The sequence below is a fragment of the Mesoplodon mirus genome, assembly GCF_964341445.2.
Source record: "Mesoplodon mirus genome assembly, chromosome: 9".
Lineage (NCBI taxonomy): Eukaryota > Metazoa > Chordata > Mammalia > Artiodactyla > Ziphiidae > Mesoplodon > Mesoplodon mirus.
The window spans coordinates 73,721,285-73,852,592 of NC_138985.1; the positions used below are offsets into that span (position 1 = coordinate 73,721,285).

The window sequence follows — 131,308 nt, forward strand, 5'->3', positions numbered from 1 at the left end:
ACTCAAGAAATAGTTGCTGAATGAAGTAATGAATACCATACCTTGTGCTAGGTGTTGGGGACACACAAATGAACAAGACAGAAGTCCCTGGCCTTAAGGAGCTTAGATTCCAATGGAAGAGACAAATATTTACAAAACTGTGCTATCACTGCCACCACTGGAGTAAATACAAGATCCTGTGGGGTGTAAGAGGGTACCTTGCCCAATCTTGGGACATCAAGGAAGGATTTTAGAGAACATCATGAGACTTAAAGGAGAAAGCCAGGTAAGGAATGCAAGTATAAAAGGAGAGTGAAGTGTCCCAGACATAGGGAGAAGCAAGACTTGCTAGAGTTTAGAGAGAGAGCAAGGCATGGCAGCTTGACCATTAATAAGAAAATGTATCATGTAAGTTTCCTGAGGGATAATTTGAAGACTTTATATAGGGGACTGACATAAAGTTTAGAAAGTTCACTCTAGGTACAATGTGAAGAATGAGTTGGAGTAGAACAGGGTGACAGGCAGAAAGACTATTGCAGAGAGTTGAGGCAGGAGATAATATTGGCCTAGCTGGAATAGTAGTAATGCAGATGGAGAGAAATGCAGAAATTAAGAGATATATGAGAAAGAAAAACTGCCAGGACTTTCTCATGGCTGTAGGAGGTGAGAGAGAGGGAGGGGCCGAGTATTAACACCCACATTTCTGGCTTAGTCAGTTGGGTTGATGATGATACCACTTAGAGACTGGGAACATAAAAGCACATATAATGAAAATGAGTTTAATTTGGGATACACTGTTTTGAGAACATCAAGACATACATTTTGAGGGCAGTCAGGTATGTAGATTTATAGAAAGGAGAGAGAACTGGACTAGAAATTTATACTTAGGAGTTATCAGCCTATATATGGCCACTGAGCCATGGAACTGAATGAGATCACTAAAGGAGAGTATAAAAAGTGATATAGGAATAAACTGACTAGGATACATCTCTGAGGTACATGGACACTTAAGTGACAGGCAGAAGATAAAGGTTCTAGAAGGTAAAGAAGCCTGAGATGTAGGAGGAAGGCTAGGAAAGTGTGGTTTCACAAATCAAGGGATGTAAATACAGCAGGTCACTAGTATCAAATGTTCAAGTAAAATTTTTTTTAGAAGTGTCCACTAGGTTGAACGAAAAGGTTGTTAGTGATCCTTGTTGAGAATTTCAGTGGAATGATAGAGACAGAACCCAGAAATTTATTGAGTAAATAAATAATCCATTGAGTGAAGTTCCTGGGAAGGTAGGAAGAGACAGAATCCAAAGAGTAGGCCAGAGAGATGGAATACAGAGAACATGTAGAAATCTGTGCCTCAGGTGTGTGGGGGGACACACCTGATCCATTGTGATGTCTGAAAGGTGGGTGTAGATACAGGTAGGCTTATGAATGTGGAGGCAGGAAGGTGTTGGAGTTCCTCTCTGATGCATTCTAATTTCTGCTGAGAATAAATGATGGAGTTGGTTTGAAAATGGAGAAAATCTGAAGCGGCTGTTGTGGAAGAGAGCTAACTAGGGAAACAAGCATTGCTTGGCAAAGTTGAAGGCCCATTGAAGATTGGACATTATAAATATGTAGTGAAAACAATCCACATAGTCTATCCAGAATTTCAGGTCAGTTTTTTGTTTTTAAAAAGCTGTTTCTGAATCAGAAGGTTAAGGTCTAGACTATATTTTATTTACAAATATAATACTGTAGACAGTGCAGTAGAGATCACAAAACTAATACAATAATTCTCTCTCTCTCTCTCCATCCCCCCTAGTATAATTTATAATACACAGGTGCATGCACACAAACACACACACATTATATATAATATCATTGACTATTAGAACTCCTCAGGGACGAAGTGCCATAAGATGTCATCATCTCACTGCTTGTAACCCTCCATTTAATTTTCAGTGGAAAGTGGTGAAGCTATTATTGTGTGGGATGGAATTTGTAGGACAATATGAACAAACCTCAGGCAAAGAACTTATTATTTATATTAAGAATTTATCCATTTTCAGAGAGCAAAATAACAAAATTCACCTCTCTCACATCCATTAAGAGATCCCCCTCAAAGAAACATATCAACAGAGATGGGAGGCAGAGATTTTCTTTTTTATAAACTATTAGATTTTATTAAACAATAATAGTATTCAGAATAATTTTATATTTTAAAATAATCTGTACATAGGTAACATTTATTAAGCATATACTATGGACTGGGCACATCTAACTCTCACAAAAACTCCATTAGATAAGTATTATTCCCATTTATAGATGAGGAAACTGGATCACAGAAAGGTTAAGAAAGTTGTCCTTGGGTATTTGGTAAAATGGTAGAGGTGGGATGTGAATCCACGCAGTTTGACTCCAGAGGCCACACATTTAAATTCTCTGCTGCACTGCCTTCTTCAAAGAAGAAATTTAACAAAATTTTCCAAGTAAAGGGCTCCTGTGAGGTTTCAGAAATTTAACACAATGATTGGTTGAGCAGACAAATTGTAACACACTTTATGAGCAATTTAGTAACAATGGAGACTTCAGAAACAGTATCAAGACACAAAATAAACTGTTTCCTTAGATAAAATTTCCATTAAAAATTTACTTGGAAACTTTTCAAGTATACAGAGGAGTGCAGACAATAATTACAATTTAACACTCATGTATCCTCCACCTACCTTTAATGTTTTGTCACATTTTCTGCAAATTATTTTTGGTAGAAAATAAAACATTCTATGAGGTGAACCCGGTTACATTCCCTTCTCCTCTCTGGCACTAACTGCTACTCTGAATTTGGTATCTATCATTTCCTTACATGATTTTCACAGTTTGATCTCACAGTTTCTTGTTTTTAAACTTTATTTATGGTATACCATATACATCTTTCTGTAAATTGCTTTTTTCTCAATTTATGTTAATGAACTCTAAATTAATATTACTAATAGTTTTAGTTCATTAATTTCCATCTTGTAGCATTCTGTGTACGTCAATTTGTCTAATAATGTAACTTGTTCATCCATTCTCCCGTAAGTGGACATTTAAATTGTTTCACTAATATAAGCAATGCTGCTATGAACATTCTTGTGCGGGCTCATAACTACGTATGTATATATTCCATAACATGCAGTTTAACAGGAAAGATAATACGTGTGTATGAACTATACAAACGAAGACAGCGATTAGTTTTTCTGAAAGGTACAAAAGATCACGGGTTGTTCTGAGCAATACGAGGCTACTTTCACTAGAAAATATTTGGGGACGGCTCCAACGGCCAAGCGACATTCACTGCTAATTAATAGTACGAGACCACACATTTTAACCCTTAATTACTCTTTAACTGATACTCAATAGTTTCACGTGTGTCCATTCAGTTTCTCAACTAGAGTGTGAGCGCCAGGAGGACCGAACCGGGCACCAACAGGCTGAGCCAATACGAGTGTTACCGTGGAGAATCCGCAGTGGAAGCTGCAGCAGCCGACCTGCTGGCTGTGCCAGGCCACCGGAAAGTGACAGCGCGAGGGCAATGTCGGGGCAACCAGGGCCTAATCTCACTTTTCACTCCTAAAGTCAAAGAAGCTGAGGAAACGGGGACGGTGGGGGCACAGACACCTGCCTCAAAGTGTCTCTCCACTTAACTCACAATGCCGCCAGGTCAGTAGCTAGGAGTGGAAGCGTGGACGCGGCCCCTGCCCAGAGCGTAACCCCCCAAGTCTGGCCACTTCGCCTTACGCCAATTTCGTAAGGAGGCGCAGAGGGCAACCCGGAGGCTCCCCCAGCTCCAAAACCTGACGTGAAATTGCGCGGGGCTGCACCGACGGTGGCCATCTTTGATTCGGGCAAAACCACACCCTCGCACCCCACCGGCCACTCCCTCTCAGCGTCCCCAGGGTTTTCACCCACAAACGTAAGGCGTTAACCTTAGAGGGAGTGCTCAAGAAACACGCACAGAGGCCTGACTATCCATGACCCCGGAGGTGCCAAATGCCGCCAATTTTACCATGGCAGCTAAACCCGAGGAGCAAAGGAACGCTGACGCCAATGAAGTCATGCTCGAAAAACGAGCAAGTCGGCGGGGCAGCGATGAAGTAATCTCGCGAGATCGAAGCCAGCCTCCGCTCGGCCCGGAAGCCTCGACTGAGGGGGCAGAGGGGCTGAGGGGCGGAGGGGCGGAGGGGTGGAGGGGCGGAGGAGGGAGCAGGAGTCGGGCGAGAGCCAGTGGAGGAGTCCGCCTGTTGTCGCCTGCGTAAGCGAAGCAGCGACGCCGGGCGGCTACGCCGCGGAATCGGCGTAGGCGGCTTTGGAGAATCCGCGGGCTGCGCTGCGCCCGGGCTGGTCGCGGAGGGGGGAGGGGATGTCGGTCAGTGCGAGATCCGCTGCTGCTGAGGAGAGGATCGTCAACAGCAGCACCATGGGTGAGTCTCAGCTCTGGGCCGTCCCAACTCGGGTCGGCGGCTCGGGACGCGGAGGGGCTCTGCGGCCCCCTGACCTGGCGTGGGGAACGCCCTGAGGCGAGGCGGGGGGCTGCGGCGAAGGGAGGTGGTGTGGGGGCGACGGCGGGCCCGGGGCGCGGCGGCGGCGGCGGGCCCGGGGGGAGGGGAGGCGGCGGCAGTGACAGTTTGAATTGAATGTGAGGAGAGCCGAGGCGGCGGCATTTCCTGTGCCGCGGCGGGCGGGCCTGGGGAGCCGGGAGACGTGAGCCGCGAGACCTGAGCCGCGGCCTCCGCCGCCGCGGCCCGAGCAACCCGAGCGGGGTCGCCTTCGCCGGGCCAGCCGGCTCCACGGCCCTGCTTCCTCTCGTCGGCGGCCGCAGAACCCGCGGTGGAGCTCCTCTCGTGGGGAGTGGGCCTGGCGAGGAGGGTGGGGATGTGTGTGCGCGCCCGGGTGAGGCTGCTGTGTGGGCCGGCCCCGGGAGGGCGGCGGCGGGGAGGGAGGAAGAAGGATGCACCAGGCTGAAGCTGCGGTGGAGGCGGCGGCTGCAGCGGCTCCAGCGAGTGTGTCGCCTCCTGGCTCCCCCTTCCCGCCTCTGGGGCTTCCTTTCCCCAGGCGCGGCCCCGAAGGCCGGTGGATGGCGGGCAAGGCTTGAGCAAGGAGGATAAGGAGCCTGGTTTGGGCTTAATTTTTAAGAAAAAGGGAAAAGAGAACATTGAGGAAGGGCGCCCTCCCGAGGAGCGGAAGGGGTGGGAAGGGTCTCTGGAAAAGGGAGGGAGTTGGAGATACGGACTGGTGATGTTTAAGGAAATTAATTTTTGAAAATAGTTTGGTATTCTCATTTATTCTCTTAAGAAGCCCTTTCATTTCCTTTCCTCCTCCACGTATTGGAAAAAGAACAAGGCCATTTCATTCACATTTTCCACTCCCAAGTTCCATTTCATACTGTGTGTTTAGTAGGAAGTAAGCAATTGAGATTTTTCTAACACATTTCCAGTTGCTAAGTTACATTTTGAGAGTACACTTTTCAAATCTGGGTTTTTATAGTGCAGGGAAAGAACTTGTAAGGTCAGGTGTTTGCTTAGATACCGAGATAATTTATTCTTGTGACTTATATTGTTATAGTTCAACTTTACGATTTCTTTTCGCGTTGTTATTTTGATGAAATGGAAGGATATCTTCCTTGGTGCCCTTGATAATCTAAATGAGCAGATAATCTAGATTCAAAAGCATTTTACTCGTTTTACGTATTTATGTACATGCAGGTGATGAGTATGGTCAGCCCCCCACCCCCCAAGTTTATAAGCAAGTTGAGGAAACTTTAGGCATTAAGTGAACAGGTATGGATGAACTTTATGAAATCCTGATAGACTAAAGGATAGTGCCTTAGCAGGATACAAACAATTAAGAAGCTAGTTAAATGCTGCTTGGATCCCTTATTCCTGCAAATAGCAGGGGAAGGAGCACGGCGTTGGGGGGCGGTCAGGAAACAATCTTTCATCCCACCCAGCTGTTCAGTGGGTGGGGCTAGAGGAGATTGGGTTGACTGGAGCTATGAAGTAACTGGAAGCGACATAGATGGTTTGTATGGTAACGTTGTGTCCTTCTGTGTTGGGACAACATGATGGAGCCAGGTCTTCTCAATACAGTTATTAAAAATATCACATGCACTCTGAGGCTCACAGAATTGAAGTTCATAACTGAGAAATTTATTTTGTGTTTATATCAAGTAGATTTTAATTTACAGAAAGAATATTATAATTATGGAAATCAAGAAATGTTTGGTTTCTGGTTTTGATTTGGAGATAAGGTATTCGATACATTACTACATGAAAGGTAAATTATGTATCGAATACATATCAGTTACCTATAGATTATGTTTCAGAAGTTTGTTATGAAATTGATTCTTTGGATTTATGTATTTTCCCATAGAAATAATCTTAAATAAGTACATGACAGGACTTCTGAGCTGGTGTGAGACAAGGTAGGACCCCTGGCAGACTTTAGAGCAATTGTAGAGAATTTAAAATGACAACACACACACACACACACACACACACACACACACACACACACACACACACACACACACACACACACACACACACACACACACACGAGAAGGAGTTAGATTTCCAGTTCTCAATAATGGGGAGTGGTCAGATGCGTAGACCAGTTGGAGTGAAGGTAGTGGTAGAGCAAGTTGGTTTCAGACTTGTAAATTGATGGTATGCATATTCACTATAGACTTTATTCTGGGATTTGCCAATAGAGCATTGTTATCTAATTAAATTACCAACAGAACATTTTTCACATTTTGAGCTATTAAGCTGTCTTCAGTTTTTGATTAGAGGTTGAACATTTTTATTTTAACTTTAACATTTACGCATTTTACTAAATTTTGAGACAAAACTAACTTTTGTATTTTTCTGTACAAAGTTTGCTTTGGACTGTAAATGACATAAGGTTTATTGTACAATGAAACTGATGTAGAAAAAAATGTGTTTTTGAGGAGTAGAATTTTAAGGTAGCGTGATTATGGGTTAGGCTTGCCAGATGAGAGCATACTGTTAAATGTAGACTGTTGGTCTCTACAGCAGTGTCTTGCAAACTGCAGGCTGAGACCAATTAGTGGGTCTTGAAATCAATTTTGTGGATTTCTTCCAATAGTTTTTAAAAAGTAGGAAAGAAATTAAAAAATAGCAGTACATTTCACTTGGTAAAAATTTGGGGGGGGATAAATTTTGTTTTATAAGTATTGTGTATTGAGCTGGGATATAACATTTCTTTGAAATTAAGAATTGTGATCAAAAAAGTTTGTAAAAACACTTGGGGGATGTGCAGTATGGATGGGTCAGGTCGAACGTCTTTAAACTTAATGGTAGAGGTTGGAGGTCTTAGTGTGAGGAGGGAAGACTAAATGCTGTTAAGTCTATGTGGCTTTTTCTTATTTTTGATTAATTTATTCTATATGTAGCTAGTGTGGTTAGAGAATCTGGGGCCTACTTCTCCTTGAGTAGAGGTCATCTCCCAAAGTCATATAAAAGCAGGGTTGATAGTATTATGTCATTAAATATGTCATTAAATATTATGTCTCTGCTCTTGATCTCGAGGAGAAAAAAAAATTTTTTGTCTTGTCCTTTTGCATCATTGAAGATCAAGAGAACCAAATTTTGAGCAAGAGCCTGGGGAAAAGGGGCCAAGAAGGCAGCTTGGTTTGAGTTCAGTGTTGAAGGCCTTAGGTGAAACACACAAAAGGTCCTTGTGATTCATACCTTGTGCAGTCTAGCTCTGCAGAAGTAGGGATTACACATAGGGGTTTGAATTCAAAGTGTTAATAATAACAGAAATATAGTGTAATGACTAAGAAAAAGTACTTTGGTGTCAGACAGACATGAGGTCAAATCCTGGTTTTGCCACTTACTAGATGTATCAGTCAGGATAGGTTAGGTTAATGCTTCTCAAACTGATGAAAGACCTTTTTTCTTCTTTTTTTAAATTTCCAATTCACTGTTGACTGACACAATTGTAAAATAGAAATTACTGCAAATTTTTTAGTAATGAAGATGTAATTAAAAAGGCAAAAATAAAAGCCCCGATTTTTAAAGATCCAATAGACATAAAATTATTCTGGTATAAAAATTTCCATTTCTATCCTCTCTATTTTTGTACTTCTCTGGTGTAAACCAGTAAACAATCAGACTGGCTCCCTGGTGCACAGACCACACTTTGAATAGCACTGGGTTAGACCATGCTGCAGTAACAAATAGCCCTAAAAGTCTTAGTGGGAGTAGCTTAAAGATGAGGTCTTGCCTGTCATGCTGAAGTTTATGTACTTTATTTTAAGCAAATGTTTTTTAACTTCAGAATTACTTGAAGACTGAGAAGGGTACATAAAGATCCCCTAAGGTTGGGGAGTAAAGCCTGATCCTGCTTACATTATTTTGAAGTTTATCTTAGGTATTCATGTGACATTTATTTTAGGTAATCATGTGACATTTGCATTTTATCTATATTTGTTTGACTTATATACAATATAAAGATGATCCCCACTCCTTCTTCCCCACCAATCTGGAAGTAAAAATTGACTTGCCTGAAGATGTAATATGTTAATTCTGTTGTTTTGTTTACCTCTGGGGCCACAGCCAGGTACTTTTGGTAGCTTCATTTGAGGTGAGGCTCAGGTCACAGTTTCTCAAACTGGGCACTAGTGCAGTTTGGAGTTTTAGAATTCTTTGAGGGGCTGTCTTGTGCATTGTACAATGTTTATCAGCATCCCTGGATGCCAGTAGCACTGGATGCCAGTAGCACTCCCCCTCCCCAGTGGTGACACTGAAAAAAATGTCTGCAGACATTGCCAAATGTTACCTGGGGTGGCCAGATTGAGAACCATTACACTAGGTGATGGAGAACCATTGAAGGATTGTAGCAGATGGAGAAGAAAAGATGGAGAAGAAAAGAAGTCTTTCTTAACCATCTAGTCTATAATTCTTCCTCCTAGAACACCTACCACTTAAAACTTAGTATTTCTCAAACTTGGGAATCAGAATCACCTAGGTAGCTTGTGTGTTTGTGTAAATTTATCATTTAATTCATGAATTTTTGCAAAACATGATCGGTAATTACTGGATATACAACATTATGGTAGGTCAGTATTTTCCAAAATATAACTGATGAACCTCATGCATGGGGGTCATCCAGGACCTCTTGTTAGAAATGCAGATTAACTGGTTCTCACCACAGACCCAGTGATTCATAGCCACTGAGAGGGGCCCAGTAGTCTGCATTTCTAAATGTTTTCCAAATTATTAAGTAACTTTATTGAGGTATAGCTTTCATACAATAAAATGCACAGGTTTTTTTTTGTTTTTTTTTTTCCCGTTGCGGAGCACAGGCTCCGGACGCGCAGGGCCAGCGGCCATGGCTCACGGGCACAGCCGCTCCGCGGCATGTGGGATCCTCCCGGACCGGGGCACGAACCCGTGTCCCCTGCATCGGCAGGCAGACTCCCAACCACTGCGCCACCAGGGAAGCCCCAGGTTTTTTTTTTTTTAATCATGTTTTCTTTAATCTTCAGATACTGTGATTATGTTCTGGCAGAATGATGACAGATAATTACATAAGGTCAGCAAACATGGTAAAATGCATAGATTTTAAGTGTTCAATGAATTTTGACAAATATATACACCTTGTAGCTTTTATTTCAAACAAGACACGGAACATTTATGTCACTCCAGAGTTCCTTGTGTCCCTGTACAGTTATCCTCCTAGTGCTCCAGGTATCTACTGATCTAATTTCTAGTATCTATAGATTAGTTTTTTTTTTTTAAACAGCTTTATTGAGATATAATCCATCTACAGTTGACTCAATTAGATTGGTTTTTCTGGGTGGCTTTTTAAAGTTTTCTCCCCCTAACTTCTTCATTGTGAAAGATTTGAAATGTGAAGAGTGATTTTTGTACATACAAACAACAACCATATATCCCTCCTGCCCCCACCCATGATAGCATCAGATACACATTTCTCTCTCATCTTTTAATTTTTTCTACTTAGTGTATCTTAGATTATTTCATATCAGTACATGAAGAGCATTCTTATTATATAGCTGCATAGGTCCATAATATGGATAGGCTATAATTTATTTAACATGTCCCCTTTTGATAGACATTTATTTCCAATACTTTGCTATTATAAACCTTGACGTGATGAGTAACCTGGGACATTGATCATTTCACATGTGTTAGCATCTCAGAGCTTTTGAACTCGTTGACACAAGACATTATCAGTTAAAGTGGTAGTATTGATGTTAAGTCATTACCAGCTGGGATTTCAAGACTCAAGTTCATTTATTTAACAAATATATATCTTGTGCCTGCTGTATGCTGGATACTGGGGAAACTGAGTAAAATGCTGTGACTTTAGAAACAGAAGTCATTGTAATTGAGAGCTTAGGTTCTGGACTCAGACCTGGATTCACATCTTTAAAGCTTAACTGAACCTTGGACAAATAACAGCTTTTCTCTTTCCTTCTCTGTAAAGTGGGGATCATAAAGTTATGGGAGAATTAAATGAGAAAATACATGTCAAGTTCTTAGCCCGGCATATAACAAACACTCAGATGTTAGCTTAAAAAAAGTTATCAAACTAAATGGCAATTACTTTTCAGCCTCCATTGTAAGTTTCTTAAAGTAAAGGACTGTATTTTGTTCACTTCTGTATTCCCAACCTGACATTTACATAGTAAATCATTTGTGGTATGATTTAAAGGTATGTAGAACGTACAGTGGAAGTACAGAGTGGGATACCTTTTCCAAACTAGAAAAAAGTGAATCTTCAAAGATGGCTAAGAATGATTAGGCAGAGGAAGAGGAAGGATACTTATTCTAGGCTGAGAAATCATGGTAGTGTACGGTATGAGGCTAGAGACATAAGTATAGATCTGGTGTGCTGTGCTGAGGATTTAAAAAAATCTTTATTGAAGGATTTTAAAAGAAGAGTGGTAACTATGAGCATTGTGATAATTCCAGTAGGGATAGATAAAGTACCAAGGTGGGGCTATCCAATGGAGGGTGGTTAACTTAGCAGCCCTAGGACTAAAAGCTAAAGGACAGAATTAGGGCAGTGGCAAAAGGCATGAAGTGTAGGGGATGGTTGTGAGGTTAAGTAGTACGTGAGGAGATGTAGGTAGTGAATAGTGAATCCATAGTATCTGAGCTTTCTGGTTTGAGTGAATGGGTGGTGAGTAGTTATCATTTCTTGAAAGAGGTAATTTAAAACATGAAATCAAGAGGACTGCAGGACAGGTAAGTGAACATGTCTGGTAGAGTCTCAATACTAGGAGAGACATCTAGGATGGAAAATAAGCATTTTAAGGTTTTTGTAAATTTATTCATTTGTGCTTTGAATTTTTATGTTTAGTAATTGAATCTGCGGTATTGAACAAAAGCTGTACTCTAGTTTGGTCAGTAAATTTGCTGGAACTGTTTTTTTAAGACTTGGTATTTTTTGGTTTGGTGAATAGAGTTAAAGGAAATTGAAATAAAGTGATTTGTGTGAAAGTTATGTGTTCTTCACACGTATAAAGAGTTAGACAGACTGAGGTGACCAATTTCTTTCTTTTTTTAAAAAATAAATTTATTTATTTATTTATTTATTTTGGCTGTGTTGGGTCTTCGTTGCTGCATGCAGGCTGTCTCTAGTTGCGGTGAGTGGGGGCTACTCTTTGTTGCGTTGTGTGGGCTTCTCATTGCAGTGGCTTCTCTCGTTGCAGAGCACGGGCTCCAGGCGCGTGGGCTTCAGTAGTTGTGGCTCTCAGGCTCCAGAATGCAGGCTCAGTAGTTGTGGCACACGGGCTTAGTTGTTCTGCAGCGTGTGGAATCTTCCCGGACCAGGCATTGAACCTGTGTCCCCTGCATTGGCAGGCGGATTCTTAACCACCAGGGAAGTCCCGCCGATTTCTTGAGTAGTACTAAAGTGTTTAGTTATTAAAAATTTTTTACTGGTACATTACAAAGCAGCAGCTGTTTCAGACTTTCTTGCTAATGTTTCTTTATATGAGTGACGTTTTGTATCCTTATACAATTGTCCATTCATACTAATCAGAGTTCTTTCTTTCTTGAGGAAGATTTTGGTATATATTGTCAATCAGTTTTAGAGAATACTAGAAATATTTTGAGTGAGATAATTATTTGTATAAGAGGAGGCAAATCTTCATAGCAATTTTATCTTGGTGCTTTCTGTTTATACTATTAAAATAACTAGGGTACCCCCTCATTTGTTACATGTAGCATTCTGGGGTCTGTACAAGGAAGATTTTTTCAGTAACTAGTATACCTTCAAGCATCAACATTTTAAACCATTTTTAATTTTAAAAAGTTTAATAGATATACATAGTTCCTTTTACGATTAACTTAAACAGATAAACCAGGTGGGAAAAAAAGCCATTAAATTATTTCAATCACTGAAGTTTGATTTGTGTTTTCTTTTTTTTTTTTTCTTTTTTTTTTTTTTTTTTGCTGTACGCGGGCCTCTCACTGCCGTGGCCTCTCCCGTTGCGGAGCACAGGCTCCGGACACACAGGCTCCGCGGCCATGGCTCGCGGGCCCAGCCGCTCCGCGGCATGTGGGATCTTCCGGGATCGGGGCACGAACCCGTGTCCCCTGCATCGGCAGGCGGACTCTCAACCACTGCGCCACCAGGGAAGCCCTTGTGTTTTCTTAATTACATTTTTTTAATGATTGTAATTAGTGGTATATTTGTGGTTAGTGGTTCTTAACACTGGTTAGGCATTGGAAACACTTCCAGTGCTTAATACACTTGGAGGCTCATTAATTCACTAGGTATGCGGTGGGGCTCAGAAATATGCATTTTAAGTATTTTAGGTAATTCTGATGAATAGCCAGGGTTGATAACCTCTGACGTGAATTATATATTATGAGGTATATATGTAAAAGTACTCTGTAAACTCTTAAATTTTATACAAAAGCAAGGTATTATTCACTTAATATTCAATAATATTTTTTGGTGTATTCATCTATAGGTTATTTTAAGTATGTATATGGTGTTCCAATGTTGATATCCTAATTATCTAGCCATTTTATTATTTTGAGACATTTAGTAGTTTCAGTATTTTAGAATTATAAAGAGTATTTTATTTTATTTATTTATTTTAAATTTATTTTATTTTATTTATTTTTGGCTGTGTTGCGTCTCTGTTGTGTGCACGGGCTTTCTCTAGTTGCGGTGAGTGGGGGCTACTCTTTGTTGTGGTGCACAGGCTTCTCATTGCGGTGGCTTCTCGTTGTGGCGCACGGGCTCTAGGTGTGTGGGCTTCAGTAGTTGTGTCCCAGGGGCTCTAGCGCGCAGGCTCAGTAGTTGTGGCACACAGGCTTAGTGGCTCTGCGGCATGTGGGATCTTCCCGGACCAGGGATCGAACCTGTGTCCCCTGCATTGGCCGACTGATTCTTAACCACTGTGCCACCAGGGAAGCCCCTATAAATAGTATTTTAGGAAGTATCTTTGGGGCTTTCCTGGTGGCACAGTGGTTAAGAATCCACCTGCCAGTGCAGGAGACATGGGTTCGAGCCCTGGTCTGGGAAGATCCCACATGCCGCGGAGCAACTAGGCCCACACGCCACACTACTGAGCCTGCACCCTAGAGCCTGTGAGCCACAACTACTGAGCCTGAGTGCTACAACTGCTGAAGACCGTGTGCCTAGAGCCTGTGCTCTGCAACAAGAGAAGCCACCACCATGAGAAGCCCGCGCATCACAATGGAGAGTAACCCCCACTCGCTGCAACTAGAGAAAGCCCGTGTGCAGCAACGAAGACTCAACGCAGCCAAAAATAAATAAATTAATTAAATTAATTTATTAAAAAAAAAAAAAAGAAGTATCTTTAAACCTCTTCTGCTTTCCCCAGTTATTTTCCCAGGTCATTTGTTAGTTTAGTATCTTAAATTTGTTTTTAATTTATATTTCTTATATTACTGGAGAGGGATTTTTGTTATGTATAATCCAGTTAGCTTCCCTACTTTCATTAGAATATACTGAACTTGTTAAAGGCACTATCAGGAATATTTGGTTTTGTGTTGTGACTTATAATAGGGGTCTATTAAATAATGCAGTATGAGAGTCGTTTTTATTTTTAAATTATACATAGTTTTTCACATTTTTCTGCTCTCATGGATGTCTTCTGTCCTTGAAGTTTGTAGCTATCCAGTTTGCTGTTACAAATCTTTGTGTTTTAGCTGCTCAGTCTTTATTTCCTGGTTCATTTCTTTTTTAAAAATTAATTAATTAATTAATTTTTGGCTGTGTTGGGTCTTTGTTGCTGCGCATGGGCTTTCTCTAGTTGCGGTAAGTGGGGGCTACTCTTCGTTGCGGTGTGCGGGCTTCTCATTGTGGTAGCTTCTCTTTGTTGTGGAGCATGGGCTGTAGGTGCGGGGGCTTCAGTAGTTGTGGCACATAGGCTCAGTGGTTGTGGCTCACGGGCTCTAGAGCACAGGCTCAGTAGTTGTGGCACACGGGCTTAGTTGCTCCACAGCATGTGGGATTTTCCTGGACCAGGGCTCAAACCCGTGTCCCCTGCATTGGCAGGAGGATTCCTAACCACTGCACCACCAGGGAAGTCCTTGGTTCATTTCTTTACTGAAGTTCTGCTATCTGTTAAGTATTGGGTTAGATTTCCATTTCTAATTCCCAACTATATTCTGTACAATATATTCTGACATGCTGAGTGAAAAGGAAGTTAAGTAGGAATGATTCCTGTTTTATGGATGTATAAAATAATGTGCAAATAGAAAACAACCATGAAAACCAAAATATATATTCATTGTATAATTTGCAAAACCACAGGTGCTCTGAGTACAGCTTGTAGTCTGTTTTCTGATTACTGAGAAGGGCAAATTGAGTAGACATGAGAACTTGGCCTGAAAGGATTAAATTAGTGATCTTAGATAGAACTATAGTCAGTCCTGTCTTGTGTTTTGTATTAGAATATCAAAATTGATCTAATACAGAAAAGTAGGAGTTACTTAACCAGGTGATTAATTCAACTGTGAGCCTAAAAGATAACTAGAATAACTTATCTGGCAAACCAAAAATACTTGTTTGTGTTTGACCATGGTGCTGTGCTGTTAAAAAGTTAATTATATGTAGTTCCTTTTTTTTTAATTTTTTGAAATTTTAGAATAATTGTAGACTTGCTGAAAAGTTGTAGCCCCTATCTTTTTTTCTTTTTTTTTTTTTTTTTGCGGTATGCGGGCCTCTCACTGTTGTGGCCTCTCCCGTTGCGGAGCACAGGCTCCGGATGCGCAGGCCCAGCGGCCATGGCTCACGGGCCCAGCCGCTCCGCGGCATATGGGATCCTCCCAGACCGGGGCACGAACCCGTATCCCCTGCATCGGCAGGCGGACTCTCAACCACTGCGCCACCAGGGAGGCCCGCCCCTATCTTTTTGAAAGTTAAATATTTGGTGAACATGGAGCAAGTGCAGAAGTAATACCAAAAACGTGCATATACAGTGTGTTATTATGAGATAAATGCACCATCAACATTAGTACTAGCCAGGAGCAAGGGAAAAGGGAGAAGTTGTATGCTTGATGGAGACATCTTTTATTTAAAACTGTGTTGAAGGTTTCTGGATAGGGCTGGGAGATGCCGTTGCTTTTTAATTGAAGGATGGGTGTTGTTTGTTTTTTGTTTGTTTATTTATTTATGGCTGTGTTGGGTCTTGGTTGCTGCACATGGGCTTTCTTTAATTGTGGCAAGCGAGGGCTACTCTTCGTTGTGGTGCACGGGCTTCTCATCGCGGTGGCTTGTTGTGGAGCACGGGCTGTAGGCGTGTGGACTTAAGTAGTTGCAGCACGGGGGCTCAGTAGTTGCGGCATAAGGCCCTAAGGCGCTTGGGATTGCGGGCTCTAGAACGCAGGCTCAGTAGTTATGGCGCACAGGCTTAGTTGCTCTGCGGCATGTGGGATCTTCCCGGACCGGGGCACGAACCCGTGTCCCCTGCATTGGCAGGCGGACTCTCAACCACTGCGCCACCAGGGAAGCCTGATAGGTGGATTCTTAACCACTGTGCCACCAGGGAAGTCCCAGGATAGTGTTCTTATTCACTAGTGGATTCCATTTAACAAATTAGAATCTAACTAAGGTGAACAAGACTTTCTTTCCTAATGAGTAGTTTCCTCATTGGTCTTAACTGCTTTCAGGCTCTCTCACTTCATTTAATGAATCTTTGTAAGATTATTATACTAAAACACTACTTTCATAAAATAATTGGCCTATTGTAGATCTTTAAATATCTTTCAGTTATAGTACAGGCTTCTAAGGTTTTTGTTAAAAAAACAAAACAAAACAAACAAACAAAACCAAAACCTTATTTCCTGGGCCCTACCAGCAACATTCTAATTCCCTGCTTCTAGGCTAGGGCCCAGGTATTTGTTTTTATCAAGCTTCCCAGATGCTTCTGATTATAGCCAGGTTTGGAAATCATTTAACTGCAAGATAAAAGCCCAGAGGCCTTAATAATAGCTGTTGTGTATTGCACAACCACTGTAACAACTGTCTTTTTTTTTCTTTTTAAGGGGGGAAATAACATTTTAATTATTTAATTTTTGGCTGCGTTGGGTCTTTGTTGCTGCGCACGGGCTTTCTCTAGTTGCAGCGAGTGGGGGCTACTCTTTGTTGCAGTGTACAGGCTTCTCATTGCAGTGGCTTCTCTTGTTCTGGAGCACAGGCTCTAGGCGCGTGGGCTTCAGTAGTTGTGGCATGTGGGCTCAGTAGTTGTGGCTCATGGGCTTTAGAGGGCAGACTCAGTAGTTGTGGTGCATGAGCTTAGTTGCTCTGCGGCATGTGGGATCCTCCTGGACCAGGGATTGAACCCATGCCCCCTGCTTTGGCCGGTGGATTCCTAACCACTGCGCCACCAGGTAAGTCCCACAGCTGTCGTTTGTTGTGCTTATTGTATCTGAAGTACCAAATATTTCAAGTATTTCTTATATATTTTGTAATAACCTCATAAATGTTATCCCAGTCTAAGGCTCAGAAAGGTTATGTAGCTTATCCACACAGAGCATAGCTTTAAGTTACAGCCGGTGCTAGAATTCAGATTTCTAACTATATATTTATACAGTGGTCCCCCCTTATCTGTGGATACGTTCCAAGATCCGCAGTGGATGCTTGAAACCACAGATAGTACCAAAACCTATATATACTGTTGTTTCCTATACAAACATACCTATGATAAAGTTTAATTTGTAAGTTAGGCATAGTAAGAGATGGTCAACAATAGCTAATAATAAAGGAGAACACTTGTAACAATATACTGTAATAGAAGTTATAAAACTGTGGTGTTTCTCTTAATCAACTTCATCAACTCTGCCAGAAATGTGACAGTGGCTTCTTCATTGGCAGACTCAGCCTCTCCAGTAATTTTTATATTTTTCAGTCCAAATCTATTCTTGAATCTGTGTAACCATCTCATATATGTAGTAAATGGCTTGGTGTCAGTCGTTTTAGGGGATCCCTTGCTTGCTAAGTTTTCATATAGGCTCTATGCTTTGTGGCGCAACATGTTGCCCTCAGTTGGAACACACTTTATGTTGATGCCTGCCACCCACAAATTTAATGCCTCTTCCATCGTAACTAAGCATTTATTATACACTGTGGCTGTAACTTTGCAGTTTGAGGTGCATCGGCAAACTAGCACAAATTTCTTTTTCCTTCTGTATTTCACGGATAGAAGATTCCTTCTTACTATAGATCTTAGCAACCTCAGCATACAGTTTTTTTTTTCCTTATTAAATCAAGACGTTCACCTTTTCACTTAAAGGAAGTACTTTACATCTTCTCTTTGGCATATCTGAATTGCCAGCATCGCAGCTCTCGTGCTTTGGGGCCATTATTAAGTAAAATTATGAAGTAAGGGTTCCTTGAACACAAGCACGGCAATACCACAACAGGCGATCTGCTTAACAGAGAAGGCTACTAAGTAACTAACAGGCAGGATACACTGGACAAAAGGATGAATCACGTCATGGGCTGGATGGAGCAGGAAAGCACCGGAAGGTGTGAGATTTCATCATAGTACTCAGAACTGCACACAATTTAAAACTGAAGAATTACTTATTTCTGGAATTTTCCATTTAATATTTTTGGACTGCAGTTGACAGCTGGTAACGGAAACCTCGGAAAGCAAAACTTGAGATAAAGGGGGACTACTGTACTGCCGCTATGATTCTCTAATATGTTTTTTCATTAAAAACTTAGGAAGTCATTTTAGGGTCTCTGCTTAGCTTTTCCTTCCATTCAGATCAAATTATGTTTTGTATTCTTGCTTTGCTTATGCTGTTATTACCTATCTTGAAGTCGCATTCATCCAATAATGAAGGCCCAGCTCAAAACTACTCATTCGGGAAACTTTACCCAACTGAGTCTTTGATCCTCTCCTTGCCCTGAACTCCTTTAAGACTACTCTCTTAGTAAATAACAGCATTGCCAATGTTTAAAAATGTATTATCAGTTATTTATGCTTAATATTACAAATATTGTTGGGGTAGTGTTGCAGTATTGTGATGGGTGGCATGCTTTTTTGAGCCTTCCACTGATCTTTAGCTTTACTATATATAGTACTGATCTTGAGTAGAATGTTGTTTTTATAATGAAATATGTTAAAGACCTTGGTTATGGAAAAAAGTAGAATTTGCTGTCTTGAGGTATCAGATTACTTTGGTTGCTTCAGTAGCTCAACAAGGCAGGCTTTTCAAATCTTTTGTTGTAGAGTAAATTTATAAACATACAGAAACATTTATCACAGTCTATTAATAATTTCAACAATAATTTACTTTGCAATGCAATTTTTTACAAGTATTTTCTTAGGAACTTTATTAGTCTGCTAGGGCTGCCATAATAGAATACCACAGATGAGGTGGTTTAAACCAGTGGTCCCCAACCATTTTGGCACCAGGGACCGGTTTCGTGGAGTACAATTTTTCTATGGACCGATGGTGGTGGGGGAGGAGTTGGGGATGGTTCAGGTGGTAATGCGAGTGATGGGGAGGGCAGATGAAGCTTTGCTCGCTGGCTGCTCACCTCCTGCTGTGCAGCCCGGTTCCTAACAGGCTGCTGACCACTACTGGTCCACGGCCTGGGGGTTGGGGACCTCTGGCTTAAACAACAGACATTTGTTTTCTCACAGGAAAGTCCAGGATCAAGCTGCCAGCAGGTTTGGTTTCTGGTGAAGGGTCTTCCTGGATTGCATATGGCCACCTTCTCACTGTGTCCTTACATGGCCTTTGTGCACTCATGGAGGGAGAAAGAGATATCTCTAGTGTCTCTTCCTCTTGTAAGATACCAGTCCCATATGATGCACCCCACTCTTATGACCTTCTTTAACCTAAATTACCTCTTAAAGGCCCTATCTCCCAAATATAGTTACATTGGGGGTTAGGGCTTCATCATAAGAATTTTTGGGTTACACAGTTCAGTCCGTAACAGGAATTGAATTTCTGTTTTCCTGTATGGTGTTGTAATGTAGGCTATAGAAAAATTTTTAAAAAACAGGTAATAATGAATACTTTTTCTGCCTACCTACATTTCTTTTTATTAGGCAAGTAATGCTAAGATGAATATCAGTCAAACATTTTGTGAGTCATGGGATTCAATATTCTGACAAGAAATGACTTTTATGTCTTTAAGAAGCTACTTTGAGAGGTATATACTGGAAATAATTTGAATTCTTTGACAAAACTGCTGTGTTGTATACAGAATGCATATATGTTATCAGTGCACAAGATACAGTAGTGACTGATTAAAACGGACTAAAGGTAATCCTTTAAAAATTTTGAGTATGTTCTTGATATTTCTTTTCTTTTTTTAAAAAATAAATTTATTTATTTATGTGTTTATTTGGCTGTGTTGGGTCTTTGCTGCTGCGTGCGGGCTTTTTCTAGTTGTGGCAAGCGGGGGCTACTCTTCATTGAGGTGTACAGGCTTCTCATTGCGGTGGCTTCTCTTGTTGTGGAGCACTGGCTCTAGGCCTGTGGGCTTCGGTAGTTGTGGCTCGCAGCCTCTAGAGCACAGGCTCAGTAGTTGTGGCACGCGGGCTTAGTTGCTCTGCGGCATGTGGGATCTTCCCAGCCCAGGGCTCAAACCCGTGTCCCCTGCATTGGCAGGTGGATTCCTAACCAGTGTGCCACCAGGGAAGCCCTACTTGTTTATTTCTGCTTTTTTAAATGTGGCCTCTAGAAATTTTTAAATTACGTGTATGACTTGTGTTATATTTCTAACAAACAGTGCTGATTTAGTCTGTTAGAAACTCACTGCCCCTGAGATAGTACATTCATCTTTGAATAGCTGTCACTTAATTTTTTTCTTCCTATTTTTAAATTTTTGAATTTTATTTATTTTTTATACAGCAGGTTCTTATTAGTTATCCATTTTATACATATTAGTGTATATATGTCAATCCCAATCTCCCAATTCATCACCCCCCCCACCTGCCACTTTCCCCCCTTGATGTCCATACGTTTGTTCTCTACATCTGTGTCTGTATTTCTGCCCTGCGGACTGGTTCATCTGTACCATTTTTCTGGGTTCCACATATATGCGTTAATATACGATATTTGTTTTTCTCTTTCAGACTTACTTCACTCGGTATGACAGTCTCTTGATCCATGTCTCTGCAAATGATCCAATTTCGTTCTTTTTATGGCTGAGTAATATTCCATTGTATATATGTACCACATCTTCTTTATCCATTCGTCGTTCGACGGGCATTTAGGTTGCTTCTGTGACCTGGCTATTGTAAATAGTGCAGCAATGAACATTGGGGTGCATGTGTCTTTTTGAATTATGGTTTTCTCTGGGTATATGCCCAGTAGTGGGATTGCTGGGTCATAGGGTAATTCTATTTTTAGTTTTTTAAGGAACCTCCATACTGTTCTCCATAGTGGCTGTATCAATTTACATTCCCACCAACAGTGCAAGAGTGTTCCCTTTTCTCCACACCCTGTCCAGCATATGTTGTTTGTAGATTTTCTGTTGATGCCCATTCTAACTGGTATGAGATGATACCTCATTGTAGTTTTGGTTTGCATTTCCTTAATAGTTAGTGATGTTGAGCAGCTTTTCATGTGCTTCTTGGCCATCTGTATGTCTTCTTTGGACAAATGTCTGTTTAGGTCTTGTGCCCAATTTTTGATTGGGTTGTTTGTTTTTTTAATATTGAGCTGCATGAGCTGTTTATATATTTTGGAGATTAATCCTTTGTCCATTGACTCATTTGCAAGTATTTTCTCCCATTCTGAGGGTTGTCTTTTCATCTTGTTTGTAGTTTCCTTGGCTTTGTAAAAGCTTTTAAGTTTCATTAGGTCCCATTTGTTTATTTTTGTTTTTATTTCCATTAGTCTAGCAGGTGGATCAAAAAAGATCTTGCTGTGATTTATGTCAGTGTTCTTCCTATATTTTCCTTTAAGAGTTTTACAGTATCCGGTCTTACATTTAGGTCTCTAGCCCATTTTGAATTTATATTTGTGTATGGTGTTAGGGAGTGTTCTAATTTCATTCTTTTACATGTAGCTGTCCAGTTTTCCCAGGACCACTTATAGAAGAGGCTGTCTTTTCTCCATTGTATATCCTTCCCTCTTTGTCATAGATTAGTTGACCATAGGTGCGTGGGTTTATCTCTGAGTTTTCTATCCTGTTCCATTGATCTATATTTCTGTTTTTGTGCCAGTACCATATTTTGTTGATTACTATAGCCTTGTAGTATAGTCTGAAGTCAGGGAGTCTGATTCCTCCAGCTCAGTTTTTTCCCCTCAAGACTGCTTTGGCTATTCAGAGTCTTTTGTGTCTCCATACAAATTTTAAGGTTGTTTTGTTCTAGTTCTGTAAAAAGTGCCATTGGTAATTTGATAGGGATTGCACTGAATCTGTAGATTGCTTTGGGTAGTATAGTCATTTTCACAATATTGATTCTTCCAATCCAAGAACATGGTATATCTCTCCATCTGTTTGTATCATCTTTAATTTCTTTCATTAGTGTCTTATAGTTTTCTACATACAGGTCTTTTGTCTCCCTAGGTAGGTTTATTCCTAGGTATTTTATTCTTTTTGTTGCAATGGTAAATGGGAGTGTTTCTTAATTTCTCTTTCAGATTTTTCATCATTAGTGTATAGGAATGCAAGAGATTTCTGTGCATTAATTTTGTATCCTGCAACTTTACTAAATTCATTGATCAGCTCTAGTAGTTTTCTGATGGCATCTTTAAGATTCTCTATGTATAGCACCATGTCATCTACAAACAGGGATAGTTTAACTTCTTCTTTTCCAATTTGTATTCCTTTTATGTCTTTTACTTTTCTGGTTGCCGTGGCTAGGACTTCCAAAACTATGTTGAATAATAGTGGCGACAGTGGACATCCTTGTCTCGTTCCTGATCTTAGAGAAAATGCTTTCAGTTTTTCACTATTGAGAATGTGTGGGTTTGTCGTATATGGCCTTTATTATGTTGACATAGGTTCCTCTATGCCCACTTTCTGGAGAGTATTTACCATAAATGGGTGTTGAATTTTGTCAAAAGCTTTTTCTGCATCTATTGAGATGATCGTATGGTTTTTCTTCTTCAGTTTTTTAATGGTGTATCACATTGATTTGCATATTTTGAAGAATCCTTGCATCCCTGGGATAAATCCCCCTTGATCTGGAGTATGATCCTTTTAATGTGTTGCTGGATTCTGTTTGCTAGCATTGTGTTGAGGATTTTTGCATCTATATTCATCAGTGATGTTGGTCTGTAATTTTCTTTTTTTGTAGTATTTTTGTCTGGTTTGGTATCAGGGTGATGGTGGCCTCATAGAATGAGTTTAGGAATGTTCCTTCCTGTGCAATTTTTTGAAAGAGTTTGAGAAGGATGGGTGTTAGCTCTTCTCTAAATGTTTGATAGAATTAACCTGTGAAGCCATCTGGTCCTGGACTTTTGTTTGTTGGAAGATTTTTAATCACAGTTTTGTTTGTTTGTTTGTTTGTTTGTTTTTGCGGTATGCGGGCCTCCTAGTGCTGTGGCCTCTCCCGTTGTGGAGCACAGGCTCTGGACGCGCAGGCCCAGTGGCCATGGCTCACGGGCCCAGCTGCTCCGTGGCATGTGGGACCTTCCCAGACCGGGACACGAACCCGTGTCCCCTTCATCGGCAGGTGGACTCTCAACCACTGTGCCACCAGGGAAGCCCTAATCAGAGTTTTAATTACGTTACTTGTGATTGGTCTGTTCATATTTTCTATTTCTTCCTGGTTCACTCTGGAAGGTTATACCTTTCTAAGAATTTGTCCGCTTCTTTCAGGTTGTCCATTTTATTGGCATAGAGTTTCTTGTAGTAGTCTCTTATCATGCTTTGTATTTCTGCGGTGTCTGTTGTAACTCTTCCTTTTTCATTTCTATTTTTATTGATTTGAGTTCTCTCCCTCTGTTTCTTGATGTGACTGTCTAAAGGTTTATCAGTTTTATCTATCTACTCAAAGAATGAGCTTTGAGTTTTATTGATCTTTGCTATTGTTTTCTTTTGTTTCTATTTCATTTATTTCTGCTCTGATCTTTGTGATTTCTTTCCTTCTACTCACTGTGGGTTTTGTTTGTTCTTTGTCTAGTTCCTTTAGGTGTAAGGTTAGATTGTTAATTTGAGATTTTTCTTGTTTCTTAAGGTAGGCTTGTATTGGTATAAAATTCCCTCTTATAACTGCTTTTGCTGCATCCCATAGGTTTTGGATCGTTGTGTTTTCATTGTCATTTGTCTCTAGGCATTTTTTGATTTCCTCTTTGATTTCTTCAGTGATCTCTTGGTTATTTGGTAGTGTATTGTCTAGCCTCCATGTGTTTGTGTTTTTTACGTTCTTTTTTTCCCCTGTAATTGATTTCTAATCTCTAGTGTTGTGGTTGGAAAAGATACTTGATACAATTTCAATTTTCTTAAATTTACTGAGGCTTGATTTGTGACCCAAGATGTGATCTATCCTGGAGAATGCTCCATGTGCACACTTGAGAAAAAAGTGTAATCTGCTGTTTTGGGATGGAATGTCCTATAAATATCAATTAATTCTATCTGGTCTGTTTTGTCATTTAAAGCTTGTGTTTCCTTAGTAATTTTCTGTCTGTTGATCTGTCCATTGGTGTAAGTGAGGTGTTAAAGTTCCCCACTATTATTGTGTTACTGTCGATTTCCTCTTTTATAGCTGTTAGCAGTTGCCTTATGTATTGAGGTGCTCCTATGGTGGGTGCATATATATTTATAGTTGTTATGTCCTCTTCTTGGATTGATCCTTTGATCATTATGTAATGTCCTTCCTTGTCTCTTGTAACATTCTTTATTTTAAAGTCTATTTTATCTGATATGAGTATTGCTACTCCAGCTTTCTTTTGATTTCCATTTGCATGGAATATCTTTTTCCAGCCCCTCACTTTCAGTCTGTATGTGTCCCTAGGTCTGAAGTGGTTCTCTGGTAGACAGCATATATATGGGTCTTGTTTTTGTATCCATTCAGTGAGCCTGTGTCTTTTGGTTGGAGCACTTAATCCAGTCACGTTTAAGGTAATTATTGATATGTATGTTCCTATTGCCATTTTCTCAATTGTTATGGGTTTGTTTTTGTAGGTCCTTTTCTTCTCTGTGTTTCCCATTTAGAGAAGTTCATTTAGCATTTGTTGTAAAGCTGGTTTGGTGGTGCTGAATTCTCTTAGCTTTTGCTTGTCTGTAAAGCTTTTGATTTCTCCATCAAATCTGAGTGAGATCCTTGCCGGGTAGAATAATCTTGGTTGTATGTTCTTCCCTTTCATCACTTTAAATATATCATGCCATTCTTTTCTGTCTTGTAGAGTTTCTGCTGAGAAATCAGCTGTTAACCTTATGGGAGTTCCCTTGTATGTTATTTGTCATTTTTCCCTTGCTGCTTTCAATAATGTTTCCTTGTCTTTAATTTTTGTCAATTTGATAGCTATGTGTCTTGACATGTTTCTCCTTGGGTTTATCCTGCCTGGAACTCTCTGCACTTCCTAGACTATGTGGCTATTTCCCTTCCCATGTTAGGGAAGTTTTCGACTATAATCTCTTCAGATACTTTCTCTGGTCCTTCCTTTCTTCTCCTTCTGGGACCCCTATAATGTGAATGTTGTTGTGTTTAATGTTGTCCCAGAGGTCTCTTAGGCTGTCTCCGTTTCTTTTCGTTCTTTTTTCTTTATTCTGTTCCGCAGCAGTGAATTCCACCATTCTGTCTTCCAGGTCACTTATCTGTTCTTCTGCCTCAGTTATTCTGCTATTTTTTCCTTCTTGTATATTTTTCATTTCATTTATTGTATTGCTCATCTCTGTTTGTTTGTTCTTTGATTCTTCTAGGTGTTTTTTTCTTTAATTCTTCTAAGTCTTTGTTAAACATTTCTTACATCTTCTCAATCTTTGCCTCCATTCTTTACCGAGGTCCTGGATCATCTTCACTATCATTATTCTGAATTCTTTTTCTGGAAGGTTGCCTATCTCCACTTCATTTAGTTGGTTATTTTTTGGGGTTTTATCTTGTTCCTTCATCTGGTACCTAGCCCTCTGCCTTTTCATTTTTTCTGTTTTTCTGTGACTGTGGTTTTTGTTCCACAGGCTGCAGGATTGTAGTTCTTCTTGCTTTTGCTGTCTGCCCTCTGGTGGATGAGTCTATCTAATAGGCTTGTTCAGGTTTCCTGATGGGAGGGACAGATGGTGGGTAGAGCTGAGTGTTGCTCTTGTGGGCAGAGCTCAGTAAAACTTTAGTCTGCTTGTCTGCTGATGGGTGGGGCTGGGTTCCCTCCCTGTTGGTTGTTTGGCCTGAGGCAACCCAACACTGGAGCCCACCTGGCTCTTTGGTGGGGCTATTGGAGGACTCTGGGAGGGCTCACGCCAAGGAGTACTTCCCAGAACTTCTGCTGCCCATGTCCTTGTCCTCACCGTGAGCCACAGTCGGAGGCCTTCCAACACAGCAGGCAGGTTTGGTTCAGTCTCCTATGGGGTCACTGCTCCTTCCCCTGGGTCCCGATGCGCACACTACTTCATGTGTGCCTTCCAAGAGTGGAGTCTCTCTTTCCCCTAGTCCTGTCGAAGTCCTGCAATCAAATCCCACTAGCCTTCAAAGTCTTGATTCTCTGGGAATTCCTCCTCCTATTGCCAGACCCCCAGCTTGGGAAGCCTGACGTGGGGCTCAGAACCTTCACTCCAGTGGATGAACTTCTGTGGTATAAGTGTTCTCCAATTTGTGAGTCACCCACCCAGCAGTTAACAGGATTTGATTTTATTGTGATTGCACCCCTGCTACCGTCTCGTTGTGGCTTCTCCTTTTTCTTTGGATGTGGGGTATCTTTTTTGGTGAGTTCCAGTGTCTTCCTCTCAATGACTATTCAGCACTTAGTTGTGATTCCGGTGCTCTTGCAAGAGGGAGTGAGCGCACGTCCTTCTACTTTGTCATCTTGAACCCTCTTCCTATGTTTATATGTATCTGTCTTTGATATTTGTATTCAGATGTACTCATTTACTCCTTAAGACCAAAAAGATACCTGATTTCTGTCTTTAATATTATTTAATAGTTTGAAGACAGTTCTCTCTCTCAATCTTTTGTGCCAACTTTTAGTCTTTCCATTTCTTTTAACAAGGAAAATGGTATGTGGCAGGTGGTTATATCCGTCCAATCATTGTTACTCCCCTCTGAACTTTCTTCATTTGGTACATATCCCTGCTGACACCTTGAACTGAAATGAATATCTTGTGATTTTAAATACAGGTTTGAATAAATCTATCTTTTGTGTCCATCTGTGTGCTATATAAATCTGTTAACGAGACCTAAAGTTAAGTTATCTTTTAGGGTAACTTTATTTCCTTACTGACATGTGGAGCATAGTGTCAACTAAGGTGTCTCTACCTTTCCCACTTGTGCTGCTATTGTTTCATCTTGCTTCTTCAACACTTTTTTTTTTTTTAAATTAGAGGAACTTCTTGATTGAGTGGGTGAAATGTGTTCCACCACCTCCTCCTTACTATTTGCAGTCACATTTTGTAGTTCTGCCCTTAACTGAAACTATATCTTTCAGATTCTGGTTTGAGCGTGGAGAAAAGGACAAGGTTTGGATCCACATATTTCCATACGGAATTTCATTTGTGTTCTGACTGTGTCATATAAAGTACTTGTTACTTTTTCAGCTTTTATCATGTGCACACATTTTTTTTTTTTTGTGGTGCGCAGGCCTCTCACTGTTGTGGCCTCTCCCGTTGCGGAGCACAGGCTCCAGACGCTCAGGCTCAGCGGCCATGGCTCACAGGCCCAGCCGCTCCGTGGCATGTGGGATCTTCCCAGACCAGGGCACGAACCCATGTCCCCTTCATCAGCAGGCGGACTCTCAACCACTGCACCACCAGGGAAGCCCTCATGTGCACACTTAAAGTATATCTTACATGTTTTTATCAAATATTTTTATTATTTTTTTAATAAATTTTATTTTATTTATTTTTTAAATTTCTTTTTGGCTGTGTTGGGTCTTTTGCTTTCTCTAGTTGCAGCGAGCAGGGGCTACTCTTTGTTGTGGTGCATGGGCTTCTCATGGCAGTGGCTTCTCTTGTTGTGGAGCACGGGCTCTGGGGCACCGGCTTCAGTAGTTGTGGTTCGCGGGCTCTAGGGCGCAGGCTCTGTAGTGGTGGCGCACGGGCTTAGTTGCTCCGTGGCAGGTGGGATCTTCCCCGACCAGGGCTTGAACCCGTGTGCCCTGCATTGGCAGGTGGATTCTTAACCACTGCGCCACCAGGGAAGCTCTCAAAATATTGTATATTGTTATCTGGGCTTAATTAGGGTTGGATCCTTGTGGTGTATAGTTCTGTTGAAGTTGGTATACAACTAAGCAGCTATTAATCTATCTTATTTTATTTGTACTCCAGCCTTTATTTCTCTGCCTTGTCCATATTCACATCATGATTGAAATCTTGTCAGAATTATCTGTACAGTTTCTTCCTATGCAGTCTAATGAACATGTCAGAAATGGGAAATAAAGAAGATCTGATTTATCAAAAAGAAAACCTGTAATGACTTGTGAATATGACTTCATTTTCTTTCTATGTGATTTTTTTTTCAATGGAATGCTTCAGGTTCCTTAATAATAACTTGGAAAATAGAAAATAGTATAAAAGTGAATTACTTCCAAATCCAGTTAGCAAAATACAACCAATGTTCATATTTGGATGTATTTTCTCTTTGACTTCTTTCTTTGTAAACTTTTAAAAACTTTAATGATGGTGGCATATGATTACATTTCTCTTGGGTAAATACTTAGGCTAAGTTATAGGTAGGTGTACATTTAACTTTTTAAGAAATTGCCAAACCATTTTCCCACATAGATGTTAACATTTATGTTCCCATCAACAGTGTATAAAAATTCTAGTTGGTTCACATATTCACCAACACCTGGGATGGCCACTCTTACTAATTTTAGCCATTCTGTTGGAATTGTAGAGATACCTCATTATGATCATAACTTGCATTTTCCTAACGACTGATGTTGAGGGTCTTATCATGTCCTTATTGCCATCTGTATGTCTTTGGTGGTCTGTTGAAATCTTTGGTCTATTTTTAAGTTGTGCTTGTTGTCTAATTGAGCTGTATATTTTAGATACTAGTCCTTTGTTGAACTATGCAAATAACTTATTTCTTATTATACCTTTATCTACTATCTGTCAATAATTCTTGTCTGTCACAGTTATTACTGTGCTGTTTGCCTTAGTAGTGATTTTCTGTTTCCAATTTTTTTTTTTGGCCACTCCTGTGGCTTGCAGGATCTTAGTTCCCAGATGAGGGATTGAACCCAGGACACGGTAGTGAAAGTGCCAAGTCCTAACCACTGGACTGCCAGGGAATTCCCAATGCTACATTTTTTAATGGGAATTCTTTTGTAAGGAAGAATTGTTCTATCTCATGCATTCATTCATTCAATTATTTATTAATATTAGGACACATGAATATTAATTTTATCATTGCTTTTTGCTCCAATTGTCCTGAATTTGACCATTGGGAGCTCTTTCCCATTAGCTTCTATTCATCTTTCAACATGCCTCATCATTTTTTTTTGGAGCACTTCCTTATTTTCTGGTTCATCTTTTATTTTTCTTCCTTAAGTCCTGGAATTGATCATTTTCCAAGGAGTTCAGGTTCCTTTTATTTCAGAATAGTATTTAGAAGCCAGGGTCTCAGCACTAAAAGTACTCATTACTTCTGGGGTGTCTTTGCTTCTAGGTGTTTTGACCATAGATCTAGGAAGTTATATTTTTGTGTACATTCACACATGTGTATTTCTATACATGTCTATGTGTATGTATAGATAATATATATAATATATATGTTAACATAAATATATATGTTTATGTATATTAAAAATCATGAATTCATACTAATACACCAGTTCTAATCTACTAACACAAGATTCAGTCTAGCCTTTCTCTTTTCTTATTTGTAGCTCCTTTCTCCAACAGTGGAAAACCTGACTCTCATCTACAATTTATTTACTTATTTGTTCAGTTCTGGTATACACATAAGTGTAGTTTCAGAATTGCTGTTATAAATATATTTACTTACTAGAGTGTAGTATTGCATACACTTCTTTTTGTCTTTAGTCTTATACTATTCAGTCAACATACTGTTTTCCAGCCTTGTTCATTGGTGTTATGTTACTCATTTGAAATACAGTTAGTTTTATTTGTTACTGTTTTTAGTCCATTTTGAGCTCTTCTCACATCCTGGCTGATTTTGGTTATTTTTTTCATTGGAATATCTGAAACATTATTGTGGTGTTAATAGTTCTGTAAAACAGTATGTCCGGAAGTATCCCTCCCACCTCTCATCTCTTTTACCTTATTCTCATTTTCCTTTTCTGCCATTTAACCACCCATCCATATGGGTAACCAATCTTAATAATTTCTTGCTTAGTTTTTAGTTTATTCCTATCTTTTTACACAAATCAGAAGATACATGTAGGAAAGGAGATATAAAAATTATATATGAGGGGCTTCCCTGGTGGCGCAGTGGTTGAGAGTCTGCCTGCCAATGCAGGGGATACAGGTTCGTGCCCCGGTCCGGGAAGATCCCACATGCCGCGGAGCGGCTAGGCCTGTGAGCCATGGCTGCTGAGCCTGCGCGTCCGGAGCCTGTGCTCTGCAACGGGAGAGGCCACAACAGTGAGAGGCCCGTGTACCGCAAAAAAAAAAAAAAAAAAAATTATATATGAAAGGTAGTGTATTTATAGACACTACATACTTGATTCTGTAACAGCTTTATTGAGATACAATTCACATGCCATAAAATTCAGTTCTGTCATTTTTAGTATATTCACAGAGTTGTGCAACCATCATCACTATCTAATTTGAGGACATTTTCATCAGGCCAAAAAGAAACCCTGTACTTAATAATAATTACTCCCATTCTCTCCTATTCCCAGGTCTAGGCAACCACTAATCTACTTTCCATCTCTATAGAGTTTCCTATTCTGGGCATTTCATATAAATGAAATCATTCAATTTTTTTTGCACCTAACTTCTTTCACTTAGCATGATGTTTTCAAGGTTCATCTATATTGTATTGATAACATGCATCAGTACTTTGTACCTTTTTATTACTGAATGATATTCTGTTGCATAGATAATACCACATAATTTTGTTTATCCATTCATCAGTTGATGGACATGTTGGGTTATTTCTATTTTTTGGCTATTGTGAGTAATGCTGCCAAGAACATTTAAGTACCAGTTTTTATGTGGACTTACGTTTTCAATTCTCTTGGATCTATACCTTGGGATGGAATTGCTGGATCATAGGGTAACCATGTTTAACTTTCTGAGGAACTACCAAACTGTTTGCCAAAGCAGCTGTAGCATTTTACATTCCCACCAGCAATGTGTGAAGGTTTCAATTTCTCCACATCCATGTCCACATTTGTTATTGTCTGTCCATTTAAACTATAGTAGTAGGAGTGAGGTGGTATCATTGTGGTTCTAATTTGCATTTCCCTAATGGCTAATGATGTTAAACATCTTTTCATGTGCTTATTGTCAATTTGTATATCTTCTTTGAGGGAATGTCTGCTAAAGTGCTGTGCCCAATATTTAATTAGGTTATTTATCTATTTATTGCCCTGGTGGTTACAATTAACAACTGATAACATTGTAATTTGGGTTATTACCAACTTAGTTTCAATAGAATACAGTAATTTTGCTCCTGTATACTTTCATTTTCTCTTCCCTCCTTTGTGCTCTTAGTGTCATACAAATTACTTCTTTCTACTTTATAAACCCAAGAACACAATTTAATAATTATTGCTTCATGAAGTGTTCCTTTAAATCAGGTAGAAGAGAGTTGCAAATAAAAATTATATTTGTACTGTCTTTTATGTAGTATTTTATATTTTAAATAGCAGATTTAAAGTCTCTGTCTGATGTCTGAGTTTTCTCAGGGTTAGTTTATATTGATTGCTTCTTTCCCCCCGAATATGGGTTATGCTCTCTTGGGCTTTTTTTGCGTGTCTGATAATTTTTTGTTGAAAACTGGACATTTTAAACGATACAGCGTGACACCAGTGGTTAGATTCTCCCTCTCCCCTTTCTCCTCCACCCCTCAAGGTTTATTTATTATTGCTGTTTGTTGTTTGCTTGTTTAGTGACTTTTGGGGAACTAATTCTGTAAAGTCTATTTTCTTTGTCATGTGTTGTCACTGCAGTCTCTGGTTATCCTAGTTGTTATTTGTGGGGTCTTGCAAAGAATCATCAAACAGGTCACATGATGTTCTTTGGGAATGGGTCTCTGAAGGAAGGAGCCTATTCTGCCTATTACAGTTGCTGACAGGGTGCCAATTTTTGTCACGATTGTGTGCTGTGGGTTTTCAAGGCTGCTGTAGTGCTGATGAGGGAAGATAAGAATAGGCGAGTTAAAATGCAACAAATGCTGCAGTTTTTACTGAGATTCAGCCCTTTTTCTTGAATAAGCGCTCTTTGGATTGCTGCAAGCCTTTTGTTAATTTCCAGAGTTCGGAAGAAATTTTCTCTTGCTTTTAATGAAGGAGAGAATTTTCTGAAGTCTTTGTTCTGCTAATTTCGTTAATGTCACTAGTCTATATCCTTTTGTTTTCCAGTGTATACATAAGAGAATGTTTAAAGGTAAATATTACTGCACCAACTGTCTAATAATAGTTTTTCCATTCAGTATGTTGTTATCTGTCATGTCTGTTCTTCTAAAACTTTAATTTTAATGGCTGCATGGTGTTTTAACCCATGGGAGTACCATAATGTATTATGTGTTTCACTTGTTTTTGAAACTTTGGTTTTTATGATTTTTCATTATCGTTAATAGTGTTTTATTGAATGTTCTTTTATCTAAATCTTACTAATTTATAAGATTATAAATTCATGAAAGTGGAATTTGTTGAGTGTAAGAGCATGAAAACTTAAGTTTTTGATGCACATGGCCAAATTGATCTTCAGGGAAGTGGTTTCAGTTTATATTCTACCAGTCATGTACGAAAGTGCCTATTTTCCCACATCCTCACTTACTACTGGGTACTACTATTCATTTAGTTTTGTGCTCTCTAGTAGATCTTTTGGTAATGATGAAAATGTCCTATATCTATGAAATTTCTATTTCTGTATCTAGTAGAGTAGCCGCTAACCACATGTGGCTCTTGAGCACTTGAAATGTGGCTAGTCCTAAATAAGTCGTGCTATATTTCAAAGATTATTACAAAGGAAAAGAAAGTAATGAATAATGTAAAATGAGTCATAATAACTTTTTTATTGATTGCATATTGAAATGATAATATTGTATATACATTGGGTGAAATAAAATGATATTAAAGTTAATTTCACCTTTTTACTCTTACTTCCGTAGTGTGTCTACTAGAATATTTATAATTACATATGTCATTCACCTTACATTTCTATCAGATAGTGCTTGTCTAGACTCTAGACCATTCTTCCTTTAAAAAAAAGCCCTGCTTCTTTAAAGTTTATGCTATTTAACAACAGTATTTTCACACCCTTCTTAAATTTGTCAGTTACCACATCCCTGTTTTCTCCTTATTTGTCAAAGGTGTCACCAAACACTCAGTTTTTCTTTCTACCCCAAGTTCTCTTACCATTCTGGGGCGTTTTTAGTGCCCATGTGTAAAACTTGTTCAATAATTTAGCTTCACAGTATCTGGATTATGGTTGAGCCATCATTTTAATGGCTCCATGTGGTCATCATGTGGAACTTCTGTTCCACCTCTGAAATCTTAATTGTATGGCTCATTCTATTCACAATTTCATATTCTTAGGTATCTCATTTCCTTACTTCATACCTTGGATCCTTGACTCTCCATTTTGTTCACTAAATCACTTCAACCATACTTGTCAGCTCCCTTGATCCCTTGTACTTTTGTGTACCCTTTCTGCAAAATAACAGCTTCAAATAACAGCCTATTGGCTTACATTTAAGTTACAGACTGCTATTGGAGTAAAAGATCTCGTGGCTTCAGGGATACATTCACACAGATCTTCAACCTAAACTAGTGGACAGAATTCCTTGGCTGCCTGTTTTGTGTTCCTAGCCCTTCTTTTTGTTTTGGTGGTTGCTGATTCAAATCTTTCTCTCTTAAAATTCCCTGGTCCATCCCTCCTCTTTTAGGATTAGCAGGTGATTTTTTTTTCTGGAGTTTAGAGAAAATCCTGTCCATCATTCCAGAATGTTATCTGTATCCTGGTTTACCTTCCTTTCTTCAGCTACTTGTGTAGGCAATCTTTTTTTTTTTTTTTTTTTTTTTTAATTTATTTGGCTGTGTAGGGTCTTTGTTGCTGTGTGTGAGCTATCTTAGTTGCAGCGAGCGGGGGCTACTCTTCATTGAGGTGCACAGGCGTCTCATTGCGGTGGCTTCTCTTGTTGTGGAGCACGGGCTGTAGGTGCGTGGGCTTCAGTAGTTGCATCACGTGGGCTCAGTAGTTGCAGTGCACGGGCTTAGTTGCTCCGTGGCATGTGGGATCCTCCTGGACCCAGGATTGAACCCGTGTCCCCTGCATTGGCAGGCAGATTCTTAACCACTGTGCCACCAGGGAAGTCCCTGTCTAGGTAATCTTTTCTTTTTTTTTTAAACTTATTTTTTACTTTTTAAAGCATTTCTTAAAAATTTATTGGAGTATAGTTGATTTACAGTGTTGTGTTAATTTCTGCTGTACAGCAGAGTGACTCAGTTATACACATATATACATTCTTTTTTATATTCTTTTCCATTGTGGTTTATCCCAGGTTATTGAATATAGTTCCCTGTGCTATACAGTAGGACCTTGTTGTTTATCCATTCTATATGTAATAATTTGCATCTACTAACACCAAACTCGCAGCATTTATTAGCATTTAAACATGCAGCTATCCTTTTTTTTTTAATTCCTAAAACTTGCATAACCCTTTACTGTCCTCTAGCTTCTACCTTATTGCTCTTCTATTCACAGATAAGCATTCAGAAAGAATTGTTTACCCTCACTGTCTGCAGTTAGTTATTCACTGCTTATTTAATTCCATTCTGCCTTCATCTATCTTTCCCCTACCTTCCCACTGCTCTGACAGTGCTCCCTGATAATGATGTATAGATTCTTCTATGTCTCTATATTGACTACTCCAGAGCATTTGGTACAGTTGACCACTTCTTGAAGGAGGCCACTACAGTTGACCTCCTTGAACTGCTTCTAAGAACTACTTTCCTCATTCTTCTTCTCTCTCCCCTTTTCCTAGGTTTGTGTAGGTGATAGTGGTGGTGGTAGTGGGATGTTGGTGTTGGTTCTGACCTGCTTCCTACTTTGTATACTGTAATTGGATCCATACCCATGGCCTTCATACCGTTTAAATGTTGTTGACTTAAAATGTTAATATCTGCCTAACCTAGACATTTCTAGAACTTCTAACTTTTATATATGTAGCTGCCTACTAGATATTTGTCTCCCTAAAGCCAATTTAGCACCTTAAACTCAAATGAATTTTGCTTTTAATGATTGGAACAACCATTAATCCAGTTGCTCAACCTAAATTCATAAATTTGAGTCTTACCACTCCCCCCACAAGTTACAGAGACTTGTCAGTTCATGTCATTAATATCTTACCCAGAACTGTCCATTAAAAGTTAATGCAAGCCACATATGTAATTTAAACTTTTCTAGTAGCTACATTTAAAAAGTAAAAAGGAACACGTGAGTTTAACTTTAGTATCAGATTTTATGTAGCCCAGTATAGCTAAAATTTTATTTCAACCTGTAATCAGTATAAAAATTGACATACTTTATTCTTTTTTTCATAACCGGTCTTCAAAACCTGGTTTCTATTTTATACTTAGAGTATATATCAATTCAGACTAGCTAAATTTCAAGTGCTCGATAGCCACATATAGCTAGTGGCTACTGTTATGGACAGTAGCATTCTAACTTAATTTCTCTTCATCCCCACTGCTTCTGTCTTCCCTGGGCTACTGCAACAGATCTTGAGATTGCTACCATTATCTCCTGCAGTTCATCCTAAATATTATTGTTAGTGGTAATTTTCTAAAATATGAATGTGACTTGGCATGTGAATTAATGTGATTGTGCAATTTTCTGCTTCAAATCCTATAATGCTGTTCATAAGTTTTCAAGATGAAGCCTATTCTGAGTTCTTTATTGTAGCCAATGAAGTCCTTTATAATCTGGCTTTTGCTTAACTTTCCTACCCTGTATCTCCTGGACCCTGATAATGAGTTGTATTGAGCTATTTGTAGTTACCATAAAGAACTGTGCTCTCTCCTCTTGCTTTTGGACCTTTACAGTTACCAATTAGCCTGCTCATATTCTCTAGTACCTACCCACATTTCTCATCAGACTAAGGCCTACTAGTCCTTTAGGATCTGAAGGATTTGACCCCAGGATAGGAGAAAACACCCTTTTTTTCGTTCTCATAGCCATCTTTCTGTGCTTGCCTCCATTATAGTATTTATCACAGTGTTAATATAATTGTCTTCTAACTTACCTGACCTCAGATTCTTAGTTTTATAAGCAGGGACCTTGTTTTTTTTTTTTTTTTTTTTTTTGACACATCTCATTAATGCTTTAAAACATGCACTCATAAGTGGGGGTTGGTGATTTTGCCCCCAAGGGGAAAACCTGTTTTTTTTGTTTGTTTGTTTTTTTTATTTTAATGCTTGGCTTATTTATTTATTTATTTATTTATTTATTGGCTGTGTTGGGTCTTCGTTTCTTTGCGAGGGCTTTCTCTAGTTGTGGCAAGCGGGGGCCACTCTTCATCGCGGTGCGCGGGCCTCACACTATCGCGGCCTCTCTTGTTGCGGAGCACAGGCTCCAGAAGCGCAGGCTCAGTAGTTGTGGCTCACGGGCCTAGTTGCTCCGTGGCATGTGGGATCTTCCCAGACCAGAGCTCGAACCCGTGTCCCCTGCATTGGCAGGCAGATTCTCAACCACTGCGCCACCAGGGAAGCCCAGGGACCTTGTTTTTATTAACTTTTACATCCCTAATTACTAATGCACACATTGTAAGGGTCCAGTAACTGTGTTGATTGAATGAGTGTGGCCAGTAATTCTGTGAGTAGAGGTTTAAATTCCAAGTTCAGAGCAAAGAAAAAAATGTATTTAAACTTTTAAGTTATCTCATTCTTACATGTGTTCATACAATTAAATATTAAAACCTTTTTCTTTCTTTTTTTTTTTTTTTTTTTTTTTGCGGTACACGGGCCTCTCACTGTTTGTGGCCTCTCCCGTTGCGGAGCACAGGCTCCGGACGCGCAGGCTCAGTAATTGTGGCTCACGGGCCCAGCCGCTCCGCGGCATGCGGGATCCTCCCAGACTGGGGCACGAACCCGTGTCCCCTGCATCGACAGGCGGGCCCCCAACCACTGCGCCACCAGGGAAGCCCTAAAATCTTTTAAGTAGATTAACCAAGAACCCAGAATAAGATTAAGAAAGTAAAAGTTGGTTCCATTTGTACACAATTGTTCATCTCAGTAAAAAGGGAGGAGCTGGGGGCATGCAAACTAAGATATGATCTTTAGAGAAAATTGGGGAGGGAACATCAAAGTTAACATTTAGGACAAGCTTATGTTATCTTGTAACATCTTAGTGTTCTTGTTATATTAAATCTAGAATCTAGGTATTTTTACACCAGTTATATTTAAAATACTTAAGGCATTTAAATAGTGACATTCTTTAATTTTCCCCTTGAATTATGTAAGTGATGGGAGGAATTTGACTGAGTGCTAGACAGTTTCATCTATGTGTATGATGTAAGGCTTTTGTTAGTAATAATGAGTAGACAAGTAAATTTATGTATCTTTTTTCTTTTGTAGTGAGTAATTGTTTTTTGTATTTAGAATTACATAAACTTGAGGAGAAAGAAATTTAATTGTAGTTGTCAGTATGTGAAACAGCATACAGTTTGTCTGTGTTTTAAAATCCAAAGTGGTACAGCCTGAACTTGAAATTATTTAGGAAAGATCAAATGTTACCTTTGAAATTTTAAGTTACTGATATAAACCTTCCTTGGATCTTTGCAGTCTGTTTTTTTTTTTTTTTTGTATGTTTGTTTGTTTTAATTGTAGTTACTAAGGGGAGAAATAGAATCCTGGTTATATTTATGTAATTTGGGGCTGAATATCTCTTTTTGTAAAGATGGGGAGAGCTGAAGGTTTATAGTAGATCCTACCAAAAATATGTTTTAATTTTCCTCAAATTCTGACTTTTGTCACTTCCATCCTGTCACAACTCAATTTCGTTGTTGTTACTGAAAAGCATATTTAGCAGTTTTCAAAACAAGTTGCTACTTTTCTCCTTTGGAAAATATGTATTTATAAATATTAATATTTATAGATACTAATATTTAAACCTTTAAAATGATAATGGATTTTCACATGCCAAGATTTTGATAACTTTATTCTTTGGAATAAGGACAAATGGCAAGAAAATATAAACAAATCTCAAGGGTTCCAGTAATCTGTCAGTTGAAACCTTTTTGAGGCATCTTGTTCTTTGAATATAATTGATTTCTAGAAGTAAGTTTAAATAAGTTAAACACTGAAATTACTGGATATTGTATTTAAGTTGATTTTTCCACAGGTAGTGAAATAGCAAACAGTGGAATTGTAGCTTGATTTTCTTAAATGTGAATTTTGGCATAGAGATTTGGCATACCTTTTGGATAGTAACCAAAAGATTTTGTAAACATATGCTTTTAGAAAAGATGATTTGATAACTGTTTCTTCTTATGTAACTGATGTTTGAAATCAGGTAATACTCTTAAGACCTAAAGGTATTTTGGGTGATTATACTTTTATCTACATTCGCATGCTTATAGATGTCACAGTTATATCACTCAGGTCTGTAAGTAACATTTCTTTATCCAGAGGTTGTATTTCACACTGGCACTGTGAACATTATATTTGTGCAGAAAAAGAATCAGTTTAGGTCTTCTGAATTATAGACTGTGGTTGATTTTAGAATTTGGGGTAAGGAAAGATTCTTATGAAATGTGAAAAGTCTGTGTGTTTTAGTCAACCAGTGTTATATTATTGGTGTATTTCCTAAGTCTGTCTTTTGTGTTGAGACACAGTTTCTTCCTCAGAAGAAACTTTCCTGAAAGTATATTTTTGTCATTTATCTTTTTTAATAACTCCTGTGTATCAGCACTCTGTTAGGAATGTAGAGATGAATATGACATGATTCTCTCCTTGGAAATAAGTTGTGTTGGGAAACTGACAAGTAATATGTTTAATTTTAAATTAATGTAAAACATGAAATTATTTAAAATGTTATAGTAGTTATGTACAGAGAATTATCTACTCTCAACCTAGTCACTCTTCTTCCTCACTGAGACTGCTTTTGTGCAAAACTACCAGTAATTTTCTTATTTCCAAATTTTATGTTCACATCTCTGGTATTTCATTTGACTTTTCAGTAGCATTTAACACAAGTGAGTGACCTTGAGCCAGTCCTAGTTTTCCTTTCTCCTCACTGACTGATCAATCTTTCTCATTCTTTCTCTGCCTAACATCTCAATGTTGGAGTGCTCCAGGACACTGTCTAGACCCCCTTTTATCTATAATCTCTCTTTGGGAATCTCATCCTCTCCCAATACTATCTATATGCTTATGTTTCCTAAATCTATATTTTCAGCACCAGCCAGCCCTGGAATTTCTGAATTCATATGTTTAACTGCCTACCGGCCATCTCTTCTTGAATATGTAACATACACCTCCACTTAACATGTTCAAAGCTATTTTTGATTTTTGGTGATTTTGGCCCTCACTGCCCACTCTTTTCCTCCCCTTTGTATCCTGTTTCCCTGGAGATATCACTAGCCATTGAGTTGTTCAAGCCAAGTACTTAGGAGTTATCTTTTGTCTCTTTATCTTTTGTGTCTTTTTCTTTTGCCAGTCACATGTAACCCACCAGCGATGTCCTGACAATTCTTCTTTTAAAACATACTCTGAATCTTCATCTCTCTTTGCATCCATACCATCTAAATTCAGTATACCCTTTCTCTCTCGGACTACAGTAGGCTCCTTACTAGTTTTCTTATTTCCATTTCTTATCTTAGCAGTAAGAGCTATCTTTAAAACACAAATCAGGTCAGGTCACTTGCCTGTGTAAAACCCTCCAGTGGCTTCCTATCATGCCTAAAATAACATCCACATTTCTTACTTTGGCTGGGTACCACATGATCTGGCCCCTGCCTGCCTCCCTGACCTCATTTTTTATCACTTATCCCCTGGTCCACTACTTCACCTCATTGTAGTTCATGTACCTTCTTTTTGTTCCTGAAAGTACCAAGTTCATCCCCACTTTAGGGCCCATTCCTTAGCCCTAGAATACTTTTCTCCCTTTTCTTAATTCAGTCTCCTAGTTGTGCCTAAGACTGTTGTAGGAGTTGAGGATAAAGCAATAAATAAGACACAGGGGTAGATGGAGGTGTTTTTTTTACACCTTTTGTATGGTGGGTTCCTTGAATATGTAACCTAAAATATTTTCTCTGAAACTTCTTCAGCTCTCCCAGATGGCTTCCTCTTTTTGATGCCACAACTTACGTAATTCATTTAATCTGTACCATGATGGAGTTTACATTTTAGTTGGAGGTAGGGTGGGTGGAGATCACAATAAACAAGATTTGTAAAATGTATGTTAAATGGTGGTAGCTAAAGAGAAAAACATAAAGCAGCAGAGTGCTGAGATGAGGAATGGGTTGTAATTTTAGATAAGGGTGATCAGGGCAGTCCTCTCTTTGAAGGTGACATTTGAATAATCATCATCATCTGTTCTAGGTTGTGATATAACTCATAGATTTCTTCAATATAGAATAAAGACATACCCTTTTTAAAGACATTTTGTCCAAGGATAGTCTGTTTTCTTCTCTATGCTATATTATTTGCCTTTCAGTTTTTATAGGTCACATTTACTTCATCTTTGCATTTGTTACTGCTTGCCATCTTTAGCTTCCTTCCCTCTCCTGTATCTACAAGTTCGCATTTCTTCCAGTTCTTAACTTTATTTTAATTACTTGAAATATAGCACTGTATAAAGATTTTAACTAAAACATTGGCATTTATCTGAAGTGGACTGTTTTAATCCAGTGACTGACAGAGCAAAATTGTATGAAATTTACATTTTTTTTCTTCTTGGGATTTAAATTTGGTCCCTGTATATCTTCTTGAAACATCATACTTTACACTTTTTTCACCATTTCTTGTAAGACTTCAGGTACAGGGCATAGTAATTGTTCTTTATAAAAAGATAGGGCTTCCCTGGTGGCGCAGTGGTTGAGAGTCCGCCTGCCAATGCAGGGGACACGGGTTCGTGCCCCGGTCCAGGAGGATCCCACATGCTGCGGAGCGGCTGGGCCTGTGGGCCATGGCCGCTGGGCCTGCGCGTCTGGAGCCTGTGCTCCGCGAAGGGAGAGGCCGCAGCCGTGAGAGGCCCGCGTACCGGAAAAAAAAAAAAAAAAAGATAGATAGGAGGCCTACTGATTCTGTGTTTGATCAGGAGAGCTGCTGAAATAGATTAAAATTCACTGGGCCTTATATCCGACAAAAAATATTACCTTGAGTGAGTAGAAAAAAGTCTGCCTTCAATTTATTTGTAATTTACCTCTAATTTGTTGAGTTACATGTAAGTAACTTTCATTTTTTTCCCTCTATCTTTTACTATGTTCCAATGGATTTCTCTCTCCTGTTCGACTGAATGATTCTTGGAATTCCTCGTTTACTGTTCCTCTGTGGATCTGTCTGTTGGAATCTGGAACACTGGAATGATGGGAATGTGTTCTTTACAAAGTAGCTGTGAGTATGCTACATAATTTATAGAGAGGCTTTTTTCTGGTCTAAGTTAAATTTCAGTTATAGTTGGATGAAATATGAACCAAGGAAGCCTTAAATTTAATGCATATTCTTAGCTCTGCACGTAGTAGGCTTTCATATATTTGACTTGAAAAATTCTCATCAGTATCCTAACTAGTATATTTAAAATTAGCCTTTCAATTTAATTGGCTTACTTATCTTCTCAATATTTGTCTTAAAAATTAGTTCATATGAATTTTTAAAAAGGTAAAAATATTATGGATGGAATATTTAGTTACATATGTGATGCTAGTAAGGAATGCAGATTGCTGTTCTTTGTTAAATCCAAATGTATTGAATTAGTACTTTGATCCCATATAAGTTTTTTGGATGAGAATTTAAATGTGGCAAAAACCTTTAAGAAAAATGTGTACCTCTTAGGAATATTTTGCCATTATATTTTAATGAATGAATAAGACCTACCCCTAAGTAAATTAATCAGTAAGACTACTCACTCAGATGGTCTGAACTATGGACAGTGTTTCTCACCAATGGGTAAGTTGAAAATCAGACTGATTTACTATGCCAATTTAGAAGTAGATTTCTTTGAATTACTCATGAAACGTATTGAGTTCATCAAAGAATCAAAAACCACACAGAAAACTGAATTGAAGTTTACTTTAAAATCTGGATAAATCTGATGTTCCTGATGATAGAGGCAGCAGGCTCATGTAAATACCTTGAAGTGACATAATTGGACCTAGTATAACAGCTTGAAAGATAATGTTACTGATTGACATTGATCATGAGAGCTTTTAAGAGTTGATGTAAAATTTTAAACTCCACGTTTTGATTTTATTTCATGAAGAAGAAGATAAATTTCAAGAAACTCCTGCCTCTGGTAATTAGTATGAGCAAAGGGGATGATTAAAAGAGTCCTTAATATAATTTTAAGGGGATTTGAATTTTTATTGTGAAAAATCCTTTGTTTTTTTTTTAGTTGATTGGTCAGAATCTTATTATTAGTAACTTACTATAAATTGAAATCTTTGCTCTGAGGCAGGTTTCTTTAATTTTTATTTTAGTCCCTTGGGTTTTTATAATTGTCTATTGTCAGTCAACTTGTGCTCAATTCATTTTGTCCATTTCTGCAATTAACTAATACTTTTATTGGTAACACTGTAAAATCAGTTTGATTCACCATGAATAATAGTTTATATAGTTTTCTAAAAATAGGTTAATGAAGGGAATTTGAAATGTGTGACAGAAGTGATTTGTTGATATATGAATAACCGGACTCCTTTTGCTTTTCTCAGCAACAGAAGAACCTTGAAGGCTATGTGGGATTTGCAAATCTCCCGAATCAAGTATACAGAAAATCAGTGAAGAGAGGGTTTGAATTCACACTTATGGTTGTGGGTAAGATATGATTTCTCACTAAAATTGAGTTTTGATATGTTTGCAACTATTAATGAACTCTGAATGATTTGAGAAAACAATAGCCCAAATAACTACAGGGATCATGTGTTATATTTTCTTTTGTTATGCGAATACATTTTAAAATTTAACTTGATGGTGTAATAGGATTTCAGTATTTTCTTGCCTCTTTCTTGTAGATGGCACAGTTTTGGAAACTCAGTAAAAATTGAGAAGAGGGGTGGGAGGTGTAGTGGTTGAATAGAACGCTGGATAAGTTCTCTTCAGTTGATGATGCTACAAAAGGAAATAGCATCTGGTGGTTACTTATTACTCCAGGATAATTTTTTTTTTTTTTTTTTGCGGTACGCGGGCCTCTCACTGTTGTGGCCTCTCCCGTTGCAGAGCACAGGCTCTGAACGTGCAGGCTCAGCGGCCATGGCTCACGGGCCTAGCTGCTCCGCAGCATGTGGGATCTTCCCAGACCTGGGCAAGAACCCGTGTCCCCTGCATCAGCAGGCGGACTCTCAACCACTGTGCCACCAGGGAAGCCCCAGAATAATTTTATTCTCTGGCTCATATAGTGTAGTGAAGCCATATCACATGAGTGTTTAACTTAAACATATGTTCTCTGAATTTGAAAAAGAAGGATGGGGTAGAGGATCATAATCATGCAAATGATTACCCTGGGAATTCATTCATTAAGTATAAGCCCTGGAATTAGTGAAATATGATGACTCTCCTTGTTCTTTAGTTCACTCTCATTTTTCTCATGAGTGTGTTTTATCCTGTGAGCACCTTTCCCTGCCTGTAGTCCATTTTAATAGATTGTCAAGGGTTATTTTGACTGTAGGTTGGTAACATAATCATATATGCAAAAACACTTTACCATGTATAAGGTTAGTTATCTTAAATGACAATCTTAAATGACTTTATAATATTTTCACCTCATATAGGCTGACTTTATAACCTAGCTCCTCAGTTTGATGCAATTTTGTTGTATTTCTCTATTTGTTTTATGAAGGTAAAAGGCAGAATAGTGGATTGACTATCCATGACAGAGAAAATTGAGTTGATGCTGGACCTTTATGTACTGTGCATTAAATTTTGCTAATTACATTCAACTCCTGGTATTTTTATTTTGGTGTTGAATTAGATTAATTGAATTAGGTATGAAATACCCCTTCATTGAAGGGAAGAATATTTTATCAACTGACCAGAGTGTTTTACCTGAGGGTAGGTTTGTGGCTGTTTGGAAATATCTACATTGTAATAGTTCATAGTTAAAACATGGTGGTACAAAGTCTGCAAACTTGATACTTGGTAGAGTTGGTTAACTTGTCTGTCTCTGGTTGAGTAAGAAGCATAGTATACCTAGCTTGCAGACTGGCTGGTGTAGACCAGAGGTGTGGGTCTAAATAGGTGGGTAAAATATGCAGGACATACCTTTTCTTCCATAGATTGGTAACATAATCATTTTATGTGAAGAAATACTACATCTTACCTTTACTATGTAATGTTAGTGATCTTAAATGACAAACCGTAGACAAATATAAGATCATTTTTTAAATTGTAGAAAACTTCCTAGGTGCATTAGGAGAACCATAGCAATTTCCAAAAAAATTTTAATATTAAAAGTTAAAGAATAACTTCTTGAATATATACTTAGTAGAGTAATATCTGGGGGTCTAGGCCAGATATTTGGTTTGAAACCTCTGTGACATTTGTCCAGATGAAATAGTTAATAACCAGCTGATCTTGATTTTTAGAGTAAATACACAATCTCTGAATGTAACTGATTTGTTTTTCTGGTCAGTCCTTTTGTCAACTACAGCTTTTGTTTTTCTCTTCTTTGATAAGACTTCAACTGTGGATAAAGGAGAATGGGTGTTAATATTGTTATTCTGTTATCCCCACTATACCTTGAACATTACTGTTTAATTAGTTATCTTTGTATAGAGTTGTTGAGTGCAGGGTCTAAATCTTTTCATCTACATAGTTGCAGTGTATAACACATAAAAGTCACCTTTTGGAACTTCCCTGGTGGTCCAGTGGGTAAGACTCCACGCTCCCAAGGCAGGGGTCCAGGTTCAATCCCTTGTCAGGGAACTAGATCCCCCACGCATGTCGCGACTAAAACTTTGCATGCTGCGACTAAGAAGTCCGCATGCTGCAGCCAAAAAGATCCTGCATGCCACAACTAGGACCCGGCGCAGCCAAAATAAATATAAGTAAATAGATAAATATTCTTTAAAAAGTCACCTTGTAAGTAAATATTTAATACATTGTTTTTCAGACTTTAGGCCAAATCTAACAATATTGTTTGTAAATCACAGAAAGCTAAGACTTACCATACTTTAATATTCTTGACTTAGAGACTGCAAGCTATTCCTTATGAGCTAAGTCCTCATTTTTGAGATTTATGCTCAGAGCAGCTTTGGTTCTTATAACAATTCTTGGTTTGAGACTTATACATTGATACAAACTGAGAATCTATATTTAACAGTTGATTTCTTTATCTCTTTGTCCTTTGTTGGGAAACCTTTATCCAGTAACCTTGCTCCATAAGCAATATTTAGTATTTACTTGAGTGACTTTTTTGTATAAAAGAGACATAATTTCTTTTCCCATATTTTCTTCCCTAAAGGAGCTAATAATTTTTATGACAATGTAAAGTATACATAAAAAGATAAGTAACGTTTTTAGTAAGTAAATATAAGTCAGTAGAGTCATACAAAAATTAAGAGCCATAGATGTTTAGAGGTATAGGAGAGCTTTTCCCTGGTTCCCTGGTTGGAATTATTATTGCCTTACTTGAGAAAGAGGTATTAGGGCAGATTTTTGAAGAATAGAATTGGGATAGACATTGAGCGGGCAGTCCAGTTGGGAAAACAATAACCAACCCCTACATAACTTATTATGTGCCAGGGAATATTTCAAGTACATAAAGTACTGATACTTTATTATGTAACTCATATAGTCCTTAACAATAACCCTATGATGTAAGTATTATATTATTGTTATCTCCTTTTTAGAGATGAAGAAACTGAAGCATGGAGATGTTAGGTTACTTGCCCATGGTCACACTGCTAGCAAATGCCAGAACCAAACCCAGTCTGTTTCTCAGTCTGGTGTGTTCTTAGGCACTATGCAGAGGCTCATTTGGGAATACTGGATATAGTGCAGAGTTCAGTAGAGTGCGTCCAGTATGCCTTGAACTTGTATGATTCCAACTAGATATTGTTTTCCCTAAAAAAATTAAAAGAGGCAGAGGGACATACAGAGACAAAGAGGAAATGAATGAGAATTTTAGAGAAAAATAATGCAAGCAATTTTTTCTGCCATTCTACTGGAATGAGTACCTGTCCTAGGGTAGGCATGGTGGGAGAGGTGAATTCTCTGTTCCCCCAGTCATTTTCAGCTTCCACATACTTTTATAGTGTGAGCATCTCACCTTGCTGAGTTAGTCTAGGTGCCTTAATATAAACTAGTTACTTCTTAGAAACAGGTATCTGTTTTAGTACAGGAAGAAAAACAAGTTATCAGTTTATATGTAATTGTGCATTATGGATGATATATTGGGGGGCGGTTCAATATTAATTTGCACTGCATGTTGATTTTAGGATCTGACCCCAAAGTGGTAACTTTATAATAGTTGGAAATAAGGCTGGAAGGGTAGGCTAGCCTAAAATTTGAAGACATTCATTGCCTCCAGGATAAAAAGATTGGAATTCTTGATTTTGACTCTTTATTTGAAAATTTACTTTAAAACCCAGTGTCAGACATATCAAATAATGAAGACAGTTAGGTCTCTAATTCAGCAAATGTCAAACCTATTCGGGCTTGGAATTTGAAAATCGTTTGTGTGCTTCTTAATTTTTGCTCTGAGAATAAAATGTTAATTGTAAAATCTTGATTTTACTAGAATCTTTCAAAGAGGTAGAACTCAGAAAGATTGTAGATTGCTTTATCTGACCAGAAAATAATTTGAAAAACAAGTGGCATTAAGTCTATTATTTTGGGTTCTTTGAAGATAAAATTCACAGATCAATCATTTTTATAATATTAAGCTTTGCTAAATTTTTGTAGCAGAGGTTTTCTTTATTGTCATAATGTATTCGACATATATCAAATGTCTTTAGTAGCGCTGGCATTTCTGGTATTTTTTCGGTGGAAGGGAGCTTAGAATATGGTGGTTTAGCCATTTTTGGGATTCAAAGTTTATCATAATGCGTTTTTGGTTTTTTTTTGCGGTACGTGGGGCCTTTTACTGTTGTGGCCTCTCCTGTTGCAGAGCACAGGCTCCAGACGCGCAGGCTCAGCAGCCATGGCTCACGGGCCTAGCCGCTCCGCGGCATGTGGGATCTTCCCGGACCGGGGCACGAACCCGTGTCCCGTGCATTGGCAGGTGGACTCTCAACCACTGCGCCACCAGGGAAGCCCTATCATAATGTGTTTTTGTGTATGACTTATTAGTAAAAGTTTAGGAGGTATTTAGTCAGTGATAGGATATACAATGACAGTCATAGATAATTTTCTCCTACCTTTTTGTTGGTATTTGAAGTGATGTATTGATAATAACATCCAGAGTTAGTTGAAGAAATTGAAAGTAATATTGGCCATTTTGTATCTAAGCTGTTGGGCATTTAATGGAATTATGTTTAAGCCTGCAGTTAAGATATGTTGGATACTTGAAATACTTTGAGTAATATTTTAAAATTTTCTTCCCTGAGCTCTGTATTTTTATTTTACTTCTAGTGATAAAAGTAATTTAACCAATGATGATTGCACGACATTGTAAATATAGAAAAACCACTGAATTGTACACTTTAAAATGGTGAAATTTATGTTTTACGAATTTTATTTCAAAGAAGTAATTTAGTCAAAGCAGAGAGAATTTAGGGGGAAAAATCACATACCTACTATTTAAAATTTTTGGATTCCTTCTAGGTTTTTCATCTGTATATTTTTAAAAGTGCTTTTGTAATGTAATTGTGTTTCATTGTAGAAATTAGAAAACGCAGAAAAGTGAAATGAAAATATTACCAAAATCTGTCATCCAGTGGTAACTCTTAAGCATAGAAACATACAGTATTCTTGTTTGTATGTATCTGTAATGTTCTGTGATTGCCTTATAAAATTTAGCAGTAGATTATGATCATTTTTTTGATGTTAGACAGTCTTTGATAACTTAGTTATGGTCGAGTTGTAGACTTTATTGGCTTGTGTAGGTTGGGTATACCAAAATTTGCCATGTTGTCCAACATCAGTATAGTTACAAATAAACATGGTTGTAGTTATATCTGTCCTTGCATTTTTATTTACTTCTTTAGGATAAAGCTTTGGAAGTTTGAATTGCTACGTGTTTGAATGTTTATGCATTGTTTAAAGGGTTTTAATACATAATACCAAATTGCCCTAAGATAGGTTGTGTACCATTTTGCACACTAACCAGGTGTTGACAGCATATTGCCAACAGTGGATATTATAGTGTTTCTTTGCCAATTTAATGCCTAAAAATTGGTATCTTATTTTCATCTGTATAGTATTGTTGCTGGTTAACTTATTTTTAAATCATTTGTATTTATCTTTGGTTTTATAAACCATATATTCTACTTTAATTTTAAAAACTATGTTCCTTTTTTCCTTAATGATATATAGATACTCTAAGGTTATTATTATTGTTGTTGTTCAGTATTGACACTTTTTTCCACGATTTTTTCTGTGTCATGTTTCATATTAACTTGATTTTTATATTGTCCGTGTAGTCTTTTTTCTTATGGCTTTTGTCCTTGATGTCTGCCTGCTTGATTCAAGCTTGTTAGGGATTCCACTGTATTTAGGTATATAGACTAAGGTTTAATTTTTTTATTTTGAAATTTAAATCCATGTGGATTTTTTTGATGTGAGATATGAGACAGGACTCTGATGTTTAGTTTACCTTATTTTATTATTTAAAAAAAATATTTATTGAGTTATTTGTAGCGAGGTGGATGGACCTAGAGACTGTCCCACAGAGTGAAGTAAGTCAGAAAGAGAAAAACAAGTACCATATGCTAATACATATATTTGGAATGTAAAAAAAAAAAAATCGTTCTGAAGAACCTAGGGGCAGGGCAGGAATAAAGACGCAGACATAGAGAATGGACTTGAGGACACGGGGAGGGGGAAGGGTAAGCTGGGACAAAGTGAGAGAGTGGCATGGACATATATATACACTATCAAATGTAAAATAGATAGCTAGTGGGAAGCAGCTGCATAGCACAGGGAGATCAGCTCGGTGCTTTGTGTCTACCTAGAGGGGTGGGATAGGGAGGGTGGGAGGGAGAGGCAAGAGGGAGGAGATATGGGGATGTATGTATATGTATAGCTGATTCACTTTGTTATACAGCAGAAACTAACACACCATTATAAAGCAATTATACTCCAATAAAGTTGTTAAACATTTTTTTATTTATTAGGCTGCGCCGGCTCTTAGTTGCGGCATGCAGGATCTTCGTTGTGGCATGTGGGATCTTATCTTGAGTTGTGGCATGTGGACTTCTTAGTTGCAGCAAGAGGACTCTTAGTTGGGGCATGCATGCGGGATCTAGTTTCCTGACCAGGGATCGAACCCAGGCCCTCTGCATTGGGAGTGCTGAGTCTTATCCACTGGACCACCGGGAAGTCATCCCTTACCTTATTTTTTAAATGGTTAATTAATCCTCCCAAAACCATTTATTACAAGCTTTAATTTCAAAGATACATGTGTTTGGTTGGTTCTCTTTCTCAACCTTCGGTTTAGTTCATTCTGTAGTTCTTCCTATATAAATACTACATTACATGAGTACAGTTATAAGTTACAGTAATTATGTTGTTACTTGTTTGGGAAGATTACTGGAGTTTGTTTATTTAGGGAGATAGGCAAGTAAGTAAACAGTATATAAAATAATTACAGATTGTATTGTTTTCTAGGAAGGAAGTAAACATGGTGGGATCTGTTTAGGGCATCAGGGAAAATGCGCGTCTCTGAAAAGGAGGCTTTTCCTTAATAATACTTGAAATGCATGAAAATTAAGAAATACTAAAAAATAAATAAAAATGACTTAGCAAGAGATAATTATCATTAACATTTTGCTATATTTATCCTCAATATTTTACTTTTTTTGACAGCTGCATATTTCCAACTGTGGCTATCTCAAATTTTAGCCTCTCGTTTGACATTTGAATGATTTGTGTGTTTAATTTCTTAATAATGCTGCAGTAAAAATTTTAGATAATGGAAACTTTGGTCAGTGTTTTAACTGTGATGTTTAATGACTACATTGCATTCTAATTTGTGACTGAATATATCATAGTTCTTGTAATTTATTTCTCCACTAATGAACATTAAGTTTGTTTTTAACTTGTTAAAAATGACATGGCGATAAAGATCTTTTAACACACATTATTTGTGTATGTATTGGGAGTAGAGGTCAGTATCATTGTTTGTTTATAATCCCTGAAGTAGGATTACTATAGCAAAGTGTTTGAATATTTTGTGGCTCTTGACATATATTGGCAAACTGTTTTCTTAAAAGTTTGCACTGCTCTGAACAGCAATAAAAAGGAATCAAGTACTGATGCATGCTGCAACATGGGTAAAATTTGAAATCACTATGCTAAGTAAAGGAAGTCAGGTGCCAAAAAAAAAAGTTTGTGCTACTAAATATTTTTTTAAAAGGGAAAGTATATTTTGCCTGAATTTTAGGAGATTTATGGCATATTTGAAGGTGAGGATATTCCATTTCATGTATGCTGTAACTGTTTGTAGATGCTTGAGGGGAGAATGTAAAGATAGATGAAGACACTATAAGGGAATAGTAGAAGAGGACAAAAGTGTGCAAGTTAACTACATCATGAATCATTAATGTGATAATATCCCAGTTTCATTTAGTAGGCTTAAGAAAAAAGTCATTCAGTGTGATTTTTAAAATATATATAGGTTAATCCTTAAATTATAATTTTTAATCTATTTTTGCTTTTCATTCATATTCTATCTTTGAAAATAGACCATTTAAAATACTCTAATGTTAAAAAACACAGCCACCCTTTAACAGCCTTTCTGAGAGCCCTCAGATGAACTCCATAGTATGTGGGCTAAATTAAGGAAGAGAGGGTGAGAATGCTGATATTCTTTTGCCATAAGAAAATTGTCCTCTTGATATTGAATATACTCTCAAGATTCATTGTGAAGGTGGACTGAAAAGTTAGGAAACATTTGTTGATTTTAATTAGCTAGACTTAGGTACAAATATGAGAAGGTTACATAGTCTAAAAAGACTGGGCACTGTATGCAAAGAAAGGTGCTTAGGACTTTAAAGACTAGGTAATAAAGGGAGCAACTTCTTTACAGATAGAAATAGAATTTTCACACAGGAGATTATTGTGTGGTTTTCCTCTTGGTTTGGCAGACTGCTCTTTCTTGATCCTTAAGAGGCAGTTTCTCTAAATCTTCTTTAATCTAAGGCATGGAGATCACATACTGTTGTTGGTCAATTGGTCCATCCTTTTCCTAGGTAGTTCTATCACATGTCTCGGAAATACAGTTTTAAATATGAAATTGTCTTACTGTCTCTTCTTCCTAGCTATGATTACAGACAGCCCAGTACCACAGGAAGTCAGAATTTCCCCTTCATAGTCTTAGTCCACCAAAACAAGTCCACTCTCCAAAGCATTTGTAGACTGAGTTTTTTTCTGTGTTAGGAACCAGGTTTACTTTGTCCCAAAGCAGGAAGTTTTCTGTCATTACTTTTTTGGGTGCCCAGCTGGTGGATTTTGTTGGCAAGATAGTTTTAGGCCAATATATCATACTTGTTTCACCAATGTAATACAGAACCTCAGAATTATTTTAAAGGTCGGAAAGTTATAACCTGCCTCCCATGAAAGGCCTTGCAAAGGTGGTTGAAATTGTTGATGTTGTTAATTTTACCCCAATTTTATTTATCAATGAACAGAAACATATTTTAAGTATATAATTTTCATGCATTTACATGAGTCCTTTTGACATATTTTACTATATAGGAGTAATAATTTAAAGCAGTGCCTAAGATACAGAAGACTATGGACCTGATTTTTTAGGGGAAACAGGGTGAGTAAATGGGTTCAGTGACTGAACTTCCTGAAATGTAATTGAGATTTTTATCGTGTATTTATTTTCTGGGGAGAGATTGCATATTTAGATTCTCAGAGGGGTTGTTATTCACCTAAAAATTGAGAACTGTAGGTACAAAGTATTTTATGTAATTGGAAGTATGTGGCATTGATTTATTGTGATTCTTGTGCTGAAATAATGTTTTAATTAATTTTGTAACATTTCTGAACACAAAAGTTACAATTACAGTATACAGCTTTTTTTCCCCTGAAACATTTGAAATACGTGATCCGTCATTGTCCCCTAAATACTTGTGTATTTCTCTTCCTCAAGAATCTTCTTGGACATAACCATTAATGTACCATCAAAATCAGAAAATAGCAAATGTATGTTTGTATACATCCATACGTATATGTAGACACACACCCACATATATACTTTTATATCTATAGTACATCTGCATCTATTATGTATGTTGAAAATCATTAAGTTCACACTGATATCTCCAATTTCAGTTCATCACCACAGTGGTCGTTCTACTTTTCATCTTTTCTCTAGTTGTAACATCCTTCTGATGGTGAGAAATCGTTATCCTTAATACGTTTACTTTTTTTTAATTGAAGTATAGTTGCTGTACAATTTTATATAAGTTACAGGTATACAATATAGTGGCTCACAATTTTTAACTTAATATGTTTACTTATTTGATCAGTTCCCCTGTATGTTAACTAATTTTCTGCCATGTCCCCCAGGCTTTTCTCTTCCTCTCTCTGATGGAGTATCCCTATCCCTACTCACCCCTCTCAAGTGCTCTGACACCCTGTGGCAGGCCACTCTTCTCATGCAGTTGTCCTCCTCATCCTTTTTTGGGTTCAGGCCTTCTCCCAGACCCCCTTGGAAGCTGTCCTTATCTTACAGACTCTGACACCCTGCTCTGGGCCACTGTGGCTCTCCCCTCCAGCATGTTCACCTGCCATTCTCAGCCTCAGATAATGATTTCTGGACTGAATTTTCAGGAAGGAAAGTGGAAGAGAAAGAGCTGAGATAATTTTGAAGTGTTTAAAAACTAATATTTAACTGTATTATAGAGTTAACTGGCATATGAATAGAGGAACTAATTTGATTTTTTTATTCTTATGTTAAAAAAAGTAAAAAAAAAAAGATAAAATTGTAGTTTGGGGCTGCCATAAAAAAAAAAATGACTAAATGGAGATAAAACTCTGGAAAAATTTAGCCTGGAAATGAAAGTTATTTGCAGGTGTGTATAGTGTTGTAGAGATACCATTGGTTACATTTACATATATTTTGACAAACTGAGTTTGTAAAACTTTTGGGTGGCCTCCAAATTTATTAATAGCTGAGACAAATAGGTTAATATTTAGAAGGAAGAGAGCTTTCGACTTTGGGGCTCTGTTCTTACACTGCCTAGAACTCTCAAGCAAGTAGATGATAAACACAAGGTAATTGTGCATGTCAAGGAATCAAATGTGTAGCATAACTTGTGGTTCATTCTTAACTAACTCAAGTTTTTATGATAGAAGACTGAATTATTTATTATGTTACAAGTGGTAATATTTATAGTAATAACATAATAATATTTCCATAGAATTCCTGTCATGGTCCTGAGAATAGATTTTAACTGAATGATCAGTAATTCAAGTGACAACACACTGATCAGCAGTAAAGTGCTAAGAGTTATAGACTAAGCTAATGATATAAAAATGAAAAAGACCTCTTCAACTCTCAAAGGTATTTCCAGGTAAACACACACTACTAATTACAATTTAATTTAATAAATGTTTCAGTAGTGTAGATTTAACATGCCATGTAAAGAGGGGAGTTATTATATGGGCTTAATGGGGAAAACATCTTATTTGTCTGAAAGGATAGAGTCCTGAAGCTAGTAACTCATATTGTGCTTGCATTTCAAATGCATTATTTAGTTTGGAAATTTTGTAAAAGAGTTATTTATTCTTATGCTTGTTATTTTGTTTTTAGCATACCATGATAATCAGCTTCTATATTTAAACTAACTTAAATCTAACTTATAATACTAAGTACAGCAACTGTTAAATTAAAAAGAATATTGTGCTTAATGTAGCTTCAAACTCCAATTTCTGCCACAAATGGTCACTTTGAATCTCAATTTCCTTATCACAACAGACATTTACCTGGTCTTTCTAAACCACTGAGATTTCAAACAAACAAACAAAAAAGCCATGCCCTCTAAGAACCTGAGTGTATGGGATGGGGGTAGAGTGGAGACACTTGGACAATAATACTGTCTGCTATTTGTAACCACCTCTTCCTCACAGAGGGCTTGAGATAATTGTGTATATAAATGTACTTTGTACATATACTATATATATATAAAATGTACCTAGTAAATCTGTAAACTAAATAAAATGTTAATTTTAAGCAAATATTTATTAGTGCATTTTTACAACTTTAGTTTTAAGATCTAAATACCAGGGATGAAGAGAAGAGAAAGATCAGGGATGGTTGAGAATGATATGGCAGTTAATAGGTTAAATACTTGATTAATCCTTACTTTGAACTTCTGCTTTAGTTGTACTCCTTTGATTATTAAACATTTAGAGTACATGTGCCCTTACTTTGCAATTCAGTATACACATTGCTGGGCAAAACTCTTTTTCTGGTGAGAGATTTAGCTAATTTGAAAGATCGTTGAGAACTTGTTCTTTTCTCATTATAAATAAGGTTTAGCTGGGTAGCTTGCATTCTTGTTAACAAAATTGATTTTTGTACTTGCTATTATGTACATTTCAATAAAGACATGATGTTTAAGTATTTTGCTGAAGTTATTTATGTGACATCTCTGATTATTATTTTTTTAATTTTTAATTAAAAAAAATTTTTTTAATTATTTTATTTATTTGTTTTTGGCTGTGTTGGTTCTTTCTTGCCGTGCGTGGGCTTTCTCTAGTTGTGGCGAGTGGGGGCTACTCTTCGTTGCAGTGCATGGTCTTCTCATTGCGGTGGCTTCTCTTGTTGTGGAGCATGGGCTCTAGGCGCCTGGGCTTCAGTAGTTGTGGCTCGCAGGCTATAGAGCGCAGGCTCAGTAGTTGTGGCGCCCGGGCTCAGTTGCTCTGCGGCATGTGGGATATTCCCGGACCAGAGCTCGAACCCATGTCCCCTGCATTGGCAGGCGGATTCTTAACCACTGAGCCACCAGGCAGGCCCTAGTTTCATTTTTTTAAGAGAAGTGAAAAACCTTGATTCCTGTGAAACAGTCTGTGTAGACTCCTTTATTTATTTTAATAGTTTTTTCTCCAGTTAAATCTATATTCAGTTACCTATTAGCTCTTACTAGATGCCTTTTACTTCTCTAATACTAATTATTTTATTTCTTATTTCTAAGCTTATTTATCCTCCTGTATTTTCTTTCCTCTTCATTCAAATTCTAAACCAGAGGTTGAAGATTTCATCTTTTTAAAAAGAACTGTTCCACATTTTAGCATTACTTAAGTGCTCATTGGTTTGCTTGATTAGTTCCTACGGATGTCTCACAGAAATGCTGCTTGCTTGCTTGCTCTGTGAAGCCATCCTTGATTTCCTTCAAACTACTTAGGTGTTCTTTATGTATTCCTACTGTATTGTTTAACCGTAACTATAGCTTGTTTCTCAACAAAATTACACTTTTTGATGGCAAAATGTCCCTAGTTCTAGCATTTAGCAGCTGTTCAATAAATAATAAAATGAATTTATGTCTTTGCTTTTTTTTTTTTTTTTTTTGCGGTACGCGGGCCTCTCCCGTTGCAGAGCACAGGCTCCGGATGCACAGGCTCAGCAGCCATGGCTCACGGGCCCAGCCGCTCTGCGGCATGTGGGATCGTCCTGGACCGGGGCACGAACCTGTGTCCTCTGCATCAGCAGGCAGACTCTCAACCACTGCGCCACCAGGAAGCCCCTGTGTCTTTGCTTTTTATCAATTGTAATAGTCCATCAGAGGATAGTTGTTGGAATGGAAAAGCTATAGGATGTTGGGATGAGATTATTCATCTGAATTAAACCTCTTTGCTCCTTGGCAGGTTTTTTTTTTTTCAAGCTGGATCATTAAATCAATTTAGTGAATCATTTAAAAGAATGAAAAATAGAAATTATTAGAAAATAGACTGCATTTTGCTTAGCAAGACTATTGTTTCATGAAAGTTGTAAATTTGTACACATACATTTATACAATACAGATAAGTATACCTATATATTTGTGTATACTGGGTTTTGATGAAAAATGTGTTTGGGGTTTTTTTGTTTGTTTTTAACTGTAAACTGTGGTAAAGTAAGTTGGAAAGCCACTGCCCAGTGGGAGAGTCCAGTAGAGAATATCAAGAGAATTCGTTTAGGAGCAGATTTACATGAAGAGCAGAATTGAGGACTAGGAGTTAGAACACTGCTGTTCTGGTATCTCTAAGGACTATTCCAGTTCTAATGTTCTGAAACTCTACATAATTTAGCAAGATGATGTAGAACACATTGTATGTGTTCATTACACAGTTTGTGTAATGAAATGGGTTTTTCCAAGCTGCTAATGACAGAACTGAGGAGGAGCGTCTGTGGTTAAGTGTTTATGTGCAATATACAAAGGAAAAATCCTCAAGGTTTAAGCTACCTATGAAATTTCTACTTAACTAATAGAGTAATACAGTATTATTTACATCAGTTGCTATAACTATATATGGTTAAGGAAAAATAATTTACCAAAGAATTATATGGTATAATGTCTCAGTGTGTTTCATGTGTCAGATATTAATAAATATTTCAAGGGGTTGGTGGAAATTATCTAAGGCTGTAGAATTGAGGAGGTGCTGGGTAAAACAAAGATAAGCAGTTTCTTTAATTGTAGGACTTCTCAGAGCCCTTATAATCCCAAGGACCTAAAGGAACGTGACTTTATTATAAATAATTAGTGATCTAACTTTTTTCAAAACTTTATGAACAAACATTTCATGAATGTTTCATTCTTAGGCTTGAAGTATAATATTCTTGAATGATGATGGCATGGGTTTCTTGGGCTAGACTTCAAAGATAAAGAGGACATGGGTTATTTTAACCTGCTGATAATGTTAAACTACAGGTGTAATATTAGACTCTAGTTAAGTACTCTTATTTTGTAATTTTCATAAAGTAGTTAACATCTTAAATTGTGTTAACAATATTTTGTTTTAATGAGGACAGAAAAAAATTTAATTCCATTTATTTCCTTTTAAAGTCAGTAAAATAAGGGAATGATAATGACTTTGTTGCAGAACGTTTTTAGTGCATTTCAAAGTAAAATAAATGTGTCATTAATTTGGATCATTTAACAGATCTTAAAATGTTATGTTAATTATAAAGAAATAGAAAATATTATGGATAGATATTCTATTTATATTTATTGAATAATTTTGTTTTCTTAAGCTAGGATGTGTGATTCTGAATTTTGTTATTCTTAAATAATAATGATAAATAACTTGATTGAGGTTGTTTCCACAGATTCTTTAAGTAGAGTTGGAGTTGATGGGACTAATTTAACTCTCAGTTATTTTGCATTAGTAACGCTATTGCTTTCCCTTTAGTAAAGCCAATGAGCAAGAATGTATTGTAGTTATGTCACCTTGAGAGTATTAGGACAAAGCTACTATATTTTGTATTATGATTATAGGGTATCTGACATTTTGGTTTGGAAGTAAATATCACTCTACTAAAGATAGGTAGGAATTAATAACTTAATGTCCGAACTCAGGCATAACTTCCCTGCAGTCAACATTTCTTTTTTTTTTCTTTTTTAAAATTAATTAATTAATTAATTTAGCTGTGTTGGGTCTTCATTTCTGTGCGAGGGCTTTCTCTAGTTGCAGGAAGCAGGGACCACTCTTCATTGCGGTGCGCAGGCCTCTAACTATTGCGGCCTCTCTTGTTGCAAAGCACAGGCTCCAGATGCGCAGGCTCAGTAGTTGTGGCTCACGGGCCTAGTTGCTCCGTGGCATGTGGGATCTTCCCAGACCAGGGCTCAAACCCGTGTCCCCTGCATTGGCAGGCAGATTCTCAACCACTGCGCCACCAGGGAAGCCCCAACATTTCTTTTTATTTATTTTGAGGCTAGTACCTGTTAGAATCATTATGTTGTCAACCTTACCCTTCTACTATGTTCTCAAATGTCTCACATGTTTATTCTCCCCCAAAAAGAAAAGTTTATAAATATAAACATTTTTATTTTCTAAAAGATGTAAATTCTAAAGACATTTAGTAAGGTGAAGTCCCTTTTTCTCCCTCCTTCAGTTCCAGTCCCTTCTCTAGTGACAAGCATTATTAAATTGTTACAAATTTCTGGCATTTTTCTATAATTTTATATACACTAGTCATTCCCATGTAGATTTCTTTTTTATATAAATGGTACTGTGCTGTAAATACTGTTCTGTGAATGTTTTTTTCCCTATCATTTAATATATTATACTTTTATTCATGTCTGTACATAAAGTAACTCATTCTTCAGAGTATGAGGTATTCCATACTATGTGATTATCATGATTTATACAGTCTACTGTTGATGGACAATTAAACAATGCTTAATTTCCTTGAATTTTTAGGTACACATATAAATGCTTATATAATGTACATTTCTAAAAGTGAAATTGCTGGGTCAAAAGGCATGTGCATTTAAGTTGTGATAGACTGCCAAATTGTTCCTTGGAAAAGCGATACCATGGCACAAAAACAGAAACATAGGTCAATGGAAGATAGAAACCCCAGAAATAAATCCACGTACCTATGGTCAACTGATCTATGACAAAGGAGGCAAAGATATACAATGGGGAAAAGACAGTCTCTTCAATAAGTGGTGCTGGGAAAACTGGACAGCTACCTGTAAAAGAATGAAATTAGAACAGTCCCTAACACCATACACAAAAATAAACTCAAAATGGATTCGAGACCTAAATGTAAGACCAGGCACTATAAAACTCTTAGAGGAAAATATAGGAAGAACACTCCTTGACATAAATCACAGCAAGATCTTTTTTGATCCACCTCCTAGAGTAATGGAAATAAAAACAAAAATAAATAAATGGGACCTAATGAAACTTCAAAGCTTTTGCACAACAAAGGAAACCATAAACAAGACAAAAAGACAACCCTCAGAAGGGGAGAAAATATTTGCAAACGAATTAACGGACAAAGGATTAATCTTCAAAATATATAAACAACTCATGCAGCTCAATATTAAAGAAACAACCCAATCCAAAAATGGGCAGAAGACCTAAATAGACATTTCTCCAAAGAAGACATACAGATGGCCAAGAAGCACATGAAAAGCTGCTCAACATCACTAATTATTAGAGAAATGCAAATCAAAACTACAATGAGGTATCACCTCCCACCAGTTAGAATGGGCATCATCAGAAAATCTACAAACAACAAATGCTGGAGAGGGTGTGGAGAAAAGGGAACCCTCTTGCACTGTTAGTGGGAATGTAAATTGATACAGCCACTATGGAGAACAGTATGGAGGCTCCTTAAAAAACTAAAAATAGAACTACCATATGATCCAGCAATCCCACTACTGGGCATATACCCAGAGAAAACCATAATTCAAAAAGACACATGCACCCCAATGTTCATTGCAGCACTGTTTACAATAGCCAGGTCATGGAAGCAACCTAAATGCCCATCGACAGACGAATGGATAAAGAAGTTGTGGTACATATATACAATGGAATATTACTCAGCCATAAAAAGGAACAAAATTGAGTCATTTGTTGAGACATGGATGGATCTAGAGACTGTCATACAGAGTGAAGTAAGTCAGAAAGAGAAAAACAAATATATATTAATGCATGTATGTGGAACCTAGAAAAATGGTACAGATGAACCGGTTTGCAGGGCAGAAGTTGAGACACAGATGTAGAGAACAAACGTATGGACACCAAGGGGGGAAAACTGCAGTCGGGTGGGGATGGTGGTGTGCTGAATTGGGCGATTGGGATTGACATGTATACACTGATGTGTATAAAATTGATGACTAATAACCTGCAGTATAAACAAACAAATAAAAACAACAACTAATACTAAACTTTTTGGGGTTATTTGTATGGAAATATGTTAACAAATGTTTCAGACATTACATGAAATTTCTAAAAATCTTATATGTTCTGGTATAATGTTATAAGTCATAATTCTAGTTATTACTTTAAAATGTATACCTCAGAAATCACTAAATTTCCTTGTCAACTGCATTATTATAAACTTTCATCAAATCTTTAACCGTGGTCATTTTTAAGTCTCCTGTCATTTACAGACAGTTCTGGGTGTACTCTGATGCTTTTGCAAAAATGTTCCTATAAAAGGGTTTCATCTTCAAGGAATTCATGGAAAAGACTCTGACAAGTACATGTTTCTGGTAACTGACTATACTGCTGAACTGAATGAATAAGCATTTTCAGAACTCTAATGGAAAAGTGCTAACAAAAGATCAAGATGAAAAAAAAATTAATTATATGGGACTGAGTGAACTGATGAGGATGATTATAATTTTTGTGATTTTCTGTTTGAATAATAAAAAAAAGAAGCAATAGTGCAATGATGGGGCGAGGTCCTGGTTCCTCCTCAAAGAATATACACAGCAATACCTTTGAGTTCTTCTGTGGAACTAAGGCTCCCACCCAGGTGGAAGATGGTAACTTCAGGCTGAGCACAAGATTCCTGAAATGCCACCCTGTTACCTCACCACCAACCAATCAGAAGGAAGTCTGCACACAGTGGAAGATAATAAAGACCCTTGACCCCCTCCACTAATGAGTCTCCCTTTAAAAACTTTCATGGTTGAGCAGAATCTTTGGAGTTGGTTTTTGGACACAAGTTGCCAGTCTCTTGCATAAAGCAACCTTTCCATTCCTACCAGCACTTGTCTCTCAAAAGTATTAGCTTTTGAGCAGCGAGCAGCCAAATTGAGTTCAGTAACATGGGGTCAGGATTCCACACACCACCAAGCAATTCTCGGACACCATCTGAGTTTCCTACAATCAACTCAATTCTGAAACTATCTACCTAGAGATAGCATCAGATTCTACAAGTTAAAGGCTCAGTCCTATAAGACTGCCCCCTTCCCCCAGTTGCCACTTCAGACACCAGTCACAAGTCCAGGTCTTTCTGACCCACCAGCTGTCAAATCAGAGCTTCCAATGACCCCTTCTTGAGTTTCCATACCAGGGAAGAGCTAAATCAGACTCCTTATTGGATCTGTTTCTTTGAGTTTAAACTTTGCTTTTTGTTGCTTTTGTTATTATAATCATACATAATGACCTGCCCTGGGACCCTGACCCTCTGTCTGAATGTTAAACCAAAGTGCCTTTGTTCAGGGAAACATCCTGACCCTGTCTACCTGTGAATTGCTGCAGAAAAGAAGAAATGAACACATCTGCTCCCCGAGGCTGGCCATTCTAGGAGATATCTGCAAGGCTTATGGCCTTTTTACTTTACTTCCTCACCCCCTCCCCCTCTCTGTTCTATAAAAGAAGCTGGCATTCAGACCAAAATAATGTGGGTTCTGGGGGACCCTTGTCCGCCATCTTCTCGGTCTGCCGGCTTTTCGAATAAAGTCATTACTCCTTGCCTCAAAAAAAAAAAAAAAGAAAGAAAGAAAAGCAATACCGGTTTACAGTTCCAAGAGCCACTCTGAAGGCTGATCTATTTTCTTTAGGCTTAATTAAGCATAGGTTTTTCTCTGAACACCACTTTAGTCACATCTCTTAGGTTTTTGTATATATTACTCATTTTGTTTGTATTTGAGTAGTTTTTCAGATAAGAAGATTTGAGGGGAGATGCTGTTTTATGTCTAAGTGGGCAAATGGATTGTGTTATTTTGTTGTTAATTTATAATTTCACTGCATTGTAGTCAGAGAATACGATCTGTAGATTTCTGTGTTTTTCAGTACTGATTGATTTTCTTTATAGCCAAAACATGATCTCATTATGTAAGTGCTTCATAGGTATTTGAAAAATATGTTTATTCTCTGGGTAGGAATTTTTTTGAAAATCAACCATATTAATTATTTAGATCATTTCCATTTTTTAATCACTTTATCAGTATCTGAGAGGCCTGTTTGCCTTTCACTGTATATGTTCTCTTAATTCCTCATTGTTTCTAAGTTTTTATCTTATGGAATTTGTCCTTTTCATTTATGTTATCCAGTTTATTGACATACAGTTATTAATAGTACTCTCTTATAATTTTTTTTATTTCTGTAAAATTGGGAGTAATATCCACACTTTCTGATTTTAGTAATTTGAATCTTCTCTTTCTTTTATTCTCAATCAGTCTAGCTAAAAGAGTTGTTAATTTTGTTGATCTATTCCAAGAGCTAACTTTTGGTTTGGTTGATTTTTCTCTGTTGTTTTCTGTTCTCCATTTTATTTATCTCCTCTCTAACTTTAATATTTCCTTTCTTTTGCTGGTTTTGGGTTTAGTTCTTTATTTTTTAGTTCCTTATGTTGTAAAGTTAGATTGTTAATTTCAGATCCTCATTTTTATGTATGTGTTTACAGTTACAAATTTTTCTATTAGAAATGACTTTTCCATATCTCATAAGCTTTGGTATGTTGTGTTTTCATTTTCTTTTTTTTCATGGTATTTTCTAATTTACCTTGTGATTTCTTATTTGACCTGTTAGCTGTTTGAGTGTATTGTTTAATTTCCTTATACGTGTTAATTTTTTCATTTTCTTTCTGTTATTGATCTCGAGTCTCATTTCGTTGTGATAGGAAAAGATGATTTAAATCTTTTAAAGTTTATCAAGATGTACTTGGTTTTATGGTCAGTCTTGAAAAATACTCCCCGTGCACGTGAGAAAAATGTGTATTTTGGTGTTATTGAATGGAGTATTTTGTCTGTTTGTTAGGTCCAGTTGGTTTATAGTGTTGTTCAAGTCCTCTGTTTTCTAATTTATCTTCTGTTTCTTCTATCCATTATTTAAAGTGGAGTATTGAATTCTCCAGTTATTATTGTAAAACTGTCTATTTTCCCCTTCAAAATTTTGTCAGTGTTTCCTTTATATATTTTAGGGCTCTGATGTTTGGTGTATATATGTTTATAATTCTGTAATAATATCCACTTCATGAATTGACCCTTTTTTGATAATAAATCCTAATTTGCATCTTGTAACAATTTTTTACTTAAGTCTCTTTTGTCTGATACAAGTATAGCCATGTCACCTCTTGATTACTGCTTACATGGAATATCTTTTTTATCCTTTTACTTTCAACTTCTGTGTGTCCTTAGATCTAAAGTCTTTAGATCTTACAGATAGCATACAGTTGGATCAGGGTTTTTTTAGCCATTCTGGCAGTCTGTGCCTTTGATTAAGACGTTTAATCCATGTACATGTAAAGTAATTACTGGTAACAGAGAACTTCGTTTTGTCATTTTGTTGTTTTCTGTATGTCTTACAGCTTTTGAGTATATCATTTTCTCCTTTACTGCCTTCTTAGTTGATGTTTTGTAGCATCACGTTTTGATTCCCTTTCTCATTTCCTTATTTGTATATTCTGTAGATGCTTTCTTTGTAGTTATCATAGAGATTATATATAAAATCTTAAATTATAATAACCTAACTTGAATTTATACCAATTTAATTTTAATTACATATACAAACTACTCATATACAGCCCCCACATACTTTTTATTATTGATGTCACAAATTGTATCTTTGAACATTGTATACTCAATAACACAGACTTCTAATTATTTCTTTTTCATTCGTCTTTCAAGTCTTACAGAAAATGTAAAGTGGAGTTAGAAACCAAAATTACAATAATACCAGTTTTTATATTTGTCCATGTATTTACCTTTACTGGGGATCTTTATGTGGCTTTGACTTATTGTCCAGGGTTCTTTCATTTCAACTGAAGGACTCCCTTCAGCATTCCTTGTGGAGGATGTGTAGTGATAATGAATTCCCTCAGTTTTTGTTTATCTGGAAATATCTTAATTTCTACCTCAGCTTTTCAGCACAATTTTGCCAGATATAGAATTCTCATTTGACAGTTGTATCATCACATTGTCTTCTGGTCTCCAAAGTTTCTATCTACTGAGAAATCAGCTGCTAATCTTATTGATGATACCTTCTATGTGATATGTTGCTTCTTCCTTGCTGCTTTCAAGATTCTCTTTTTGTCTTTGTTTTTTACCAGTTTGATCATGATATGTCTCAGTGTGGGTTCCTCGGTTTATCGTACTAGTTCAGTGAGATTCTTGGATTTGTAGATTCATGTATGTCATCAAATTGGGAAAAAATTTGGTCATTTTTTTTCCTTTAAATAGTCTATTTGACCCTTTCCCTTTTTCCTTCTAAAGCTCTCATACTGTATATAATAGTTCAATAAATGGTGTCCCACATAGATCCCTTAGGCTGTGTTTTTCTTCATTCTTTTTTCTCCTTAGACTCAATAATTTTAATTGTCCTGTCTTCCAAGTTTGCTGATTCTTTTTGTTTGTTTGTTTGTTTTTGTTTTTTGTTTTTTTATTTTGCGGTATGTGGGCCTCTCACTGTTGTGGCTTCCCCCACTGCAGAGCACAGACTCCAGACGCGCAGGCCCAGCAGCCATGGCTTACGGGCCCAGCCGCTCCGCGGCATGTGGGATCCTCCTGGACCGGGGCACGAACCCATGTCCCCTGCATCGGCAGGCAGACTCCCAACCACTGCGCCACCAGGGAAGCCCTGCTGATCCTTTTTTAGACATGCTCAATTGCTTTTGAACCTCTCTAGTGAATTTTTTCAATTGTGTGTTTCAGCTCCAGAATTTTTGTTTTTTTGTTTTGTTTTGGTTTGGTTTTTTTACACAATTGCTATTTCTTTGTTAAATTCTGGTTTTGTTCTTACATCATTTTCCTGATTTCTATCAATTGTTCATTGTTTTCTTTAGCTCTTTGGACATATTTAAGACAGCTATTTTGTTTAATTTATTATTATTATTTTTTTGCTATTTAAATGTATTTACTTATTTATTTGGCTGCACCAGGTCTTTAGTTGTGGTATGTGGGCTCTTAGTTGCGGCATGCGGGATCTAGTTCCCTGACCAGGGATTGAACCCGGGCCGCCTGCATTGGGAGCGCAGAGTCTTAACCGCTGGACCACCAGGGAAGTCCCTAAATTTATTTATTTTTTAAAAAATTTTATTGGAGTATAGTTGATTTACAATGTTGTGTTAGTTTCAGATGTATAGCAAAGTGAATCAGTTATACATATATCCACTCTTTTTTAGATTCTTTTCCCATATAGGCCATTACAGAGTATTGAGTAAAGTTCCCTGAGCTATACAGTAGGTCCTTATTAGTTATGTATTTTATATATAGTAGTGTATATATGTAAATCCCAATCTTCTGATTTATCCCCCTGACCCCCGTAACCATAAGTTTGTTTTCTACTTTGTTTCTACAAAACTCTTATCTCTGTTTTGTAAATAAATTCATTTGTACCCCCCTGTTTTTTTAGATTCCACATATAAGAGATATGATGTTTGTCTTTCTCTGAGACAGCTATTTTAAAGTCCTCATCTAGCAAGTCCACTATTTATGCTGCTTCAGGAATGGTTTCTGGGATTTTGTTTTGTTCCTTTTTATGGGCTATGTTCTCTGTTTCTTTGAATGCCTTGTGATTTGTTGTTGTTGTTGTTGAAAAATATACATTTGAAAAAACTCACCCTGCCCTGTCTTTGCAGACTTGGTCATATGTCGGGGCAGATGTCTGATGATTAGCTGGGCATGCTCTGAGCCTAGAGATCCAGCCTAAAGTGAAAGTTTAATGCCTTTTCACAACTTTTCTGAGCATGTTTATTGCTTGAGCCTGTATGTGGCTTTCTCAGTTTCCCCTGCATACATGGTTTATTTTGAATGTCTTAATTCTCCAAGGAGTTTTACCTCAGCGTCTCCTCAGGGCCTTAGGTGGTCTGTTGTGTCTCTCCACCCATAATTTTTTGCTCCAGGCATCTGTAGTCCTCCTGCACTTTAACCAGTGATGCCCAGTGCTTCTCCAACCTGAAATCCCAGTTAGGCAACACTAATCCTTCTGACAGCCCCAAAGAGGTTAGAATGTTTTATCTGAGTAAAGTCTGCTCTGTTCCTTCTCATTTGAGGGAATGACACTGAAAACTCAGCCTCTGCACTGGTGCCAAATTGAATCTTGGAGACAGAGTTATGGGTGAAGTAGAAAGTAATAGCTTTATTGCTTTGCCAAGCAAAGGGGGACACAGCGGGCTTGTGCCTCGAAAACTGTGTGTCCTAACCCAGGAGGATTTGGTGAGGAGTTTTATAGCAATGGTTCAAGGGCAGGGTTGCTTCTAAATGAAAATATTGTAGATACTTCTGATTATCCCCAAGTACTTGGGTTTTATTCTAGTCTTTCCTCCTTTATTCAAGGTTTAAGAGTTTAGAAAGAAGCAGGTATGGGAACCTATAACTTATTTTCCCTTGACTTAGAAATTTCTACGTCTAGAAAAAAGGGTATCCTCCCTCATTCAAAGGGAGTAAGCCCAGACCACCTACAATGGTTCTTACCTTTCTTTGTTTTTTTCTTTGTTTTAAAATTTTTATTTATTTATTTATTTATTTATGGCTGCATTGGGTCTTCATTGCTGCATGTGGGCTTTCTCTAGTTGCAGTGGGCGGGGGCTACTCTTCATTGCAGAGCACGGGCTCTAGGCTCATGGGCTTCAGTGGTTGTGGCACATGGCCTCAGTAGTTGTGGCTCACAGGCTCTAGAGCACAGGCTCAGTAGTTGTGGCACGTGGGCTTAGTTGCTCCACGGCATGTGGGATCTTCCCGGGCCAGGGAATCGAACCTGTGTCCCCTGCATTGGCAGGTGGATTCTTAACCACTGTGCCACCAAGGAAGTCACCTGGTTCTTACCTTTCTTGAGAGCCAATATCAAAAGAACTCAACCTAGAAATAGAAATAGTAAGGTTAGTATTGTGATGTCAGTTATTTAGGCTAAAGATGCCTATTAAACTCACTGAACTATTAACAATAACTAGATTCTTTAACCTGGTGCCATATTAATTGATAATTATTATATGACTTTTAATCTATTTTAACTCTGTATTATGTATATCCTGAAGCTGTTTATATTTTAGTAAAAAAAATTTGTACATTTGGTATGGTGTACTAGACTTGACATGAAGGGTCAGAGAAGAGTATGTGAATCTTAGTGCAAATCGTGTCTTACCTCTCTCCTTTCCTACTTCAGGCAGGAACATTTTTATAAAAAGTAATTACCCATGATTTTTTGGAGTCTGGTTTATAGAGAAGTACCCTTTATACTTAAGCTGATTGGTATATGGGTAAATTGGAACTATTTTTTTGTGCTTCACTTTTGTACTAAGATGCATTGTGATTAATTTTTCTTCTTTTTATCAGCAGATTTCTACTTTTTATAGCTGCATGATTTGTTTCCTTGGTCATTCATTGTCTGTAATAAACGTTTATACTTCTTTTATTTTTTATTTCACTGAAGCAGCAATATATAATCCAACTGGGATGTTTCCTTCATGACTCACTTTCATCTCTAGGAATACATTACTGTTAAAAATGGTGACTACAGATACATTACTTTTAACGAACACAGGTGGTAGAATTATAAAGGTAAAAATCCTTGGAAACATGAGTCTAATTTGATAGATAAGAAAATGAGGGGGCTTCCCTGGTGGCGCAGTGGTTGAGAGTCCGCCTGCCTATGCTGGGGACACAGGTTTGTGCCCCTGTCCGGGAAGATCCCACATGCCGTGGAGCGGCTGGGCCCGTGAGCCATGGCCGCTGAGCCTGTGCGTTTGAAGCCTGTGCTCCGCAAAGGGAGAGGCCACAACAGTGAGAGGCCCGCGTACCGCAAAAAAAAAAAAAAGAAAAGAAAGAAAAGAAAATGAGGGCAAAGAATTTATTCTAATAGAGAGTCTTTATAGTATAATTTCTAATGTCACTTCCTTGTCCCACTAAGAAGTACTTGCATAAAAGCAAGTTTGATTATAGCATTGGTTGAATATTTAAGCTTGATAAGGTAGCTGAGTTTAACAGATTTCCACCTCTGTTTCTTTTAGGTGAATCTGGACTGGGAAAGTCAACATTAATCAACTCATTATTCCTCACAGATTTGTATTCTCCAGAGTATCCAGGTCCTTCCCATAGAATAAAAAAGACTGTACAGGTATGTATATTGTTAACTGATGATAAAGTGGGGTAATGTTAACAGATACAAAACACATTCTATAACTTGTATTATATTTCCATAGAGGTAGATTTCAAGTTTGGCCTTAGCCAATGTAAAGTGGTAAACATGGTTACTGATAAAAAAGAGAGATTGATTTATTGAGAGAAGTGCAGGTAATTAGAGAAATTTTCTTGATTAGAACCTTAAAATTTGTCTTGAGGACCCTCCTAGAGAGTATACTGGGATGTAGTAACAGCTGGAGTTATGCTGCATTATGGTAGCTACTTGCTATATGTAGTAGCTATTTAAGTTTGCATGAGTTAAAAGTCAATAAAACTAAAAATTCACTTTCTCAGTTGCACCAGTCACATTTCAAATGCTCAGTAGTCATATGTGGCAAGTGGCTACCATTTGGGGCAGCACAGATATGTTTCCACCATTGCAGAAAATTCTGTTGGACAGCGTAGAGAAAACATGATTCGTGTGGAAGCCATTATTATTTAAATACAGTGTTCTGTATTAATGAGTGGCATGATACCACATGATAGTTGAATGGCAATAGCAATTTGTTAAGGCTTATAAGCTATGTGTGGTCTCATTTAGTACTTCTCGATCTTTAATGTATATTCAGATCACCTGGGGAGCTTGTTAAATTTAGTTCCTGTTCTGGTAGGTCTGAGGTGGGCTGAGATTCAGTATTTCTAACAAAATCCAAGGTGATGCTCATGTTACTGGCCCATATAGTGAAGTGCTAGACTCTCTAGCTCTGCATTGTCCAGTACAGTAGCTGGTAGCCACATGTGGCTGTTGAGCTCTTAAAATGTCTATAGTCCAAATTGAGATGTTATGCAAGTATAAAATACACCCCAGATTTTGAAGACTTAGTTTGTAAAAAAGAATGTTATTTCATTAATAAATTTTTCTATTGATTACATTTTGCAGTAATGATAATTGGTTATATTGGGTTAAATAAAATACATTAATTTTACCTGTTACTACTTTCTAAAGTGGCTACTGAAATTTTTAAAATTATGTGGCTCACATTACATTTTTGTTGGGCAGCACCGCTCTAAACTATTGATTGAAAAAATTGTTGATGGATTGATGCAGTAATACACAGCACAGAAGCAGAAGAGAAGTGGAGTGAACAGTTCTGGCAGTAGCATGTTTTATTGAGGAGGTGACTCTGGAGCTGGATATTTTATTTCACCTTTTTAAAGTTTTCTCTGTTTTAGGAATTAAAAAAATTTTTTTTAAATTTATTTATTTTATTTATTTTTGGCTGCATTGGGTCTTTGTTGCTGCACGTGGGCTTTCTCTAATTGTGGCACGCGGGCTCAGTAGTTGCGGCTTGCGGGCCCTAGAGCACACGGTCAGTAGTTGTGGTGCGCAGGCTTAGTTGCTCCATGGCATGTGGGATCTTCCTGGACCAGGGCTCGAACCCGTGTCCCCTGCATTGGCAGGTGGATTCTTAACCACTGTGCCACCAGGGATGCCCAGGAATTTAAAAAATATCCTTCATGGAGCTTGAGATTTCAAATTACCTACAAATATGTGTTCTGTTGATAAAAACTTGATACTGTACTTCATTGCTTATTTTGTGATGTATTGAATATTTTAACCCTAAGCAAGAAGATATACTTTTAGCTTTCTTAATTTAAGTATTTAAATCCAGGATTAGTGACTAGGTATGTAGAAGTGTTAAGGGAACACCACAGTGTAGATTCCTAAATTCAGGAATATTTACTGTAAAATATCTGTTAAATATTGATGGTCACATATTTACCAGTGGTGTTCTTGGTGATTAGTGCTGGTGAGGAAATTTTCTGAGTCCTCTTTGTAGTTTTAGCACATAGCATAATGCGAGGTCTAGATTAATAATAAAACAACACTCCGTGAGTCATTAACATCTTCCAGATACTATTCCAAACACTTTAGATGCATTTACTTATTTAATTCTTTCAGTAACTTTATGAGGTAAGTGGTATTCTTATCCCCATTTTACAGATGTGGAAATTGAGGCACAGAGATGGTGATATGCCAAGATCATGTAGTTAGAGTACCAGAACTAGGATACAAATCTAAGCACTCTGGTTTAGTCTGTAGTGTATCAACTGTACTATCCCTATACTGTAGATATTTAATAAGTTTTAGTTTAACAGATTAACCATTTCTTAATAAGTGGATTAGCTTTTCTTTACTTTTTAATAATGTTTGGTCCAACAAGTTGTCAGTTTTCTTTGATTTATATTGCCTTTTCCTTTAAAAACCTTACATATGGAGATAGTTTTCCCAGTTAGGCAATTTAGACAAAATGAAGACAAAATGATTTGATCAGTGAAGTCACCACTTCATAGTTATGTAATATATGAAAGTTTAGTTTAAAAAAAAATCCAGAAAATTAGGTTATAAGGCTGATCTATCTGATGCTGGCTAGTAAGGAATACTTAAGAGAAGTGGTTTTTTGTTTGTTTTATTTTTAAAATATCAAATGGTGCACATGTAATGTTTGCTGTTGCTTATTAGATTTGAATTTTTAAGCTGGACTCCGGAGGGTATTGACTGACTGTAGGACTAGGCTTGAAATTCCAGTAAACTGCTTGGTGGATGATGGAAGCCAATTAACTCATAAAAGTTTTGTACCTTACCATGTTTTATTTTACTTTGTTTAATAAAGGCAAATGGACAATATTTCTAGCTCTCTTGATTCACCCAATGCAGTGATTTTTGCTAGTGCCTGAACAGGTGAAAGTATTGGCACATGCAATCTAAGGAATTCATCACATAGAAATCTAGTTTAACATGCTCTGCAACAAAGTATTTGCTCAAACAATGAGAGATTGTTTTACTCCCCCTCCCCCCAACCTAGTTCTTACACTTGTCCACTTTTGGCTTATTCTGCTCTGACCAAACCAACCTCCTTGCTGTTCTTTGAACAGGCTAATCCTACTTCCACCGCAGGGGCCTTCCACTTCTGTTTCTCGCTTGCTTCATAATTTTCATCAGTTCTCTGCTTAAAAGTTGCTTTCTTAAGGAGGCCTCTCCTGACCACCCTATAAACTTCTAATTCCCACCCCAGGCTCCAAATGTGTAAGCTCTATAGGGGTAGGAACTTCACTTTATTCACTGCTGCAAGCTAAGTTCCTAGAACTGCATCTGTTACACGTTAACATCCCATATTTGTTGAATGACTGAACAAACAAGTTTCAAAAATTTATAAGACTTAGTGTTTAGTTGGGATATTTCAGACTTTGAGGGTCTTTGAAGTTCTGTTTATCTTTCTTTGGGTCTGTGAAGTTTTATAAAACACTATCATAGATTAAGTGGAATAATTTAAAATTTGAGAATCTTTTGAAATTTTAAATTTGATTATCTTTATTGAAGTTTTGTTGATTATTTTTATTTTGTCTTGAGCAAAATTTTTTTAATTTAATTTTTAAATTGATGTGTAATTTGTGTACTAAAAGGGCACAAATTTAAGCATAGAACTTGATGAGTTTTTATATATGTATCCATATATCCAGTTAACCACACCCAGATTAAGATATAGTATGTTTCTAGGATCCTGGAAGACTTCCTTATGCCTCCTCTCACTCAGTATTATACCCACCCCCAAATTAAACACCTTTCTGACTTCTATCTCCATAGATTAATTTTGTCTGTTCTTGAACTTCATTTAGATATATTCCTGTCTGATTTCTTTCACTGAAGATTATGTCTGTGGTATTTATTCATGTTGTATAACTGTAGTTCTTTTCATCATTGTATAATATTCCACTGCATGAATATATCACAGTGTATCCCCTCTGTTGTAGATAAGCGTTTGGGCTTTCACTTTTTGACTAACGTAAATATTCTTGTATATATCTTTTGGTGGACATAAGTACTCATTTCTGTTGTGCATATATGTGTGCATAAAGACATTTCATCATTTCATTTTATTTTCTTTCATTTCTTATGAGATTGAACATGTCTTTTATACTCATTAATTGTTCAGATTTCATTGAGTGCTTTGACCATCTTAATATTTCCTATCTTTTTCTTCTTAATTTGGAGAGAAGTATCTTATCTAGGTAATAGTCCCTTACATTTCAGTCATTGCAGATAATTTCTCCCAGGCTGGCATCTGTTAAAGGTGGTGGGAGAGGCTCTCAGTTTGTCAGAATTCTATTTACATTGGCCTGTCTCCAAAATAATCCTGTCTAAACTCACTTGGCCTTCCTTTTTAAGATAACACAAGTGTCCTCTTCTATTGTGAATATCTTCCTAGCTCTCCCTGTTTTGAAAACAAAGGAGTAATTAGGACTAAGGGTATCTCTAGTAAGATTTTTAAGACAAAGGCTTGTGTACCACTGTTAAATCTCCCCCCTTTACCAAAAGTGAGACATTAACATTTGAGAACTGGGTTGATCCTGATTAGAATCCCAGAGAAGTCCTCTTTCCTGACTGTACCATGGAGGTATTCCTTGATATACTGGAGACAAGATGAAGATCATCTGAACTCTTTTCTTCACTTACCCAGGAGAGAACATGACATGTTCCTAGTCATTCAGTGTAGTTAGAGAATAGAATGTAGTTTTCTTTTACAGTTGACTGGCTTTTCACCAAGCTCGATAATCTAGCAGATGATCTGCTCTTAGATGCTCTTAAATTCTTTTAGTGAAGAGTGATTCAGAAGTATTACATCTCAGCCCAGACATATTAGACCAGGAAAAACATACAATCCTGAGTTTCAGAAGGCAAATATTTGCAATTTCCCTGACCTGAAGCCTTTCTGGAACACTTCCAACTGTCAAAAAGAAGAAGAAGAGAAGAAACATCCTGTGATGTGGCCAAATAGGGAGTGAAATTTTAATAAAGACCACAATTTCATAATCTCTTCCCTAAGCATTATTTATTTACAAGAGGCTTATATCTTAAAGAAGAAATTCCTTCACATTCACAGTCTTGGAAGGAGGGAGAAACCATCTACTCTGAGCAGAGAAATGATTCTGAGTTTCCGGTATATCAGTGGTTCTGATTTGAGTGAACTTTCAGTAATAGATAGAAGTCTTCTGAGATTAATTCCCAACCTCCTATCTTTGGCCTTAGGTACCTGAGCTGTGCAGTTCCAAATGTGAGCTGACATTCTAGTCCTGTAGTTCTTTATACCAGTGGTTCTCAAAGTTCAGTGTGTATCACAATCACTTGGAAGCCTTGCTCAAACAGATTGTTGAGTCCCCCTCCGCAGTGTTTTCTGTTTAGTCGGTTTGAGGCAGGGCCCAAAGAATTTGCATTTCCAGTAAGTTCCCAAACTATGCAGCTGCCAGTCTGGGTACTATACTTTGTGGACCACTGCTCTGTAGTGTTTCTGGACTGCTGCAGACTGGTTTCATCCTATCTCTGTGGGAAGAAAGTAAGAGAGTGAACTGTTTTTCCTTAGTTCTTTCAGAATATTTCAAATTGAATGAAATGGCACCATGTTACTTTCACTTTCATTCATATATATATTTTCCCAATAGACTGATTAAAATAAAGTGATAGGGCTTCCCTGGTGGCGCAGTGGTTGAGAGTCCACCTGCCGATGCAGGGGACACGGGTTCATGCCCCAGTCCGGGAAGATCCCACATGCCGCCGAGCAGCTAGGCCCATGAGCCATGGCTGCTGAGCCTGTGTGTCTGGAGCCTGTGCTCCGCAACGGGAGAGGCCACAACAGTGAGAGGCCCGCGTACCGCAAAAAAATAAATAAGAATAAAATAAAATAAAATAAAATAAAAAAGTGATAGAAGAAGTTGAACACTTGAGCTCTACTTCATATCCCAATCTCAAATATAGGTGCTCAGGTTAACAAAAATTTTAAGAAAAATATTACATACAATGTTGTATATATGGTAGCAAATTTTATAATTTTGTTATATTTGAAAATATATCTTATTTCATGTCAGCAAAAGGTTGCCAACTGCCTCCTAGGGAAAGACTGTCCTTTATTCTGAGACTAAATCCATTTCAGTTTCTTTTGTGAAATGACAGTGCTAGTTTTTTTTTTTCAAGTTCTTTGTTGGTAGCCTTATATTGGTCCCCTTTAAAACTTTTTTTCTTGGTCTGTGAAGTCCAATAAATCACTATTTTAGATTAAATGGGTATGAAAATTTTGGAGGTGAGAAGAAGTGAAAACAGTGAATCCTATCCCTAAGATAACATCTTATGACTTCTTGGAACATTTTTATAGAGTCCAATTAGGAAACTCTCCTGTTGATGTTGGTCCAGTTTTGATAGTTTTTTGAACCAGTCATAACACAGAACAGATGATTGAATGCTTGTCTTCTACCAGGTTTGAGGGCTACAAGGATGATGGACACAGAGTTCTCAAGGATGTCACAGTCATATGAAGGATATAGCAAACAATTATGATTTAGTGAGAAAGGTGCTGCTATAGGGTGGTATAGGTGACCTTGGCAAAGTATATTTTAGTGAAACAGTAGGAATAGAGGGGAAGATGACAGTGGGTTGAGAAGTGATTTGTGAGGCAGTGAAGATGGGGGTAGAGCTATGAAGGAAGGGATGAGAGGGAATACCTAGAGGTTGAGTGCAGGGGACAGAGACAGTGGTTTGGTTTTTATTTCCAAGAAAGACCTGAGAATGTTTGTATCCTGTGGGGAATCATTCCCTAAGAGATAAGAGATTGAAGATACAGGGGAAATAGTCTAAATAGTTGTCAAAATGACTCTAAAATGGAAATTGGTCAAATCCCCAGCATAGATTGAGAAATTAGCCTTAGGAAAAAAAGGGATCTATTCCACTGAACAGGAGGGAAGATTCAGTGTTGCTTCAAACAAATTGGGGATGCTGTTGGGAACCCTCCTACACTGTTGGTTGGAATGTGAATTGGTGAAGCCACTATGGAGAACAATATGGAGGTTCCTTAAAAAGCTAAAAATAGAGGTACTATATGACCCAGCAATCTCACTCCTGGGCATATATCTGGAGAGAACTCTAATTCAAAAAGATACATGCACCCCAGTGTTCACAGCAGCACTATCTAAGACATGGCAGTAACCTAAATGTCTACTGACAGATGAATGGATAAAGAAGATGTGGTGTATACACACAAACACACACACACCCCACACACAATGGAATACTACTCAGCCATAAAAAAGAATGAAATAATGCCATTGCAGCAACATGGACGGACCTAGAGATTATTATATGAAGTGAAGTACGTCAGAAAGAGAAAGACAAATACCATATGATATCACTTACGTGGAATCTAAAAAAATGATACAAATGAATTTGTTTACAAAACAGAAGCAGACTCACAGACTTAGAAAACAAACTTATAGTTACCAAGGGGGAAGGGGGGGGATTAATTAGGAATTTGGGATTAACATGTACACACCACTATACATAAAATAGATAAAAAACAGGGACCTACTGTATAGCACAGGGAACTATATTCAATATCTTGTAATAAGCTATAATGGAAAATCTGAATATATATATATATACACACACACACACACACACACATATATACATACATACATACTTTGCTGTACACCTGAAACAATGTAAATCAACTATACTTCAGTTTTGAAAGATTAAATAATAAATAGCAACAACAAATTGGGGGTGCTCTCCTCTTCCAGCAGAGATCAAGTGCTTTGCTGAGCATGGTGGCAGAGATTGTAATGTAGAGCTTGGGAAGAGCCATACTGGGAGGGACATGAGTTGAAGGAGCAAACAAATAAAAGCCTTACTGTGAGAGGCATGAGATGAAGGAACAAGTAAAAGGATCAGCATATGGCATGGAAATTCCTGTCAAAGTTGAAGTTTATGGATTTTATGGAAAGGTATCTGAGCTGGAATGGAAAAGAAAGGATTGGGGAGGGGGGTTTGCTAATAGAAAATGAAAGGGACAAGGGAATTAAGATCTCAGTGTAAGGAGACAAGGGAATGAGGTGTAGTGGTTCAGAGAGTGGAAGGCAGAATTAGAATCTTCAGATCAAGTTTCTTTTCAGCTAGTTCTGGGTCTTGATGAGAGGGAAGTAGTCTTTAAGCATAACTATTCTGTTGGTTATTGCCTCTTTAAGTTTCTTGTTGAACATAATGAAGTGTTTAAGATGATGTTTGTCTTTTGAGTTATTAAATAATCAAAATAGATTTTGTGTTTGAGCTAAGTGGAATATCACAGGCTGTTCAAGTATCTACTATTCAAGTCTGCAGAGTTTTGGTTGTAATGCCACCTCCTGAGCAAGTATAGTTGGAGGTAAACTCCTGACAGAAAATTTTAAACCTCTCCTCAAATTTTAATATAGTTAATTAAGTAACACTTTTTATTTATCTTTAAAAAATGACTCAGACATTAAGTTAGAAAAGTGTAGTGTATTTAATAGTCTTTCAAAAATGGAAGAACTGAAGCTGTATAAACAGTGAAAGTTTGACTTTTTCTTTCTCTCAGATTGAAAAACTGAAAATATTAGAAAAAAGTGTGGGTTTCTGGAATCTATGAATCCAAAAGAGCCCTTAATTAATTATTTATACATAGACAATAAAATAGGCTTTAGTTTTATTTTTCAGAGAGAAACTCAGTTGAAAGTGCCCTTGATTCATTCTTTTGGAACTCTGAGTGATGCCATAAAATATGCTGATGTGACCTGCTTAAGTAAAGTGCATGGGAAAGTGGCCATTTGGAATAGATTTCTTAAGAAAAGTTTGAAATTCCTGGACTTGAACTAATTTGTTTTCCATGGATCCCATGAGGATACTTGCAAAACCAGATGATAGGATACAGTTGGATCCTGTGAATGGCACTAGTTTACAGTTATGTTTTCTGGATTTCTTCCATATGTTGCCGTCTTCTTTGTATTTGACCATGTATGGATACACAGAATTTCATAGGCCAAAGAAGAAAAGAAGCTTTATAAACAGACTCGTTAAAGCATATAAAATACAGATCTTCATTTTTCTTGTCATTTCAGTAAACAATTAAGTTGTTCAACTATTTTTTTTTTTAAACAAGGAAACAAAAATCTTAAAATTTAAGCTGTTATGGTGTGTGATTAGTATACAACCTAGTACTGAAGGTAGAAATGGGCTTTGTTTGGTAATAAGGGAACCAGAAATGGTTTGGAGTAAAATCAGGAGATGATTCATGCAGAACAATTACATTTTTGCATCAGTTCTAATATACGGTACTGTGTCATTTAAAAGAATTGTTAGGTGAAGGGCTGGTATGATTACTTTGGATATTTCTGCTTCAATGACAGTTACCATAAATGAATAACCTGGTTTTTTTGTTTGTTTTGTTTTGTTTTTGCGGTACACGGACCTCTCACTGTTGTGGCCTCTCCCGTTGCGGAGCACAGGCTCCGGACGCGCAGGCTCAGCGGCCATGGCTCACAGGCCCAGTTGCTCCACAGCATGTGGGATCTTCCCGGACCGGGGCACGAACCCGTGTCCCCTGCATTGGCAGGCGGACTCTCAACCACTGCACCACCAGGGAAGCCCCCCCCGCTTTTTTAATGGAGATATAATTGACATATAACCAGATTGTCCTTTTTAACTATAGAGGACCACCAGATATATAGAATGTGAACTTCCTAAGCCACATGAAGTATCACTTAATTTTTTTTAGTTTTGATAATCTGCCCTAATGAGTCTGATTATTTCTGCAGTTATTTGGTTTCCCTCATGTTATTACAGTAAGCTGGTATCAGACAAACTGTATTATCTTAGCTATGTGGTGTGAAACAGTGGTCTCCCAAGCAGTGTTGCAACCATTGTTGATATTGAAGGTGACCAGAAAATATTAGAACCCTTTTATTTATTTATTTATTTATTTATTTATTTATTTATTTATTTATTTATTTAATTTATTTATTTAGCGGTACGCGGGCCTCTCACTGTTGTGGCCTCTCCCGTTGCGGAGCACAGGCTCCAGATGCACAGGCTCAGCGGCCATGGTCTACAGGCCCAGCCGCTCCGTGGCATGTGGGATCTTCCCGGACCGGGGCACGAACTCGTGTCCCCTCATCGGCAGGCAGACTCTCAACCACTGCGCCACCAGGGAAGCCCAGAACCCTTATTTATTGATGTTTACTTTTTAAATTTATGAGATATTGACACTAATATTTAATGTTCAGATTGCCAATTGTGTATGTTTGGTAGGTAAATAAACATACTTATATTGGGGATGTTTAAAATTTTCACTGATAGTTTACACTAGGATCAAAGCAGTCTGAAGACCATTGGTCTAAAAGATAAGAGCTTTGTCCCTTATTTGTCTAAAAGATGGGAAGCCTCGCCATGAACATGCATGTCCAAATCTCAGGCAGTATTTTCAGTTTCAGCAAGTTTCTTTTTTGATAATACTCTTTTAACAAAATAATTTTTGATTGCTATCAGCCTTCACTGTCCAATTCAGTAGTCACTAAGCCACATGAAGTTATTTGAATTTAAGTTAATTCAAGTTAAATAAAATTAAACATTCAGCTCCTCAGTCGCTCTAGTCACATTTCAAGGGGTAAGTAGCCACATGGACAAGCAGCTACCATATTGGATAGTGTAGACAAAGAACATTTCCATCATTTCAGAAAGTTCTGTTGGACAATGCTGCTATACACTTTCTTGCTCAGCAGTCTTAGTCTCAACTCCTCATCCATCAGCTAACATCTGTAAGAAAATGTCAAAGGGAAATGGAAAGACATCATCATTTCTGAGATCTCTAAAGGTGAACCAAACTTTTTCTACCCAGAAATTAGTTGTTCTTCCTTTCCAAACACTGTTAACCAACATAAATAGTTGAAGTTGCTTTTCATGTGATTACCTTTCCCTCTTAAGTCTAGTGGTACTTATTGGTACAATAATTTGTACCATCTTATGTCTTGTAGCACTCAAAGTTTGAGTATAATTCTTGCCTCTTAAGTTAGCCTATCAGCATAATTGAAACCTCTAGTTTTAATAAACACTTGATATAAATTAAATGAAAGCCTATCTTTTTCTAGGAGAATGATTCCCCTTTTCTGTTTGAATCAGTGTTTGCTTTATGTAGCAGAAGGGTATGCCCAAGATGAATGAATTTTACATTCTAAAACAGAGTTTGGGGTTACAAAAATATTTTAGACTGTAGAAGGAAATGTTATTAAGTCCAAATACCTTTTCTCAAAGAGAAGGTTTTTACAAATTCTGAAGAGAAGTGGAGATTTTAATCAGAGTTAGTAGGGTTTTACCCTACCAGAATACATTTTTTTTCAATGCCTTGACCTTTGCTGATTGCTTTGGCCTGAATGTACAGTAACACATTTGAGAAGAGAATTGTATCTTAGCCATAACGTAAACACAGTGTAAATAATTACAGCCATGCTGAGAAAGATTTGCAAATGTTAATAAGTTCACTTGAGTAATTGGTTTGGACTAAACTAGATGGAGATAGTCCAGGAAAACGTTTACTGCAAATGGTAAATTAAATGTCCTTGTCTGATTAATTACATTTGATCTCTATGAATTACTTAATCATTCAAGCACATTGTTTATTTGTATTATTATATGTGCATTTAGGTTACATAAGTATTGTATGGCTTTAGTAATTAATATTATTTTATCAGTTCCTGTTTTCCTTCTCTGTACCAACAGTGAGCCGTAAACCCACTATTTACATATGTGCTTTTCTTTTAAATAACCAAGACTTCTAACAGTAATTGATTCTAAAGAAAGTGTGTAGGTGAGTAGATTTAGTTTGCAAAAAGCTTCCCATTTGGTTTTGATTAACACTCATCTCCCTACCTCTCACGTTGTAGGAACCGAGGATATAATGTATGGTATTAATATCTATACCAATGACTTTTACAGGTGGAACAATCCAAAGTTTTAATCAAAGAAGGTGGTGTTCAGTTGCTGCTCACAATAGTTGATACCCCAGGATTTGGAGATGCGGTGGATAATAGTAATTGGTAAGAAGGGTTTGTCACTGCTGCTTTCCACTGCATTTGGGGATGGGGGTGGTTAGACTTTTTTACCTTAACATTTTAAAACTTCTCATCTTAGTGAAGGTCACTGAACTTTATGTAGTATGACTTGGGTTCATATATCAACTTTGCCACTTGTCATGTTGCTTAACTTCTTTGAACTGATTTCTATAAAATGAAGATAACACCTTTCATAGAAGTATTTTGAAGACAGATTCTAAAATATAGATAAAAGAATTCTCATTAGTATAAGAAACTTGAAACTTTTCATTCTTTACTATAATTTTATCCATTTTCTGTCACATCCTAATTTAAACCTGATTTTAGACCTTCAGTTTTTCCATAAGTTGTAAGTGAAGAAAACACCCGTGGCTTTCTAATTGGAAACAATATCTTAGTAGCTTATAAAAAATATTTTAATTTTTCTTTGAGTTCCACACTGTTTTTTTGTTTTGTTTATATTTATTATTTGGCTGCGTCGGTTCTTTGTTGTGGCACGCAGGATCTTCGTTGGGGCACGTAGGCTTCTCTCTAGTTGCGGCGAGCAGGCTCTAGAGTGCTCAGGCTTAGTTGCCCCACGGCATGTGGGATCTTAGTTCCCCGACCAGGGACTGAACCTACTTCCCCTGCATTGGAAGGCGGATTCTTAACCACTGGACCACCAGGGAAGTCCCAAGTTCCACATTGTTTTTTGAAGTAAATTTCTGTCGACTTTTGAAACACCTAAGTAACAGTTCATTATGAGGTTTCTGTATTGTTTAATCTTTTCATTTGAAATATAAAACTCTTTGAATATAATTTTTCATATTGTAAAGTGTCTTAGCATTGATATACTTATTAATGCAAGTAATATAATTTAGTTGTGTCTGACTCTAAACAGTTTCATTCTGTTTGGAAAGTTTAGAAATAATGAATCAAGATTTATTCAACATAATTTATATGTTTTTGAATCAGTATATATAGAATAATTTGAGATGTCTTCCATTGGTTACATTGGTTTTGTGTATTTAAAAATATTGATTATTGCCCTTTAACAGAGTCATCAGTTGTATGTTCATATGTAGAATTACAACTTAATTATTTTATCTGCATTCTACAGCTGGCAGCCTGTTATCGACTACATTGATAGTAAGTTTGAGGACTACCTAAATGCAGAATCTAGAGTGAACAGACGTCAGATGCCTGATAACAGAGTGCAGTGTTGTTTATACTTCATTGCTCCTTCAGGACATGGGTCAGTACCTTGATGCTTCTGATAACCTTTTTTGTTGTTGTTGTTTTATTATTACTCATCTTTGGGTGCATATTTTAGTAACCCTCATCTCTGTGGAGTACATTTAACTTTACCAGTTGTGAAGTTCCAAATTCCATATAAAAATGGCTTATAGGAAGCCTTTTTTAAAGTCCTAGACAAGCTAACAATGATTTTACTTCTTAGTTTGTCATGCATAAGACTTTACCTGCTTCTTGGAAAGGAATATTGTTTCCATCATGTTTGGTGTCTCAGTGTGGCTAATTCAGCTTTCTTTTTGACCAATCTGCCACTAATTGAACGATCAAATAAGGAGAAACAGCCATAAAAATTAGCTAGACACATTCTAAGAAACTCCAAAGATATTATTTACTATAGATCTAGTAGAGAAGGCTGCAAAAACAACTTAAATACCAAGGTTCTCATGTGCCATTTCTTTCTTCACTAAATCTACTTGTCCTCTTGTTTCACCTAAGCTGTCACAGTCAAATTGTTTAAGTATCATATCATCAGTACTAACCTTCTACTTATTAGGAGTTAAAATTAAGATCTGAGTATCTGGACATTTATTTGATCTGATTGTTCTGTTTGTTAGTACGGCCAGCCTATACTCCTTGTTTTGTTGTTTGTATTTCTTTGTCATTTTGAATAGACAATGGGTCATTGTCAACTGCAGGTGTTCGTAATTACTCTTCTTTCATCTTTGGATAAATGACTCAGCATAACTTAGCCACCTGATGATTGTAACTCCACCATCTCTCCACCAGAAGGAACTGGACTGTTTTATAGCATCAGACTAAATAGCATTAAGTCATCTAACACCCAAATTACAGTAGTGTAAACCGGTTATTTCAAAAGAGTACCTTTCTCTTCTGTTTTTTGCTTTTTTCTTCACCTTTTGCCTAGATAGGCTACTGCCCATTATCACCATCTTGGTTGAGCAGAAAGCCTTAATTATTTAGTTTACCATTTTGCACTGTCTGACTTTAGTGGTGCAAATGTTTCTTCTTTAATTTCTAATATTATTCTACAGTAGTCTCAGAAATTTACATATTTAAAGCACAAAATTGACTCATCTACTTAAAAGGCTCAAAAAAAAAATCTCAAATACCACACTGTATAGCTTTTTCTGTGTCCTTGTTAGCTTCTTCCTGAATTTATATATATACATATTTTATCATTCTAGTTTAACTTGTTAGGGCTTTTTCCTGGAAGCCAACAGGGTAAAATTTTAACCTGCAGTTAAGTCAATAGAAATTTGTCAGTTTATATCCAGTTTTATTATTTTAGATCTTTTGGACTCTCGCCAAGATTTAGTAATTCTCATGAAATCACATTTCTCTTATTCCCTGAGGGAAAATATATTTCTTAAAATTGCATGGGAAATACGATTTTTTTATTTAAAGAAAAAATTTTGAAATTATGTGTAGTGGCTTTGGGCCATTTCTTGTTTGTCACAAGGGATGGGAGTTCCAAATATTAATTTCTTATGTATAAAAATGTGATTTTGAGTAGTTTCTCAGCTTAACTATTTTTAGAAATGGAACAAAGTTTTGCCCATTGGTATGTGCTGCTATGGATTAAGTGAAATAATATGATACTGAATTTTCCGTAGAGAGTTCCAAATTCCCTGCTCACTACATAGTGAAATTCCAGGCAACGTAATAGATGAATTAGGGCCCTTCTGTCTTATCTGGGTAATCCCTGGATTCCCTTTTTAAACGTACTGTTTTTGGAGTAAATATAAATTGGTGCAATAGCGTATTTTCAGTGTCCCCCATCTCACTCCACCAATTGTAGTCACTGAACAAAGGGTTAATTTATGATTTCAGCTGTTGTTGCTTCATTTTCTTTGTTCAGTGATTGGTAACTGACTTGGAACTTGAATTTTGTTTTGTTTTTAATTTATTTGGTTGTGCCAGGTCTTAGTTGTGGCAGGTAGGCTACTTAGCTGTGGCTCGCCAGCTCCTTAGTTGCAGCTTGCCGGCTCCTCAGTTGCAGCATGTGAACTCTTAGTTGCGACATGCATGTGGGATCTAGTTGCCTGACCGGGGATCGAACCTGGGCCCCCTGCATTGGGAGCACAGAGTCTTATCCCCTGCGCCACCAGGGGAGCCCCCGAACTTGAATTTTTAATTGGTGTTTTTACAAACTTTTTGAATGTTGATTGCCACTTTGAAAAAACAGTGTCACTTAGTTTTATATAGGTTTTTTTTCCCTTAGAAATACATATATGTATGTATATTTAATAAATACTTGTCATTTGCCCTCTAGTCATTTTACTTATTTTGCTGTAGGCTTTGAGGTTAAGTAGTCTTTTCCCTCTAATTTGGGTTTATCTTTTAGAAATTCTAAAAAGGACTTTCCGTTGTGTAAAAAAAACATTTAAAAACTAAATTTGTTGGAAAAGATGACCTGAAATAAAACTAAAGGGACAGAGGAAAAATTTCAACCAGAATGTAATCTACTGTGAAATAAGTGTTTTCTGCTGTTGACGTTTTGTATGCTTCTGAAATTTGTATTCTAATTTAAAAGGGTGGAAAGATTTTATCAGGGGTTTAATAAAGGTTACATTTAAAGTTTGATTTTTTTTAACTGATTTAAATGTACTTCAGCCCTGTTGTTTTATATTTGAGAAGCTGACTTCCCCAGTTTCCTTGTCATGGCTATTTTCAAGCATCTTTCTGTTTAAAAGTTGAAATAATATAATAAATGTTCTGCAAATGTTGTTTTAAGTGTAAAATCTTGTTAACTTGGATTTTGATTTTAATATTTTATATTAGATGCTCTTATGATTTATTAAAATTTTAGATTAACTGATTCTGTCACCGGTTTAATGAGGTGGTAGTGGTGGTAATTTAAATTTGTCATGAGTATAATCTGGAAGGTGAACCCTAAAAATTTACAAATCTGAGATTGATTGACTGGGCCATGGCTTTTCTATTTAGTGTCATAATGTAATGATTGATGAAAACAAGCAAAACTCAAATTTTTTCTCAAAAATCGAAAGGTTTTTCAGTTAGCACTAGTGAGGTAAGGGTGCTATTTACAGATAAATATAGTGTTATTCCAGCCACACACTCTTTTCTTTTCTTTTTTTTTTTTTTTTTTTTGCGGTACGTGGGAGCCTCTCACTGTTGTGGCCTCTCCCATTGTGGAGCACAGGCTCCGGACGCGCAGGCTTAGCGGCCATGGCTCACAGGCCCAGCCGCTCTGCGGCATGTGGGATCCTCCCGGACCAGGGCACGAGCCCGTGTCCCCTGCATCGGCAGGCGGACTCTCAACCACTGCGCCACCAGGGAAGCCCCCCACACACTCTTTTCTGAAGTTTTTTCTGTAGTGTTCTCTGAATGCCAATATCAAAATTCAGAGGATTTAAGACAAGAATTAGAATGAGGTAGCTATCTTATTTCTCTGTATCTACCTTCCTGCCTCGTTACCCCATCTTTCTGCCAGCCAGCGTCACTACCACAAAGAAGTATAGTATTATTTGTTAGTAAAAAGGAATACCTCATTAGTCTCTGGACCCCCAACACGCCCAACATTGTATATATATTAAACTATAGTACTCTAAGAGAACCCTAAGAAGGGCTTTCTCTTTATTTTAAAATATTAGTCAATAAAATTTATAATGAAATTAGATCTTTATTCCATTTTCCTCATGTTTTATAAAAGTTAAGGAATACCACATTTCTGTGCAAAATATTGCTGTTACCTTCATTTATTTTTGTAGAATATTAATTTTTAGTCTACAGTGTATTCTAGGTGTGAGGAATAGCTGGTTTTTATTTAAATTTATTCAAAGATGTAAGGAAAATCACAGCAACTTACTTTTTTAGTCAACAGATATTGGATACCTTCTCAATTATTGACACTGTATTAGATATAAGAGATACAGATGAATGAGACCAAGGCCTTGCTTTTGAGGATCTTCTAGTGAGAAGATGGGAAAAACAAATACATAAGTAAGCAGTTACTATGTGGCAAATTAAGTGTTATGATCCCTTAGAAAATGCCTAGTCTTAGGTTAGAGAAGAATTCCCAGAGGAAATGAGAATAGTAAGCTAGGTCCTAAAGGATGACTAGGAATTAGGCAAGCCAAGTAGAAGGGGGATGGGAATGGAGTGTGTTCCAAGCAAAGGCAGTAGTAGCCTATGGCCAGAGATAGGTGTATGGTGTATGGTGGCTTTTAAGGAATTGTGAGAAGTTCAAAAAGGCTGGCACGTTGGAAGTAGGAGGTAGCAAAAATGCTAAGGGATGCTAAGAGATGAGGACAGCTGGAGAGGCTATGTTTTCACAGGCCTTGTAGGCCACACTAGCTAAGGAATCTGGCTTTAGTAAGGTTTTTAGTCAAGGAATGACCTGATGATCAGATTTGGATTTTAGAAAAACCATTCTGACTGCAGTGTGCATGGTTTGGAGAGATAGATTCTTGTCATTATCCATACCAAAAGTATACTTTGGTGGCGTGAATCAAAGTAATGGAAATGGAGATAAATATATAAATATCTTTATTTATTCAGCAGGTCCTGGGGAATCTTTGGAATTGAGGATTAACGGAAGGAGGAATTCTGGGTTTCAGACTTGAGTAATTGGGTGGATTGTAGTGCTGTTCACTGAGATAGAAAGCATGAAGGGGAGGGAAAACATGGGGGCTTAGATGAGCTTTTGATTTTGAGGTGCCAAAATGGGATGTCCGAGTAGTATTTCCACTGGGTGGACACAAGCCTGGAACACAGGAGTGAGATCTGAGCTGGGTATAAAGACTCGGGAGTCATTGACCCATAGAGTTAATGATAAGCTTACAGAATGCAGAGTGAGAAGACCTTCTAGAGAATTCTGAGGAACGTACCTATTAAGGAGACTAGCTTACAAAGAGGAGCCTGAAAATTACCCTAAGTGAACAGCTTGTGAGGGAATAATGTCAATGCTGCATAATGGGCAAATTAAAAATTACTGGTACACAAAACAGTATTTATGAGTTGGCTGCTGCTAATTAATTTGCAGCATGGTAGTATTTGGTGACCTTCTTGAAAGTATAATGGCAAAGTGGAGGCAGCAGTTAGAGTATAATAGGTAAAAGGGATGAAGAAGAAGATTCTCTTTTGAGCCTCTTCTCTGAGAAATATAGTTGGTAGCAAGAAGTGAAGGAGGACTAAATTTTTCATTTAAAAACAAAGCAAAGATTTCCCAAGTTTTGAGTAGTAAATGTAGAGACTGCTGTAGGAAAGCCTATTAGGAGCCTTTTTGGTTTTTCTAATTCTTCTTTAGGGCCCAAACGCTATGACCAGGGTGATAAAGGGCAGGAGTCAAAGCCTTTTTAGCCACTCCAATGCTTCTTGAAATCCTGTTCTTCCTAACTGTTGCTGGCCCAATACACCTTCAGGGAGTGTTTCTGATGAGTAAGTAAAGTAGTTCCAATGTATGTAATTTAACATTGGGATGTGAAGAATCTATTCTCCCAAACTGATCAATCCAGTCGTATTAAATATTGTGTATTTCAGACTTAAACCGTTGGATATTGAGTTTATGAAGCGTTTGCATGAAAAAGTGAATATCATTCCACTTATTGCCAAAGCAGACACACTCACACCAGAGGAGTGCCAACAGTTTAAGAAACAGGTAAATAGAATGAGGTTGAACTCTTGGGTTTCTAATATCATTCATGTAATTTGCAGTTTTTCGTATTTTCAGTATAATGTGTTACAGTGTATTCCTCTTGCTACTTTACTATATGGTTGTTTACACTGTATTAAAAATAACTCTTGAAAATAGTCTTCTGCTTTAGTTTTCTCCTAGGAGCCCATAAGTATTATCATATGCCCTTATCCTTTCAATTTAAATAGGCTGTTTTAGATGTTTCCATATAGCTTCCACCAGCACCCCTCCCACACCCGTTAGAATTACTTTCCTAGACCGAATTCCCAAGAACAGGATTACTTTTGAAAGGTTATGATTATTTTATCTCCCTCCCCCACCTACCCATTTTGTCATGGTGCTTTCCCAACAGAACAATCAAATTCGTTTTACAACAGGTATATTTGTTCCAGTGTCTTGCCAGCATTGTTTGTCATTTTTATTTTTTAAACTTTTTTGGAATAAAGTGGTACCTAATTTGATTTAATTTAATTTTCCAGAAAAGCTGAACACTTTAAAGCACAGGTTTATTTTTCCCTCATTGTTGTGTTTGGTTTATTATATATTATATTTTATGAAATGTAGGGTCAGTTTCTGGAACTATTATACTTTCCTATTCCAATTTCCTATTTTTAAGTTTTAGGCCAGTTTTATGTCTTTTAAACTGTGGCTATGTTGTATAATATTTTTAAATAGATCTTAGAGTTAATTATCTCTTATTGTCCTTATAGTCCCCTTTGTAACAAGATACTTTGGTTCTTCACCTTTTTCAGTATGAATTTTAGAATAACTTGAAACCTATTACAAAAACAAAAGCCTGTGGAAATTTGCTTTGAAATTGTGTTAAATCTGTATAAATTTTGAGAATGTTTTAGTGTATCATTTTTACTACATATATCTGGTATTTCTACCAGGAGTATATGTTTTTATTTTATGCTTATTCACTCCATTTTTATTTTGTAATGTGCTGTTTCTAAGTTCAAATACTAATAACATTTCTCCTCTTCTGTCTTGATTTGTATTTGTTCTAAGAACTAAGAGATAAAGATGAATAAGCAATGATCTCTACTTCCGGATTGGTCACATTGTAGGGTTGTACAATTTTCTTTTTCTTCGTTTATGCTTTTAAAAAACTTTTTTTCTAAATAAATTTATTTTATTTATTTACTTTTGGCTGTGTTGGGTCTTCGTTGCTGCACACGAGCTTTCTCTAGTTGCGGCAAGTGGGGGCTACTCTTTTTTTTTTTTTTTTTTTGTTTTTGCGGTACGCAGGCCCCTCACTGCCGTGGCCTCTCCCACCGAGGAGCACAGGCTCCGGACGTGCAGGCCCAGCGGCCGCGGCTCACAGGCCTAGCCCCTCCATGGCATGTGGGATCTTCCCGGACCGGGGCATGAACCCGTATCCCCTGCATCGGCAGGCGGACTCTCAACCACTGCGCCACCAGGGAAGCCGGGGGGGGCTACTCTTCGTTGCAGTGCATGGGCTTCTCATTGTGGTGACTTCTCTTGTTGCGGAGCATGGGCTCTAGGGCATGCGGGCTCAGTAGTTGTGGCTCGTGGGCTCTAGAGCGCAGGCTCAGTAGTTGTGGCACACGGGCTTAGTTGCTCCGCAGCATGTGGGATCTTCCCGGACCAGGGCTTGAACCCAGGGGGATTCTTAACCACTGCGCCACCAGGGAAGCCCTAAAAAACATTTTTAACCAAGGGTGTTTATCAGAGTCATCTAGAGAACTTTTTCAAAATGAGTTACTGGAGCATATCTCTACCAATTGGTTCTGTAGGTTAAGATAGGGCTTTTGTATTCATTATTTTGAAGATGCTCACTCAGGCCATTTTAATATACAACCTCTGACTAAGAACCACTGCTCCTAGAGCTAGCTGCTAGTGTTCCTTTCTTCTTCTAGTCATGTATTTGACATCTCATCGTTTATCTTCTTGGGTTTTTTTGTATATAGACATATATAACTCAATTGTAAAAGATATGTGGTCCTGTTTTTCTCAGTGGCAGTTTTACTTCTGTCTGCTTTAGTAACTGTGTCGCACATTTTGTTTAGGTTCCCTTTACTGCTGCTGGGGACCCCAGCAGTGAGAGTAGCGCTGAACTACCAGTACAGGCAGGGAGCTAGCTATAGGTATATTAGCCATCAGTTTGTTATGAGATTGAATAGGGTAGGTATTCAACATTATTTGGATGTCTGTATTCTTATTAGAATTTGGAGTGATTTTGGACAAGATAATTTAATTTGAACTAGGTCATTCTGATGTTATTAATAAGTTTGTCTTTCTTTTTTCTGTACTCTCATTGATTATTATTATAAACTCATTAGTTTCTTAATTTCCAGGGCATGTTTTCTCCCTTTGTGCTTGCTTGATCTTATATGTGTTGCTCCTTGATTTGTGTGTGTGCACATGTACATGCAAGGATATTTTCTGATAAGTGTGCACTTTTTTTTTCCTGGAACCAATGCTATACTTAATTTTACTTACCTTTGCTAAATTCTACTAAAAATTTTAGGTGAGTTTAAGCTTTGTTGATTCAGATGAATAAAACAGTTGGTAAGAGTTTATCTAGAGGAAGTATCTCAGTCATTATAAATAAATGACCTAAAACCATTAGAGTAGAAATCAGCTAGAGAAAGCCCTTTCTGGGTTCTTAAATCATTTTTAGAACTCTTTTGGTATTATAACCATATGACTTTAACACTTCTGAAGTAATTGGATTTTGAGAATGGTACTTTTATATATCAACTTTATGGTTAAAAAAAAGACTAGCATAGTATTTTGGTTTTAGATTACATTTTGCATCATTGAAAAACAGTAAAGGAACTGGAACTGAGGACTCAGGAATTTAAGAAGAGTATAATAAAAATAAGGCTAATGTACTAAAATTATGTGTGATGCTCTTTTGCTGACTTCCTCTTTCATTTTAGATAATGAAAGAAATCCAAGAACATAAAATTAAAATATATGAATTCCCAGAGACAGATGATGAAGAAGAAAATAAGCTTGTTAAAAAGATAAAGGTAGGTTCATTCCCATACATATACTAAAATGTTTTAGGGACTTAAAAATACTATAATAGCTGCTGGAAAAACCAAAAATATCAGTGTTTTTAAACAGTTGAGTTACAAACTAAATAGAGAGATTATTCAGTATTGAATTCAACTTTATGATTAACTTTGTTGTTTGGCTATTATGTATCATAAAGCATTATATGGAATAGAGAGATGAATAACGTAATTCTTGTCTTCATGTGGTTTTCAGTTAACTGATTTCATATTTTATAATTTTCCCCCTAAAAACAGGTAATGGGAAAGAAAAGGGGGGCGTAATAAGAAGGGAAAGTATTTGTTCTTAAGCACTGTTATGCTTAATCTTTGTTTTAAGAGCCAAAAATATGTTTTCTTTTGTCCTTTCATAAGAATCAACCAAAAATCCATACCGACATAATTTTCTGTATTTTTAAATTATAGTGGTTTCCTAAGTACCCTGGACCTAAAAATGATGTACTGACTAATGGCATTCTCTGCCTCCAGGGCTGTTAGGGTTGGTTTGTGATCAGGTAGGCAAGCTAGCCACAAGCCTCATTTTTCTCCTCTAACTGCTAATATATTTTTTATCCTTTTTAATTTTTCCAATACGGGGCAGCTTCTTTTTGGAATGATGTTTTAACAAATAATTTGATCAGCATATGCCTTAGTATTCTTAAATTTTCAGTGAAAATATTTTATTTATTGTTTACATTGGTGACAATACCATATAATGGCATTTTACTAAATAGTAATTGAATGGCGTATAAAAATGAATGCAGAAACTGTCGGGGTAATAATTGTTTTTGCTTATCTGTTGAGTAATGTAACTTCTTTATTCTTGAATTTGTGAGGACTACAGAGATATATTTGAACATGAGTACTTTGTTTTATAGGACCGTTTACCTCTTGCTGTGGTAGGTAGTAATACTATCATTGAAGTTAATGGCAAAAGGGTCAGAGGAAGGCAGTATCCTTGGGGTGTTGCTGAAGGTAAGGTTTTCTTCAGTGAATGGCTTTCTATAAGATCTCACAAATGTGATTAAAAATATTTGTATTTATAGTTAGTATGATAAGCATACTGCATTGATATAGTCTAGATTTTCAAAGATAGTTCTGAATTGTTTCATTGAGTCTCATTTCCTCAAGTTTCTCAGACCTTGTGTCCTACTAAGTCAGGCAAGTATGTGTTAAATCTTAACGGTGTAGTACTGTAGAAGCCACTTGTCAGTACCCACCCTCCCACCTCTGCCTCACCATTAAGTCTATTCCTGTTTTTTTTGTTTGAAAACTCTTATAATGCAGGAGTTCTTTACATGGGGACCAAAGATTGCTTCCAAGGGATCTAATAAACCTTCTGAAATTGAGAACAATTTTGGAGAAAAGGCCTGTCACTTTTATCTGAGTCTCAGATGGGTCTGGGACCCTCAAGAATGAGAACAACTGTCAGAAGCTCAGTTAAAACATTCACAGTTTCTTTTCCTCAGGACAGAAGTCACCTTTTTTGGCATCACATCTTTAGAGCAAAAAATTTCATTATTAAGAGATCCTCTACTAATTTTTTAAGGAGTGTTAACAACAAAATCTTAGTTATAGCATCAATTCTCAACAAGCCTTCTTGGCAATAGACATGTTTCCCCAAATTTGTGTTTATTATACTGGTTTTACTAATATTTAATCTTCTGTGTTATAGTAACTTGGAATCAAGATTTGAGTCATGATTGTTCTATTTGTTGGTATTACTTTGAAAAATTCTGTAATTTTTAGAATATTTTCCAAGTTACTGTTGTTATCAGTGACTTTCCTGACCAGTTATACTGTGCTCATTCCCAGCTCTGTCATCGCCATGTAACCTTGAGTTGCTGAGCTGAGGCTTTAGAACTAGTACAGTCCTTAGAAATATGCACAGAAGAAATTGCTTTGTATCTTTAGTTTTAGGTACCTCCCCCACCAAAGAGTGTTCTTTTAGTGATACGTTTTTAAAAAATAAAGAACCTTAATGTTCTTGGCTCAAGTTTTCATTTTGGTTACCTTAGGGAGGTTTTTCTAAAGTGATCCCCTGCTCACCCCCAGCACTGAACTTTTTAAATGCATTTTATTATGGAATAAATATATTTTCAACCAGTAAAGAGAAATATATGATGTCCTCTTTCAAAATGTCAAAATTGTTTGCTTTTGGAGAGCTCATTTGTTAGGTTTATATTTTATCATTGAGGATTAAACTACAATAAAGTAATATAGCACAGTCGTCTGATGTGCCCTTAAATTAAGTACTATATGTTACAGTGTTAAATATTAATGAAAAATTGATCTAAGCTATTTTGCATATTCTCTTATTGTTGTTAACACCCAGTTTCCTCCGAAAAGACTGGGTTTAGTGGAAAATAATGTATGTGATCTATTTTTTTATAGTTGAAAATGGTGAACATTGTGATTTTACAATTCTAAGAAATATGTTGATAAGGTAAGTGTGAGTAATGATGAAGATAACATAAATTTTTTCTTCCCCTAAATAAAATTAGAGTTAGACAGATTTAACTTTTTGTCTTCTATAAATTTAGCTAATTTAAAGGGGTATCTTCATTCTAGCACTGAAGTAAGCACTGCATGGAGACAACTTGGGTTATTTTGCCAAGGTTTTGAAGTCAAGAGCAAAAATACAAAATAGGTTGTGTGGCTAGGGATATATAGGAAAATGGGTCTCTTGATCATTATACTTTGTGTTAAGGTTTAATACTGAAAGAGGTATGGAAAGTGGAAAGAAAAAGGCTTTTGCTCTTCTTTAATGTGGAAACTGTGGAAGGGAAGGCTAAGTTTTGGGTCAAAAACTTGACTTTGAATATTTAAAAATACATAGCTTGGTAGCTGGTGAGTGGAGCGTTTTTGTTACTGGAACACTGTGAACAAAACTGATCTTCCTCCCAGGAGGGAAAACATTACTCCTAAATTGTACCTTGTGCACCTGATGAAAGAGAAGGAAAGCATGTGAGAACAGGACACTGAGGTTTTTCTGATTAGAGGAACAGGACCTGAATTAGAAAATCAGTAGCAGAGAGGAAATCCCGAAGAAAAAGTTGAAAAGAACCAGAGACATTAGTGGGCAAGGAACAGAAAGGGGATCAAAATGAACCTCAGTGTTTTTATGCTGAGATAAATTCCTTTCTCATGCCATTTCATACCCTTTTGCTACTTCTCTACTCTCTCGTCTTGCTTGCTTCTCCAGACCCTCACTATGTACTATTCTCTTCAACCTCCAGTTTTAGATGGCCATCTTAAGTTGGTGTCTATTCATTTTCATACTATCCACTTTCCCAAAACACAGGAATCTCTTTAGCTATGTTGAAGTAGTAACATGCGTATTGATGATAATTGGAAATCATAGAACAAGAATAAGATCATTCTTAAAAGTGGGGGAAAATATGACTCAAACTGCTACCTCAAGAAATATACAAGAGATGAAAGTGAATTTTGAAATCAAAGAGATTGCCATGTAATTGGTTTTTCTCAAAAGAGCTCATGACAAGGTGTTTTGGTAGAAAGTGGATGACGGAGTTAATTCAGCCATTGGGGTTGCCATGCCTCACACAGTGGGAGAAGAGCAAATGCATATGAAAGGGTGGTCATCTCTTGGTTTTGAGAATACAACACTTCAGGTTCTATTACGAACTCTTTCCTTTCACTTCCATTTTTAAGATGTGACTTCAGAAGAACTAATAATCTCTTATGACATTATATATGTAAGGAATGTTTCATAAGTATTAATTGCCAGTACATTCCCTCTGATTTTATTCTTTTCCTCAATTTTAAATCTATGCTACTTGCCTAGTGCCTGACACAATGATATTCTATAACTTTGTCTTATGTGGGGTTTTTGTTTTTGTTTTTTTTGTGGGCCTCTCACTGTTGTGGCCTCTCCCGCCGCAGAGCACAGGCTCCGGACGCACAGGCTCAGCGGCTATGGCTCATGGGCCCAGCCGCTCCGCAGCATGTGGGATCCTCCCGGACCGGGGCACAAACCCGCGTCCCCTGCATCGGCAGGTGGACCCTCAACCACTGCGCCACCAGGGAAGCCCATCTTATGTGTTTTTTAAATATGCAATCAATAATTGCCTATATACCTAAAATACTATAGAAAAGAAGGCTAGTTACTGAGTCAGAAGCTAGACTTTGAACATTTGAAGGTACACAGTGACATCTGGTGAGTAGGACTCACTAGTATGGAAGCATTATAAGCAGGAAGGACCATTCCTGCAGGAAGATTTAGTACAGGAAAGCAACAGGACAATCATACATGTATGAAAATATAAAAAATTCTAAAATTATGTAATGTATAAGTAGATGTGTGCTGTGATGAGGTTGCTTAGATGTATTAAACTCAGAGTAAGTGGTAAGTGGTATGTTATCATGCAGTGGGTCAGATAGGAAGAGATTCATGGAAATAGATGCCTTAAGATGGATTAGGATAAATACAGTCATTAAATGTTTATTTGTGGGATTAAGAGTGGTCCTACTTAACATTTTTAACAAGTAGGATGAAGATATTGGCTTCAGCTCCTTGAGGTAGATGATTAGGCAATTTTGCTTAATAAAAAATTCATTTATTTGTTAAATTTGCTTTAGCACACTTGTTTTTCTTTCCTAAGGAATAAATGTTCACTTATGCTAGATGTTCATTTGGCTTCTTAACACAATTTTTCGATTATAGTCTTTGAGACGTGTAAAACATCCTTGATAAGTATGCTTTGCAAATGGTAAGCTTAGGAATATTTTACTTTATTGCTTTTCCTTTTAAGTTTGGAGGAGAGATGAGAAAGATGTATATATTATGTAGCTCATGTCTTTATGGTAAAGGCACCTAGTGGATATTTAATAAATACATGAAGGAAATATCAATGCCAGTGTTCCATATGTCTGTAAGTTCCAAGTAATTGAAATCCTGCAGGTTAAATTTAGGAGTAGTGGTTGCTTCTAAGAAAGATTCAAGTTCAAAGCTGTGTCACTTTGCTAATTAAGAGAACTAGCTGTTGCAGGCAAACCAAGGGAGACAATGGAAAGAGGAAAACTTGATAAAAATAGTTTCAGGGTGTGGCAGTGGACAGTGCAGAAATCAAATAGAGAAGGAAAACAAAAGGAGAGAAGAGAGTGCTTTGTTATCAGCAATAAGAAATGGAAAAGATGAGTAAATTCCGGAAATTGTGGAGAAAACTATATTACTAATTAATTATTTTCAGAGTGGAGGAACGGGTTGATTTTTAAAAGGATAAAGTAAAATATTTAAGTAAGTGGAAATAGAGATTTCTATATCCTGAAAAATACCAGAACCAGGTAATCATAAAGTTATTTTAGTGAAAGGGAAAAATATTTCACTATCTAAAATGTTGATGACATTAACAAAAATAGTTTAACAACTAGTTAATAAGCCCACCTTATTTTTATTTTATACATCTTGTATTTCAGCTACTAAAGTACTTTACCTCAGGTCCTTTAGTTATTTTTCAGTGATTCATTGATGAGATAATATATAATATTTAAAAATTACAAGAAGATTGTTTCATATTGGCACAGTTATTATTCTCTGCTTAGAGAAACTGATAACAGTAATTCTAGAAAGTCAGCAGTGTTTATCATAACTCAGCTTCAAATCAGTTCTTTTTAAAGGGCCCATTATGTGCTATCTGTGGCAAGAGTACAAAAGGTGATGGCATGTTTTTTGTAAAAGGGGGTGTTTACAACATAGTTGAAAACGTTATGTGGTGTCACCTATAACATATACGGGTACCAAAAAAAATGACTGACCGCCAAGGAGAAAGTTGTCCTGGGTTAGGGTGGTTTGACTTCGAGACTGCAAAGAGAGCCCCCACAGCAGTAGAATTCTGAAGTTTGAGAGTCAGTGACAAATTAACATGGACTATTCAGTCCCAGTCATTGGATATGCTAGGAGTAAGGAACTGTCTGACTTGACTGGAGTACAGGAGGATAGAGCTTTAGGTGTTAACTCTAGTGGCCATAGAGAGGATATATTATTCATCAAGGGACAAAGTATAAAGGGAGATGAGGCTTGTGGAAAACCCAGTCTTAGAAATAGGAGGAGTTAAGCTATCAGAAAACTGCATGGATGTCCAATACTAGGTGAATCAGTAATTGAACATCACATTCTGTTTACAAAAGGGAAAGTAGTAGTAACTGTTTCATGGATATCAGGAGGAATAAATACAGAGTAACACCTTTATGTTTGTCTCCCGTAAGGGGATTTTGGTAAAGTGGTGGAGACGAAAGATGGGGGGTTGCAGGTGCAGGAATGGATGATGAGAAAAAGGAAGATCAAATGATACAGAGTACTCCCACACCACGTACATCCCAAAACACTGCTGCATTGGTAAAGGATACCGTAGAGCAGCTCAGGGAGTCTTTTAGCATCTTGAAACATTAAGGAATGATGAAATTGTCTCATGTATTGTATAGTTGTCTCCTATGGATTGATTTTATGTATGATAGATACGCTGTGAGCAGACATTCATTTAACCAAAATACCACATTTACTGGACAATTTGAATAAACAGAAATTTACTCAAAATTAGAATTCCCCAGTTTGCATCCAACTTGATATGTGATCTAAAGTGTCCCTATGTATTACCTGAATAAAAACTCAAATATTAATAATATTGCTAAAAGGAAAGCAATTTCTTTTGCTTTGTGAACTTTAGTAGGAGCTAATCTACTTTTCCTTCTCTAGTAAAATAAAATATATACTAAAAAGGTAAATACTCTTCTCTAGAAATGTCATTCTTTAGTAACTGCTTTGAGAGGATTTATGCTCCTAAACTTTCTTCTGGAACCTAATTTTCCATTGGTGTCAAGTTAGCTCATTGTGTCTTACTCTGCCTTACATGTGAATGAAGACAGATGGATGCCATCTTCCTTAAGAATAGTCCTTTGCTCATTTTAAGTCTGAAATTTTTGTTTTGCTAAAATTTTGAATTTACACCAAAGCTTTCTTAATAGAAGCAAACTCTTGATGTGTCATTTATTTATGACAGAACACACATGCAGGACTTGAAAGATGTCACTAATAATGTACACTATGAGAACTACCGGAGCAGAAAACTGGCAGCTGTGACTTATAATGGAGTTGATAATAACAAGAATAAAGGGCAGCTTACTAAGTAAGTATACATTGTTTCCTCCAGAAAAGGTATTATTTATGTAGTAAATAATCATATTGTTTCATCAAATTCCTCTTGGCTACTCAATAGAAAATTGGGATAATGTTCTTTAGGTACAACAGCCAAATTTATATTGTCAAGCTTTGTTTGTTGGAGGAAGTGTAGTTTTATAACCTTGTTCCTTAAGTGAAAGAGCCATGCATTCTCTTCTGGTCTTTGCCATCATCTTAATAACCTACGTAAGACATTTAATCCCCAATTAGAAATCAAATAGCTCCTTCAGCATTTTTTTTTTTAAGGGAAGAGAACGGTTTCTACCAAGTAACCCTTAAACCCATTTTACTCTTAAGATAAACATCCCATAGTCTCTTTAAGGAGACTAAACATAGAGCTTCTACTTTTTATTATGTCTTTTTAAACTAAACCATTTTGGAAGCAGAGTATTTACTAGAAGATTATATAGAAATAAGGGACAGGACCAAACAAAAGGAACATTTAATTATTGTAGTCTTGGTTACCTTTTCTATTCCTATTGTGTATTTCCAGGGAGTAAATTAGCTGGAGTTTGGCTTTCTTCTGTTGGTTGTTAGAGTGGTGTGAGTGACTCCTGAGTGTATAGCTTCACCCACCGGAGCTAGTATCTTCAAGATGTGGTTTTATGATGGTGTAGGGAAAAGAGATGTGTGAGGAGGCTGGTGAGTTAGCTGGTATAGACTTGGTAACCATGTCTGTTCCCTGTTTTTCCTTTATTTGGGGTTGTTGAAGACCATAAGTATTACGAAAACCATTTTAACAATGTGTGTACATTTCTAGCCACGTGTTATGTATTGATACTATGAGAGGATAATCCTGAAGGATCATCTGCATAATAAATAATAAGGGAAGCAAGTTCTCCAAGTAGCAACACTGTGTTATAGTGGTCAGCATTCCTTATAATGGAAGAGAAAAATGTTCCTTTTTGCTTTTTTAGTTATGTCTCCGCAGTGGCCCTAAATTCCATAAGAAAGTGCACAAAGCATTAATAATCATTGGCAGAGTCACAAGCAGTTCTCTTTTAAAACTGATCTTGGACCTAACTCTGTGTTTATTTTCTTCATGATGTTTGGGTTGTAGCCCCTAATCTCTTTCTTAATTTTGAATTTCTTCTTACACTATTATTAGTGTGCTTATTTGAGGAACTTTACTGATCAGTTTCTAGATTTTCTGGCTTTAGAGATCTCCCGAGAGCAATTGCTTTTATTTATTTATTTATTTATTTATTTTTGGCTGCGTTGGGTCTTCGTTGCTGCACTCTTGACTTTCTCTAGTTGCAGAGAGTGGGGGCTGCTCTTCGTTGCAGCGGGTGGGCTTCTCATTGCGGAGTATGGGCTCTCTAGTGCAGGCTTAGTAGTTGTGGTGCACGGGCTCTAGAGTGCAGGCTCAGTAGTTGCGGCGCGCGGGCTCTAGAGCTCAGGCTCAGTAGTTGTGGTGCACGGGCTTAGTTGCTCTGCGGCACGTGAGATCTTCCCGAACTAGGGCTTTAACCCGAGTCCCCTGCATTGGCAGGCAGATTCTTAACCACTGTGCCACTAGGGAAGTCCCAGAGTAATTGGTAAAAAGGTAAATTTCTAGACTCAATCATTATCAAGAGATTCTGATTCAGTACATGTGGGATGGGCCTGAGAGTTTGTATTTTTAATGAGCACCCTAGGTGATATTTTGTTTTTTGGGGGTTTGTTTTGGCCGTGCCACACAGCACGTGGGATCTTAATTCCCCAGCCAGGGATCGAACCCATGCCCCCTGCAGTGGAAGTGTGAAGTCCTAACCACTGGACCGCCAGGGAACCCACCACCCGCGTCCTTTTTTTTTTTTTAACCCTTGATGGTTTCAATATAGGTGATTAGTAACACATGCTTTGCAAAACACTGACTTCTAGGAATTTACTACTGCTATTTTAAAAATTGATTTTCTTTTAATATTTAAAATGCAAGATTCTACTTGAGGTAAGGTTCAATGCATGAAAAAAGGCAACGTTTTTAATCTGTTTCTTTTTAGCAGAATTTGTATCAAACAACTATTATTTAGCACAGAAATATAAAGATCCATCATAGTGAATATTGTTCATAAAATTGAATCCATTTTAAATGCATTTCACTAGTTTATGGACTTTTTAACTGTTTAAAAGAAAAACATACACAATTAAAGCCACTAGTAGTTTTATAATATGTTAAAGCAAAATGTATTATCAGTACATATCTTTCATTAAATGCATACATTAAGTGTATGCACTTAATGTTCGATTATTTTCTTTTAAACATTTGTTAATATGCTAGAAATAAGGAATTTTTTTCCATAGTTCAAATTTAAGGCTTTTAAAATAGTGCTATTGGGATATTTTTTACTGTTGGATGCAGGTAAGGTAATTAAGAGAAAAATAGTGAACCTTATAGTGTTGTTAAAAATTCTTCTGCATATACAGAATTTTAGTGTGGATTACTTGAGTTAAACTATAACCCAGGTGAAAACATGAAAAGTAGGATTCTATTGGAATTGTATTTTTTAATGAGATGAATCATGTCTAAACTTTGCCTATGAAAATAATAAAAAAGTTTGTACTGCTAAAAAGCAGATTGCCCCAGGAGTTAGTATATTGTTTAATTTTACTTTAAGCAATAGAAAAATAAATATTTTTGAAGATTGAACCAACTGGGGAATGGTTGTAATTAGAACAGGTATTGATATATGATTTGTTAAATTAGGTTTTTACTGCTTTATTGAATGATACATACTGAATCTGAAAGAAGTCACTTGGAATTTTTATCCTTTGATTGTATCTAGTATTGTCTTGAAAATGTTAGCTGTTCATTCCAGTTGAATTTTTGGGGAAAAAAAAATCAGTACCAGCAATTTATGGTGCTTTAGCCAATGTAAGGTGCCTTTCTTTATAGCTCTGAACCCATCCACAGATAACTGAAAAGAATGGCTAATATTTAAATATGTAAAGTAAGCAAATGTGAGTCTGGGCTTCATATTGATGTTCTGTTTGTATTGCTCCCATGGGACTTTTTTCTCCCTAGCAATGCATCCTTTGATAATGGTGGCACGGAGAGATTGAGGTTTCAGGGAGCTCAGAGTGGAAAAGGTAGAGTTATTAAACAGAAATTGCCAGGTCTCCAGCCACCTCCCTTTGCTATATATCTTAATTCAGAGCATCCTGACAGGGACCCAAATACCATGTTTCTAACACCACACCATGCCCTTAATAGAAACATGTTTAATACTTGGAGATACACTCTTACAGGTTTATGTTATAGTGTTTGATTAATCATTGAAAGAGACTTCTCTCTTGTCACCTGGAGGTTTTCATACCTTCAGGTACAGTGTACCTTAGTAAGGGATAGGTAAGAAGGAGTAGGTCTTTCTTCTGTAATGTGAGAAATGGACTCTCTGTTAACTTGATAATTTTCAGGCAGATCACTTTAGGCAAAACTTTGTATGGAAGTTGAGGATCTGGAAATTGATTCTCTTAAAACTGCACAGACTCAAGTAAGTCTCTTCATATAAATAGAGACCTCAGTTTGAAGACCACCGAACTTTGGTCATTAAAAAAAAAAAAAGTGGTCATTTTATCACTTTCTTTATTACTTCATATGGTCTCTAAACAGCATCTGCAGGGAATTTGAGAAAGAAATAAACTTGTGAATAAGGTCATTTATTCATCTGATTGCTGATGGACCTGTGTTTTTTAATTGTTCTTATACAATATATAGACATATACTTACACATACAGATATACATCTATTTAAAATTTATAGTTACATTAACCTTTGGCAGTGTACGCTCCACAGAGTGCTAATTACACTTCGTTTTAGAATATAAGTTAATTTTTTTAATGTTAAGCATAAAGTAGATTAATTTATCTTATATTTAATTTTTGGAGACAGTTTCAGATGGACTGTAGAGTGTACTGAACCATGGGTTAAAAATAAAAATATTTGGTATTTGGTTTATATGTTTCAAAATGTGCCTTTCTGTTATGTTAGTGGTCCTCGACATCACATTGTATACCTTAAACTGAGACAATACTATATGTCAATTATATCTCAGTAAAGCTGGGGACAAAACCCAAGATTTTGATTATATGGTTAAAATCTGAAACATAGCTGAGCTTGTCTCATCAAATACTGATTTGTCTCAAGGCTGGAGTCTGGAAAAGTGAGCTCTATTCTTAGCAGCTGTTCAGGTATTACTTGTGTCTGGCAAAGAAAATATCAAGTCATCTGTTTTCCTCAGGGAGAGTATATCTTGCCCACCCCTGTCCAGAGGGTGGAGGATGGTTAGAAGTAACAGAAAGGGAGGTCAGGTTCCAAATTAAAAGAGATTCAACAAGGTTGTAAAGGAAAGTGGAGAATTAACCATGTCAAGATTGTAGATCTCGTAAAGTAATCCCCAATAAGGGGAGAGGTATCCTTTTTTGTTCAACATGCTTTTTTAAAGTTTTACTTGCTTCTTCCTTTGTGGTCTTCCTTACATCTTTTACAGGCATACCTTGTTTTATTGCACTTTGCTTTATTACACTTCGCAGATAATGTGTTTTTTACAGATTGAAGGTTTGTGGTGTACTGCATCAAGCAAATCTGTCTTTGCCATTTTCCCACTGACATTTGCTTTCTTCATGTCTCTGTGTTACCTTGGTAATTCTCACAGTGTTTTAAACCGGGGTTCCCCAACCCCCGGGCCGTGGACTGGTGGTATTGGTCCATGGCCTGTTAGGAACCGGGCCGCACAGCAGGAGGTGGGCGGTGGGCAAGTGAAGCTTCATCTGCTGCTCCCCATTGCTTGCATTACCACCTGAACAACTCCCCCGCCCCCCACCAAGTCTGTGGAAAAATTGTCTTCCACAAAACCAGTCCCTGGTGCCGAAAAGGTTGGGGACCGCTGTTTTAAACTTTATTATTATTATATTTGTTATGTTGATCTGTAATCAGTGATCTTTGATGTTCCTCCTACGACTCACTAAAGGCTCAGATGACGGTTAGCATTCTTCAGCAATAACATATTTTTCAATTAAGGTATATACATTGTTTTCTAAGACATAATGCTGCTGCACATCTAATAGACTGCAGTGTAGTGTAAACATAACTTTTATATGCCCTGAGAAGCCAAAAAACTTGTGTGACTCACTTTATTTCTATATCTGTTCTGCTTTATTGAGGTGGTCAGGTTGGAGTTACCTCTTTCCCATATGTTAATTTTATTTTTGTTTTCTACAGCCTTCTCCATCTGTAGTCTTGGGAAAACTCTATGGATAACTGAATTCCTATAAATGACTAAAAATACAGGTTTCTAAAGGCTAATCCTCAGAACTCTTTTGGTACATGACAAAGTTTTCATTGATCTAAAGAGATATAAAGACAATTTTCTGAAATTTGTCCCATTTTTCTTTTTTTTTTTTTTTTTTTTTTTTGCGGTACACGGGCCCCTCACTGCTGTGGCCTCTCCCATTGCGGCACACAGGCTCCGGACGCACAGGCTCAGCGGCCATGGCTCACGGGCCCAGCCGCTCCGCGGCATGTGGGATCTTCCCAGACCGGGGCACGAACCCCTGTCCCCTGCATCGGCAGGCGGACTCTCAACTGCTGCGCCACCAGAGAAGCCCCTGAAATTTGTCCCATTTTTCGAAAAAAAAAGTAATTTATTCAGTTATATCTTTTACTCTTGTTCATGTGTCCTTTCATGAAAATATAATGATAGTATTGTTTTATTTACATTTATTTTTAACACTCTCACTTGGCAAAATAAAATGCTGGTAACTGTTGTTTCCCAGAATGTTTGGAAATTTTTGTTGGTCTTTGAAATTCTTGTTTTAAGTGAAATTCCTTTGGAAAATTTTGTATGAAAATTGCTACACGTCTGTATACCTACCACACCACTGAAGCAAAAATATGTAAATGTACTTGCTTAATGAGTTCTTCAGGAAAGACCACACATAATTTAAATGAAATGTGGTTGTCTTTCCATTACACTCAAAATGTAAAACAACCACAGTAGGGCCTTACTGGGTCAGCCTTAAGTGTGGTCCTTGCTGTGATTCTATTGTTGGTCACATGAAAAGGGTAAGTCATCTGATGGCTTTCAGGAACTGTCACCCCTTGAATAGATCCCTAAAAGGAGCTAAGTTATATCTTTGGGGATTTAATGTGCTGTTCAGGTTATATTGTAGCCTTTTTTAAAAAAATTTTTTACCAGGTCTTTTCATTTTTTTGACTGAGTTGCTTTAAATTTCTCTGACAAGTTTAAGTTTATAAGCTTTAGCTTATCTACGTGTGTGAAGAAGAGTTTTCATTAAAAAGCAGGCAGGTAATGATATAATTTAAATGGTTTTTCTAGTCACCTAATAAAAAAACTTTCATTTGAAATGTGACGACAACAAGTGATCCTTTTTCCAGAATCATACACCATGATCAAGTGGGATTTATCCCGGGAATGCAAGGATTCTTCAGTATACACAAATCAATCAGTGTGATACACCATATTAACAAATTGAAGAAGAAAAACCATATGATCATCTCAATAGATGCAGAAAAAAAAAAGCCTTTGACAAAATTCAGCACCCATTTATGATAAAAACTCTCCAGAAAGTGGGCAGAGAGGGAACCTACCTCAACATAATAAAGGCCATATACGACAAACCCACAGCAAACATCATTCTCAATAGTAAAAAACTGAAAGCATTTCCTCTAAGATCAGGAACAAGACAAGGATGCCCACTCTCACCACTATTTTTCAACGTAGTTTGGGAAGTCCTAGCCACAGAAATCAGAGAAGAAAAAGAAATAAAAGGAATACAAATTGGAAAAGAAGAAGTAAAACTGTCACTGTTGCAGATGACATGATACTATACATAGAGAATCCTAAAGATGCTATCAGAAAACTACTAGAGCTAATCAATGAATTTGGTAAAGTTGCAAGATACAAAATTAATGCACAGAAATCTCTTGCATTCCTATTCACTAACAATGAAAGATCAGAAAGAGAAGTTAAGGAAACAATCCCATTCACCATCGCAACAAAAAGAATAAAATACCTAGGAATAAGCCTACAAAAGGTGGTAAAAGACCTGTACTCAGAAAACTATAAGACACTGATGAAAGAGATCAAAGATGACACAAACAGATGGAGAGATATACCATGTTCTTAGATAGGAAGAATCAATATTGTGAAGATGACTATACTACCCAAAGCAATCTACAGATTCAATGCAATCCCTATCAAATTACCAATGGCATTTTTTACAGACCTAGAACAAAATATCTTAAAATTTGTATGGAGACACAAAAGATCCCGAATAGCCAAAGCAATCTTGAGGGGAAAAAGACAGAGCTGGAGGAATTAGACTCCCTGACTTCAGACTATACTACAAAGCTACAGTAATCAAGACAATATGGTGCTGCCACAAAAACAGAAATATAGATCAATGGAACAGGATAGAGAGCCCAGAGATAAACGCATGCACCTATGGTCAACTAATCTATGACAGAGGAGGCAAGGAGAAAAATGGAGAAAAGTGGTCCTGGGAAAACTGGATAGCTACATGTAAAAGAATGAAATTAGAACACTCCCTAACACTGTACACAATAATAAAATGGATTAGAGACCTAAATGTAAGATGGGACACTATAAAACTCTTAGAGGAAAACATAGGAAGAACACTCTTTGACATAAATCACAGCAAGATCTTTTTTGATCCACCTCCTAGAGTAATGGAAATAAAAATAAACAAATGGGACCTAATGAAACTAAAAGGTTATGCACAGCAAAGGAAAACATAAACAAGACAAAAAGACAACCCTCTGAATGGGAGAAAATATTTGCAAATGAATCAACAGACAAAGGATTAATCTCCAAAATATATAAACAGCTCATGCAGCTCAGTATAAAAAAAAAACCCAATCCAAAAATGCGCAGAAGACCTAAATAGACATTTCTTCAAAGAAGACATACAGATGGCCAAGAAGCACATGAAAAGCTGCTCAACATCACTAATTTTTAGAGAAATGCAAATCAGAACTACAGTGAGGTATCACCTCACACCAGTTAGAATGGGCATCATCAGAAAATCTACAAACAAATGCTGGAGAGGGTGTGGAGAAAAGGGAACCCTCTTGCACTGTTGGTGGGAATTTAAATTGATACAGTCACTATGGAGAACAGTATGGAGGTTCCTTAAAGAACTAAAAATAAAATTACCATATGACCCAGCAATCCCACTACTGGGCATATACCCAGAGAAAACCATAGTTCAAAAAGACACATGCACCCCAATGTTCATTGCAGCACTATTTACAGTAGCCAGGTCATGGAAACAACCTAAATTCCCATCGACAGACCAATGGATAAAGAAGATGTGGTACAAATATACAATGGAATATTACTCAGCCATAAAAAGGAATGAAATTGGGTCATTTGTTGAGACGTGGATAGATCTAGAGACTGTCATACAGGGTGAAGTAAGTCAGAAAGTGAAAAACAAATATCGTATATTAATGCATATATGTGGAACCTAGAAAAATGGTACAGATGAACCGGTTTGCAGGGCAGAAATAGAGACACAGATGTAGAGAACAAACGTATGGACACCAGAGGGGGAAAGTGGTGGGTGGTGGTGGTGGTGGGATGAATTGGGAGGTTGGGATTGACATATATACACTAATATGTATAAAATAGATTAATAAGAAACTGCTTTATAAAAAATAAAGTTAATTTTTTAAAAAGTGATCCTTTTTCCTGCATTTTCTACATTATACGCACAATTTTGTGTTACAGTTTTCTAAATATCACTTTAATAAAAATGACTAGAATTTGGGTGCTACCTTAATTTAAAAATGAGATTTGAAACATCATTTTGACTGGTGAGAGGCTTCCAAATATTCATTTTAGATACATGTAACCATTTTCTTATAATACTGGATATCAATTCATTTGGTTAAGGAGTCCAGTAGTTTTACAAGGCTGAAAGCTTAAAGTATCTCAAATGTGAAATATTGCTAATTTCTTTGAAAGTATACATATTTAAATAAGTTTAGAAGTTTGAGCAGGCTGTCAGAAGATAATCGCACAGCCTATTTATTTTCATAATGATTTGGTATAGGGATTACTAACAGAATTTGGAAAAGAAATTAACTAGCTTCAACAAATTTGGCCATAAACTTTTGTTTTAGGGCACATACTTTTATTGTGAAATCTGTGGATTTGCCTTTAGTTGCTGCTTTTAGTGTCATTTAAGTGTGCTAAGTCTCTGTATTTTTTGTTCTTTTAGATATGATACAGTTGACGGCATGTAAGTGGTTATTTGTTTTTCGGAAGACATAAGCAGTTTTAGTATGTGAAGATTTTTAATATTTAAATTTTGAATTTAAAAGCAAATTTCAAAACATCATAACATGTTTCTCTGCAGTCTTCTATTTTCCTCCAAGAGTTATTTAAATAATAATCTAGATGACAGTGTTTACTGTTGGTAAGGTGCTAGTCTTTTCATGTGCAAATTATACTGCAGATTCTTTACATTTATATGGATTGACTTATTCCTCCCAAGGATGAAATTAAATGAGCATTTTATAGATAGGTTATTATAAGTAAGAGTATATATTGAAAATCTCAATTCTGTGTGAATTCTAATTTATTTATTTATTTGTTTGTTTGTTTATTTTATTTATTTATTTGCGGTACGCGGGCCTCTCACTGTTGTGGCCTCTCCCATTGCGGAGCACAGGCTCCGGACGCGCAGGCTCAGCGGCCATGGCTCACGGGCCCAGCCGCTTCGCAGCATGTGGGATCTTCCCCGACTGGGGCACGAACACGCGTCCCCTGCATCGGCAGGCGGACTCTCAACCACTGCGCCACCAGGGAAACCCTAATTTATTTCTTTAATTCTAGTTTTTTATAATTTTTTACAGTATATTTATTTATTTTCAAATTGCAGCAGTATTGTTGGATAATCTAAGTTGCTTAAACATACAGTTTCAGTTATTTAAGACTGTCAATTAAAAAATCGTTATTAGAGTATTTTTTTTTCTAGAGCCTAAAAGTGTTTTGGGGAGTGGCAAAAGTGAGTTTTACAGAAATCAAACAAAAGCTTTGAACCCTCTCACTGGAAAAATGCTTGCATGAATACACAACACAAACACACATTTATTTGGTATGTCATTTCAGGGCATTCATTGACACTCTGCGCAAGAGATCCAAGGCCCCTATATTAAAAACACCTGCCATAAAGATGAGAAATATATTAATATGAAGGGCCTTATCAGCTTTTAATGAAATAATGATATTTACACTTTAAAATTTATTTCAGTTTACCTCACTTTTTGAATGTTGATTCTTCTTCTAAGTTAATGTTTGGTTTATTTTCATTTTCAGAACTTCTGATTAATTGTTTAATTGTTAAGACATACCGAAGGTTTGTAAGTTTTCTTTTGGTGAAGGAATATCCTTTAGTTAAGTAACATTTTGTTCTAACTTAAACTAACTGCAAAAACAAATCCTTTTGGTCACAACAGTACATCACATCTTTGTCCTTCCTTTTTGCTAAGAAAAATCAGTAGCCAGTGTTCTTTCTGTCCTGTTGCTCATTTAATATTTTCCATCTTGCTCTCTTGTCCTCCTCCTCGAGAGGGAAGAATAATGTTGTAATGGTCAAAATACTCAGCCTTGTAGGGAGAGAAGTCACCATAATCAAGAGTGTGTCAAATCAGGATTAAAGTGACTAGCCTTGAAGTTACGGATGAAATACAAAGCCTGACTTTGTTTTTAAGCCATGATTTAACTTTTTAACCACTTTATTGAGATAAAGTTCACCAATTTAATATGTACAATTAAATGGTCAAAGCCTGTTTTTGTGGAGGCAAAATAAACATGTTTTATCAATAAAGTCAGAAAATGGCCTGCCTCTTTTAAGTTGTCCCAGTGTATTGAATTATTTTTAGAGATCGTGAAAGCCACAGAGCCCACTTTTCTTTCCTCCCTGGGGCTGTAATAGGTTACTGATACTTCGGCATTCTCTTGTGTCTGTAAATATACTAGCCTTCACATAAAGCTCATTTGTAGTATTTTTCAACATGAAAATTTTGAACAAAATTGTGCAGAGGTTTGAGCCTGTGGAGTTTAATGTCAATAGAGTGAACTACTTTTAACTGCTTGTGTCTATTGTTTGGCATTTCAGAAATGTCAAGATATTTATTTGCTTCTTCGCTCTCTCTCTCTCTCTTTTGTGTGTGTGATCACTGACCATCTTTAAAACTTAAGACACTAAAATATTTGACATAGGTGGAATGAATTTTTCAAGAGCATTAAAATTACATTAAGTGGCCTAGAAATACTCTGCTTGCCTCAACGAAGAGTGTTCTAGGTATTGCCTGGTAGTTTTTTCTAGCATATCAATTCAGTAACCAAAATAGGTTTGAATTATTGTGATGTCAGTAGTCGTCTAAAAGGAGAGATTATAACACTTGGAAAATTGTAGAACTAAAAATATTCTACATGTATTGACTTCATTAACTCAATACCTTTTTTCACATTAAAATTTTGTTTAAAATACAAAATTAAGTAATTTTCTTCTAGTTTTCCTTTCTAAGAATGTATTTAGGGAATGTGTCCTTTCCATTTTCCTTCTATAGTTTATTTTATGTGTTATCTTTAGATTTGATATGCATTAGGTTTAGAGAAACGTTCTGCTAATATAGTTGCCTTTGGTAGATCTATTTTCATAATAATTATTCACTAGAGACTTTCAAGTTTAGCTATGAAACTTCATGGAAGGAAGTTCTAAATTATAAATATTTATAAATTTTTAAGGTTTCTAGAGAATTTTTAACATGTTCATATGTAAAACTTCAAATCTGTGTTCATGTCATTTAAGGTGGTGTCAGAATAATTGAAAAATTATTTTGAAACTTATTTTCAAAAAACAGCAGAGAACTTAGTAATGGCACACAGCAGCTCATTTGTTTTCATCACTGTTTCAGAGTTTTGTATTACACTTTTCATTTTTAGACATTAAATGATTATCTTTAATGTTCACAGGAGCCCTCTTGCACAAATGGAAGAAGAAAGAAGGGAGCATGTAGCTAAGATGAAGAAGATGGAGATGGAGATGGAGCAGGTGTTTGAGATGAAGGTCAAAGAAAAAGTTCAAAAACTGAAGGACTCTGAAGCTGAGGTAATCAACCTAATATTTTCACCAAATTTTATAGGCACAATATTCCTTTTAAAAGTACCTTTAATAAAATTCATAGATAATATAACCTTTCTCCAGATCTTTTCAAATACAATACGCTAACAATAAAATGAAAAAATAAAAGCAAGCACTATGTTTACAATAATATATATTTTAATATGTATTTGAATACAAGTATACTTGGTAGGAAGACATAGTAGAATACTTACAATAAATTTTATTAGCTATAATTAACAAGTTATAAGAAATGAAATTATAAGCCATTCCATCTAGTCAATATAAGAAAAGTAAAGATCAGAGTTTTGGGTTAATGTAAGAATAAAAACTAGCGTACGTGTAATAATAATAGACCAGACTTATTTGCATATGAATGAAAAAGAAAGAACCTTAGTTAAACTATAGGCATGCCAAGGTAAATTACAGACAGAGGAAAAAATGAAGAAATGTGATTTTTATAAATGAGTTGGGCCTTATTTGTAATATAGTGTCAACGTAATTCCCACTGTTACAAAAATCAGGTAGGGTGGTGACAAAGCATTCCAGCAAGCTGATATACTACCTTGGAATCTCTCTAGATGTTGAGGCATATATTTAGTTTCTATTAATCAAAAAGATCATGAAGACATATCCTTCAATAAGTGATAAGAAATAAAAGATGGAGAAAAAAACACACTAACACAAGCATCTATACGGTAAGTAGTTGGCTTGATGTCCAAAAGCAGTAGAAGAAACTCTAGGTAAACACAAAATAAATCAACAATTTCAGTATAATTTCTCAGCACAGATTTATTATCATTGTGCTGAAAATTACTTTTAAATATATGGGATGACATTAATATGAAATACTTTTAAAATTACTTTTAACGATAAAATTCAGTGAGATCCCTGTGTTTATATGTGGCTCCACTAATATAATAATATTTGTGTTTAAATATATTAAAAGGAGACTCCGATCTAGTCTGTTAGATCCTTACAGTTGGTCTCTTTGCTTTTGTAATGAATTACTGCATAAAATACATAAACCTTCTTTGACTAAATATATAACCAAAAGTACTCTGATCCATTGAGTAGATGGAATGCATGGAGTAAAGTATTCAGTAATTTTGAGAAGATGTTTTTATTCCACATTAGATTTCTCTTAAATCACTGGGCTTTTCATGTAATCTCTTATTAAAAAAAACTTTCACTGTTGTTATATTTATCATATGCTTAATTCAGTGGGGATACAGAATAGCTCCTCCTGGTCTAAGACTACCAAGCACTGCAGAAATAGCATCCCTGGCATCTGTTATTAAGATGACATTTAGGAGATTAAGTTTAGTCTTTTTTATTAATTAGCTTTTTATTAAATCTACCCATCCAAGTCTCTACCCCTTCACTAATTAATAAATAATCTGGAAAATCCGTATCAGAAGGTGAATAAAAACAGGAGTAATCAAGAGTCTGCATTATCTCCACCTTGAGATTATGATGAAAATCTAAAAGGAGTTGAATTTACATTTGGTATAGACATATTTTAGGGCCTGCTCCTAAGAGTAAATGTTATAAACAAACAATTATAAAACTGTAGTTATAGAACCCTTTGAGAGTTTTTACGATTACTGTGAATGGTGAAAACAGAGTTTTGCGAAACTTAACTGCTCTTTGAAGGATAGAATCTGTATTAACATTAAAAGGACCTGTAAAGAGATCTCGACCAAGTTTCTCCTAATTCAGTAAGCCATATAAGTATGTAAATATATAGGTGAAGAAACCTATTTAACCTTGTTTAAATAGTTTAATACTGTTTTTTCTCAAGTGCTAGAAATATTTGTTTGGGGCACAGTTGCTAATATATCCAGCAGCACAGTGTATCAGGCACAGTATTAAGCATCTTTCATGGATTATGTCATTTAATTCATACCACAGCCCTTCAAGATGGATATTATTGTCCATTTCCCTTTTTTAAATGAGCGGAAAGATAAATTAACTTGGTCTATGCTGCATAGCTGTAAGCCAGTATTTGAATACACTTAACTTTGTTCTTAATCACTAGACAAGTCCATAATCATGTATCCACAGTTTCAGAAAACTGCAAAACCAGACATAGAACTAATAGTTTTATCCCACTTGATGTGAATATTTATATACTTCACTGCAAAAAATAGTGTGTTTGGTTATAGGTGCTACCTTAGACAGCCCAGGAGTTGTTTTGTAAATAGAGTATATAGACCTTTCTAAGTAGTATTGGCTTTCTGAAATCTGAAAAATTCTGAACTATGAAACACATCTAATGCCAAGGGTTTCTAGGAAGTGAAGGATTGTGACCTGTACTTTTAACCTACATGCAGTTAACACAAAGATATGTATATGTGACAGAAATGTACAGGTAAAGAATGATGAACACTGGTGAACCTGTGGTCCAGCTTAAAAAAATAAGGCATCATCAGTTCATTTGAGGCCCCTTTGTGTCTCTCCCCTATTGTATCCCTCTCTCTCCTTCTCAGAGGTGACTATTCTGAATTGTGTGTATATAATTCCCTTGCATTTTTTTTAATAACCAAAGGCATTTTCCTGTCTTCCTATTTTCTGACATTTTCTTAGTAACTTGTTTGCTATCATCAGGAAGGTGTTACCTCAAATTTGATTCATGTTTGCTTAAATATATTTTAGATGGTTTTGTTTTGTAAGAACTGCATGAAATAATTTGGAATGAGAATGAATATGAAGTCACTTTTTGTGGGTTTACAAAGTAATTAAGAAAACAAGTTGTATGCGAAATTACAATCCAAATTCAAGATGTTAATTCATTGGTGTAATACAGTCTTTAATAAAACATAGTTCCTGGACATCTGAAAGTTTTTAATATTAATAGTTCTTAGGAAAAAAAAAGTTCTTAGTTATTCGTTGTAGTTTTTTTTTCTATGACTGTTTTCCTCAGAAATGGATTAACTAGCACCTAAATGAATTATTTAATGAACTATTAGATAAGCTCTTTGTTTCTGCAGTTACTCTGCATGAGTGTTTTCCACCTTTCAGCCAGCATTCTTTATAGCATTAGTTCTCAATGTAGAAAGAACCACCTGCTTTAGAATCACGGGGGCTTGTTGAAAATGTAGATTTCTAGACTTAACAAAAACCTAGAGATTCTAATTCAGTATGTCTGTGTGAGGTCCAGGATTCTTTTTTTTTTTTTGCGGCGTGCGGGCCTCTCACTGTTGTGGCCTCTCCCATCGCGGAGCACAGGCTCCAGACGTGCAGGCTCAGCAGCCATGGCTCACAGGCCCAGCTGCTCCGCGGCATGTGGGATCTTCCCGGACCGGGGCACGAACCCGTGTCCCCTGCATTGGCAGGCGGACTCTCAACCACTGCGCCACCAGGGAAGCCCCCAGGATTCTATATTTTTAACAAGCATTCAGGTGATTTGTACGAAGACTGATATTTGAGAACCACTGCTTTATAAGAATCAGGGACCTTATCCCGTGATCCTGTAACTCTTAGATCCTCATCTATTTGCTTTCTTTTCACTTGGCTCAGCTTTCTGAACTTGGAATTACAAGACAGGTTCAAATCCTGGTTCTGCCACTCTTTGGCTAATGACTTTGGGCAAGTGACATAAACTCTGCAACTGTTTGGTCATCTATGAAGTGGGAGCAGTGGTGTCTTCCCTGCCCAGCTTCCTACATGTTTTGTGAGTAAGGAAAAATGAGATGATAAGATAGGGTATGCCCATTATAAAGTGCTACACACTGTAGCTTATTGTACTCTTTTTTTCCCTGTTTACCAAGATTATTCTCTTTGATCACTGGCCTTTTGGGTGGTAAGTCCTATAGGTAGAGGAATTTTAGACAGTGCTAAAAGATTAGACAGTGCTAAAACCAGGTGATACTTTGAATTTATAGCATAAGAACTGAATGCTCATTAGGATGCTTGGATGAAATGTACTTCTGCTCCTGATTTCTCAAACAGTTTTATTTTATATATTGTGCTCTGAATTAGCTCCAACGGCGCCATGAGCAAATGAAAAAGAATTTGGAAGCACAGCACAAAGAATTAGAGGAAAAACGTCGTCAGTTTGAAGATGAGAAAGCAAATTGGGAAGCCCAACAACGTATTTTAGAGCAACAGAACTCTTCAAGGTATCTAATAACAGATTCCCAAGAAATGTGTGTATTAATGCTTTAAAGAATTATTTTCCTATTTATTTGAAAAACATTAAAATAACATTTAAAAAGACATCATTCATTATCATAAATCCCAAGCACAAATAATTTTCATGGATGAATCTTTTATATAGATGGATGCAGTCTGTCTATTATAACAGTATTTTTTTCACTGTAAACATTTTCCATGACTTAACAGTCTTCATAATTATAATTTAGTAGCTTCATAACATTCTCTCAGTTGACTCACCATAATCAGTTGCTTACCTTTTCCCATCAAATGTTGGACATAATGGTTGTATTTAATTTTTGGCAAACATAGAGAACGCTGCTACAAAGATCTTTTATACATTTAGAGGTATGTCTTTATTGTGTTGAATTATTTCATTAAGATAAAATTTTGGATATCTAATTCCTAATGCAGCTAATTAGTTACTCTTAATTTACACAAAAATCAGTAGTATTTGTACTTTGGTTTTCTTCTTTTCCTCATTAGTCCCATTTAAAACTGAAAAGTTGTATCCCTTTAAGGATTCTACAGTTTACCCTCACTGCTAAACATTTTCAAGATTTTCAACACTATCCTTCTATTAACTTTTTCCCCAAGGAAGAAGAAAATATTTTGTAAAAGCGAAGCATTTCAGAATGCAAATGGCAGTAGGAGAAAAGGATACCCAGGTTGATGTCAGTTGATCTTTTTTGATTTGCACTGTTTCATTTAGGAAAAATTGTGCTTGTATATTAAAAATGGGGTTTTGTCATGTTTTTTTACTGTTTGTCTTGGAATTTTGTCAAATATTTGTCCAAGAAAATAATATTGTAGACTAGTATTGTCCTTATTGTTAACTTTAAATCTTCTAATTTTTAAATGAAAACGTAGTGTTTGAAAATCCAACACAGTTGTAGTTGGTTTAGCTATTGCTACCATATGTTATCTATGTTTATAAAGTGGTCACTCATTTTGATTATTTTCCTTTAATCATTTAGAACCTTGGAAAAGAACAAGAAGAAAGGGAAGATCTTTTAAACCCTCTTTTGACCACCAGTTACATATTAGTTGCCAACATGCCAGCTTGGACATCAGTGTTTGTTGGATCCGTTTGACCAATTTGCACCAGTTTTATCCTTAATGATGGATTTAACAGCATGACAAAAATTATTATTATTATTTTTTGTTCTTGACGGAGATTAAGATGCCTTTAATTGTCTAGGGTGTTGTGTACTTAGAAACTAACAGCTCTAAGTACCTTTCCTATGTTTTCTTTTTTTATTAAACAGATGTCTTCAATTTAATGCAAGAAAACATTTTACTGTTGTACAATCATGTTCTGGTAGTTTGATTGTTTACAGGATATTCCAAAATAAAAGGACTCTGGAAGGTTTTCATTGAGGATAAATTGCCATAATATGATGCAAACTATGCTTCTTTATGAATTATAATACAAAGTTTCCATTCAGTGCAGCATATACAATAATGTAATTTAGTCTAACACAGTTGACCCTATTTTTTGACACTTCCATTGTTTAAAAATACACATGGAAAAAAAAAACCTATATGCTTACAACGCACCTAGAGCTTTTTTATAACAACCTCTTTTTTTGTTTGTTTTGGATTCTTTAAATATATATTATTCTCATTTAGTGCCCTCTTTAGCCAGAATCTCATTACCGCTTCATTTTTGTAATAACATTTAATTTAGGTGTTTTCCATATATTGGCCCTGCTAAAATAGAATATAGCATCTTTCATATGGTAGGAACCAACAAGGAAACTTTCCTTTAATTCCCTTTTACACTTTATGGTAAGTAGCAGGGGGGAAAAATGCATTTATAGATCATTTCTAGGCAAAATTGTGAAGCTAACAACCAACCTATTTCTACCTATGTGCAGTCTCTTTATTTTACTAGAAATGGGAACCATGGCCTCTTGAAAAGAAAAAAAAGTCACCATTCTGCATTTAGCTGTATTCATATATTGCATTTCTGTATTTTTTTTGTTTGTATTGTAAAAATTTCACATAATAAACAATGTTGTGATGTAACTGAGCGTGGGGTCTTAAATATTCTACAGTTGATATACAAGAGTGTACACTGTATTTGGGAAGAAGCTTTTCAACTTGAATTTGCCTCCTCCATGATTGTAACTCTTATCTTTTCTCTTGTATGTTTGTTTCATTTAGAATGCATACGCCCTGATTTTCTAACTAACGGGATATAGTATCTCTCTACTCATTTCTGTTTCCTGTTAACACGTTATTTCTCTGAGAAAGAATTTCAACTCCCCAGGTGAACTCACAAGTCCTTGGACTGAAATTTTTTAACTGGAAGGAGGGTGGTATAATTTCTTTTCACTATAAGGTCAAATGATATAGATTTTAACAAAATGCTTTATGATATTTTAAGTATAATTAATGCAACACAGTTCGTTACCTTAAAAAGTTTCACCATATCTGTTACTTTTTAAAATTAATGATCCAAGCAGAAGGAAGTAACTGATATTTCTGATTAGCCAATATTTTTGTTTACATCAGAGGCTGATGGGTTTAAACAAATCAGTATGCTTGAAAGATCTTGTTGCTTTTCAAAGATATATAGATATAAAGTGTAAAGCATATTAGGAAGATTATTCACCTTACAGAATCTTGACTTTACATATAAGTTCACCCTGGAGTGCTATTTTTAAACCAGATCTTATAGGGCATTAAAAACGTGATTTTAAGAATACTGCAGTAGGGCTTCCCTGGTGGCGCAGTGGTTGAGAGTCCGCCTGCCAATACAGGGGACACGGGTTCGTGCCCCAGTCCGGGAAGATCCCACATGCCGCGGAGCAGCTGGGCCTGTGAACCATGGCCGCTGAGGCTGTGCGTCCGGAGCCTGTGCTCCGCAACGGGAGAGGCCACAGCAGTGAGAGGCCCGCGTACCGCAAAAAAAAAAAAAAAGAATACTGCAGTAAATACTTATCCTTATTTGATGGCCATCACTAGTCTTGGAAAACTTTTGTTAATCCTAAAATGCTTTCTGCTATTGGAGAATATACTATAGTGCAAATGGCTTTTTTTTTTGGCTGCGTTGGGTCTTTGCTGCTGTGTGCGGGCTTCCTCTAGTTGTGGCAAGTGGGGGCTCCTCTTCGTTGCTGTGCGCGGGCTTCTCATTGCGGTGACTTCTCTTGTTGTGGAGCACTGGCTGTAGGCGTGCAGGCTTCAGTAGTTGTGGCTCACGGGCTCTAGAGCGCAGGCTCGGTAGTTGTGGGATCTTCCTGGACCAGGGCTTGAACCCGTGTCCCCTGCATTTGCAGACGGATTCTTAACCACTGTGCCACCAGGGAAGCCCTGCAAATGGCTTTAAAAAAAAAAAAAAAATTGGCTTTTATTTCAAGACCAGAATCAGATATTCAGGAATAACTGTAAGTAAACGTGCAGGGTTTTTTTTTGTTTGGTTTGGTTCTTATGTTAAGAGAGATTGGGTTAACACCCCTAACCAGAAAAGTTTGGTTTTAGGAAGTTAAGAATAACCTACTGAATTTGGAGACTGCAAAATGAGGAAGTTTATATTGACCACCTGCCTAACTGGTAAGTACTGCTGCTTCCAGAAAAAGGTTCTCATAGGTGCCATTTAAAAATTCTGTACATTGTGATAACTTTATAAAGTCACCTTTATTCTCCTTCCCTAGTGAAAACTCTCAATAGTCTTTATCCATGTCATGCCTAAGGTTTTATCTGATTCTGATATAGGACCCATACAACTTGACTGGGTCTTTTGAAGGTTGGTTCCAAGCTTTTCAAGCATATTGAGGGCTTTTTTGTTATATGGCCTGTGTATTTTTGAGAACTGTTGGGTGATTATTCACAATACATATAACATTCAGGAAGGCATAAGGAAAGGCCAGCTTGTAAACAGCAAAACGGGCAATACCTGGTCTCCATTGTCAGAGGCATTATATAATTGAAGTCACTCATTAACCACTATGCTATCTTTTTAATTAAGTGAGACTGACCAAGTATGCACTAATGCCAGTGAACATCTTGGGCACCACATGGCGGAGTTTTACTGCCACCTACTGGAAATGAGATCTAATTGTTTTTATGAAGTTCACCAGTAACTGGGGAAGTTGATAATAAATCGGACATATGGCTTATTTCTGTGTAGCTCAGGTTGTAATTTTGAAAGCTGAGGAGATAGAAACTCCTGCTTTTCAGACTCATTAGCTTAGTGTCACAGTACAACCTACAGATTCTGACTCTGCACCTTTTGTGCCTTTTATTCTCTTGGAGAAAGACCTAGGAATGTGGAAGTCAGAGTATAGTAGGTGAGGAAAAATAAGAAGGAAAGAAGGTTGTCTGATAACGCAATAAGAGCAAAGTGTTGACTTAGCACGTCATCTAGATCGCTGTTTCCAAACCTGATCCTGTTTCCTTATGAAAATATTTTTGAGCATGTATCTGTGATTATAATTGTATAGTAAATTGTATACATGTAGCACTATGTTAATGTGAATATTATGAAACAAAATTTTAAAAATTGAAAAAAAGTTTAGCACTCTTCCCAAGCCCCAGTGAATTATTTATTTAATACACTCTACTTTGGAAGCCCTTGATTTAGTATGGTTGTAGGAGTCATATTCAGTTATTGTTGAATCCCCAAGGAAGTCCTAGTGAATACTGCTGTGGTATCCTACGTGATGTAAAAGGAAAGATTATTGTCTGCCACTCCAGTAAATTGAAATCCTTTCTAATAAATAGCTTGCAAGTGAAAACAAAAGTTCATGTCTTTCATTTAGGATATTTACCCTACCCCAGACAGTGAGCTAAATGGTTTATGTGCATTATCTTCATTTAATCCTTAATAGATACCAGTGTCATCCTTTTACAGATGTGGAAACAGCTTTGGAGATGGTTAGCGGCTTACCCAATAGACGGGTGGTAACTGGCAGAGCTGGAGTTTGAACTGGTCTTGGCAACACCAGGACCTGTGTGCTTCAGTCTTATGCCATATGACCCCCTGGTGTGTGCTAGAAAACACTGGACACACTAATTATCTAGGTTCAAATCCCATCTCTGTATAAATTATGTTACCTTTCTGAATATTTGTTTCTTAAGCCATAAAGTAGGGCCCATATCTCCCTTGCTGGTTCAGAGTGAAGATTAGATTGTGACTGCACATGTGAAGGTGTCTGGACCTTGAGAGATTATCCTTGAATTTTAAGAAAATTCAATTAACACAAAAAAACAGTTCAACACCTCCCTCCTCTCGCAGAATGTTGATGGATGTGGTGATGCCAGGGCCATGACAAAAGTATTGTCTTTTCCCACTTTTAGGTAAGTTTGCATGGTGCCATGATAATTCTCCAGACCTGCTTCTTTGTACACAGCCTTTTGGAGTTACTAAATGAGGTATGTTTCAACAGTAGGGTACATCATGGAAATAAGGTAATTCTGGTTAAGAGCAGGTTTTCTGCAGTGCTAGTAATGGGAGTTATAAAACTTGAACTTCTTTGGAAGTAATGCTGAGATGGTTTATCAGTATCTCATCTATGAAAACATTGCTGCTTTTCCAGCAAACTTGGTTCCCATGATTTGGGATTAATCCATAGAATGTTCAGAGTTTAGTGTCAGCCGTTTTCAACAGAAAATAGGGATGACAATTTCCTGTGTTCTTTAGAAGACTTTCAAAGCTTCACAGGAAGAATGAAGACTATTCTTGGCCTGAACATTTGCCCCATGGAGTGCTGGGCCCAGCCAAACAGCATTGTATTAGCAAAGGAGGGTCAAGTGAAAGGAGACCTTGTTCTGTGCCAGGCTCTCAAAGGGTAGCCTGAAACCCCACTGGCCACCCAGATGCAGTGTTTGTGGACCTGCTGAAACCTAATGCCATTCAGGCTTTCTGAAATCCTTTGGGATAGGGAGAAGGAGTAGTAGTTGACCCTTCTGAGAATAGAGATCTATGAGGACTTGGCATAAGGTGGGAGGCTAATTGGCGGAGATGGTAAGACGCTGCCAACAAGTGTCCATTTTTGGTTATCTTCTTCAAAGTGAGTCCTTAGCTTCCTAGCTTACAGGTGTGTTGCAAGGAACAGTGTTTCACCCTGGCTACTTACAGGGAAACAGCAGACCCCAGAAGCCCCACGAGTAGGAGTCTGCTTCTCATCCAAGTGTGCAGTACTGAACCAGGTCTAGCAGGGGCTTACAACTTTTCCCCCCCTCATTTAATTCTGTTGTCTTTGAATTTCACTGGGCTCTTTCATATTTAAATGTATGCTCCAAGCCCAGAAAAGTTCCCTGTGTTTGGGGTAAGCTAGTAATTTAAGCAACTTGGCAAGTGGTGGGTGAAGTGATAGGTGCCGTGGCACAGACCCCAGAATTAATGTGAGCTTTTTCCCCTTGCTTTTCAGAAGTAAAGGGCTATATGTTTTGTCTGGTTGGGAGTGGGGGTAGCTGTCAATTTTTTCCCTAGGGATAAATCTCTTGATCATACAAATGTATGGCTTAGTGTGGTTTACGTTTCAAACCAAAAAAAAGAGCAGTGTTGTAATTAACATTTTGGGAACACAGTTTTTTCACTCAGACATCAAAATTAAATCTTCCTTAGACCTTCGGGTTGCTGGGTAAAGGTATAAGAAACTCAAGTTGGCATTTTCTCTCCCAAACCTCTACTTCATTAGTGCTTAATTAGGCTTCATCCCTCGTAGTCATGCTTGGAAGATGGAATAGAGGCCCCTGAGGCAAGCTCACTTCTGTGAACTCTTCATTCAGATGGGATTGATCCAAGTATAACCCATGTCCCGAAGAGATGGGCTTTCTCTCCAACTTGTACTATGAGGACTGAGGAACTCATCCTACCAAATGTGAACATTTTGACAATATTCAAACTGGGAAGAATTCCTATTTATCAAAGGAGAGAAAGCTCACTTGGAAATTGAGGCAAGGGAACAAAATCATTGAAAAGCAAAGCAGCAAGTGTTTGTTGAGTACCTGCTATGTGCCAAATACAGAGTTCACATAGATTCTCAGTGAAAGATCAGAAGAATTTTATGACATGGCCATTTTAATCCCTCATTAATAACAAGCAGACTAGAATGGATAAAGAAGATGTGGTATATATATTCAATGGAATAGTACTCAGCCATAAAAAAGAATGAAATAATGCCATTTGCAGCAACATGGATGGGCCTGGAGATTATCATACTAAGTGAAGTAAGTCAGAAAGACAAATATCCTACGATATCACATGTGGAATCTAAAAAAATGATACAAATGAATTTATTTACAAAACAAACAGACTCACAGACATAGAAAACAAACTTACGGTTACCAAAGGGGAATAGAGGGGGATGGATAAATTAGGACTTTGTGATTAACAGATACACTACTGTATATAAAATAGGTAAATGACATGGACCTACTGTATAGCACAGGGAACCATATTCAATATCTTGTAATAACCTATAATGGAAAAGAATCTGAAAAAGAATATATATATATAAAGCTGAATCACTTAGCTGTACTCCTGAAACTAACAACATTGTAAATCAACTATACTTCAATTAAAAAAAGCAAAAAAAAAGACTAAAATTTAACTGTAAAATTATATAATATTTGTATTAGTTATCCATTGCTGTATGCAAAGCAACAACTGCCCCCTAACCTTAGTAATGATAACATTTAATCTGTAATAATAACATTTGTTTTCTTAGTTTTTGCAGGTCAGGAATTAGCCAGGTGGTTCTGGCTGGGGGATGGCATTAAAGATGTTGGCTGGAGGGCCTTCTTACAAGATGGCTCTGTCGGATCACTGGCGAGTTGATGTCAGGAGCCCTCAGTCCCTTACTACATGGACCTCTCCATAGGGCTTCTTGAGTGTCCTTCTGACATGGTGACTGGTTTTCTCCCACAACAAGTGATCCAAGAGAGATCAAGGTTTAAGCCACAATGTCTTTTATGACCTAGCTTTGGAAGTCACACCATGTCTTTTCTTCAATATGCTATTTATTGCTGATGCAGCTCAGCCCTGTTCAATGTGGGAGGCAGCTGTACAAAAGCTGGAGTGCCAGGAGGCCACTGCTACAACATTTTATCTTTTTGTTTAATAAATAGTTTTTCAAATTTTTGTTTAATAAACAAAATTACTGAAGTATTTTGTTTAATAAACATTTTTACAAATAACGCTGCAGTGAACATTTCTGTACACATCTTCTTGCCCAAATATGCGAGTTTCTATAGGCTTATGTATCAACATCAACAAAGTCAGCAAGTCTGTGCCTTTTAGGTTCATAAACCTTTGTCAAGGTTTCTGGGAGGCATCACGCAGAATATTTTATCCACTGCCTCCTCCCCACTCAGATCAGATGTCCCTACAGGCCCAACCCATGGCCTTAATTAACTCCAGGCTTCCATCTTTACAGTTTCAACCAGAGAAGAGAGCAGGAGTTCTTCCCCTGCCCGAAAGTTTGAAAAATCTCAGGGAAGGACTACAACAGGCCCAGTAGGGTGGGTGGCAAAGCCGTGGTCACAGAAATAACAACTGTGAGCCAAACAGTACCCCTGCTCCCCTGCAAACTTGTCTCCCCCTAGGGATTATGGGTAAATGCGGTACCAATTCTGCAGCCAGCCAACCTGGGCATTTGAACCAGTTTACCCCATGCACACCCCACATTCCAGCTCAGGCTTTGCCTATGTTGGCTGTTGTGGAGCTCCACCTGGCCTACAACCTTCTTCCCCACACCCAGGCAGCCCCCGAACCTTGGCCCCCATGAGACTTCACCTGTCTCCCTCCCTCCTTGCTGCCCACCCTGGGCCAGGGTTTACACTGGCCCCTATTCCATGGATCATGGGTGCACCCAAAGCCCACATCTCAGCACTTCCCCCCTCACAGGGCTGGCTTCCTGTTGGTACACACAACAGATTGTCAAATACCTCCTCCCCATTTTATAGATTTTTTAAAAAATATATTTATTTTTGGCTGCGTCAGGTCTTAGTTGCGGCGCGCGGGCTTGGTAGTTGCAGTGCGTGGGCTTAGTTGCCCCACAGGATGTGGGATCTTAGTTCCCTGACCAGGGATCAAACCCGCATCCCTTGCATTGGACGGTGGATTCTTAAACCACTGGAACACCAGGGAAGTCCCCCCATTTATAGGTTTTTAATGAACTTTTTTCCTTCTGATTTTCAATTTTGGCAAAACGTACTTTTTTCTGAACCATTTTTGAGTCATTTGAAGCCCAGTGCCCTTTATATTAAATACTTAGGTGTGTATTTCCTAGAAAAAAGGAAATTCTCATATAATAGAATAATAATCAAAACTTGATGAAATTTAATGAGCTTTTAATAAGACAACATTTATAGATCCTGTCAGATCACTGACAAGTTGATGTCAGGAGGCCTCAGTCCCTTGCTACATGGACTTGCTTGAGTGTTCATATCTTCAACTATATATTTGTGTGTTCATATTTATGTACACTGCACTTTGCATTATGGCCCAAAATTCCCAGTTCTGGCTGTTGTGTTTGCATATTCCTTCAAATAAATTTAAAGGGAATCAACTCAGCATCCCTGGGCCTGGACCTCTTCATCACCAATAAACCCTGTGAGTTGACTGGATGGGATCAGTGGCCAGGTTGACACCTGAGCCTAGGTGTCACTTCTCTCTCTACCATCCATTCATTCGTTCATTCATTCTCATTCTCTCCATCTGACCTCTGAGCACGGGACAGCCAGGTGTCCTCTGCCCCACACCAAGACTTACGCTTTCCGCGGTGAGACAGAAATGCACCGCCACCTCAAGGGGGCTTCGAAGATTAAGGCAGCGGAAGGTAGTGGCCTCAGCCTGGCCCCACCGGTGCTGGGGAAGGTGGGCTCCCTGCTGCCCCCTGGCGGCCTAGAAGCCCGCGCAGGGCCTTGCTCCTCATGCAAGTAGCTCGTGAGGCTGCCCCACGCCTGTCCAGCCAGTTCCTTCTCGGGCCTCCCATCTCTTGGGGTCAAGTGGGGGCTAGGATCTGTGGAGACAGCCCCTGCCTTACTCCCATGGGCCGCCATTCGAGCGTCAGCGGCGGATGGTGGCTGTTGGGACAGAAGGTGGCAGCATCCTCACGCACCCTGCGACCCTGCGCCAGGAGGTGGCTTTCCAGGGGGCTCCCAGAGCACCCGCCAACCCTGAATTCCGCTCAACTGTTGGATTTTATTTTGTTTCAGAAACACTTCAAGACCTTTTATTATTTTTATTAGGGAAGAATTTTAAGAATGTTACAAAAGTAACTCAGAAAATAAAAGTAACTTAGACTCTTGAAACAGAACATTACAACCAAACATAAAGAAAACATTAACAGTTTAAAGTTTCCTCAAAATGTTAAACATAGAATTACCATATGACCCAAAAATACCTCTTCTGGGCATATACCAAAAAGAAGTAAAAGCAAGGACTAGAGCAGGTATTTGCACATCTGTGTTCATAGCAGCTTTATTCACAATAGCCAAAAGATGGAAGCAACCCAAGTGTCCATGGACAGATGAAAGGGTAAACAGACTGTGGTGTATACATACAGTGGACTATATTCATCAGCCATAAAAAGGAAATTCTGACACAGGCTACAACATGGGTGAACATGCTATGTGAAAAAAGACACCAAACACAAAAGGACAAATGTATGATTCCACTTATATGAAATATCTAGAATAGGAAAATTATAGGGACAGAAAGTAGACCAGATGTTACCGGGCCCTTCGGGGAGGGGAAATGGGGAGTTGTTGCTTAATGGGTACAGAGTTTTGCTTTGGAGTGTTGAAAATTTTTGAAAATGGTGGTGATGGCTGCACACTGTCAGTGTAATTAATGCCACTGAATTGTACACTTAAAAATGGTTAAAATGAAATTTTAATGTTATATATATTTTCCATAATTTAAAAAATAATTAAGAAAGAGAGAAAAGAAAACATTGAGTTTACCTCTCTACCATTCTACCTCTCTGAGGCAGGAGCAGTCAAATAACTTAACTGGAGTCTGAAGTCATGTAAATGGAAGGGATTGGATTTGAGCTGATTGCAAACCATGCGAGATCACTATGGACAGCTTGTCTCTAAGCATCCAGCAGCCATGGTCAAGTACCTTCCACACCCTCGCATTTCCCTGGGAGCACCAGTTGGTGAGTCATCACTGCTTCATTCTTCTCCCTTTGCTTTCCAGTGGGGACTGACGTTGGCCTGGACCTGGTGTGGGCTTTAGCATACTGGCCCCAAGTTTCTCCAAGACAGAGAGTGACAATGACTGTTTTAGAACCCAGTGCAGCCAGTTCAAAGCCCAGATTAGCATAATGGGCAGGAGGCCTTGGTGGCCTCCCAAGGTTCCTCTCTCCTCCTTAGGCCCCATGGCTGGGGCTACCATGGCCACCTCATCTCCAGAGACCTTTCCCTCTCCAGCAGCCCCCTCCTCATGCCCTGCCCCTCTGAAATCTCAAGTTCCCTCTCCCCATCCCATCACTGTCTCCACCCACTCCTGTTCTTACCTCAGAGTTCTTACCTCTTATCTCTACCTCTTATCTCTTACCTCTTGTCTCTACCTCACCTCCCTCCCTCCCCAACCCTGTGTGCATTGCCCAACAGGCACATCAAACTTCCGCTTATGTCTCCAAAAACTGGGGAGGAGAAGAGTTTGCAGGTAGATATTTTTTTAAAGAGACATCAAATTATTTTCCATGGGAAACCAAGATTTTGTCAGAATCCTGGATTTTTTTTGCACTGTTTACAATTTTAAATTGGTTTTCATTTTGAATTGGATGGATGGGGGGCGGGGTGCTAGTCTTTAAGGGTTTACAGCTTCTATACATTTTGATCTGGCCCTGCCCAGCCTGCCTGGTGGTGGCTCTTCTCCTTCTTGCTTCTTGTTTACTCTCATGGGGGCCTGAACATCACAAGGAGGCCAGATCTGAGAAGAGCTGGGAGAGCAGGAGGTGGAAGGAAGCTTCAGCCTGTATCAGGGGAGTTTGCTCTCTTTGCAATATGGTGTAGGGCAGCCCGAGTGTCCAGTGGAAATGCTTAGGAGTAATGGGACTGGGTCAGGGAGAAGTTAGGGTCAGGGGAGGATGATCACCCCAGTGGTGCCCATTTGGGGCAGTGGTCAAGGACAATAGGGCATCAGCTCTCTGGTGGCTGGGAAGGGGGAGACACTGACCTCTCCTGAGTATCAGCCTGGCCTAGGAGTCCCCAGTGACCTTACCATGTCCTCAGTGGATGGGGGACCTCTCTGGAAAAGGGGTTTGATACACACTCATGTGCTTCTCCTGGGGTTGTGACAGCACACTGTGGGCCCTCACAGGGTTATTTTGGCCACTTGAAAAGCCTGCTGACGAGAAAAGGGAACACTCTTGCACTGCTGGTGGGAATGTGAATTGGTACAGCCACTATGGAGAACAGTATGGAGGTTCCTTAAAAAACTACAAATAGAACTACCATATGACCCAGCAATCCCACTACTGGGCATATACCCTGAGAAAACCGTAGTTCAAAAAGAGTCATGTACCACAATGTTCATTGCAGCTCTATTCACAGTAGCCCGGAGATGGAGACAACCTAAGTGTCCATCATCGGATGAATGGATAAAGAAGATGTGGCACATATATACAATGGAATATTACTCAGCCATAAAAAGAAACGAAACTGAGCTATTTGTAGTGAGGTGGATAGACCTAGAGTCTGTCATACAGAGTGAAGTCAGAAAGAGAAAGACAAATACCGTATGCTAACACATATATATGGAATTTAAGAAAAAAAATGTCATGAAGAACCTAGGGGTAAAACAGGAATAAAGACACAGACCTACTTGAGAATGGACTTGAGGATATGGGGAGGGGGAAGGGTAAGCTGTGACAAAGCGAGAGAGAGGCATGGACACATGTACACTACCAAACGTAAGGTAGATAGCTAGTGGGAAGCAGCCGCATAGCACAGGGAGATCAGCTCGGTGCTTTGTGACCGCCTGGAGGGGTGGGATAGGGAGGGTGGGAGGGAGCGAGATGCAAGAGGGAAGGGATATGGGAACAGATGTATATGTATGACTGATTCACTTTGTTATAAAGCAGAAGTTAATTTAAAAAAAAATAACAACAACAACAACAAAAAAGCCTGCTGACCTTGCCTGGCAGGTGGTCTAGTTATAGGAATGGATGTGTGGGTGGAAGCCGGTCTGTCCTCATCCCTCTTCTCTGGAGAAGATGAAGCGGGGAGCAAGTGTGTGCCAGGATCCCCCTTTGGGAGAGCTGGGAACACAACTCCCAGTGGGCACCAGGGGGCAGCACTGGCCCAGCATCAGGCTCCTTCCACTGAGTAACCTTTCCTGGCCTCAGCAGCTGTAGTGGCACTAACTTCCTGGGGCTATATTAATGTTTTTGGATTTTAAGAAATAAAAGGCATTTTGAGGGCCATGAGCTTGGTATGGGCCCTTATAGCATCAGGTGGAAAAACTTGGTCTGAGGGAAAAAGCATGAGACAGGTTCTGCTCTCCAGCTCTCTGATGAGAAACAAGCCCTTCATCCTCTCTTTGCCTCAGTTTCTCCATCTGTCTGACTGGGATGATCTCTTCCTCACCTCCAGCTTATGGAATTCTTATACTAAAAGGAGCAATTGATGGGAAGTGATTTCCCCATGTTTAAGGCAGTTGGCCCATAGTCATGGGCATTTCTACAGTGAAGAAATGTGCCAGTGTAGCACCTTTACAGTTGGATTCATGAGTCCATCCTTTGGAATTAATTTTCCATAGTTAGAAACATGCAGCAGATGAGTGATGCTTCCTGCTTCCTCAAGTTGACACAGCCAAGGGGCTGTGGGTGGGCTGGCAGAGTGAAAGACTAGTTTGGCCTCAAAAGAAGTGAGAACCCACAAAGTCAAGGTCAAACCTGGCCAGTGGAGACCTCACAGCAACTGGAGTCTCTCTTGGGGATGTTGTGGAGGGGTGATTTGTGGTACCCGCTGTTGGATGTCCAATTCCAGGGCCTTCCCTTTGCTGTCTGGTTCTATCACTGAACATGAACAATCCCCCTGAAAGTGAGGGGAGGGAGAAGAAGTAGGAGACCAATTTCCTTGTGGCTGAACTTCTTGTCAACCTTTTCTGAAAGAGCCTGGCCCTGCTCATCCCAGGAAGGCAGTGACCAGGGCAGCACAAGACATAACAGAATGAATTTCTGGACCTTTGGCAGAACCCTGAGAGGGGCAGGCAGAATGCACTACGTAATCCAGCATGTTGTCCTTACCGTTAGACAAAGGAAGGCTTAGCAGATGGTATGCAGTTTTCTATTGATGAAAGGCATTGGGTTATAAAATCCATTCAGCCCAGAATATTTACACAAATCTCAACCACAAGCATCAGGTAGGTGCCAGTCCTGGCTCTACTACTCGATGCTGAGGAAGTTCCCCAACTTTTTTTTTAAGTCTCACATTCCTCATTTGGAGAACAGAGGCGGTTACCCCTTCCTTGCAGCATCGTTGTGAAGATAAAATGAGCTCGCTTCTATCAAGTGCCTAGCAGAGCATCTAGAGCGCAGCAAGTGCTCGGTAAATATCAGCGTAGCAGGATGCTGGGTGAGAGGCTGAGAATTTTTGGTTGTTTAGTTTTTTGGATGTTTTGTTTAAGTAATTCTGTTCATCCTTGTGGGGTGGGAGCAGAATCGACTTATGACTAATTAGGAAAAAAACGAAAGCTATGTTTCTTCTTCCAGGAAGAGAACCAGAATTTGGTATCCTTAAGATTTCAAGATTCTTAAGACCCCTCCTTACATCCAGAAAACCTTTGTGGTTTTAAGGCTGATGTCCTGTCCTGGCAAAAAGGGGCAGAATGCATGTGTTGTGTTTTGGAGGTGTGAAAAGTGGACAGTGGCCTGAGCCTGCCCTCTCTCTCTCTGAGGGGCCAGGAAGAAGCAGCCTTGTGCAGACCTGTGAGGGAGAGATGGCTGTAGGGCGCGGTGGGCCCGTGTGGAGGGCCCTGGGCAGGCCCAGCGGGGAGGGCATGGGGTTGCCCTGGAGGCCCCCTCCTTGGCAGGGTCCTTCCAGATGGAGGCAGGAGGCCAGTGCATGTGTGCTATGGGGTGAGGCCCAGCACTGCCCAGAGTGGGGAGCCACCCTGATCTGGACACCTGCGGAACCTCTCTGGGGCTGTGTGACCCCTACCCCCACCCAGAGTCTTTGTGAGACCCAAAGGAGGGAACTGATTTTAAATGCCTCCCAGTCTTAGTGGGTGGCTCATAATAAATCAGAGGGAAGAAAATCTGACATTATGTGCATCTCGAGGAGAATAATTCCTCATGAGTGAAATGCAAAGATAACATGGATAACATTTGTTTGGGTCTTGGAATCTCAGCAAGTCAGCACCGTACAGAACTGCTGAAGTGTGTTTTTCATCTAGTGGTTTTGGTTTTCTTGACATCAGACTGATAGAGACCCGAGGAACGACAAACCATACGTACACAGCAACAACACAGGGCTGAGGAAGAAAGGTAAGAAACAGAACAGGGTCTAAAGCCCACTACCATTCCTATTATCTAAAATACGTGTGAACACACAGTGGTACCACATGTGTCATACATTCAAAGATCTCTCTCACACTGGTAAGGGGGGTGAGTGTGGGCTCAGAGGGAATCTATAGGTAAAGAAAAGATGTCAAGAGGGGGCCACCTGCCCTGGCAAGTGCTGCACAGGTCCTGAGGCTGGGAGGGTGACTAGGGCAGCTCTACAGGGGCCATCCAGTGAGGTGGGGACAGGCAAAAATGATGGGCATGAACCGTGGATGTCCTGCCACAGACTCCATCAAGCCTACAGGCAATGCCATGAGGCTTCAGGGAATCTGAATCTGAACTTCAGGGGCACACAGGGAGCTTTCCAGGCCTGTGTCTGCCCTTCTGTTCATGTTGAGTGTCCAGTGTTGACTCACCCAGACCCTGGCACCTGGGTTGATTCATGTGGGCTCACCCAGCAATTTCCAGGTTCCCATAAACACTGTAAACAGCCTGTGTCTAACAGGAACTTCCCATTTAATTTCTTTCAGGGTTGACATTAAAAGTAAACTGGTCCACTTAAAGTGTAGAATCTTAACACACCCCACTGGGAAAACTGTCTTTTTCTGTAGCCCAAAGCCTGTCAGGCTTCACGGATTTTACAGAAGAACCCGAACTGAGGGCCAGGCCACACCTGGCCACTGACCCTGAAGTGATGGGAGTTGCCTGTGGATTGTCCCAGTTGGGGAGATGGGGCGTGACTGTAGTGCTGGTGACAGTACACCAATGCCGATGACACACAGCTTCATCCAAGGAGGTCTGTTAGGAACCGAGCGCCTGTGCTCCACAGAGGTCCCAGTCTCTTTCTGGAGGACATGGTTAAACGTCAGTTACCATACAATCAGACAATGTAATATTTTTCACGGATAAAAATGCTACTTTTGAACCATTCTTACTGACATGGGGAAATGTTAATGTCACATCCGTTCAAATACTACTTAGCCAATGCCTCTGTGGCAGAAGGCCAGCTGAATAGAGAGAAGAGCAGAAGCACAAACAGGCCACGTAAGAATCTACTGGAAATAACTCTTTGGCAGAAAAAACTGTTTTCCATCCCACAGCTAATTGGCCTGCTTTTCAGACCTCGTGAGCCAGAAGAGATCGCCCTGGGATCACAAACTTCGCAATTGCTGGGGCCCAGCGTGTCGCAGGTGCAGCGGGAGAGCTTTGGCCCCGCAAACCACCGGGTGATCTGGGGTCTCGGGAGGCGTGGGGGCGGTCCCGCACTGGGGACCGCGGCTTTTCCCTGGCCGGCTGCTCATGGGAGCTGCGCCTTCCTGCCTCCTGACGCCGAGGTCCTGAGGTCCTAAGGTCCTGCCCAAGCACAGTCTCGGGACTGTGCTTATGGTAAAGAGTACCGGGAAAACTAGGGGTTTGGGGTACTTGGATATTTGCAAAAGCCGAAGAAATCCAGGCGGCCCCCGCGACCCTGATTTCCACCCAGGAGGAAGGACACCAGGAAGCGCGGAGCGCGAGATGGGGCGCCCTCCAGCGGCTCTGTTAGGTCGCCGGGCTTCTCCGCTTTCCTCCCGCACAATTGAAGGGTTCAGTCCGGCTTGATCTCTGCGACAGGAATCCCAGGTCGGAGGCACCGCAACAGGTAACCTGAAAGAGGCCTTGCTGGTGACATTACTGACCAAATGGAAAAAGATGCTTTCTAAGCTCCTTGAACGGCTCAGCCAGGGCAATTTCTGTTCCCAGCTAATACCAAGTGTCCTTTGGAAATAATAAAGGAACTTGGTAACAAGAAGAGAGAGAGCGAGTGTACTTGCGTAAGGATTGCCATATAGAGCAATGAAATAGAACTGAGAATCCAGAAATAAACTCTCACAGTACAGTCAATTGAATTACAAGTGAGGAAACAATTCAATGAGGAAAGAATAGACTTTTCAACAAATTGATATCCACATGCAAAAGAATGAACTTGGACCTATAATTAACTCAAATGGATCAAAGACCTAAATGTAAGAACTAAAATTTTAAAACTCTTTTTATTTATTTATTTTTAGCTGCGTTGGGTCTTCATTGCTGCGTGCGGGCCTTCATTGCTGCGTGCGGGCTTTCTCTAGCTGCGGCGAATGGGGGGCTACTCCTCCTTGTGGTGCACGGGCTTCTCCCTGCAGTGGCTTCTCTTGTTGTGGAATATGGGCTCTAGGCATGTGGACTTCAGTAGTTGTGTCTCACAGGCTCTAGAGGGCAGGCTCAGTAGTTGTGGTGCACTGGCTTAGTTGCTCTGTGGCATGTGGGATCTTCCTGGACCAGGGCTCAAACCGGTGTCCCCTGCAATGGCAGGTGGATTCTTAACCATTGTGCCACCAGGGAAGTCCCTAGAAAAGTCTTAGAAGGAAACATAGGGACAGATCTTTATGACCTTGGATTTGGCAATGTTTCTTA

General features: G+C 37.8%; 1 protein-coding gene across 2 annotated transcripts; it reads left to right on the plus strand.

Annotated features, from left to right (window-relative positions):
- Window positions 1-4,354: 4,354 nt before the first annotated feature.
- SEPTIN7 (septin 7) lies at window positions 4,355-115,433 on the plus strand (the record flags this gene model as incomplete). 2 transcript variants are annotated; one of them, XM_082632808.1, is made up of 13 exons in its annotated part: window positions 4,355-4,435; window positions 42,611-42,713; window positions 67,900-68,006; window positions 79,839-79,939; window positions 81,054-81,188; window positions 86,711-86,828; window positions 89,774-89,866; window positions 90,769-90,865; window positions 92,285-92,336; window positions 96,910-97,035; window positions 109,097-109,232; window positions 113,229-113,368; window positions 114,380-115,433. In XM_082632808.1, 13 exons carry the CDS (start codon window positions 4,355-4,357, stop codon window positions 114,417-114,419), a joined length of 1,329 nt encoding a protein of 442 aa, XP_082488934.1. In that variant the 3' UTR covers window positions 114,420-115,433. The 2 variants fall into 2 exon arrangements, with proteins under 2 accessions (XP_082488934.1, XP_082488933.1); XM_082632807.1 differs by lacking the exon at window positions 4,355-4,435 and adding an exon at window positions 41,811-41,849.
- Window positions 115,434-131,308: the final 15,875 nt, after the last annotated feature.